This window comes from Bubalus kerabau, chromosome 4 (genome assembly GCF_029407905.1).
Source record: "Bubalus kerabau isolate K-KA32 ecotype Philippines breed swamp buffalo chromosome 4, PCC_UOA_SB_1v2, whole genome shotgun sequence".
Taxonomy (NCBI): domain Eukaryota; kingdom Metazoa; phylum Chordata; class Mammalia; order Artiodactyla; family Bovidae; genus Bubalus; species Bubalus kerabau.
This window is the reverse complement of record NC_073627.1, coordinates 172,013,954-172,144,528: the sequence shown is the minus strand read 5'-3', so window position 1 is coordinate 172,144,528 and position 130,575 is coordinate 172,013,954. Positions and strand designations below refer to the sequence as shown.

Below are 130,575 nucleotides of genomic sequence, written 5' to 3'. Positions count from 1 at the left end.
GACTGAAGTGACTTAGCATGCATGCATGCATGCATTGGAGAAGGAAATGGCAACCCACTCCAGTATTCTTGCCTGGAGAATCCCAGGGACAGAGGAGCCTGAGCCTGATGGGCTTCCATCTACGGGGTCGCACAGAGTCGGACACGATTAATGTGACTCAGCAGCAGCAGCAGCAGCAGCAATCTCTTAGTGTAATAATGAAGGTTATCTTAGTAAAATGTATATTGATCAGCAAGGAAAGGGTATTCAGATCCAAAATACCACGTCCTTCTTTGGGTCAATCTAGTGCCTGAAAGGAGAAGGCAATGGCACCCCACTCCAGTACTGTTGCCTGGGAAATCTCATGGATGGAGGAGCCTGGTAGACTGCAGTCCATGGGTCTCGAAGAGTCGGACACGACTGAGAGACTTCACTTTCACTTTTCACTTTCGTGCACTGGAGAAGGAAATGGCAACCCACTCCAGTGTTCTTGCCTGGAGAATCCCAGGGACAGGGGAGCCTGGTGGGCTGCCGTCTATGGGGGTCACACAGAGTCGGACACGACTGACGCGACTTAGCAGCAGCAGCAGCAGTGCCTAAAAATTGTCTGCACTGGGAGCTGTCTGTGGTGCTGATTTCACCAGCGCTTCACAATCTTGGGAACACCACACTTTGCCTGCGTCATCCTTCTGGGGTCTGAACTGCTGCCTCCGTCTCAGCCTAGGCTGAGACAAGCCTGGGTGTGCAGACACCACCTCCTGCCCATTTCCAGTCTGCCAGTTTAGCCTTTCTGTGAGCCTTGTGGAAGAAGGGCTGACTCAGAACCATATGATGGGTTGAGGTTCTCAGTATTCACACTCCTAGCCCTGTAGGGGTAGAATGGGGGAATGGATGTTTATTCACATCCTCCACCTGTCTGAGAGGAGTGCCAGGATCCAACTCTAAACTTCTGCAGAGGAAACTCGGCCCTTCTCTCAAAAGCCTAGGAAGTGTGTTAGCTCCTGCTAAGAGCAACGAGGCACAACTTTGTCCCCTAGGGGACTCTTGGCAATGTCTAGAGATATTTTTTAGTTGATCACAACTAAGGGGTGGGGGCATCAATTACTGGCTTCTAGAGGATAGAAGCCAGGAATGCTGCTAAAGATTCTACAATGCACAGCACAGTGCTCCCATACAACCGAGGAATTATCCGGCCAATTTAGCCCAAAAACTAGTGCTGACGTTGAGAAACCCTGCTCCAGGGTTTGAGGCAATTTGGTATGGTGACCAGAACTTTACTGGCATCAAGGTCTAGCTCAATATTCTTTATTTACCACCTATTATCTTAGATAAATCATTGAACAGCTCCGAGCCTCCTTTTCTACATATGAATGTTTAGGTTCTTGGACTAGAAGTCTTAAAGGCCCTTCAAGTTCAAACTCAACATGTCTGCATAAATAACTTGCTGAGTACACTGCTAGGAACTAACATTCTGGATATATAAAATATCCAGAAATGCATAAAATACCATAAGAAAAGGAATATACCGGGGGAAGGTGAGAGTTGATAAATGGTTACTACCAAAATATCAGCATCCTAAGAGCATTCTGGATGAGGTCATTTTACTATTTTTTTCTCCTTGAGTCTATGCCAATACTGGGATTGGAGGGGATCCAATTTCTTACATTTACACATTTAATCCTAACCATGTCTTATTTCAGGTGTGATTCAGAAATTAAACACAAGGGAGGGAATTGAAGAATGCTCCATCATCCTGTCACTGAAATATTATTACAATCAATATTTTCTGATTTTTTCAATTTTTAAAATAGTAATTGGATGTTTTTACAATTAAGCCTTTCTTTAGTGCAGTTTAAGGTTCCGAGCAAAAAGGAGGGCAAGCACAGAGATTCCCAGACACTTCTGCACACGGGCACAACCTCCCTTCCTCATGCAAAGAGGCCGCTGGGTCACAACTGGAGGACTCGTACTGGCACATCAGGATCCCAAGTTCACGCTTCTGCTGTACATCCTGTGTGTTTGAACATTAATGTTTTTACAATAAAATATCAGTTTTCAATTGAAGTGTAACCAATATATACGGGACAGGGAGGCCTGACGTGCTGCGATTCACGGGGTCACAAAGAGTCGGACACGACTGAGCAACTGATCTGATCTGATCTGAGATATATATATTGACATGTTCTGTTCCATTGTGGTTTATCACAGTATTGAATATACGTTCCTGTGCTCTTCAGTAGATGTTTTGCCTATCCATTCTATACATACACTTGTGAGCACACTCACAAAGTCACACTGACAAAAGATTGCAATATTTAAAAATTTATTGCAGTCCATGTAGAACACAATGTTCTATAATAAGTAAAAATGTAGTTTTAATTTCAATACCAAAAATCTACAAAGTTCTTCATACAATCCAGATTTCTTATTAAATATAAAGATTTGTTCAAGATAGGTTTCTACCCATAACCTCAAAAAAACAAATCTCTAGAAAAAAAAAAAAGACAATTGTTCCTTACAGTGGAATCCACCCCTACGAATCAATCTATATCTCTATGTCTCATCTGTCGATCTTTCTTTCTCCTCGCCATGCCCCTCATCCACTTGTCTCTCATTTCATTTTTCAAGTAAAACAGGAAAATATGGAGGGATGCAAAGGCACAAATCACATCACTAAGGTCTGCAATCTGAGCCATAGGATTAAAGAAGCGTTGTCCTCAGAATGCACGTCCTAGCAGGACACATGACTTCTGGACACAGGAACACATCTCCCTGAGCTGGGAAGCAGCAGGGGATAAGGTCTGGTCCCTGAGGAACACCGTCCCCCAGAAAGGTGGGTTTCTGTCCTTTGTGGAGGAAGTTCTTGGCCTCAGGGTACTGAGATGCTGCCTCGGAGCCTTGCAAGACCAGAGAAGTGGTGGAGAAAGGCGAGGTGCGCCCCTAAGGCCCAGGCGCCCAGGGCGGGTAGACCTGCGGGCCCGGAGGTCGGTGGTGCGCGGGAGCAGGGAATCGAGCACCGTCAGCGCCCAGTGCAGGGCGGCGCCCGCGTGCGTCAGCTGCCAGGTGAGCCAGGCGCGCTGCGAGGCTGTGGGCTCCGTGTGGTCGGTGGCCACCGGTAGGAAGGCGCCCCCCGGGGCCCGCAACTCATCCAGGACCACTTCAAGGGCTCCCATCTGGTTGGAGAGCTTGGACGTGAGCGCCTCCAGGGGCTCGGCGGCTTCAGGTGACTGGCTTCTGCGAGGGCGCTTGGGCGAGGCGGGCCTGGACTCCGGGTTGTACTGGCAGCGTCTGTGGCCCCGGGCCCACACTGGCGATTGGAACCGGGCTCCCCTGTCCTGGAGACGCCCAGAAGTATGGGCAGAACCTAGGAGGGAGACAGAACAGGAGGGGTTCCTGTGATGTGCGCTGCCCCTGAAATTTCTCATCAAATGCACCACGCCCCCTTGCCTGTCCCAACACCTCCACCCCAGGCCTCACACGGCACCATACCTGACTCTGTTGGCCTCTTCCAACATCTGCTGACAACCCAGGTCAAGTCCTGGGCACCTTCCTCTCAGCCTGTTCCCACTTCATGGGCATCTCACCAGGGTCAGAGGCTTTCTCTGCCCTCTAGGGGTTCAGTTTGCCCTCGGGGACTTTGCCCACATCCCCACCTCTACCAAGCCCAGCCCAGAAACCTACTTCCTCTGTGGTAAAGTCCTGCTCTGCAGGAGTTTGGATGCTCCTTAGTTCTCCACTGGGCTGGGGGTGGTCGTCCCCTCGCCTTCTCTTCTTCATGGCCATTTCTCTTGTGACTCTCAGGGGAGCCATCCCGGCTTCTGCATCGCTTGTGCCTAATGACCTCTGTGGGTGGAGAGAAGAACAGGAGTGAGTGTTCCCTGACCTACCTCTGGAATCTGGGGAGAGTGGATTAGAGAAGGTTCCAAATCCCACTGCTCCTCCACCTCCTTGCCATCCCCTCCCCCAAACTCTGGTTTCCTCTATCCCCGCTCTCCCTCCATGAGCATCTCACCTGGACAGAGTAGTTTCTGAGCTGCCTGGCAGGCATGCCCCAGGAAACCCTCTCTCAAGTTCAGACCTCAAGGATGGCATAGCTGGTAGAGCTCCTGATCACAGGGGATCGGGACTTCACCCTGGGTTTCTCCCCCTCCTTTCCTAGGGTTCAAGGTCACATCTGGCACCCTTCCCTCTGTCCCACAGCCCAATCTCTATGTCTCCCAAATTCTTTCCAAGATCACTTGAAACAGATGTCTGCAAAAAAGAATCTGGTATCTTACCTGCTTTGCTCTGAGAGCCCTCTTGTGTCTCCATGCTTCATTTTTCTCTCTGTCTTTCTGAGGGCTGTCGATCTCCTCCCTTCTCTTTTACAGACAGATTTTCCTTTGAGGAAATCCTTCCATTTTCCCTGTGGGAGACACCTTGTTTCTGCTGGCCAGGCCTTCTGCCACTTGCAGCCCCTTTCATTGTGTCCATGTCTCCCATCTGCAGCACATGTCTGGATGCCTCAGAAGTGGACCACGGAATGACCAGGTGAGCAGAGGGTGTGGCCTTGTCTTGCTTCCGGACAGCCCCCTGGGGAGTCACAGATTGGTCCTCAGGAGGATCACACCCCGAGAGCATTTGCATGATGAGGTTAACACTCTTTGCTACATCCCACTGATTTTCTTGGTCCTTGGGACACTGTAACTGTTAATTTCAGGGCATTTTGATTCTGTGCCAAATATTGATATCAGAGGAGGACAATTTAAAGAAAATTTTTAAGATTTTTTGATGAGGAAAAGTTTTAAAATCTTTTTTGAAATTGTTAAAATATTACTACTGGTTTTTTATGATTTGGGTGTTTAGCCACAAGTGGTATGTTAGGTCCCCACCAGGGATCGAACCTGCACTCCCTGCACTGGAAGGAAAAGTCTTAACCTCTGGACTGCCAGGGAGGTCCCATAAAAGGGCAGGTTTTTTTCCTTGTTTGTTTCATGCTGCTTTTTCTCTAGTTGTTTTCATAGTTGTGTGTCTGTACAACTGTCAGCATAGGTCACTGTATGCCAGGGGTCACCAAGGTGTTGGTATGCTGCTAAGTCACTTCAGTCGTGCCGGACTCTGTGCTACCCCATAGACAGCAGCCCACCAGGCTCCCCCGTCCCTGGGACTCTCCAGGCAAGAACACCGGAGTGGATTGCCATTTCCCTCTCCAATGCAGGAAAACGAAAATTGAAAGTGAAGTCGCTCAGTCATGTCCGACTTCTAGCGACCCCATGGACTGTAGCCTACCAGGCCTCTCCACCCATGGGATTTTCCAGGCAAGCCTTTGCAGTCTGTTTTACTTACTTTCTCTTTGGCCCCTACTCAGGTAGACTGTCCTGACACGATGCCACCAGAGACTCCACAGCTGGAAGATCCTATTTAAGCTCCAAATTACTGTTTGTTTTTTTAAAGGCATGACCTCTGCTCTCCACATCATACTGAGTTTATTTAATTTTTCTTCTTTTTCTCACTCTTGTTTCTTCTTTTGTCTGGATATGGACCTATTTTTCAACTGGGATCAGACGGTACAAAACGACATAATAGGTGAGTGACAAAAATATACTGGGACACAGCCTGAGAGCACTGGTCCATGAATAATTTGAAGCAAGTGATGGATATATTTATCCTGCTTGTGGGGTCCTCAAGGCAAGAATACTGAAGTGGTTTGCCACTCCCTTCTGCAGTGGACCACATTCTGTCAGAACTCTCCACCATGATGCAACCATCTTGGGTGGCCCTACACAACAAACTGTGGAAAATTCTTCACGAGATGAAAATACCGGACCACATTACCTGCTTCCTGAGAAATCTGTATGCAGGTCAAAAAGCAACAGTTAGAACCAAACATGGAACAATGGACTGGTTCCAAATTGGAAAGACATACCTCAAGGATGTATGTTGTCACCCTTCTTATTTAACTTCTATGCAGAGTACATCATGCAAAATTCTGGGCTGCATGAAGCACAAGCTAGAATCTAGATTGCCAGCAGAAATATCAATAACCTCAGATATATAGATGACATCACCCTTATGGAAGAAACTGAAGAGGAACTGCAGAGCCTCTTGATGAAAGTGAAAGAGGAGAGTGAAAAAGTTGGCTTAAAACTCAACATTCAGAAAACAAAGATCATGGCATCTGGTCACATCATCATGGCAAATAGATGGGAAACTAGGAAAACAGTGACAGACTTCATTTTCTTGTGCTCCAAAACTACTGCAGATGGTGACTGAAGCCATGAAAACAAAAGGCACGTGCTCCTTGGAAGAAAAGCAATGAGAAATCTAGAGAGCATATTAAAAAGCAGAGACATTACTTTGTTGATAAAGATCTGTATAATCAAAGCTATGGTTTTTGCAGTAGTCATGTATCGATGTGAGAGTTGGATTGTAAAGAAAGCTGAGTGCCAAAGAATTGATGCTTTTGAACTGTGGTGTTGGAGAAGACTCTTAAGAGTCCCTTGACTGCAAGGAAATCCAACCAGTCAGTCCAAAAGGAAATCAGCCCTGACTATTCATTGGAAGGACTGGTGCTGAAGCTGAAACTCCAATACTTTGGCCTCCATATGGGAAGATCTGACTCATTGGAAAAGACCCTGATGCTGGGAAAGATTGAAGGCAGGAGGAGAAGGGGACAATGGAGGATGAGATGGTTGGATTGCCTCACAGACGCGATGGACATGAGTTTGAGTAAGCTCCGGGTTTTGGTGATGAACAGGGAAACCTGGTGTGCTCAGTCCAAGGGGTTGCAAAGAGTCGGACACAACTTAGCGCCTGGACTGAATGGATATATTCACTGTCTCCAGTTGCAAACAGTGTACTTATAGGTGGAATAATTTCTGTGAATGAGCAGGAGGGAGCATATGGAGGGAACCGCCCTGTCTTTTGCACATAGCTACTCCTCTATAAAAACAGCCTCCACTAGGTCTATGGGACCTCTACTTCAGGTTGTTTCTGCTGATTGCTGAGAAAACCAGCACAATCCAATCAGAATTTATTATTATTAGACTCAAAGTACCCAGCCCTCAGAGTAAAGAGCTGAGTCACTTTCATGAGAATGTTCACTTTGCTCTACACCTGAAAATTACAACATTATTCATCAACTATACTCCAATGTAAAACAAAAAGTTAAAAAAAGAAAAGAAAACAATGTTTTGTGGCTTCTGGGCTGACAGAGTCCTTACCTCTTCTCAGGCTTCCTTAACTGATCCTTGGATTCTGAGATGTAACCCACTATTTTCACACTAGTTATCTTTGGGCACATATTGATATAGTGTCACGTATTCCTGGAAAGTGTACATGTTATGAGGGTGGGAATTAATTCCAAGTGCTCAAGTGCATGGAAGGCCTTGATCTCCCATCATCCTGGAGTCACTATTGGGATTGTTTAGGTCTCATCTTTGAAAACAAATCCTTCAAGTGTAATCGTGCTGATTGGCCTGGTGCATATAGATTTCCTGAAGTTTTCAAATGCAGGGTAGCTCCCCAAATGGGTTTACATGGAGTAGTCTGCATTCTTTATAATTTTGTTCAAAATATACACATTTCCTGTACCCCAAAGCCTTGCCTTCAGCGGGCAGGGAATTTAGACCCTAGAGACCTTAGATAAAACCAGTATAATGATGAAGATCTGATCTGCACTCAGGAAAGGTGCTATCCTGTGACTGAATGTTGTGATTTATAGTAAGAAAGATGTATTTGGTATGTCTCCTGGTTGCTGGCACAGCTACTAAAGCCACTGGAATTACTGAAGTGTGAAAGTGATAAATGGGCTTTGTTATGTTAATGAGGTGACCTTTGGAGAGCATCCCAGTGACCAAAGAATAGGGGTTGCCTGACCTTATCAGAACCCCAGGTTAGAGGGAGGAGAGAGGAGCTGGAGGTTGAACTCATCACCAGTGTCTAATGAGTTAATCAGGACTCTGTAATGGAGCCTCTGTAAAAACCCAAAGGACTGGTTTGGAAAGCTTCCAGGTTGGTGAACAGGTGGGGATTCGGGGAGGACAGGGAAGCTCATGCCCTTTCCCCTTACCTTGCTTGAGGCACATCTTCCATCTGGCTGTCCCTGAGTTACAGCCTTTTATTATAAAATGATAATCTAATCAGTAAAACAGTTCTCTGAGTTCTGTAAGCAAGTTGATTGATCCCAAGAAGGGTCCTTGGAACCTCTGCACTCTAGTGGATCCACCATAAGCACAGCTGAGAACCTGGCCTAGGACTGCATCTGAAGTGGGGGAGGGGCAGGCAGCCTTCTAAGACTGAGCCCTGAACTTGTGGGATCTGAAATTTTCCGTCAGTGTACATTTGTAAGATACCGAATGTCAGAAATTGCTGGGTGGTGTGGGGAAAACACACAGACACATTGGAACTTGTCTATTAATAGAATCCTATCACCCTTACCAGGCTACCGTCACTGCTGGCTATGCATGGGGCACCTGCATTTGTAGGAGCCCTCTGGGTTCAGAGCAGTCAAGCTGGGGAGAGCCTGTAGGCTTCAGGGAAAGCAGAACAGTAGCAAGTACAGCTAGTGTGAGGCTGATTCCTCCCTGTTTACCACACATTTGTATTTCTCAAAGGAAGATCATTGGATTATTTTCCCATCATCACTGTAATTTCCTGTCTTCTGAGGTTTGATTTATTGATAGTTCATGTCCACAACATTGGGCCATTGTGTCTTTGCTATAGGAGCTGTGTTGCTTTCACTCAACCACATGCCATGATCACCGGAAACCTTTCCTGAAGAAAAAGCTTTAATCACTTTCTCTAGGGCAGTTATGTCGGGGATGTTTGTTTGTTTTTTGGCAGTCTCTACTCAGAGCATTTCTAGGTAGAAAAAAGACCATGTCATCTGTACTAATGTGAAGACAGGAAAGGACTATCCTGGCCTCTGCTTCCTGTCTGGGAGGCTCCCTTATGAGCAGATACCATAGGACCATGTGAGATGAGTAACCTCAAGGGGAATGTGCCTTTGTCTTTATGTTTAAGCATTTTTTTTTTTTGGCCGTGATGTTTGGCAAATGGGGTCTTATTTTCTGGACCATGCATGGAGCCGTGGTCCCATGCAGTGTAAGCCTGGAGTCCTAATCACTGGACCTCCAGGAAAGTCCCGCCTTTGCCTTTTAAATTCTACCAGGTAGGTCAGTGGTTCATGACGTGTGATCCCAGGACCAGGAGCAGCACCATCACTCATGAGCTTGTTAATAATGCAAATATCAGGCTTCAATCCAGAGTGCTGTGGGCGGGGCCGTGCTACCTATGTTACACAAGCTCCACAAGTGATTCTTTTTTTTCTCACTCGACAACAGTTTTTATTGTTTTCTTAATAATTTATCATATTGGCATATTTGATGATATCATTGCCTTAATTTTTTCCAAAACTCCTTTCCTCAGCAATTTTGGGGTATAATGAAATGAGAAATATACTTCCAGAGGAGCATCCTGCTCATGGTAAAATTAAAAAATTGAACCCAAGCCCCCTCAATGATTCTGATGCAGCTCCTAGTGTGAGAAGCACTGAAGGAGGATATTCAGACAGAGGTGGGGGAGCGTCCTCACTCAATTACAGCCTGTGATCAGCATCCTAAGAGAGCATTCTGAATGAGGTCATTTGACTATTTTTTTCTCCTTTAATTTCAACATTAGATAATTTTTTTAAGTTTATGCCAATCCTGGGCTTGGAGGGGAGCCAGTTTTCTTATATTTACACATTTTATCCTCAGTTCAGTTCAGTTTAGTTGCTCAGTGGTGTCCAACTCTTTGTGACCCCATGAATTGCAGCACACCAGGCCTCCCTGTCCATCACCAACTCCAGAGTTCACCCAGACTCACGTCCATCGAGTCAGTGATGCCATCCAGCCATCTCATCCTCTGTCGTCCCCTTCTCCTCCTGCCCCCAATCCCTCCCAGCATCAGAGTCTTTTCCAATGAGTCAACTCTTCGCATGAGGTGGTCAAAGTACTGGAGTTTCAGCTTTAGCATCATTCCTTCCAAAGAAATCCCAGGGCTGATCTCCTTCAGAATGGACTGGTTGGATCTCCTTGCAGTCCAAGGGACTCTCAAGAGTCTTCTCCAACATCACAGTTCAAAAGTATCAATTCTTCGGCGCTCAGCCTTCTTCACAGTCCGACTCTCACATTTATACATGACCACAGGAAAAAACCATAGCCTTGACTAGATGGACCTTTGTTGGCAAAGCAATGTCTCTGCTTTTCAATATGTTATCTAGGTTGGTCATAACTTTCCTTCCAAGGAGTAAGCGTCTTTTAATTTCATGGCTGCAGTCACTATCTGCGGTGATTTTGGAGCCCCCCAAAATAAAGTCTGACACTGTTTCCACTGTTTCCCCATCTATTTCCCATGAAGTGATGGGACCAGATGCCATGATCTTCATTTTCTGAATGTTGAGCTTTAAGCCAACTTTTTCACTCTCCACTTTCACTTTCATCAAGAGGCTTTTTAGTTCCTCTTCACTTTCTGCCATAAGGGTGGTGTCATCTGAATATCTGAACCATATCTTATTTCAGGTGTGATTCAGAAATTGAACCTGTTAGGTAGTTATAATAGGGAAAAGGCATTCAAAATGGTGGTGCCTAAAAGACAAGGAAGGGAAAAGCCCACAAACATAGAACAGAGGAAGGTCAAAAGAAGGTCCGAGGACCGGAGTGAGGTTTTCAGGTAGAACAGCACTCCTGACTAAGTCCAACTGGCATAGGGCAGGCCCGGAGGAAGACAGAAACATATAAAAGAGGAGCCAAAGGGCTCTCTCTCTCTCTCTCCAGCTCCCCCACTCACGTGTGCTGGGGCGCTCTTCTCTTTGCATCTTTGGATCCACGTGCCCTCACGCCTCGAAGCTGGATTTTCCTGCTATCTTCTAAATAAAATAGAGCTGTAACACTGAGTGGTAACATTGATTTGTCTAAGAGCTACAACATGGTCCGTTCAAGACCTGAGAGCTATAACACGGTCTGTCCAAGACCCGAGAGCTGTGACATGCTGATGGGGCCTTATAAGTCCCTCACTCCAAATCTTTGTTGTGACGAGACAAAAACTGAGGAGCATAAACTCGCGTGACAAACCCAAAGGAGGGAATTTAAGAATGCTCCATCATCTTGTCACTGAAATATTCTTACAGTCAATATTTTCTGATTTTTTCAATTTTTAAAATAGTAATTGAATGTTTTTACAATTAAGACTTTCCTTAGTGCAGTTTAAGGTTCAGAGCAAAAAGGAGGGAAAGCACAGAGATTCCCAGACACTTCCTCCCCACATGGGCACAACCTCCCTTCTTCACACCAACAAGGCCCCTGTGTCACAACCGGAGGACTTGTACAGATACATGAGGATCCCGAGTTCACGCTTCTGTTGTACATCCTGTGTGTTTGAACTTTCATGTTTTTTAATAAAATATCTGTTTTCAATTGAAGTGTAACTGATTTACACTTTATATATATATTTACATGTTCTGTTCCGTTGTGGTTTATCACAGTATTGAATATACGTTCCTGTGCTATTCAGTAGATGTTTTGTCTATCCATTCTATACATACACTTGTGAGCACACTCACAAATCACACTGACAAAAGATTGCAATATTTAAAAATTTATTGCAGTCCACGCAGAACACAATGCTCTATAATAAGTAAAAGTGTAGTTTTAATTTCAGCACCAAAAATCTACAAAGTTCTTCATACAATCCGATTTCTCATTGGATATGAAGATTTGTTCAAAGTAGGTTTCTAACCATAACCTCAAAAAACCCAATCTCTAGAAAAACCCAAAAAAGACAATTGTTCCGTAGAGTGGAACCCACTCCAGGAATCTATCTCTGTCTCTACATCTCATCTGTCTATCATTCTTTCTCCTCGCCACCCCCCATCCACCTGTCTCTCATTTCATTTTTCAAATAAAACAGGAAATACGGAGGGATGCAAAGGCACAAATCACATCACTAAGGTCTGCAATCTGAGCCATAGGATTAAACAAGCGTTGTCCTCTGAATGCACATCCTAGCAGGCTGACTTCTGGACACAGGAACACATCTCCCTGAGCTGGGGTGCAGCGGGCGATGAGGTCTGGTCCCTGAGGAACATTGTCCCTCAGGTGGGTTTCTGTCTTTTGTGGAGGAAGTTCTTCGCCTCAGGGTACTGAGATGCTGCCTCGGAGCCTTGCAAGACCAGAGAAGTGGTGGAGAAAGGCGAGGTGCGCCCCTAAGGCCCAGGCGCCCAGGGCGGGTAGACCTGCGGGCCCGGAGGTCGGTGGTGCGCGGCGAGCAGGGAATCGAGCGCCGTCAGCGCCCAGTGCAGGGCGGTGCCCGCGTGCGTCAGCTGCCAGGTGAGCCAGGCACGCTGCGAGGCCGTGGGCTCCATGTGGTCGGTGGCCACCGGTAGGAAGGCGCCCCCCGGGGCCCGCAACTCATCCAGGACCACTTCGAGGGCTCCCATCTGGTTGGAGAGCTTGGACGTGAGCGCCTCCAGGGGCTCGGCGGCTTCAGGTGACTGGCTTCTGCGAGGGCGCTTGGGCGAGGCGGGCCTGGACTCCGGGTTGTACTGGCAGCATCTGTGGCCCCGGGCCCACATTGGCGATCGGAACCGGGCCCCCCTGTCGTGGAGACGCCCGGAAGTATGGGCAGAACCTAGGAGGGAGACAGAACAGGAGGGGTTCCTGTGATGAGCGCTGCCTCTGAAATTTCTCATCAAATGCACCACGGCCCCTTGCCTGTCCCAACACCTCCACCCCAGGCCTCACACGGCACCATACCTGACTCTGTTGGCCTCTTCCAACCTCTGCTGGCAACCCGGGTCTAGTCCTGGGCACCTTCCTCTCAGCCTGTTCCCACTTCATGGGCATCTCACCAGGGTCAGAGGCTTTCTCTGCCCTCTGGGGTTCAGTTTGCCCCTCAGGGCCTTTGCCCACATCCCCACCTCTACCAAGCCCAGCTCAGAAACCTACCTCCTCTGTGGTAAAGTCCTGCTCTGCAGGAGTTTGGATGCTCCTTAGCTCTCCACTGGGCTGGGGGCGGTCTTCCCCTCACCTTCTGTTCTTCATGGCCGTTTCTCTTGTGACTCTCAGGGGAGCCATCCCGGCTTCTGCATTGCTTGTGCCTGGTGACCTCTGTGGGTGGAGAGAAGGACAGGAGTGAGTGTTCCCTGACCTACCTCAGGAATCTGGGGAGAGTGGATTAGAGAAGGTTCCAAGTCCCACTGCTCCTCCACCTCTGTGCCTTCCCTCCCCGAAGCTCTGGTTTCCTCCAGGCCTCCTCTCCCTCCATGAGCATCTCACCTGGACAGAGTAGTTTCTGAGCTGCCTGGCAGGCATGCCCCAGGAAACCCTCTCTCAAATTCAGACCTCAAGGATGGCATAGCTGGTAGAGCTCCTGATCACAGGGGATTGGGACTTCATCCTGGGTTTCTCCCCCCTTCCACCCCCTTTCAGAGGTGTCAAGGTCACATCTGGGACCTTTCCCTCTGTCCCACAGCACAGTCTCTACTGTCTCCCAAATTCTCTCCAGGATCACTCAAAACAGATGTCTGCAGAAAAGAATCTGGCATCTTACCTGCTTTGCCCTGAGAGCCGTCTTGTGTCTCCGTGCTTCGTTTTTCTCTTTGTCTTTCTGAGGGATGTCGATCTCCTCCCTTCTCTTTTACAGACAGGTTTTCTTCCTTGGAGGAAATCCTTCCATTTTCCCTGTGGGAGACACCTTGTTTCTGCTGGTCAGACCTTCTGCCACTTGCAGCCCCTTTCATTGTGTCCATGTCTCCCATCAGCAGCACACGTCTGGATGCCTCAGAAGTGGACCAGGGAATGACCAGGTGAGCAGAGGGTGTGGCCTTGTCTAGCTTCCGGACAGCCCCCTGGGGAGTCACAGATTGGTCCTTAGGAGGATCACACCCCCGAGGGTATTTGCATGATGAGGTTAGCACTCTTTGTTACATCCCACTGACTTTCTAGGTCCTCAGGACATTGTAACTGTTAATTTCAGAGCATTTTGCTTCTCTGCTAAATGTTAATATCGGAGGAGGACAATTTATAGAAAATTTTTAAGTTTTTTCGATGAAGAAAAGATTCAAAGCCTTTTTTGAAATTGTTAAAATATTACTACTGGTTTTTTATGATTTGGGTGTTTAGCCATAAGTGGTATGTTAGGTTCCCACCAGCGATTGAACCTGCACTCCCTGCACTGGAAGGAAAAGTCTTAACCTCTGGACTATCAGGGAGGTCCCATAAAAGGGCAGGTTTTCTCCTTGTTTGTTTCAAGCTGCTTTTTCTCTAGTTGTTTTCATAGTTGTGTGTCTGTATGACTGTCAGCATGGGTCAGTCTATGCCAGGGGTCAGCAAGGTGTTGGTGTAAAGGACTAGAAAAGCTTTGCAGTCTGTTTTACTTGCTTTCTCTTTGGACCCTACTCAGGTAGACTTTCCTGACACGATGCCACCAGAGACTACAGCTGAAAGATCCTATTTAAGCTCCAAATTACCATGTTGTCTTTTTTTTTTTAAAGGCATGACCTCTGCTCTCCACAACATACTGACTTTATTTAATTTTTCTTCTTTTTCTCACTCTTGTTTCTTCTTTTGTCTGGATATGGACCTGTTTTTCAACTGGGATCAGAAGGTACACAAAGACATAATAGGTGAGTGACAAAAATAACCTAGACGCAGCTTTGAGAGCACTGCTCCATGAGTAATTTGAAGCAAGTGATGGATATATTCATACTGCTCATTGGTTTCTCAAGGCAAGAATACTGAAGTGGTTTGCCACTCCCTTCTGCAGTGGACCACATCCTGTCAGAACTCTCCACCATGACACGACCATCTTGGGTGGCCCTACACAACAAACTGTGGAAAATTCTTCAAGAGATGGGAATACTGGACCACCTTACCTCCCCCCTGAGAAATCAGTATGCAGGTCAAAAAGCAACAGTTAGAATCGAACATGAGTGGACTGGTCCCAAATGGGAAAGGAATACATCAAGGATGTATTTGGGTGTCAAATACATCAAGGGTTGTCACCCTTCTTGTTTAACTTCTATGCAGAGTACATCATGCAAAATTCTGGGCTGGATGAAGCACAAGCTAGAACTTAGATTGCCCGGAGAAATATCAATAACCTCAGATACGCATTGTGACACCACCCTTATGGCACAATGTGAAGAGGAACTGAAGAGCCTCTTGATGAAAGTGAAAGAGGAGAACGAAAGAGCTAGCTTAAAGCTCAACATTCAAAAAATTAAGATCATGGCATCTGGTCTCATCACTTCATGCCAAATAGATGGGGAAACAAGGGAAACAGTGACAGACTTTACTTTCTTGGGCTCCAAAACCAGTGCAGATGATAACTGCAGCCTTGAAATTAAAAGACACTTGCTCCTTGGAAGAAAAGCAATGAGAATCCTAGACAGCATATTAGAAAGCAGAGGCATTACTTTGCTAACAGAGGTCCGTATACTCAAAGCTATGGTTTTTGCAGTAGTCATGTATAGATATGAGAGTTGGACTATAAAGAAAGCTGAGTGCCAAAGAATTGATGCTTTTGAACTGTGGTGTTGGAGAAGACTCTAGAGTCCCTTGGAGTACAAAGATATCCAACCATTCTGTCCTAAGGGTAATCAGTCCTGAATATTCATTGGAAGGACTGATGCTGAAGCTGAAACTCCAATACTTTGGCCTCCCAATGGGAAGATCTGACTCGTTTGAAAAGATCCTGATGCTGGGAAAGATTGAAGTCAGGAGGAGAAGGGGACGACAGAGGATGAGATGGCTGGATGGCCTCACCGACTCCATGGACATGAGTTTGAGTAAGCTCCGGGAGTTGGTGATGGACAGGGAACCCTGACATGCTCAGTCCAAGGGGTTGCAAAAAGTCAGACACGACTGAATGACTGAACTGAATGGATATATTCACTGTCTCTAATTGGAAACAATGTACTTGCAGGTGGAATAATTTCTGTGAATGTGCAGTAGGGAGCATACTGCCCTGTCTTTTGCACATAGCTACTCTGCCTTTTGCACATAGCTACTCTTCTATAAAAACAGTCTCTGCCAGGTCTATGGGACCTCTAGTTCAGGTTGTTACTGCTGATGGTTGAGAAAACCAGCACAAGCCAATCAGAATCTATTTTTATTAGACTCAATGTACCCTGCCCTCAGAGTAAAGAGCTGAGCCACGTTCATGAGAATGTTCACTTTGCTCTACACCTGAAACTAACAACATTATTCATCAACTATACTCCATTGTAAACCAAAAAGCTAAAAAAAGAAAAGAAAAGAATGCTTCTGGGGCTGACAGAGTCCTTACCTCTTCTCAGGCTTCCTTAACTGATATGTAGCTCACTATTTTCACACTAGTTATCTATGGGCACGTATTGATATAGAGTGTCACATATTCCTGGAAAGTGTACATGTTATGAGGTGGGGAATTAATTCCAAGTGCTCAAATGCATGGAAGGCCCTGATCTCCCTTCATCCTGGAGTCACTGTTGGGATTATTTAGGTCTCATCTTTGAAAATAAATCCTTCAAGTGTCATCATGCTGATTGGCTTGGTGCATATAGACTTCCTGAAGTTTTGAAATCCAGGGTAGCTCCCCAAACGGGTTCACACGGGGGAGTCTGCATTCTTTATAATTTTGTTCAAAATATACACGTTTCCTGTACCCCAAAGCTTTGCCTTCTGTGGGCAGGGAATTTAGACCTCTAGAGACCTTAGATAAAACCAGTATAATGATGAAGATCTGATCTGCACTCAGGAAAGGTGCTATCCTGTGACCTGAATGTTGTGATTTATAGTAAGAAAGATGTATTTGGTATGTCTCCTGGTTGCTGGCACAGCTACTAAAGCCACTGGAATTTCTTAAGTGTTAAAGTGATAAATGGGCTTTGTTATGTTAATGAGGTGACCTTTGGAGAGCATCCCAGTGACCAAAGAGTAGGGGCTGCCTGATCTTTTCAGAACCCCAGGTTAGAGGGAGGAGAGAGGAGCTGGAGGTTGAACTCATCACCAGTGTCTAATGAGTTAATCAGGACTCTGTAATGGAGCCTCTGTAAAAACCCAAAGGACTGGTTTGGAAAGCTTCCAGGTTGGTGAACAGGTGGCGATTTGGGGAGGACAGGGAAGCTCATGCCCTTTCCCCTTTCCTACCTTGAGACACATCTTCCATCTGGCTGTCCCTGAGTTACAGCCTTTTATTATAAAATGATAATCTAATCAGTAAAACAGTTCTCTGAGTTCTGTAAGCAAATTGATTGAACCCAAGAAGGGTCCTTGGAACCTCTGTACTCTAGTGGATCCACCATAAGCACAGCTGAGAACCTGGCCTAGGACTGCATCTGAAGTGGGGGAGGGGCAGGCAGCCTTCTAAGACTGAGCCCTGAACTTGTGGGATCTGAAATTTTCCGTCAGTGTGCATTTGTAAGACACCGAATGTCAGAAATTGCTGGGTGGTGTGGGGAAAACACACAGACACATTGGAACTTGTCTATTAATAGAATCCTATCACCCTTACCAGGCTACCGTCACTGCTGGCTATGCATGGGGCACCTGCATTTGTAGGAGCCCTCTGGGTTCAGAGCAGTCAAGCTGGGGAGAGCCTGTAGGCTTCAGGGAAAGCAGAACAGTAGCAAGTACAGCTAGTGTGAGGCTGATTCCTCCCTGTTTACCACACATTTGTATTTCTCAAAGGAAGATCATTGGATTATTTTCCCATCATCACTGTAATTTCCTGTCTTCTGAGGTTTGATTTATTGATAGTTCATGTCCACAACATTGGGCCATTGTGTCTTTGCTATAGGAGCTGTGTTGCTTTCACTCAACCACATGCCATGATCACCGGAAACCTTTCCTGAAGAAAAAGCTTTAATCACTTTCTCTAGGGCAGTTATGTCAGAGATGTTCATTTGTTTTTTAGCAGTCTCTACTCAGAGCATTTGTAGGTAGAAAAAAGACCATGTCATCTGTACTAATGTGAAGACAGGAAAGGACTATCCTGGCCTCTGCTTCCTGTCTGGGAGGCTCCCTTATGAGCAGATACCATAGGACCATGTGAGATGAGTAACCTCAAGGGGAATGTGCCTTTGCCTTTATGTTTAAGCTTTTTTTTTTTTTGGCCTTGATGTTTGGCAAATGGGGTCTTATTTTCTGGACCATGCATGGAGCCGTGGTCCCATGCAGTGTAAGCCTGAAGTCCTAATCACTGGACCTCCAGGAAAGTCCCGCCTTTGCCTTTTAAATTCTACCAGGTAGGTCAGTGGTTCATGACGTGTGATCCCAGGACCAGGAGCAGCACCATCACTCATGAGCTTGTTAATAATGCAAATATCAGGCTTCAATCCAGAGTGCTGTGGGCGGGGCCATGCTACCTATGTTACACAAGCTCCACAAGTGATTCTTTTTTTTCCTCACTTGACAACAGTTTGTTTGTTTTCTTAATAATTTATCATATTGGCATATTTGATGATATCATTGCCTTAATTTTTTCCAAAACTCCTTTCCTCAGCAATTTTGGGGTATAATGAAATGAGAAATATACTTCCAGAGGAGCATCCTGCTCATGGTAAAATTAAAAAATTGAACCCAAGCCCCCTCAATGATTCTGATGCAGGTCCTAGTGTGAGAAGCACTGAAGGAGGATATTCAGACAGAGGTAGGGGAGCGTCCTCACTCAATTACAGCCTGTGATCAGCATCCTAAGAGAGCATTCTGAATGAGGTCATTTGACTATTTTTTTCTCCTTTAATTTCAACATTAGATAATTTTTTTAAGTTTATGCCAATCCTGGGCTTGGAGGGGAGCCAATTTTCTTATATTTACACATTTTGTCCTAACCATATCTTAATTCAGGTGATTCAGAAATTAAACCTGTTAGGTAGTTAGAATAGGGAAAAGGAGTCCAAAATGGTGGTGGCTAAAAGACAAGGAAAGGAAAAGCCCACAAACATAGAACAGAGGAAGGTCCAAGGAAGGTCCGAGGACCGGAGTGAGGACTTCAGGTAGAACAGGACTCCTGACTAAGTCCAATTTTCATAGGGCAGGCCCAGGGGGAAGACAAAAACATATAAAAGAGGAGCCAAAGCGCTCTCTCTCTCTCTCCCGCTCGCCCACCCCCATGCGCTGGGGTGCTCTTCTCTTTGCTTCTTTGGATCCACGTGCCCTCATGCCTTGAAGATGGATTTTCCTGCTATCTTCTAAATAAAATAGAGCTGTAACACTGAGAGCTACAACACGGTCCGTTCAAGACCTGAGAGCTATAACACGGCCTGTCCAAGACCCGAGAGCTGTGACATGCCGATGGGGCCTTATAAGTCCCTCACTCCAAATCTTTGTTGTGACGAGACAAAAACTGAGGAGCATACACTTACGTGACAAACCCAAAGGAGGGAACTGAAGAATGCTCCATCATCCTGTCACTGAAGTATTCTTACAGTCAATATTTTCTGATGTTTTCAATTTTCAAAATAGTAATTGGATGTTTTTACAATTTAGACTTTCCTTAGTGTAGTTTCAGGTTCAGAGCAAAAAGGAGGGAAAGCACAGAGATTTCCAGACACTTCCTCCCCACACGGGCACAACCTCCCTTCTTCACACCAACGAGGCCCCTGTGTCACAACCGGAGGACTTGTTCTGACACATGAGGATCCCAAGTTCACGCTTCTGTTGTACATCCTGTGTGTTTGAACTTTCATGTTTTTTAATAAAATACCTGTTTTCATTTGAAGTGTAACCGATTTATACTATATATATATATATATGTATATGTATATATATATACACACACACATGTTCTGTCCCGTTGTGGTTTATCACAGTGTTGAATATATGTTCCTGTGCTGTTCAGTAGACGTTTTGTCTATCCATTCTATACATACACTTGTAAGCACACTCACAAATCACACTGACAAAAGATTGCAATATTTAAAAATTTATTGCAGTCCACGTAGAACACAATGCTCTATAATAAGTAAAAGTGTAGTTTTAATTTCAACACCAAAAATCTACAAAGTTCTTCATACAATCCAATTTCTCATTAGATGTAAAGATTTGTTCAAGGTAGGTTTCTAACCATAACCTCAAAAAACCCAATCTCTAGAAAACCCCAAAAAAGACAATTGTTCCGTAGAGTGGAACCCACTCCAGGAATCTATCTCTGTCTCTACATCTCATCTGTCTATTGTTCTTTCTCATCGCCACCCCCCATCCACCTGTCTCTCATTTCATTTTTCAAGTAAAACAGGAAATATGGAGGGATCAAAAGGCACAAATCACATCACTAAGGTTTGCAATCTGAGCCATAGGATTAAACAAGCATTGTCCTCTGAATGCACATCCTAGCAGGCTGACTTCTGGACTCAGGAACACATGTCCCTGAGCTGGGGTGCGCAGGCGATGAGGTCTGGGCCCTGAGGAACACCGTCCCCAAGACAGGTGGGTTTCTGTCTTTTGTGGAGGAAGTTCTTCGCCTCAGGGTACTGAGATGCTGTCTCGGAGCCTTGCAAGACCAGAGAAGAGGTTGAGAAAGGCGAGGTGTGCCCTTAAGGCCCAGGCGCCCAGGGCGGGTAGACCTGCGGGCCCGGAGGTTGGTGGTGCGCGGCGAGCAGGGAATCGAGCGCCGTCAGCGCCCAGTGCAGGGCGGTGCCCGCGTGCGTCAGCTGCCAGGTGAGCCAGGCGCGCTGCGAGGCCGTGGGCTCCGTGCGGTCGGTGGCCACCGGTAGGAAGGCGCCCCCCGGGGCCCGCAACTCATCCAGGACCACTTCGAGGGCTCCCATCTGGTTGGAGAGCTTGGACGTGAGCGCCTCCAGGGGCTCGGCGGCTTCAGGTGACTGGCTTCTGGGAGGGCGCTTGGGCGAGGCGGGCCTGGACTCCGGGTTGTACCGGCAGCATCTGTGGCCCCGGGCCCACATTGGCGATCGGAACCGGCCCCCCCTGTCGTGGAGACGCCCGAAAGTATGGGCAGAACCTAGGAGGGAGACAGAACAGGAGGGGTTCCTGTGATGTGCGCTGCCTCTGAAATTTCTCGTCAAATGCACAACCGCCCCTTGCCTGTCCCAACACCTCCACCCCAGGCCTCACACGGCACCATACCTGACTCTGTTGGCCTCTTCCAACCTCTGCTGGCAACCCGGGTCTAGTCCTGGGCACCTTCCTCTCAGCCTGTTCCCACTTCATGGGCATCTCACCAGGGTTAGAGGCTTTCTCTTCCCATCTGGGGGTTCAGTCTGCCCCTCAGCGCCTTTGCCCACATCCCCACCTCTACCAAGCCCAGCCCAGAACCTACCTCCTCTGTGGTAAAGTCCTGCTCTGCAGGAGTTTGGATGCTCCCTAGTTCTCCACTGGGCTGGGAGTGGTCATCCCCTCCACTTCTCTTCTCTGTGGCTGTTTCTCTTGTGACTCTCAGGGGAGCCATCCCGGCTTCTGCATCGCTTGTGCCTGGTGACCTCTGTGGGTGGAGAGGAGGACAGGAGTGAGTGTTCCCTGACCTACCTCTGGAATCTGGGGAGAGTGGATTAGAGAAGGTTCCAAATCCCACTGCTCCTCCACCTTTGTGGCATCCCCTCCCCCAACTCTGGTTTCCTCCAGTCCCCCTCTTCCTCCATGAGCATCTCACCTGGACAGAGTAGTTTCTGAGCTGCCTGGGAGGCATGCCCAGGAAACCCTCTCTCAAGTTCAGATCTCAAGGATGGCATAGCTGGTAGAGCCCCTGATCACAGGGGATTGGGACTTCACCCTGGGTTTCTCTCCCCACTTTCAAAGGTGTCAAGGTCACATCTGGGACCTGTTCCTCTGTCCCACAGCCCAATCTCTAGTGTTTCGCAAATTCTCTCCAGGATCATTCAAAACAGATGTCTGCAAAAAAGAATCTGGTATCTTACCTGCTTTGCTCTGAGAGCCCTCTTGTGTCTCCATGCTTCGTTTTTCTCTTTGTCTTTCTGAGGGATGTCGATCTCCTCCCTTCTCTTTTACAGACAGGTTTTCTTCCTTGGAGGAAATCCTTCCATTTTCCCTGTGGGAGACACCTTGTTTCCGCTGGTCAGGCCTTCTGCCACTTGCAGCCCCTTTCATTGTGTCCATGTCTCCCATCTGCAGCACACGTCTGGATGCCTCAGAAGTGGACCAGGGAATGACCAGATGAGCAGAGGGTTGGCCTTGTCTAGCTTTTGGACAACTCCCTGGGGGGTCACAGATTGGTCCCCAGGAGGATCACACCCCCGAGGGTATTTGCATGATGAGGTTAGCACCCTTTGCTACATCCCACTGACTTTCTATGTCCTCAGGACATTGTAACTGTTAATTTCAGAGGATTTTGATTCTCTGCTAAATGTTAATATCAGAGGAGGACAATAAAGAAAAATTTTAAGTTTTTTGATGAGGAAAAGTTTTAAAGGCTTTTTGTATTTGTTAAAATATTACACTGGTTTTTTATGATTTGTTTTTTAGCCACAAGTTGGTATGTTAGGTCCCCACTGCCTGCACTGGAAGGAAAAGTCTTAACCTCTGGACTGCCAGGGAGGTCCCATGAAAGGGCAGTTTTTCCCCTTTGTTTGTTTCATGCTGCTTTTTCTCTAGTTGTTTTCATAGTTGTGTGTTTGTACAACTGTCAGCATGGGTCATTCTATGCCAGAGGTCAGCAAGGTGTTGGTGTAAAGGACTAGAAAACCTTTGCACTTTGTTTTTCTTGCTTTTTCTTTGGCTCCTACTCAGGTAAACTGTCCTGACACGATGCCACTAGAGACTATGGCTGAAAGATCATATTTAAGCTCCAAATTACCATTTTTTTTTTTTTTTTAAGGAATGACCTCTGCTCTCCACATCATACTGAATTTATTTAATTTTTCTTCTTTTTCTCACTCTTGTTTCTTCTTTTGTCTGGATATGGACCTGTTTTTCAACTAGGATCAGAAGGTACAAAAAGACGTAATACGTGAGTGACAAAAATAACCTGGGACACAGCTTTGAGAGCACTGCTCCATGAATAATTTGAAGCAAGTGATGGATATATTCATACTGCTCATGGGCTTCTCAAGGCAAGAATACTGAAGTGGTTTGCCACTCCCTTCTGCAGTGGACCACATTCTGTCAGAACTCTCCAGCATTATGCAACCATCTTGGGTGGCCCTACACAACAAACTGTGGGAAATTCTTCAAAAGATGGGAATACCGGACCAGCTTACCTGCCTCCTGAGAAATCTGTATGCAGGTCAAAAAGCAGCAGTTAGAACTGAACATGGATCAACGGACTGGTTCCAAATGGGAAAGAAATACATCAAGGATGTATATTGTCACCCTTCTTATTTAACTTCTATGCAGAGTACATCATGAGAAATTCCAGGCTTGATGAAGCACAAGCTAGAATCTAGATTGCCGGGAGAAATATCAATAACCTCAGATACTCATGTGACACCCCCCTTATGGCAGAAAGTGAAGAGGAACTGAAGAGCCTCTTGATGAATGTGAAAGAGGAGAGTGCAAAAGCTGGCTTAAAACTCAACATTCAAAAAATTAAGATCATGGCATCTGGTCCCATCACTTCATGGCAAATAGATGGGGAAAGAAGGGAAACAGTGACAGATTTTATTTTTTTGGACTCCAAAACCACTGCAGATGATGACTTGCAGCGTTGAAATTAGAAGATACTTGCTCCTTGAAAGAAAAGCAATGACAAACCTAGACAGCATATTAAAAAGCAGAGGCATTACTTTGCTAACAGAGGTCTGTATACTCAAAGCTATGGTTTTGCAGCAGTCATGTATCGATGTGAGAGTTGGACTATAAAGAAAGCTGAATGCCAACGAATCCATGCTTTTGAACTGTGGTGTTGGAGAAGACTGTTGAAAGTCCCTTGGACAGCAAGGAGATCCAACCAGTCTGATCTAAAGGTAATCAGTCCTGAATATTTATTGGAAGGACTGATGCTGAAGCTGAAACTCCAATACTTTGGCCTCCCAGTGGGAAGATCTGACTCATTTGAAAAGATCTTGATGCTGGGAAAGATTGAAGGCAGGAGGAGAAGGGGTCGACAGAGGATGAGATGGCTGGATGGCCTCACCGACTCGATGGACATGAGTCTGAGTAAACTCCAGGATTGCTAATGGACAGGGAGGCCTGGCGTGCTGTAGTCCATGGGGTCGCAAAGAGTCAGACACGACTGAGGGACTGAACTAAACTTATTGAATAAGGCATTTGCTGTTTCCCTCCACTACCTTCTGTCATTTTTCAGGTAACTTCATAATTTCATTTTCCAAAAACCTTTTATCTTTCTGAGCAAAGAACTATTCTAAGCGCTCTTTATAGTATTCCAGGGAATTGAAGTTTTTTCCAATAAGAGAATTTTGTAATGACGGAAATAAATGTAAACCCAAATGTACAATGTCTGATGAATACGGCTGATGAATCAGAACTTCCAAGCCAAGCTGTAACAGTTTTTGCCTAGTCATCAAAAAACATGCAGTCTTGAGTTATCCTGATGGAAGATTATGTGTTTTGTTGACTAATTCTAGTCAATTTTCATTGAGTGATGTTTTCAGTTGGACTAATTGGAACCAGTAGTTGCTGGAATTAATGGTTTGGTTTTCTGAAAGAAACTTATAATAGAGGACGTCCTTTGAATCCCACCATATACCTAACATCTCCTTCTCTGGATGGAGACCGACATTTGGTGTGGTTCGTGGTGTTTTGTTTCACTGGCCCCACAATCTCTTCCGTTCCACATTATTGTACAATATTGACTTTTCTTTGTCCAACACAATTTTATTTAAAATCAGAGCATTTTTTTACATCTCAGTAGAGAATCCCTTTCAGAAACAGTCAAGATTTTATCGAACTTATGTGAAACCCAAACATCAAATTGATTAAAATAACCAAGGTGACAAATTATTTTCAACACTTGATTTGGATATTTTGAGTGTGTCTGCTGTTCCTGAAGGCATAAGTTGATTGTCTTCAATTAATGTCTCCATTTGATTGATTGCTGTCAACTTCAACAGGTCTACCAGACCATGGATCATCGTCAGTGAGAAATCCCAGCACAAAATTTGAAAACTACTTTTGATACATGAGATCAGTCACTGCACCTTCTCCATATACTGCACAAATCTTTTTTTTTTTTTTGCATTTCAGTTGCTTTTTTTACCTTTCTTGAAATAATAAAGCATACTATGCTGAAAAATGCTGTTTTTTCTTGCATCTTCGATACTAAAATGGCTACACAAAAATTCACCAATTTTGATATATAAATATTTTTAATGCATGGTGATATTAGCACTGTCACAATACAATCTAAAAAAATTGTTTTGAATAAAGTTAGAGAACTAGACCCTGCAAGAGCCATCTTACAGAAAAAAAAAAAAAAAGAAGAAGAAGGCTTTTGGCCTACTTAGTAGGTGAGTGGTTCACAAATTGTGGTCCCAGGACAAAGAGCATCACTCATTTCAGAGCTTGTTTAAAATACAAGTATTAGGCTTCCATCCAGGCTTACGGGGTCGGGACACTGGAGGTGAGGCGAGGCAGTGTATTCTGTGTTCCACATGCCCCAACCTCAGCCCACCATGTGATTCTGATGCAGGTTTCCACATGAGAAGCACTGAAAGAGAATATGCAGATAGACGGGCGAGAAAGATGTCATTCATTTAAAACCAGTAATCGCATCACTTTTCTTTGTCGAACACATCCTAAGAGAGTGGTCTGGATCAGGTTCTTTACTGTTTTTCCTTTTAATTTCAACATAAAATAATTTTGTATATTTGTGCCCATAATGGTTTTAGGTGGAAAAAAATATTTTCTTGTCTGTACACATTTTATCATAACTATCGCATTTCAGGTGTGATTTCAGAAATTAAACATAAGAGAGGGAACTGAAGAGCACTTCATCATCAGTGTCACCGAAGTATTATGCCAGTCAATATTTTCTAATCCTTCCAAGTTTTTAAGTAATAGTAATTCGATATTTTTAAAATTAAGACTTTGCTTAGTGCAGTTTAAGGTTCAGAGTTAAAATGAGGAAAAGCACAGAGATTTCCCAGATGCCTCCTCCCCACACGGGCACAGCCTCCCCTGTGTCCCCCCCCAAAGAGGTACTGGTGTTACAAGTGAAGGACCTGCACTCACACATCATGATCGTGAGTTCACACTTGTGCTGTACATCCAGTGTGTTTGGATCTAATTTTTTTTTTAAATAAAGTACTTTTTTCAATTGATTTGAATTGAAGTGTAGTTGATTTACCATGTTGTATTAATTACTGCTGTACAGTAGCTGACCTGGCCTGGACTCAAACCTGACTATGCCACCAGGCCGCAGTGGGCTTAGGCAACTCCCTTCCCTGCTCAGAGCCTCATATCTGACAAGGTTCCAGAGAACCAGAGAAGAGAGAGTTCAAAAGTACGTGTTTCAGGTTATACATACATATACATTCTTTATCATGGTCTCCATTTTGGTTTATCACAGGATGTTAAATATAGTTCCCTGTGCCATACAGCAGGACCTTGTGGTTTATTCATTCTCTGTGAAGTATTTAGCATCTGCTGATCCCAAACTCCCAATCCATCCCTTCCCCACACTCTCTCTTCCTATGCAACTGCTAGCCTTGTCTATGTCCATGATTCTGCTTCTGATTCATATAGAGATTCATGTGTCATATTTTAGATTCCACATATAAGTCATATCGTATGGTATTTGTCTTTCTGACTTACTTCACTTAGTAAAATAGTCTCTACTTGAATACATGTTGCTGCAAATGGCATTATTTTGTTCTTTTTATGCCTGAGTGATATTCCATTGTATATGTGTACCACTTCTTCATCTATTCATCTGTTGATGGGATTTAGATTGTCTTCATGTCTTGGCTGCTGTGAATAGTGTTGCTATGAACATAGAGGTGCATGTATCTTTTTGAATTATAATTTTTTCTAGGCATATACCCAGAAGTGGGAATGCTGGGTCAGATGGTAATTCTATTTTTAGTTTTCTGAGGAAACTCTGCACCATTTTCCACAGTGGCTGTACCAACTTACATTCCCACCAACAGTACAGGAAACTCCTCTTTTCTCCATACCTGCTCCAGCATTTCTTATTTGTAGACTTTTTACTGATGGCCATTCTGAAAACATGAGGTGGTACATCAGTTTACTTTGGATTTGCATTTCTCTAATAATCAGCAATGTTGAGCATCTGTTCATGTGCCTATTGGCCATCCGTATTTCTTCTTTGGAGAAATGCCTCTTTACATCTTTGGCCCGTTTTTCCACTGGGTTATTTATTTTTTGTGGTTGTTGAGTTGTATGTGGACATTAATTTTTAATCAAAATATTTTGAGGGTAAATGACATATGTTTATAAAAATTTAAAGACAAAACAAAATTTTACATGTTTTATTGCAAATCACCTTAACATTCTTATTAGCATATAACTAATATGTATAGTATTTTACAACTGTAGTACATATGTATATAGTAATTTAAATAATAATAAACATATCAGAGGTAACCTTTCCATTTCTTCCAAAAGGGATACACCAAAGGTGAAGGATTACAGGGTTCAGAGAGCATCTAATATGCAGTAAGACACAGCCTCCTCTATGACCTCATTCAAATTCATCCCAACCATGTACAGATGCAAGACTTCCTGAAGGAGATGATGAGACTCATGTAACCCAGCCTGGCCACATTTCCTGCTCTCCTTCATCAAATGGAAAGGAAAACAATGGTCGCTGACTGGCCTGGCCTCAAACCTGACTGTGGCACCTGGCTGCAGTGGGCTTAGGCAACTCCCTTCCCTACTCAGAGCCTCATACCTGACAAGGTTCCAGAGAACCAAAAGTGTGCGTGAACCACCCCCAGTCCTGCACGGGTCACTGCCGGTTTTCAGCACCTCTCCTGCACTCAACAGGCCTGGTGTCCAGGCTGCCAGGCTGTGTCCCCAGCAGAGTCAGTAGGTGAAGAAGGTAACAGTGCTGCGGGGCCCCTATTGGACCCGCCTTGTCCCAAGTCATCGCCCTGTGTTCTCTCCTTTCGTCCTCTGTGGTGCGGGAACCACCATCACGTTAGAGGGTTAGTGTGAGGGGAAAGTGACAACACAAGAAAGGCATCAAACTGTGCCTCTGGGGATAACCAGTGCTCCTAGAGGTCAAGAGAGGTCAGGTGGGGAGGCTCAGAGCGCTGGGCCTAGTGACAAGTGGCTGCAGGGAACACCAAGGAGCCAACCAGGGTTGGGGAAAACCAGTTTGGGACACGGCTGGTAGCTTCCAAGCGTGTTCAGCGTGTGAACATCTGTCGCCCTGTGCTCTGAAGATAGTGGCTCTGGGTCCCTGGATTGCATTTGCAAAGGTGCTTTTTGTTTCTATTGTCATGGGAATAGGAAAAATTCTGAAAGTTATTCAACCTCCACAGGAAAGGGGAACCACCTAATTTTGGACTTCTAGTGGCTCAGGAGAAGCTGCACGAGGTGTGTGTGTGGGGTGCACATGCTTACACTGAAAGACGGCGGGTAGGAACGAGGGAACCACAGAGAAGGTAGACGAGCCAAGGGGCCAGGAGGGGTGGGGGCTGGCAGGCGAGATGGCGGCAGAGTGGCCTTCCCATCAGGGTGCCCTCTGCCCCCTCCGCTCAGTCAGTAACTGCCTGTGCCCGTCCCACAGCTCTGTGAGGAGGTCCTGGAACCCGCACAGGGACACACATTCTCTAAGCTCCACGCCTGAGCAGAAGCGAGCATCAGACAAGGGGGACTACGTGCAGTCCTCTGCCTTCAACCACACTGGGGCACACGCTTCTTCATTTTTCTGTGGGGTGGGGATCTTCTTCCTGTCTCATTACTCAATTCAACAACTGCTACATATTCCGACACATGGGAAATAACCACAGCATGAGTGAGTGATGGGATCCTGGGCAGGACCCCAAATTCAGTGGCCCTTGTTTTCCTTCTCCTGTTGCCTCTATTTCAAACCAACACTAGAGCAAGTGGGAATTCTCAGGAAGCATTAGATCCTGACTCCAGGGGAACAGGTTGGGTCCCTGGGCACAACAGTGGGGATGAGGGCTACCTTTCAAATGCCCCGGGTCCCGAAGCCTCCTGACAGAGCCCCTGCTCCTGTCTTCAGCACTGGACCTAGGCCAGAGCTTCCCTACCTGGAGAGACCGCAAGAGACCCTAGGGCAGCACAGGATCCACCTTCTCCGAGCAAAGCTGATCCTTCTCTGTGACTCAAGTGCCCCCCGTCCCATCTAGACCATGGTGTTCTGGGGCAGGCCGGCCTTGACACCAATGGGAGAAACACTGGGAAGGCGCTGGGAAGCCAGGCTTGGGGGAGGGATGAAGGGGGTCGTAGAGGCAGAGATGGGGGACCTGGGTCCCTGCTAGGTGAGCTGTCCCCGTCACTGGGGAGGATGCACCTGGCAGCTCCTGTCTCCTGCAGGCAACTGCGCCAGCCTTCTCGCGAAGGTCCCTGTCTGGGGCACTCACAGCTCTGAGAGTGTCAGAGCGACTGTGGAAGCAGACATTCCACTCTGGGGAGGCAGGGGGAGTGGGCCCGTGTGTGTCTGCTTGCACCCACGGCATCCTCACTCGCTCTAGCGTCCAGCTCCCTGTCCACCCACCCCCTCACTGAGTCACCACCTCCACCACGGGAGCAGCTCTGCCCACATCCAGCCTTACCACTGAGGCCACACTGATCAAGGACCACCCGTCACCCCACACCTGCCTGTTCCCTTCCACCCCAGACTGCAGCTGGATTCTGAAACGGAGACGGCGTTAGCATCCACTTGATCTCTGGGGCCTCTCTCACCTGACCCCACACTCTCTGTGGGTGCATGTTCTCACAAACATGTCCCCATCTCAGTTATTCCAACACTTAAATGGGTCACATGGCCAGGACAGGGACCCCTTATATTGCTCCAGGCTCTCAAAGGTCCCTCTGAATGGAGAGGACAGCAAACAGGACAAGAATCTATCACCAATTCAAGAGAGAGAGAGAAACCCCAGGAGACCCTTAGCAGGAGTGGATCAAAGAAGAGAAGCAGGACTCGGGACTCCCACCTCAGGAAGAAGAGACCCTGGTGCAGGACAGGGGATGAGAAGAGAATCCTGGGAACAACAACCCCCTGCCTGACTCCGGATTGACTGAAGGGCACCTTCCAAATACCCGAGCTCTTGTCCAGGGGCTTCTCAGCTGGAATTTGGGGGGTGGCGTGGGGTCCAGAATGCACGTCATGGTGCCAAGAATGTGTCTGAATCTGTGCGGAGCCAGGCCCACCAGAATCAGAGGTGTTTCCAAGACAAGGTGGGTGTTAAAACCCTGAGGAACAAGTCAATCATGGACCAGATCCTAAAGTACAAAACTGGGGTAGCTTGTGGAGCTAATGCAACGAGAAAAAGTCTTCCCAAGGATGTACTCACAGCCAGGGGAGAACCAATAAGCAGAGATCTTGTGATTACAAGGCTCCCTCCTTCCCTAAACAGGGCAGGACCTCAAATCCACATCTGCAGACTAGAGCAGCCTCAAGGTCACCATCCCCAAGCCCGCACAAGGAAGGTTAAGTCAAGGACATGAATGGTGAGAACCCTGAGGCTCCAGGGTCAACACCTGTGTTGGAGGGAACCGCCTTCTGCTCCCCATGGGCCTCCTGCCTCCCAGAGAAGAGGCTCTGGGACCAGACTCAGAGTCAGCAGAGACCCCTGGGACCAGCCCTGGTTCTACTACACGTTCTGTCCAAGGGTAAAATAAATACAAACTCAAATTCTTTTTTAGGGTTTTCATCCACTGAGAAGCGGGAAAGATCAAAAAGAGCCATGGTCCAAACCGAGCCAGGTCAGGCTGTGTGCAAAAATCACACTCTTAGGAATCAAGCTGCCTCCATGAGCAAAGGGCCATGGCCACCAAGCCCCTGGCCACTCCAGCTGTGCCTCCTGGATCTGGGGGAGATTTCAGTCACCAGCATGGAATCTTCCTCCTCCCACCCCTCATTCCTCCAGAAGCCGATTCTCCAGAATACCGTCTGTTCCATTTAGAGGGCTCAGCCGGGTATCCGTTGAGGAGGAGTGTCCCCATGACCACGAGCAGGGAGGTGTGGAAGTATTTGTTTCTCCGAATATCCCTGTGCTGTGCCCTGCCTGGGCTCAGGTTGGGGCTAGAGGTTTATGGTATCCAGGACTGGGGGCTCAGAGCCTGGAAGGGACCTCTTCAGTCTTCCTGAGAATCTGCTTTGGGTCCTCACACTGGATCTTGGGGGTGGTGACAGGGGACCTTCACACCACCTGTTTCTAGGCCTCCTCACGGCACCTGCTCAGAGGTCCAAGGACTGTAAATTTCATTGTTTCTTATTAAACGTATGGAAGGAGTCATGAAAATGTTACGTAACATTGGAAGCTTCTACTGGTGAGAAGTATCACACTCCACCCAAAGACATAGATAAACCAGACTTTGTCCTGTTCCCTCAGCACCTGGAACTCACACAGCTGTGGGTCAAGGTCCTGTGAGGAGGTCACGGCGGGCCCTCCTCCACCCCCGGGCCGCCAGCACAGCAGGGACAAGACCCCCAGCTCCCGTCTGGGCAGTGCGAGCACACAGGGAGGCAGCTGAGGCTGCTCCCCCCCGTTGCCCCGGGGACAGGCAGCCCGTTTAAGGTTCCCGAACCTCCCTTCCTCTCAGAGCTCCAGAGGGGCGTCTGGGGAGCCTGGGGTGCCTGGCACAGGGGGTGATTACTGTGGGGTGAGCGTGGGCCTCCCGCGTGAGCTCCACACCCTAGGGTGCAGCTGGAGGGGGCCATCAGAAACCCCTGCTCCTCTTCCTCTCCCTACAAGGGGGCAGGAGACTCTTTTTAGCAAGACAGAGAGGGGAGATATGCGGTACACTGGCAGCTTCACTAAGATCTCAACCTGCCCCCAAGCAGATCGGGTGACCTTCCAGCCACTAGTGGGGACTTCCCTCAGAGCTGGGGACACAGCACTAGACCTGTGCCCAGGGCTCGTCTCCCAGCCATCCCCGCCCCACAAGGCTGTCCGCAACAGGAACAAGATCCAGTACAGCTCAGATGCATCGCTGGGTCCTGGGCTAACGGCTCAGGTCCTAGAATCAGGCCAGGGTCCAAGGAAGTGCCTGTATCATCTGACGCTTATCTTGATCTTGATGAGGAGGTCTCCCCACTGACAGTGTACCTTCAGGGAGGGACTCCTGCCCCACACAGTCTTCACACTGGCTGGATGGCCTCATCACAGGGCAAGAGGACCCCGAGCTGTCAGTCGTGAAGACGTTCCCCTTGCAGTCCCACCGCACTTGGGAAAATGAGGTGGAGAGACAGAACAAGGTTCTGGGTGGCCAAGTCCCCTGCTGGTGAGAGACAAGGACATGGAGGACAGGGCTCCATCCTGGCCAGGTGCCCCCGGTTCCTTCCTCGGAGCATAAAGTCAGTGCCTGCAGGGAGGTCTTCAGGCCGGAGGATCCCGTGCCCTCCCTAACACTGCTCTTTGTGACATCCTGCGGGAGCCCGTCCTTGCTGCCTACGACTGGCCTTCAGGGTGGGGGCGCCCCTGGGATTTTCCATCTGGACGCAGCCTGGAGAGACCTCAGGAGACAGTCACAGCTCGCATTCCAGGTGGGCCCGCCCTCTGTAACAAGGGCAGTTCCTCTGCCTCAGTCTGGACCACTGCTCAGCCCAGATGAGCGACTCACCACCATCCCAGTGAGGCTTCTGACACCAGCACATCCTTGTTGTCTGCTAAGTGCCATGGGAGGGCGTGTAAGCATTGCTGAAAGACAAGAGTCACGAGAGTGAGTCACTAAGAGGAGGCACAGGCGTCCCGGGAGTCCCCAAGAAACCAGCAGAGAAATGGACCCCGGGGCAGCCAGAGAGCCCTTTGTGCCACTAGCTTGGTGCACTGCATGTTGACCTAAGTTAGTTACTGGGATAATACAGCATTATCCTAGTAATTACATATGATAACCACGAGCAGTAATTACATCATTTTGCACATTTTGAAGAAATTTTGAGGGACTGAAGAAGTTTGCAATTACTTTGGAGTATCTGAGTCTGTTTAACAACAGCTAGCCTTAGTACTAATTTACCCAAGTGGTCCTCATCTCTACAACCCAGGTTCAAGGACAGAGGGGCTGTGCAGATGGGGAGGAGGAGACTCTTAGGGTCTGACACATGGTCACCTCCCAAATGACACCTCTGGGAGAGAGGAGCGTCTGCTGACTGAAGGAGAAGCACCCTGGTTCATATAGAGAAATCAGTGCCTGGCCCAGGATGAGGAATATACAGCACCTGGGGATGTTTCAGGGACCAGCTGGAAGGCCCCACACTTCTGTGTTTTGCCCTCATTATAGATAAGTTTTCTCTTTCTCTGGGTTTTTTGTTGGCATTTCTCTCAAGAAATACTACTGAACATGGAAATACCACACAGTATGTGATGATTTCCAGCCTCCAAAGGTCTCAGTAAATGGATTTCACTTTATAAAAATAAATCTCCCTAAATGTTGTATGAGCAAATTGAGAATAAGTTGGAACGGGAGGTTCTGTGCTCAGTATTCCTGGAAATTGAGGAGATCTTAGCCACTGTTTCCCAGGTGATGCTAGAGGTAAAGAACCTGCCTGCCAATGCAGGAGATGCAAGAGACTCGGGTTCGATCCCTGGGTGGGGAAGACCCCCTGGAGTAGGAAGTGGTCACCCACTCCAGTATTCTTGCTTAGGAAACCCCATGGACAGAGGAGCCTGGCGGCTACAGCCCCATGGGGCTGCAAAGAGTCTGAAACAAGTTAGCTAATGAACACACACAGTTAAGTTCCCCGATGGTCAGGACCAAGGAAAGGCCACTTTTTACTATTTCTGCAGCCCACAGAGTGTCGCACAACTGGTGCAGCGACATACTAAGGATGGTTTTCTCACCCCGGAAGCGGTGCCTGAGCGCAGGGACCCTGGCTGTGGGTGTGTTCTGCGTCAGTTGAGACGCCCTCTGCTGGCCGTTACTGAGCGGCGGACGAAGCTGTGCGCGCATCCTCTCGAGGCGGTCTAGTGGAATCAAGGAGATTCTTGAGACCTGCTTCTTTGCTGATGGCAAAGGGAAGCTCGCCTCCGACTGTTCCGGCTCGTTTCTGCGACCAGCCTTTGATCACAGCTATAGTAAATGTAAGTGGTAAGCAAACCCTGAAATAGAATTTATAGTAGTGGTTGTTTGTTGCTAAACAGAGGGAAGAATGAGAAGTGATGGTTTAATGGGTGTCAACGGTTTTTTGGGAGGGGAGTGATGAGTATGGCTTGAAATCAGATAGTTGTGAAGATTGTACAACTTGTTAATATGCCAATCATTGAGTTGTACACTTTAAAACTATTACTTGTATGCTTTGTGAAGTGTATTTCAACAAATCTATTAATATTTTTAAAGCTAATAAATGATAGTACTGCTTCTTGTTCTTATGAATTCATTCAAGCTGTGGCATTTGGGCTGTGTTTCCATATGAACTGCCAAAATTATATATAATAATCCAGATACCGAAAGCTAAAGAAGCTGGATCATGAATGTTGCTGGGTCTACTCTGCCTACTAATCCATTCACTCTTACTAATACATTAAGTATGGCTATATTCTCTCTCTTCACTGCCAGGGATATCATTACCTTTGATGACCTGATCTGATGAATCCTTAGAACAGCTCCCCGCGACTCCATAGACATCTGTGGGGAGAGAGAATACCTCACCTGTCGGTGTTTTCTTGGCATCCAGTACATAAATACCATTTGGGTGACTGTCAATATACTCAAATAACCATGTCAATAATAATAAAAGAATAACACCAACATATATAGCAGAGGTAGGTGATTTGAAAGAAAGATAGTTTATGTAAAGATACATTATAGTTTTCCATGTCTCTATAAGAAAATTATAAATGAAGCTCATGAGTCTTAAAACCAAAACCAAAACAGCCATTAGGTGACAAGCATATTTTTTTCAAGCTACCCTCTCCATTTTTCTTTAGTCTTCTCGGTGATGATGGAGAATAAGCCTGGCTGGGTCAAAGCATCCCCCCGGCCATCAGCAGAGAACCAAGCCTTGCAAATATCCTTCATTTCAGGAATGCGCAGAGGAGCGCGCGGCCAATCCCTCACCGCGAGACACGCCTTCGTTTGCCGTTTCACCAACGGCCAGCAGACGGCGCCCGACTCTCCTTGGGATCAACTGGCGTCTCAACAGTGGAGGGAAGCTCGTGCTCAGGTTCTCCAATATTCTGAGATTCCCAGTGTGAGAAGCCAGCTTAGTTTGTCGCTGTTCCAACTGTGTGACACCCCGGGGGCTGTGGAAATAGTTAAAAAGTGATCTTTCCCTGGGTCCCGGACCACCCAGGGGGAACTCCGCCACGGCGGAGATCTCTTAAGTCTTCAAATACTGAGCGTAGAACCTCCCATTCTCACTCTAAACTTCCTCATATAACAATATAGTGCAATATAGTGAAAAGTATTTTATAAAAGTATGAATTTATTGAGACCTTTGGAGACTGGAAATCATCAGACACTGTGTGGTATTTCCATGTTCAGTATTGTTTCTTGAGAGATATGCCAACAAAAACCCAGAGAAAGGGAACACCTATCTACAATGGGAACAAGGTCCCTGAAACATCCCCAGGTGCTGTAAATTCCTCATTCTGGGCCAGGCACTGACTTTCCCACATGAACCAGAGCCCTGCTGCTCCTCCTTCAGTCCTCCAGATGGTCCCATCTCCAAGAGCTATCTTTTGGGAGATGTCCATGTGCCTGACCCTGAGGGCCTGCTCCCCCCACTCCACACACACACAGCTTCTCTGTCCTTACACCTGGGTTGTAGAGATGAGGACCACTTGGGTAAATTAGTACTAAGGCTAGCTGTTGTTAAACAGACTCAGATACTCCAAAGTAATTGCAAACTTCTTCAGTCCCTCAAAATTTCTTCAAAATGTGCAAAATGATGTAATTACTGCTCGTGGTTATCATATGTAATTACTAGGATAATGCTGTATTATCCCAGTAACTAACTTAGGTCAACATGCAGTGCACCAAGCTAGTGGCACAAAGGGCTCTCTGGCTGCCCCGGGGTCCATTTCTCTGCTGGTTTCTTGGGGACTCCCGGGACGCCTGTGCCTCCTCTTAGTGACTCACTCTCGTGACTCTTGTCTTTCAGCAATGCTTACACGCCCTCCCATGGCACTTAGCAGACAACAAGGATGTGCTGGTGTCAGAAGCCTCACTGGGATGGTGGTGAGTCGCTCATCTGGGCTGAGCAGTGGTCCAGACTGAGGCAGAGGAACTGCCCTTGTTACAGAGGGCGGGCCCACCTGGAATGCGAGCTGTGACTGTCTCCTGAGGTCTCTCCAGGCTGCGTCCAGATGGAAAATCCCAGGGGCGCCCCCACCCTGAAGGCCAGTCGTAGGCAGCAAGGACGGGCTCCCGCAGGATGTCACGAAGAGCAGTGTTAGGGAGGGCACGGGATCCTCCGGCCTGAAGACCTCCCTGCAGGCACTGACTTTATGCTCCGAGGAAGGAACCGGGGGCACCTGGCCAGGATGGAGCCCTGTCCTCCATGTCCTTGTCTCTCACCAGCAGGGGACTTGGCCACCCAGAACCTTGTTCTGTCTCTCCACCTCATTTTCCCAAGTGTGGTGGGACTGCAAGGGGAACGTCTTCACGACTGACAGCTCGGGGTCCTCTTGCCCTGTGATGAGGCCATCCAGCCAGTGTGAAGACTGTGTGGGGCAGGAGTCCCTCCCTGAAGGTACACTGTCAGTGGGGAGACCTCCTCATCAAGATCAAGATAAGCGTCAGATGATACAGGCACTTCCTTGGACCCTGGCCTGATTCTAGGACCTGAGCCGTTAGCCCAGGACCCAGCGATGCATCTGAGCTGTACTGGATCTTGTTCCTGTTGCGGACAGCCTTGTGGGGCGGGGATGGCTGGGAGACGAGCCCTGGGCACAGGTCTAGTGCTGTGTCCCCAGCTCTGAGGGAAGTCCCCACTAGTGGCTGGAAGGTCACCCGATCTGCTTGGGGGCAGGTTGAGATCTTAGTGAAGCTGCCAGTGTACCGCGTATCTCCCCTCTCCGTCTTGCTAAAAAGAGTCTCCTGCCCCCTTGTAGGGAGAGGAAGAGGAGCAGGGGTTTCTGATGGCCCCCTCCAGCTGCACCCTAGGGTGTGGAGCTCACGCGGGAGGCCCACGCTCACCCCACAGTAATCACCCCCTGTGCCAGGCACCCCAGGCTCCCCAGACGCCCCTCTGGAGCTCTGAGAGGAAGGGAGGTTCGGGAACCTTAAACGGGCTGCCTGTCCCCGGGGCAACGGGGGGGAGCAGCCTCAGCTGCCTCCCTGTGTGCTCGCACTGCCCAGACGGGAGCTGGGGGTCTTGTCCCTGCTGTGCTGGCGGCCCGAGGGTGGAGGAGGGCCCGCCGTGACCTCCTCACAGGACCTTGACCCACAGCTGTGTGAGTTCCAGGTGCTGAGGGAACAGGACAAAGTCTGGTTTATCTATGTCTTTGGGTGGAGTGTGATACTTCTCACCAGTAGAAGCTTCCAATGTTACGTAACATTTTCATGACTCCTTCCATACGTTTAATAAGAAACAATGAAATTTACAGTCCTTGGACCTCTGAGCAGGTGCCGTGAGGAGGCCTAGAAACAGGTGGTGTGAAGGTCCCCTGTCACCACCCCCACGATCCAGTGTGAGGACCCAAAGCAGATTCTCAGGAAGACTGAAGAGGTCCCTTCCAGGCTCTGAGCCCCCAGTCCCGGATACCATAAACCTCTAGCCCCAACCTGAGCCCAGGCAGGGCACAGCACAGGGATATTCGGAGAAACAAATACTTCCACACCTCCCTGCTCGTGGTCACGGGGACACTCCTCCTCAACGGATACCCGGCCGAGCCCTCTAAATGGAACAGACGGTATTCTGAAGAATCGGCTTCTGGAGGAATGAGGGGTGGGGGGAGGAAGATTCCATGCTGGTGACTGAAATCTCCCCCAGATCCAGGAGGCACAGCTGGAGTGGCCAGGGGCTTGGTGGCCATGGCCCTTTGCTCATGGAGGCAGCTTGATTCCTAAGAGTGTGATTTTTGCACACAGCCTGACCTGGCTCGGTTTGGACCATGGCTCTTTTTGATCTTTCCCGCTTCTCAGTGGATGAAAACCCTAAAAAAGAATTTGAGTTTGTATTTATTTTACCCTTGGACAGAACCTGTAGTAGAACCAGGGCTGGTCCCAGGGGTCTCTGCTGACTCTGAGTCTGGTCCCAGAGCCTCTTCTCTGGGAGGCAGGAGGCCCGTGGGGAGCAGAAGGCGGTTCCCTCCAACACAGGTGTTGACCCCGAAGCCTCAGGGTTCTCACCATTCATGTCCTTGACTTAACCTTCCTTGTGCGGGCTTGGGGATGGTGACCTTGAGGCTGCTCTAGTCTGCAGATGTGGATTTGAGGTCCTGCCCTGTTTAGGGAAGGAGGGAGCCTTGTAATCACAAGATCTCTGCTTATTGGTTCTCCCCTGGCTGTGAGTACATCCTTGGGAAGACTTTTTCTCGTTGCATTAGCTCCACAAGCTACCCCAGTTTTGTACTTTAGGATCTGGTCCATGATTGACTTGTTCCTCAGGGTTTTAACACCCACCTTGTCTTGGAAACACCTCTGATTCTGGTGGGCCTGGCTCCGCACAGATTCAGACACATTCTTGGCGCCATGACGTGCATTCTGGACCCCACGCCACCCCCCAAATTCCAGCTGAGAAGCCCCTGGACAAGAGCTCGGGTATTTGGAAGGTGCCCTTCAGTCAATCCGGAGTCAGGCAGGGGGTTGTTGTTCCCAGGATTCTCTTCTCATCCCCTGTCCTGCACCAGGGTCTCTTCTTCCTGAGGTGGGAGTCCCGAGTCCTGCTTCTCTTCTTTGATCCACTCCTGCTAAGGGTCTCCTGGGGTTTCTCTCTCTCTCTTGAATTGGTGATAGATTCTTGTCCTGTTTGCTGTCCTCTCCATTCAGAGGGACCTTTGAGAGCCTGGAGCAATATAAGGGGTCCCTGTCCTGGCCATGTGACCCATTTAAGTGTTGGAATAACTGAGATGGGGACATGTTTGTGAGAACATGCACCCACAGAGAGTGTGGGGTCAGGTGAGAGAGGCCCCAGAGGTCAAGTGGATGCTAACGCCGTCTCCGTATCAGAATCCAGCTGCAGTCTGGGGTGGAAGGGAACAGGCAGGTGTGGGGTGACGGGTGGTCCTTGATCAGTGTGGCCTCAGTGGTAAGGCTGGATGTGGGCAGAGCTGCTCCCGTGGTGGAGGTGGTGACTCAGTGAGGGGGTGGGTGGACAGGGAGCTGGACGCTAGAGCGAGTGAGGATGCCGTGGGTGCAAGCAGACACACACGGGCCCACTCCCCCTGCCTCCCCAGAGTGGAATGTCTGCTTCCACAGTCGCTCTGACACTCTCAGAGCTGTGAGTGCCCCAGACAGGGACCTTCGCGAGAAGGCTGGCGCAGTTGTCTGCAGGAGACAGGAGCTGCCAGGTGCATCCTCCCCAGTGACGGGGACAGCTCACCTAGCAGGGACCCAGGTCCCCCATCTCTGCCTCTACGACCCCCTTCATCCCTCCCCCAAGCCTGGCTTCCCAGCGCCTTCCCAGTGTTTCTCCCATTGGTGTCAAGGCTGGCCTGCCCCAGAACACCATGGTCTAGACGGGACGGGGGGCACTTGAGTCACAGAGAAGGATCAGCTTTGCTCGGAGAAGGTGGATCCTGTGCTGCCCTAGGGTCTCTTGCGGTCTCTCCAGGTAGGGAAGCTCTGGCCTAGGTCCAGTGCTGAAGACAGGAGCAGGGGCTCTGTCAGGAGGCTTCGGGACCCAGGGCATTTGAAAGGTAGCTCTCATCCCCACTGTTGTGCCCAGGGACCCAACCTGTTCCCCTGGAGTCAGGATCTAATGCTTCCTGAGAATTCCCACTTGCTCTAATGTTGGTTTGAAATAGAGGCAACAGGAGAAGGAAAACAAGGGCCACTGAATTTGGGGTCCTGCCCAGGATCCCATCACTCACTCATGCTGTGGTTATTTCCCATGTGTCGGAATATGTAGCAGTTGTTGAATTGAGTAATGAGACAGGAAGAAGATCCCCACCCCACAGAAAAATGAAGAAGCGTGTGCCCCAGTGTGGTTGAAGGCAGAGGACTGCACGTAGTCCCCCTTGTCTGATGCTCGCTTCTGCTCAGGCGTGGAGCTTAGAGAATGTGTGTCCCTGTGCGGGTTCCAGGACCTCCTCACAGAGCTGTGGGACGGGCACAGGCGGTTACTGACTGAGCGGAGGGGGCAGAGGGCACCCTGATGGGAAGGCCACTCTGCCGCCATCTCGCCTGCCAGCCCCCACCCCTCCTGGCCCCTTGGCTCGTCTACCTTCTCTGTGGTTCCCTCGTTCCTACCCGCCGTCTTTCAGTGTAAGCATGTGCACCCCACACACACACCTCGTGCAGCTTCTCCTGAGCCACTAGAAGTCCAAAATTAGGTGGTTCCCCTTTCCTGTGGAGGTTGAATAACTTTCAGAATTTTTCCTATTCCCATGACAATAGAAACAAAAAGCACCTTTGCAAATGCAATCCAGGGACCCAGAGCCACTATCTTCAGAGCACAGGGCGACAGATGTTCACACGCTGAACACGCTTGGAAGCTACCAGCCGTGTCACAAACTGGTTTTCCCCAACCCTGGTTGGCTCCTTGGTGTGCCCTGCAGCCACTTGTCACTAGGCCCAGCGCTCTGAGCCTCCCCACCTGACCTCTCTTGACCTCTAGGAGCACTGGTTATCCCCAGAGGCACAGTTTGATGCCTTTCTTGTGTTGTCACTTTCCCCTCACACTAACCCTCTAACGTGATGGTGGTTCCCGCACCACAGAGGACGAAAGGAGAGAACACAGGGCGATGACTTGGGACAAGGCGGGTCCAATAGGAGCCCCGCAGCACTGTTACCTTCTTCACCTACTGACTCTGCTGGGGACACAGCCTGGCAGCCTGGACACCAGGCCTGTTGAGTGCAGGAGAGGTGCTGAAAACCGGCAGTGACCTGTGCGGTACTGGGGGTGGTTCACGCACACTTTTGAGCTCTCTCCTCTCTGGATGGTTTGGATCCTTGTCAGGTATGAGGCTCTGAGCAGGGAAGGGACTGTCCTAAGGCCACTGCTACTGAGTGGCAGTGTCAGATTTGAGCTTGGGCCAGTGAGGGACCATTCTTTTTTTCTTCATTTGATGAAGGAGAGCAGGAAATGTGGCCAGCTGGGGTTATATGTCCTCTTCCAGAAGCCTTGCATCTGCATATGGTTGGGGTTGAACTTGAATGAAGTCCTAGAGGGTTGTGTCTGTACCGCATATTAGATGCTACATGAACCCTGGAATCCTCCTTTGCTGTACACCTTTGGAAAAATTGGAAAAGCTACCTCTGATATTCAGTTATCATACGCACATGTACTATGCTTATTAAATACTATACACAGTAAAAGTTATATGCTAATTAAAATGTTTAAAAGGTAATTTGGAATAAAACATTTTAAAAAGTATATTTGTCCTAAATTATTATAAGGATATGTCATTTACCATCACAAAATATTATATAATATTAAGGTCTAGACACAACAACAAACAATGGAAACATGGGCAGACGACCTGAAGAGATGTTTCTCCAAAGAAGAAACACAGATGGCTCATAGGTACGTGAAAAGATGCCCAACATCTCTATTAAAGAGATGCAAATCCAAAGTACAATGACATTCCAACTCATGCTGCTCAGAGTGGCCATCAGTAAAAAGTCCACAAGCAAGAAACGCGGGTGCAGGTGTGGAGAAAAGAGCAGGCATCTACACGGTTAGCGGGTGTTTACATCGGCACAGCCACTGTAGCAAATTGTATGGATTTTCTCAGAAAACCAAAAATGGAATTACCATATGATCCAGCATTCCCGTTCCTGGGGATATATCCAGACAAAACTATAATTCAAAAACATACATGCACCGTGATGTTCAGAGCAGCAGTGCTCACAGTGGACAAGACATGGGAACAAACATCCATCAACAGATGAATGGATAAGGAAGATGCGGCAAATACACAGAATGAAATATTAACTTGGCCATAAAACAGAACAAAATAAGGCCATTTGCAGCAATACGGATGTAACTACGGATCATCACACTAAGTGAAGTAAGAAGAAAAATGCCATACAACATCACGTGTATATGCAATGTAAAATATGACACGAATGAGCGTATGAAATAGAAACAGAGCATGGACATAGGGAAGACTGGCAGTTGCCAAAGGGGACTGTGGGTGGGGGAGGGGTGGACTGTGAGTTTGGGATCTGCAGATACAAACGATTATGTAGAGAATGGATAAACAAGGTCCTATCGTAAGCAAGGGGACTATATGCAATATCCTTTCATAAACCATAATGGAAAAGAAAGTGAAAAAATATAAATACATGTATAACGATCACTTTGCTGTACAGCAGTAATTAACAGATTTTAAATCGACACGTCAACTGAAAAAAAAGATATTTTACTAATATTAATGTTTTCAAAAAATTAAAATTTCCAAACCCACAAAATGTCCAACACCAAGAATGAACTCATGATTGTGATGTGTCAGTGCATTCTGCTCAGCTGTAACACAGGCACAGCTTTGGTGTGGACTACAGAGACTAGAGAGGGAGGTGTGCCCATGTGAGGGGCAGAGGAGGCATCTGGGAGATCTCTGTGCTTTCCCTGATTTTTTCTCTGAACCTTAAGCTGCACTAAGGAAAGTCTTAATTTTAAAAATATCAAATTACTATTACTTACAAATCTGAAAGAATTAGAAAATACTGACTGTCATAATATTTCAAGGACGTCAATGATGGAGCATTCTGCAGTTCCCTCCTTTGTGTTTAATTTCTGAATTCACACCTTAAATAAGATAACTGGATAAAATGTGTACAAGCAACAAAATTGTTTTTTTCCCCTAAAACCATTATTTGCATAAACACCCCCAAATTCTTTTATGTTGAAATTAACAGGGAAGCCTGGCATGCTGCAGTCCATGGGGTTGCAAAGAGTCAGACACGACTGAGTGACTGAATTGAATTGAAAGGGAGATACAGTAAAAGTACCTGATCCAGACTGCTCCCTTACGATGCTGATTACCAGTTTTAAATGAAGGAAATCTTTCTCCCCTCTTGATCTGAATATTCTCTTTCAGTGCTTCTCACATTGGAACCTGAATCAGAATCACAAGGGGGCATGTGGAACACAGATTGCACTGCCCTACCTTCAGTGTTCTGACCCAGTAAGTTTGGATTGACGCCTAATACTTGCAGTTTTTACAAGATCTGAAGTGAGTGATAGCCCTTGTCCTGGGACCACAATTTGTTAACCACTCATATATTGAGTTGACCAAAAGCTTCTTTCATTTTTTTTTTTTTTTCTGTAAGATGGCTCTTGCAGGGCCTAGCTGTTTTTAACTTTATTCAAAACAATTTTGTTGTATGTTACAGCTCTCATATCACTATGCATTAAACAAAACATCAAAATTGGTGAATATTTGTGTAGGCATTATAATATCAAAGATGCAAGAAAAGAGAATTTTTGGTATAGTATGCTTTATTATTTCAAGAAAGATAAAAAAGCAACTGAAATGCATAAAAAAGATTTGTGCAGTATATGGAGAAGGTGCTGTGACTGATCAAATGTGTCAATAGTAGTTTTAAAACTTTTCTGCTGGGGTTTTCTCACAGGACGATGGTCCATGATCCAGTAGACCTGTTGAAGTTGATAGCAATCAAATGGAGACATTAACTGAGGACAATCAAGTTATGCCATTTGGGAGAGAGCAGACACACTCAGTTCAGTTCACTTCAGCCGCTCAGTTGTGTCCAACTCTTTCGACTCTATGAGCTGCAGCACGCCAGGCCTCCCTGTCCAATACCAACTCCTGGAGCCCACCCAAACTCATGTCCATTGATTCGGTGATGCCATCCAACCATCTCATCTTCTGTCGTCCACTTCTCCTGCCCTCAATCTTTCTCAGCATCAGAGTCTTTTCCAATGAGTCAGCTCTTCGCATCAGGTGGCCAAAGTATTGGAGTTTCAGCTTCAACATCAGTCCTTCCAATGAACACCTAGGACTCATCTCCTTTAGGATGGACTAGTTGGATCTTCTTGCAGTCCAAGGGACTCTCAAGAGTCTTCTCCAACACCACAGTTTAAAAGCATCAATTCTTCGGCACTCAGCTTTCTTTATAGTTCAACTCTCACATCCATACATGACCACAGGAAAAACCATAGCCTTGACTAGACAGACCTTTGTTGGCAAAGTAATGTCTCTGCTTTTCAATATGCTATCTAGGTTGGTCATAACCTTCCTTCCAAGGAGTAAGCGTCTTTTAATTTCATGGCTGCAGTCACCATCTGCAGTGATTTTGGAGCCCAAAAAAATAAAGTCTGACACTGTTTCCCCATCTATTTACCATGAAGTGATGGGACCAGATGCCATGATCTTCGTTTTCTGAATGTTGAGCTTTAAGCCAACCTTTTCACTCTCCTCTTTCACTTTCATCAAGAGGCTTTTTAGTTCCTCTTCACTTTCTGCCATAAGGGTGGTGTCATCTGCATATCTGAGGTTGTTGATATTTCTCCTGGCAATCTTGATTCCAGCTTGTGCTTCTTCCAGCCCAGCGTTTCTCATGATGTACTCTGCATAGAAGTTAAATAAGCAGGGTGACAGTATACAGCCTTGATGTACTCCTTTTGTTATTTGGAACCAGTCTGTTGTTCCATGTCCAGTTCTAACTGTTGCTTCCTGACCTGCATATAGGTTTCTCAAGAGGCAAGTCAGGTGGTCCGGTATTCCCATCCCTTTCAGAATTTTCCACAGTTTCTTGTGATCCACACAGTCAAAGGCTTTGGCATAGTCAATAAAGCAGAAATAGATGTGATGCTTTTGAACTGTGGTGTTGGAGAAGACTCTTGAGAGTCCCTTGGACTGCAAGGAGATCCAACCAGTCCATTCTGAAGGAGATCAGCCCTGGGATTTCTTTGGAAGGAATGATGCTAAAGCTGAAACTCCAGTACTTTGGTCACCTCATGCGAAGCATTGACTCATTGGAAAAGACTCTGATGCTGGGCGGGATTGGGGGCAGGAGGAGAAGGGGGCGACAGAGGGTGAGATGGCTGGATGGCATCACTGACTCGATGGATGTGAGTCTGAGTGAACTCTGGGAGTTGGTGATGGACAGGGAGGCCTGGTGTGCTGTGATTCATGGGGTCGCAAAGAGTCGGACATGACTGAGCGACTGAACTGAACTGAACTGAGATGTTTTTCTGGAACTCTCCTGCTTTTTCAATGATCCCGCAAATGTTGGCAATCTGATCTCTGGTTCCTCTGCCTTTTCTAAAACCACCTTGAACATAAGTTAGGTGAAAAAAGCCTTCTTAATCATTCCCACATGTGATTCTCTACTGAGACGTAATGAAAATGTTCTGATTTTAAGTAAAATTGTGATGGACAAAGAAAAGTGGTTATTGTACAATAATGTGGAATGGGAGAGACTGTGGGGCCAGTGAAATGAGACACTGACAACAACACGAAAGTTGGTCTCATCCAAAGAAGGAGATGATATGTTTATGGTGGCATTGGAAGAAGTCCTCTATTATGAGTTCCTTTCAGAAAACCAAACCATTAATTCCCACAAACACTGCTTCCAATTAGTCCAACTGAAAACAGCACCTCAATGAAAACCGGCTGGAATTAGTCAACAGAAAATGCATAATCTTCCATTGTTGTTGTTTTGGTTGCTCAATCATGCCCGACTCTTTGAGACCCCAGGGACTGAAGCTGCCAGGCTCCTCTGTCCATGGGATTTCCCAAGGAAGAATACTGTAGTGGGTTGTCATTTCCTTCTGCAATGGGATCTTCCCAATCCAAGGATCCAACTCCCACCTCCTGTATCGGCAGGTGGATTGTTTACTACTAAGCCACCCGGGAAGGCCAATCATCCATTAGGATAATGCAAGACTGCATGTTGCTTTGATGACCGGGCAAAAACTGTTATAACTTGGCTTGGAAGTTCTGATTCATTGGCCATATTCACCAGACATTGCACATTTGGATTTACATTTATTTCGGTCATTACAAAATTCTCTTATTGGAAAAAACTTCAATTCCCTGGAAGACTGTAAAGGGCACCCAGAATAGTTCTTTGCTCAGAAAGACAAAACGTTTTGGGAAAATGAAATTATGAAGTTACCTGAAAAATGACAGAAGGTAGTGGAACAAAACAGCAAATACTGTGTTCAATAAAGTTCTGGATAAAAATGAAAAAAATGTCTTTTTTTTTTCAAAGCTGAAGGAACTTTTTGGTCAACCCAATACTTGGTAGAATTTGAAAGAGAAATGTGGGAATTCCCTGGCATTCCAGTAGTTAGGACTCTAGGCTTATAGTGCATGGGGCCAGGGTTCCATCCCTGATCTAGGAAATGAGATCTCATATGCCAAGCAGTGTGCCTCCCCCCCACCTAAAAAAAAATTAAGAAAGGCCAAGTTGTATTCTCCTTGAGGTTACTCATCTCATATGGTCCAAGATATCTGGTCAGGGAACCTCCCAACAGGAAATGTAGTGGCCAGGATAAAACTTTGCTATCTTCACATTAGCACAGACTAGATGGTCTTTTTTCTACCTAGAAATGCTCTGAGTAGGGACAATTAAAAAAAAAAAATGCCTGATGTTCCAACATAACTGCCTTAGAGAAAGTGATCAAAACTATTTTCTTCGGAAAGAGTTTCTGCTGCTCATGACGGGTGGTTGAGCTGAAGCAAAGGAGCTACCAGTAACGGCAAAGAGGCCCAATGCTGTGGATACCAAGTAAATCAAATGGCGGACAGGAGATTCCAGAATGAGTGATGGGAAAATAATCCAATATCTTCCTTTGAGAAGTATAAATTTATGGTAAATAAAGAGAAGTCATCCATACTAGCTATACTTGCTATTGTTCTGGATTCCCTGAAGCTACACTACCTGGCCTCTTTCGAGTTCTGAACCCAGAGGGGTCCTATGAACGCAAGTGCCCCATGAGCAGTTGGCAGAGACAGTAGCCAGGTAAGGGTGGTAAGACTGTAGTACAAGTTCCAATGTGACAGTGTGTTATCCCCACACCACCAATCTATTTCTCACACCAGTTTGGTGTCTCACAATCCTGACACTTTGTCCTCAGAGAAAAGTTCAGGTTCTACAGGTTCAGGGCTCCATGTTACAAGACAGCCCGTCCCCCACTTTAGATGCAATCACAGCTCCAGGTTCTCAGCTGTGCTTCTGGTGGACCCACTAGAGTGCAGAGTTCCGAGGACCCTTGGGTTCAACGAATTTGCTTACAGAACTCAGAGAAATCTTTTATTGATTAGATTATCATTTTATAATAAAAGGCTGTAACTCAGGGACAGCCAGATGGAAGATGTGCCTCAAGGTAGGCAAGGGGAAAGGGCATGAGCTTCCCTGTCCTCCCCGAATCGCCACCTGTTCACCAACCTGGAAGCTTTCCAAACCAGTCCTTTTGGGTTTTTACAGAAGCTTCATTACAGAGACGAGATTAACTCATTAGACACTGGTGATGGGTTCAACCTCTAGCTCCTCTCTCCTCCCTCTACCCTGGGGTTCTGATAAGATTAGGCAGCCTCTACTCTTTGTCTCTGGGATGGTCTCCAAAGGTCACCTCATTAACATAACAAAGCCCATTTTTTATCACTTTCACACTTAAGAAATTCCAGTTGCTTTAGTAGCTGTGCCAGCAACCAGGAGAAATACCAAATACACCTTTCTTACTATAAATCACAACATTCAGGTCACAGGACAGCACCTTTCCTGAGTGCAGATCAGATCATCATTATACTGGTTTTATCTAAGGTCTCTGCTGCTGCTGCTAAGTCGCTTCAATCATGTCCGATCCTGTGCGACCCCATAGATGGCAGCCCACCAGGCTCCCCTGTCCCTGGGATTCTCCAGGCAAGAACACTGGAGTGGGTTGCCATTTCCTTCTCCAATGCATGAAAGTGAAAAGTGAAAGTGAAGTCACTCAGCCGTGTCCGACTCTTAGCGACCCCATGGACTGCAGCCTACCAGGCTCCTCCATCCATGGGATTTTCCAGGCAAGAGTACTGGAGTGGGGTGCCATTCCCTTCTCCAATCTAAGGTCTCTAGAGATCGAAATTCCTTGCCCACTGAAAGCAAGGCTTTGGTATTCAGGAAATTTGTATATTTGGAGCAAAATTATAAAGAATACAGACTCCCCCGTGTGAACCTATTTGGGGAGCTACACTGGATTTGAAAACTTCAGGAAGTCTACATGCACCAGGCCAATCAGCATTTTACAGTTGAAGGATTTATTTTCAAAGATGAGATCTACACAACCTCACGGTGACCCCAGAATGATTGGAGATCAGGGGCTTCCATGCATTTGAGCACTTGGAATTAATTCCTACCCTCATAACATGTACACTTTTCAGGAATATGTGACAATCTGTATCAATATGTGCTCAAAAAACTAGTGTGAAAATAGTGTGCTACATCTCAAGCCTGAGAAGAGGTAAGGACTCTGTAAGCCCCAACAGCCACAGAACATTCTTTTCTTGTCTTTTTTTAACTTTTTGGTTTACATTGGAGTATAGTTGATGAATAATGTTGTTAGTTTCAGCTGTATAGCAGAGTGAACATTCTCATTAATGTGACTCAGCTCTTTACTCTGAGGCCTGGGTACCTTGAGTCTATTAAGAATAGATTCTGATTGGCTTCTGGTTTTATCAGCCATCAGCAGCAACAATCTGACCTAGAGGTCCCATAGACTGGGTGGAGGCTGTTTTTATAGAAGAGAAGCTATGTGCAAAAGACAATGCAGTCCCCTCCATATGCTGCCTCCTGTTCATTCACAGAAATTATTCCACCTACAAGTACACTGTTTGCAATTAGACACAGTGAATATATCCATCACATGCTTCAAATTATTCATGAACCAGTGCTCTCAAAGCTGTGTCCCAGTATATTTTTGTCACTCACCTATTATGTCTTTTTGTACCTTCTGATCCCAGTTGAAAAATGTGTCCATATCCAGACAAAAGGAGAAACAAGAGTGAGAAAAATAAGAAAAATTAAATTCAAAACTTGATATGATGCTGAGAGCAGAGGTCCTACCTATGTTGTTGTTGTTGTTATTTTTTAACAATTTGGAGCTTAAATATGCCTTTTTAGCTGTAATCTCTGGTGGCATTCGTGTTAGGACAGCATACCTGAGTAGGGGCTAAAGGGAAAGCAAGTAAAACAAACCATAAGGTTTTCTAGTCCTTTATGTCGGAGAAGGCAATGGCACCCCACCCCAGTATTCTTGCCTGGAAAGTCCCATGAATGGAGGAGCCTGGTGGGCTGCAGTCCATGGGGTCTCGAAGAGTCGGACATGACTGAGTGACTTCACTTTCACTTTTCACTTTCATGCATTGGAGAAGGAAATGGCAACCCACTCCAGTGTTCTTGCTTGGAGAATCCCAGGGATGGGGGAGCCTGGTGGGCTGCAGTCCATGGGGTTGCACAGAGTCGGACGAGACTGAAGCGACTTAGCAGCAGCAGTCCTTTATATCAACACCTTGCTGACCCCTGGCATAGACTGACCCATGCTGACAGACATACAGATACACAAAATTGTTGAAAACAAATAGATAAAAAACAGCATGAAACAAATAAGACAAAATTGCCCTTTCATGGATCTCCCTACAGTCCAGTGGTTAAGACTTCACCTTCCAATGAAGGGAGTGCACATTGGATCCCTGATGGGGAGCTAAGTTCCCATTTGCCTTCTAGCCAAAAAGAAAAAAAACCCCACAAAAACAAAAACAAAACAGAAATGAAGCAATATTTTAACAAATTCAATACAGACTAAAACTTTTTCTCATAAAAAAACTTAAATTTTTAAGAAATTGTCCTTCTCAGACGTTAATATATAGCAGAGACTTGAAATGCTCTGAAATTAACCGTTACAATGTCCTCAGAACAAGAAAGTCAGTGGGATGTAGCAAAGAGTGCTAACCTCATCATGCAAATGCCCTCGGGGGTGTGATCCTCCTAAGGACCAATCTGTGACTCCCCAGGGGGCTGTCCGGAAGCTAGACAAGGCCACATCCTCTGCTCACCTGGTCATTCCCTGGTCCACTTCTGAGGCATCCAGACGTGTGCTGCTGATGGGAGACATGGACACAATGAAAGGGGCTGCAAGTGGCAGAAGGCCTGGCCAGCAGAAACAAGGTGTCTCCCACAGGGAAAATGGAAGGATTTCCTCCAAGGAAAACCTGTCTGTAAAAGAGAAGGGAGGAGATCGACATCCCTCAGAAAGACAGAGAGAAAAACGAAGCATGGAGACACAAGAGGGCTCTCAGGGCAAAGCAGGTAAGATGCCAGATTCTTTTCTGCAGACATCTGTTTTGAGTGATCCTGGAGAGAATTTGGGAGACAGTAGGGACTGGGCTGTGGGACAGAGGAACAGGTGCCAGATGTGACCTTGACACCTCTGAAAGGGCGGGGGGGTGGGGGGTGGAAACCCAGGATGAAGTCCTGATCCCCTGTGATCAGGGGCTCTACCAGCTGTGCCATCTTTGAGGTCTGAACTTGAGAGAGGGTTTCCTGGGGCATGCCTCCCAGGCAGCTCAGAAACTACTCTGTCCAGGTGAGATGCTCATGGAGGGAGAGAGGGGCTGGAGGAAATCAGAGTTTGGGGGAGGGGCTGGCACAGAAGTGGAGGAGCAGTGTGACTTGGAAGCTTCTCTAATCCACTCTCCCCAGATTCCAGAGGTAGGTCAGGGAACACTCACTCCTGTCCTCCTCTCCACCCACAGAGGTCACTAGGCACAAGCGATGCAGAAGCCGGGATGGCTCCCCTGAGAGTCACAAGAGAAACGGCCATGAAGAAGAGAAGGTGAGGGGAAGGCCACCCCCAGCCCAGTGGAGAACTAAGGAGCATCCAAACTCCTGCAGAGCAGGACTTTACCACAGAGGAGGTAGGTTTCTGAGCTGGGCTTGGTAGAGGTGGGGATGTGGGCAAAGGCCCTGAGGGGCAAACTGAACCCCAGAGGGCAGAGAAAGCCTCTAACCCTGGTGAGATGCCCATGAAGTGGGAACAGGCTGAGAGGAAGGTGCCCAGGTCTAGACCCGGGTTGCCAGCAGAGGTTGGAAGAGGCCAACAGAGTCAGGTATGGTGCCGTGTGAGGCCTGGGGTGGAGGTGTTGGGACAAGCAAGGGGCCGTGGTGCATTTGACGAGAAATTTCAGGGGCAGCGCACATCACAGGAACCCCTCCTGTTCTGTCTCCCTCCTAGGTTCTGCCCATACTTACGGGCGTCTCCAGGACAGGGGGGGCCGGTTCCGATCGCCAATGTGGGCCCGGGGCCACAGACGCTGCCGGTACAACCCGGAGTCCAGGCCCGCCTCGCCCAAGCGCCCTCGCAGAAGCCAGTCACCTGAAGCCGCCGAGCCCCTGGAGGCGCTCACGTCCAAGCTCTCCAACCAGATGGGAGCCCTCGAAGTGGTCCTGGATGAGTTGCGGGCCCCGGGGGGCGCCTTCCTACCGGTGGCCACCGACCGCACGGAGCCCACAGCCTCGCAGCGCGCCTGGCTCACCTGGCAGCTGACGCACGCGGGCGCCGCCCTGCACTGGGCGCTGACGGCGCTCGATTCCCTGCTCGCCGCGCACCACCGACCTCCGGGCCCGCAGGTCTACCCGCCCTGGGCGCCTGGGTCCTAGGGGCGCTCCCCGCCATTCCTCAAGCAGTGCAAGGCTCCGGGGAGGCATTTTGTACCCCGAGGCGACGAGTTTTCCCTGCAGAAGACAGAAATCCTCCTGTCTCGGGAAAGGTGTTCAGCGAACGGATTTCAGCTCCTGCTGCGTCCCCAGCTCAGGGAGGTGTGTCACCGTGTCCAGAAGTCAGTCTGTAGGATGTGCATTTAGAAGACAACACTTCTTTAATCCCGCAGTTCAGAATGCATCCCCTAGTGATGTGATTTGTGCCTTTTCATCCCTCCATATTTTCCTGTTTTATTGAAAAAATGAAATGAGAAAGAGAGAGGAACACAGAGAGGGAAAGGAGGACGTAGAGGAGGAGGAAGACTTACAGGCAGCTAGATGTCGAGATTGAGGTAGAGACTGATGTAGAGATAGATGTGAAGATTGGTGTAGAGATAGATGTAGAGATTGATGTAGAGGTAGATGTTGAGATTGATGTAGAGGTAGATGTCGAGATTGATGTAGAGATAGAGGTATAAATAGATAGATTCCTAGGGGTGGGTCCACTGCAAAGAACAATTGTATTTTTTGGGTTTTACCAGAGACTGGGTTTCTTCAAAGTTATGCTTAGAAATCTACCTTGAACAACTCTGTATCAAATGAACTATCTGGGTTATATGATGAACTTTGTAGATTTTTGGTGTTGATATTAAAATTACATTTTTACTTATGGACTACAATGTTCTACATACACTGCAATAAATAATTTAATATTACAATCCTTTGTCTGTGTATTTATGAGTGTCCTTGCAGGTGTTCTTGTAGGGTGTGGAACCTTTCATTAGCCTTCCTTTTCATATTCCCTTTATTCACTGTATCAACTTTAAAGAGATTTTACTTAGAATGCTAGATTCCACAGCAATGTAAGTGCACACATCAAGAAAATGTTCACAAATGTATATGAACCTTTGTTATCAACACTTCAGTTAAGACATGCAGTATTTCTGTCATGCCTTTGCAATCTTTATACCAACCAATATGAAAACTTGAAGTCATGTCTTTTTAAAAAGCAGTTCCTTTTGACACTGAATTGAACTTTGTGTTTCACTGATCGGATGTACCATGTGTGTGTGTGTGTGTGTGTGTGTGCGCGCGTGCACACACGCTAAGTTACTTCAGTTGTGTCCGACTCTTTGCCACGCTATGGACTGTAGCCCACCAGATTCCTCTGTCCATGGGATTCTCCAGGCAAGAATGGTGGAGTGGGTTGCTATTTCCTCCTTCAGTGGATCTTCCTGACCCAGGGATCGAACCCGTGGCTCCTGAATTGCAGGCAGTTTCTTTACCACTGAGCCCCTGGGAAGCCCCGGATGTATTGTGCCTATCCATAAAGTTTTCCCTTTGCACTGCACCACACTTCCTGAGTCTCACTTCATCACTTACTCTTCATAATACAGAATGATAAACATCGATGATGAGAGATGGGCTGCATGGCAAGAGCCCTGGCAATGAGAACCATGAGAGTCAGTGTCCTTAAACTTAAAATATGAAGGCATTTTCTCCAAGGAAACCTGTCCCTTCAAGAGAATGAAGAAGGATAAAGACCCAATCAAGGATGGAGCCAAAGAGGTTTTTGAGACCTGGGAGGACTCTTGAGGAGATGAGGAAGGTTCCAGATTCTTCTTTGTGAAGATCACGGTTGGGAGGCGGCAGTAAGCTTTGCATATGCCATTCATCAATCTGAAAAGCTAAGTAAACTGTTGTTTATTCTTCAAATATCAACTGACATATCCTTTCTTCTGGGTAATTTATAATAATTCTAAGACTAGATTCCATGCTTTCATGGTACCATGTATCATTTTTGAAGCACTTATCATAGTCCTAATTTTAATTCTGTGTGTTCATTTGAATAATACTCATCTCCTCCCGTGAATCCTAAGCTCTCTAAATGGGACCCATGGTTAAGGACTTTTCCCGTTTTTGTATTCACACTACCTGGCATAGTTCCTGGCACATAACAGATGTGCAATAGATATTTCTAGGTAGGAAATGAATTACCGAATGCACGAACGAGGAAACACTGATACGTGGGATCACACCATTCTCTTTATTTTTGTGAATAAGTCTTAGAGAAGGCCCATTGTGGGACATTCCTAGAGACAATTGTAAGAAAGTCTATACAGTCAAGAGCCAAACTACAGGCTAATGGAGGGAACAGAGTTTCTAACTCAGGTACCTAAGATTGTATAGATGATAGAGTCTGATGATACGAGAGGAGGTAATAGAGATTATCTGAAGCAGAGACAATTTCCTGGGGTTTCTTTGATTTGAAAATTTGGCAACCCACTCCAGTGTTCTTGCCTGGAGAATCCGGGGGGACGGGGAAGCCTGGTGGGCTTCCATCTATGGGGTCGCACAGAGTCGTACACGACTGAAGTGACTTAGCAGCAGCAGCAGCATATTTAGTTGAAAGTGTCTAAACATTTACCAAAACTCACGTGTAAGTATTTAATTCACACACTAATAATATTCACAAAGTTGATTCACATTTAACATTAACTCTTTTGGACTTCCCTGCTGGTCCCATGGATAAGACTCTGTGCTTCTACTGTGGGGCGCATGCACTCAATCCCTGGTTGGGGAACTAAAATCCAGCATGCCACTAACATAGCCCCCGCCCCCCCTCCCCCAAAATTCACTCTTTTACTGTTTATCCTGAACTAGGAAACTGACTGACTCTTCCATGTACAGCAAGGATGGAACTTCTTGGGTAAATTGAAATGTTCCTGGTCCCCATTCCACGATCTATTCTTAGCAAACTCCTTCATTCTTCATTTCTTTCCTCTCTTCTTTGCTTCCCTTCCTCCTCTTCAGTGCAGAGAATATCCATACCCTGCCTTGCCTATACTTTTCCACCCAGTTCTGTCTCTGAATATTGCCTCCCTGCAAGGGTTCTATGAGGATAATTAGACAATTACTCAGAATCAAGGGCTTTCAGAGTTGTTACAGTTGAGAACAGCCTTTTGTTTAGAGATCTGTTGGAATTTGTTTGTATTTGTGAGGAAACACTAATGTTCAAGCAAAGCCTGGAGAAACTGACCTGCCTGTCTCCTTTTATAACTAGCTGGGAGGAGACAGAAAGCAGAGACCTTTTTTTTTTTTTTTCAACATAATTAGTGGACCCCTTAGGATTGTGCTCTAGGGACAAAGTCAGGACTTTATCTGAGGAGTGAAAGTCGCTCAGTCATGTCTGACTCTTTGCAACCCCACGGACTATACAGTCTATGGAATTCTCCATGCCAGAATACTGGAGTGGGTAGCCTTTTCCTTCTCCAGGGGATCTTGCCAACCGAGGGATCGAACCCAGGTCTCCTGCATTGCAGGCGGATTCTTTACCAGCTGAGGGGCAGGAATTGCCATACTCAGATGGTGAGGCTCAAAGATGCTCTATCTGGGACACAGAGGGAGAGGCTGTGTTTCCAGTAGATGAAGAGGAATCTCAGTTACTATTTGCCCTTCAATTTTTGCTGAATCTTTAGTTTTCTACTGCTGCAGACCAAATTATCACTAACTTTATTGGATTAAAACAACACAAATTTATTATCTGAGGTTCAGCAAGTCAGAAGTCTGAGCATAGTATGGCTGGGTTCCCATCAAGGGCACACAAAGTTGAAATTCAGGTGTTGGGTGATTGTGTCCTAATCTCAGGCTCCACTAGAGAAATACGTGCTTCCAGGCTCCCTCAGGTTTTTGGCAGAAATCATTTACTCTGCAGTCGTAGGAGTCGTAGCAAGGAATAACACCTTGCTAGTTATTGCTGTGCTCAGTCATGTCTGACTCTTTGTGAGCTTATGGACTGTAGCCCACCAGGCTCCTCTGTCCATGGAGTTTTCCAGGTAAGAATACAGGAGTGGGTTGCCTTTTCCTACTGTCGTGCTAGTGGTAGAACAAAAACCACTCTCAGTTCTCAGATGTGGCTTTTAGGTCTTTATTATGTAGCTCCATCCACAGACCTTATCATATTTGGAATTTCTGACTGTTAGAAGGGTCCAGCCACTTTTAAGGGTTCAGTTGATTAAATTAGGCCTACCATGATTATCTCCATTTTTTGTCAACTGTTCATGGGGTTCTCTTCCAATATTCATTGGAAGGACTGATGCTGAAGGTGAAACTCCAATACTTTGGCTAACTGATGTGAAGAACTGACTCGCTGGAAAAGACCCTGATGCTGGGAAAGATTGAAGGCAGGAGTAGAAGACAGAGGCTAAAATGTTGGATGGCATCACCAACTCAATGAACATGAGTTTGAGCAAGCTCTGGAACTTGATGATGGACAGGGAAGCCTGGTGTGCTGCAGTCCATGGGGTCACAAAGAGTTGGACACAAATGAACAACTGAACTGAAAAGTCAACTGATTTGGGATCTAATCATGGGAGTATTATTCCCTCCGATTATCTCCATTTTTATCAACTTAAAGTCAACTGATTTGGGATCTAATCATGGGAGTAATATTCTATGCAACCATAGGTTCCTCCTGCACTGAAAGTTAGGGGTTCTCACAAAGGGATAACACTAGGGAGCAGAGATATGGGACCCACGCTAGAATTCTAGGCATCATAATATTTACAACATAATTTGCTCTTAAGTTGATGTCAGAAGACTAGGAAGGCATTGCTGGGACTGGGGACATCCCCTTCTTTCCCTCAAAGAAAAGTGACCTCGTTTGAAATAATCCTAACTCCCCTGTCCCAGCACTTTTATACCTTTAAAAATACTCCATTCTGCACAGCTCCTCAGATGGCGTTTCTGTCTGCTAAATGAAATGCTGTCCCATTCATGAATCTCTTAATAAAGTCAATTAGATATTCTAATTTACTCGGTTGGATTTTCTTTTTTTTAAAGCACATATAAGTGGAAGGTGCAAAACAGGCTATGTTTGACTCTGAAAAAAGAATAAAATATTTGGGATAATTTTACCAACCCCCTGCCCCATTGTAAATTCCATAAGAGGGTGAATAAAGGCTGTGTCTGAATCTCCATTGTTTACTCATTACCTAGCAAACCCAAGCAATCCAATCTGCATACATTATAAAAGCTCAAGGCATAATTGTTAAATTAGTGCCGTCTGTACATGAAATGGCACAATGAGAAATTATTTCTACTCCAATTGCTTGATTACAATATTGGACTGAAACATCACCATCGAACTCTGGCTCTCACTGAGGAGCGATGTGTTCACTTAATTTGGTGCGTCAGTTTTTCTCATTGCTCTCATACCATAAATGAAATATATTTCCAAGATTAGCGTTCTCTCTTTATAAAACATCTATGGCATCTGCCCGATTGGGCATTTCCTTTTTCTCCCTCCAGTTTCTCTCATTATCTCAGCTGTCTGGAGTCTGCGATAGTCTGCAATTCCTTGTTTCCCCGCAGCTGGCTGCATTGACTGGGAAAAGCAACTCCAAATTCTGTCCTCAAGAACTGAAACCTCTGAGTACCGGGAGTGGGGTGTCACGCACACTGAAGCACTCTGCAAGTAGCACTCTGCGAGCCCGGTTTCTGCCGGCTCGCATCTCACCGCCGCCAGATGAGCTAAGCAAGCCAGGGAGCGGACCTCCGACCTCCGACCCCTCCCCGACCGCGTCTTCTTCGCTGTACGGCGGAGCCTCAGTCAACATGGCCGCGCCCATAGCCCATACTCAAGGGCGCCGCCATTGCAGCTGCCGGACCCGCCGAGGCCGCGCTCCGGGTGGTCGCCATGTCGGCCACCGCCTGCGCCCAGTTCCCGACAAAGCCGGCGACCGTGGACCGGAGGAGTGCAGGGACAGCCGAAGAGGCCGAGTGCTTTCCGGAGATGGCTGTGTCGGGGCCCGGGGGCAGCGCTGCGGTGAGCGCGATGATGGGGCGGGGTTGTCTGGTGGTCAGCTGTGGTTTAATCGGGCATCGGTGGCTGGAGGGTTACTGCAGTCTGTGAAATAGGTGATTTGGGAATTGGAGTCGATGCTGAAGGGCCTTTTGCACGGGCGGGAGGATGATCTTAGCATCCTCAGGGAGCTAAGGGATAGTGCTAGAGGGCTGTCTGTGCAGTTTAAGGAAATCGTTGTTTGAGGGATCTGCGGTGACAGTGGTGGCGGGGAGGGGCCTGTGCAGTCAGAGTTTGGAAGGCCGCGGGGATAAGAAATAAGGGCTTTGGGGTGTATCAGAGATTGGGGAGGACTGTAGGAGTCGCAAATGGGAATGTCTACGGGAGTCAGCAATTACAGTCTCTGTGGTTGTTAGAGATGGAATTGTTCCCCTCTGTGTGCAGAGGTGCAGGCAGGTGAGTTAGTAGTTATTGCAGTAGTTAAAGGTAAGAGATGATTGGGGTTTACAGGTGAAATAAAAAATCAGAATTAGAATATGCCTGGAGATGAGCCAGTAGGACTTACTGATGATATGGAGCAAGAGGGAAAAGAAGAATCAAAATTTACACCTAGGCTTTTTGGAACTGGTAGATTCTATTTCCTGAGAAAGGGTTGTGTTGGAGAAGACCTGATTTGATGGCTTAAAGGAGAGCCAGGGTGGATAAGCCATAGTTCTGTTTGAGCAGTGGCAAGAAGCCCATTACATACATGTTCAAGTAGGATGTTGAGAAATTGTTAGATATATAAATCTAGTACTTAGGAGAGACTTAGACTGAAGAATCCTTATTTGAAAGGGATCAACATAAAGATGGCATTTAAAGTCATAAGATTGAATGAAATCATCTAGGAAGAGATGACAGGGGAGAAAAAAGGGCAAAAACTCAAAGAGTTTTGGGTCAATCTGATGTTTTGAGTTCTGGTGGAGGAGAAGAAGGAGGAGGAGAGGGAGAGGGGAGGAGGAGAAGAAGAATGAGGTAGGCGGTAGGAGGTAACCACTGAGGTAGGAGGAAAACTGTGTAAATGTGTTGTCAAAAAAGCATCAAGGTTTTCAAAGCAGTGGCAGTACTCAGTCCCCAGAGTATAACTACAGAGATTTTTGACTTTGGCAAGTTGTAGTTCCATGGTTATTTTGATTGATTAGAGCTCTTAGAGTGGAATGACAGGGGTAAAATCTGGTGGGAGAGTTAAAGAATGGGAGGTAATGAAGTAGAGCAGCAAGTATAGACAACTTTAAGAGTTTTGCTGATAAGGGGAGCAAAGAAATGGATATTGGATGGGACATGAGATTAAGAGAGGATTTTCTTCAGATGAATGATATTGAGACAACTTTGTGTGTCAGTGAGAATGACACAGTAGAAAGGCATACTAAGTCACTTCAGTCCTGTCCAACTCTTTGTGACACTATGGACTTTAGCCCGCCAGGCTCCTCTATCCATGGGGATTCTCCAGGCAAGAATACTGGAGTGGCTTGCCATTTCCTCCTCCAGGGGGTCTTCCTGACCCAGGGATCGAACCCAGGTCTCCGTTGCAGGCAAATTCTTTACTGTCTGAGTCACCAGGGAAGCCCCCTACTGGGAGAGGACTCTTAGAAATTTATTCCTGTATTCCTCTGTGCTTTACATCATGCCCCTTTTTCCTTAGCTTATTTTGCTTTGAATTCTTTGCTGTTCTAAATCATAGCTATGAGTACAGCTATATACTGAGCCCTGTGAGTCCTTCTAGTGAATCATTGAACCAGAATGTTAATGGGTTAAAGCCTGGTGATACTCTAAACAAGATAGGGTTTTGAAGGATGAATGAAAAACAGTTGAAAGTGTAATTTACTTCATCTTAAGGCTCTAAGATTGGGGTGGAGGTGGGGAAACAACTTCTATTGGGGAACACTGTAAGGGAACAGAATCCTCAGGTGACAAGTAGGTTTTGGTTGAAGCAAGCAGGCAATGGGACTTCCCTGGTGGTCCACTGGCCATAACTCCATGCTTCCAATGCAGAGGGCCCCGGGTTCAATCCTGGTCAGGGAACTAGATCCCACATGCTGCAACTAAGACCTAATGCAGACAAATAAATAAACATTAAATTTAAAAAAGCAAGCAGGTGAAGAAAATAGCTGAAAGGGTGTGTGTAGTGGAGTTTATTGGCAGTGGTTAGGGTTTCTGTAAAGGCTGTGTGAGGGTTCTGTTGGTGTCAATGATTGGGGATTGATAGTATTTGGGGGTCATATCTTAGATGGAGATCAATATGTTCCACTGGCATCAATAGTTGAGGAACCTGTGGCAATATGTGATCAGAGTGTTTATGAGGGCAAGTAACTGTGGAGATCTGTTGCTGTTAGTAACTGGAAGGTTTGCTGGGATCAGTCCTTTTGGAATTAGGAAGGACCATGCTGGCTCAGTGATTGGGAAGCCAGTAACAATTAGTGACAGGAGTTATAGGAATCAGTGACTGCAAGTTTGTGAGCTCAGAGATTGGTGACACACACAGATAATTGATTGGTGGTTTATGGCAGTGGGGATGATCTTTAAATGTTAAACAGACATGTTTGAATACATATTTATTAGCTTCAAAATTCTACAGTAGCTACCTAATAAGAGGAGAACTTTAACATGCTTTATTTAATTCCTTCTCCCCACCCACAACCAATCATATGCATGCTTATTTTTCTTACATCATACCTCTTGATTTTAGGGATTAAATTTTTTAAAAATTAATTTATTTATTTTGGCTGCACTGGGTCTTCATGGCTGCTTGAAGGCTTTCTCTAGTTGCAGTGATTAGGGGCTACTCTCTCGTTTCAGTGCATGGGCTTCTCACTGAGGTGGCTTTTCTTTTTGAGCAACATGGGCTCTAGGGCATGTGAGTTTCAGTAGTTGTGGCTCTCTGACTCCAGAGTGTGGGCTTGGTAGTTGGAGCACATGGGCTTAGTTGTCCTGTGGCATGAATCTTCCTGGATCAGGGATCAATCCTGTGTCCCCTGCATTGGCAGGCAGATTCTTTACCACGGGACCACCAGGGAAGTCCAAGGATATTTTTATAACAATTGCACAAGAAAATTTATCAAATGACTTGGATGTAACTAAACACTTTACTGGTTTTATTATTCATAGTTCTCTCTTGTATATGATTAAGTCTTTCCCAATCTCAAAATTATTCTGATCCAATTTTCCTTCTTTTAAAAATTATTCCTCTTCTCTCTCTCCTTTTCCTACCACATTCCCTATACCTCCCTCGCTTCTTCTCTTTATTTTTAAAGTACATAGGCAATATACTTTCCAAATCCTTACATACCTAAATATCTTACTTTTGCTTCCAAACATAATTGATTTTTTGACTGCTCATAAAAACCAAGGGTCTCAATTCTTCTACCTCAGAACTCTATATCCATAGTGTTTAGTTATAAAGATGAAGACTGATTCTAACATGTTTGTTTGTTGTAATTGTCTTTCTCTCTCATAATCATATGGTGTTTTTTCAAAGTACCTTCGACTGAATGGCTTATAAACAGCAGAAGTTGATTTCTGACAGTGCTGGAGGCTACATGTCTGAGAGCACTTTGGGATCTGGTGACGACCCTCTTCCGGTTTCAGACTTCTCATTAGATCCTTACTTGGCAGAAAGAGCAGAGAGAGGAAGCACATTCTCTCATAACTCTTATAAGGGCACTATTCCTACTCATGAAAACCCCACTCTCATAACCTCATCTAATTCTAATTTTCTCCCAAAGGCCCTCTCTCCTAATATCATCACATTGGAGGGCAAGGTTTCAATCATGAATTGGAGGGACACAAACATTCATTCCATTATAGGGACATTTCTTAATGTGGTTTTTGCCTCTCAAAACCAAAAATGAGTGAAAAAATAACTTTATGACAAACAGTGAATGGACAAGGTAGGAACAAGTAATTATTATCTTGTCCAGATCTCTCACTGATGTGGATAACATTAGACTGAACTAGGAATGTGCTATTTTACAGGGATCGGTAACATTCAATGATGTGACTATGGCCTTTACCAGGAAGGAATGGGAGCAACTAGATCCTGCTCAGAAAAGCCTGTACAAGGATGTGATGCTGGAGAATTACAGCAACCTAGCCTCAATGGGTAAGGACAGTTCCTTTGTAATTCAAACTATACTTACTGTGATGCCTTCTCTCTGATGCCCTTGATAAGTTTATCCTCGATTTTTATGAACCTAAGAGTTGTAATCCCTTTGGGTACTAAGCAGAATACGTGTGATCCTGCCTTGAAAATGGAGGATCTACTCAGATGGGGTTTGTGGGCATTGCACTGTGAAATTTCTGAAGCCACGTATTCTTTTATCCTTTACAAACTCTGAAACTCAGATGTTAGGGATTGATTTCTGGGATATTTGTTGTTCTAACACTCAATTTCTGTCTTTTCTCATGAGTAGGGTATCAGGCTCTCAAACCAGACATGATATCCAAGTTGGAAAAAGAAGAGCCATGGCTAGGGAAGGGGAAAAGACGCAGACAAGGTGGCTCGAGTGAAATAGCAAGAGCCAAAGAAATAGGAGCCAATGGAAGTAAGTTCCTAGTTTCTTGATGATAACTTTGGAATTCTTTCTTTCTCCCACACTTTTATTATTTACTTTTAAAAATATATATATCTTTTCTTTCTACTGAAATATAGTTGATTTACCATGTTAGTTTCAGGTATACAGCAAAGCAATTCAGTTATCATATATCTGTCTATCTATCTATCTATCTATATCTATATCTTTTTTTAAAGATTTTTTTCCCTTATAGGTTATTACAAATTATTGAGTAAAGTTTCCTGTGCTACATAGTAGGTCCTTGTTGGTTTTCTGTATTATATATAGCAGTATATTTATGTTAATCCCAAATTCCTAAATTATCCACCACCCCCCGCTTTCTCTCTTTGGTCTGTTAGGTCTATTTATGTTTTGTATAGTTCATTTGTATCTTTTTTTTTTTTTTGGATTCCACATATAAGCAATATCAGGTGATATTTGTCTTTCTCTGTCTGGTTTACTTCACTTAGTTTGATAATCTCTAGGTCCATCCATGTTGCCACAAATGGCATTATTTCATTCTTTTTATTGGATGAGTAATATTCTGTTGTATAAATATACCACATCTTCTTTGTCTATTCATCTGTTGATGGAAATTTAGGTGCTTCCGTGTCTTGGCTGTTGTAAATAGTGCTGCAATGAACATTGAGGTGCATGTATCTTTGCTCATTACGTCTTTCTCTAGATGTATGCCCAGGAGTGGGACTGCGGGATCATATGGTAGCTCTATTTTTAGTTTCTTAAGAAACTTCCATATAGTTTTCCATAATGGCTGTACCAATTTACATTCCCACTAACAGTGTTGGAGGGTTCCTTTTTCTCAACATCCTCTCTAGTATTTGTTATTTGTAGATTTTTTTTTTTTGATGATGGCCATTCTCACTGGTGTGAGGTGATACCTCATTGTGGTTTTGATTTGAATTTCTCTAATAATTAGTGATGTTAAGGATCTTTTCATATGCCACCTGTATGTATTCTTTGGAGAAATGTCTATTTAGATCTTCTGTCCATTTTCTTGATTGAGTTATTTGGTTTTTTTGATATCAAGCTATATGAGCTGTCTGAATATTTTGCAGATTAAGCCCTTGTCAGTCGCATCATTTGAAAAAATTTTATCCTATTCCATAGGTTGTTTTTTTGTTTTATTTATGGTTTCCTTTGCTGTGCAAAAACTTTTAATTTGGTCCCAGTTGTTTATATTTTTGGTTTTATTTCCTTTACTCTAGGAGAAAGTCCAAAAAGAGATCACTGCAGTATGTCAAAGAGTGTTCTGCCTGTGTTTTCCTCTAGGAGTTTTATAGTATTTGGTCTTCTTCCCATTTTGAGTTTATTTTTGTATGTGGTGTTAAAGATGTTCTAAATTCATTCTTTTACGTGTATCTGTCCAGTTTCCCCAGTACCACTTATTGAAAAGACTCTCTTTTCTCCATTGTACATTCTTGCCTCCTTTGTCATATATTAATTAACCATAGGTGCCTGGGTTTGGAATTCTTCAAAGAAAATTTGTTCTGAAATTCTTCTTAAAGATTTTAAGGGTCTTAAAGACCCTTCTTTATTAACCGGGAAGTAGCAGTAGGAAAATATCAAAATCTCCCTGGGGGAATAGGAGTTCAAAGATTCTCTAACCTTGGAGATTCTAATATCTCTTCCTTCTGTGACCCTGCCCACATGGGAAGTCCTCATATGAGATTCACTATAGTTGTGAGCCAGTGTGATTTACGGGAATTTGCTTATACCACTTGTATCAGTCAACTTAGGCTAAGTTATGCCCCATTAAAGAAAGAGCCCCCTCCCACCTCCCCAAATCTTAGTGGCCTACAAAAAGAAAGGTTTGTTTCTTGCTCAAGCTGCAGTCCTTTCCCACATTATCTTGTGACCTACACTGAAAGAGCAGTCCCTATTTGGCAAATTCTGATCTCATTACAGAGGGAAAGAAGAAGGAATGGAATCATATGATGAGTTAAAAAACCACTGGATGTGGTAGATATCTCGTTCTTCTTAACATTTTATTGGTTCTTCAGTCAGAGCAGGTCACCTTTGCACTCCCAAATTCAACTGGGTAGGAATGGGAGGATTAAATGGTCATGCAGTGGGGCTGGGAGGAGTAATCTACAAGGAACAATAATGCAGTCTGCTACACTACTTGGGTTATGTTAGGAAAAATGGTGAAAAACAGAGCTATAAACCTTGGGCACCAGACAATCAGATGCCTAACTGACCCATCCATATATAGCCATCTTTCCTAATCTAGACTTTCCATTGCTCAGTTTTGAGAAAGAGCATTGAACCCTTTTAATTGTTTTTTTAGCTAATCCCATTCCTGCTTACTCTTGCGACCCCATGGACTGCAGCCCGCAAGCCTCCTCTGTCCATGGGATTCTCCAGACAAGAATACTGGAGTAGGTTGCCATTTCCTTCTCCAGGGGATCTTCCTGACCCAGAAATCAAAACCAGGTCTTCTGCATTGCAGGCAGATTCTTTACTGACTGAGCTGTGAGGGGAGACTTTACCTCTCTAAAGCAATGCTTTTAAAAATTATCCCCCTTTTCCTAATATCCTCAGCTTTTCCACCTTTGTTCACCCACACTCTGAGACCCCATAGTATCAATTTTCTCTCCTTAGGTATTTAGACATTCTTAGATCTGTCTTCTTTCCAAATCTCTTGGCGTGATGCTCCTGCCCCTCATTACCTTCCACTTCCCCACTTTCTCTGTGAAATGCTCTAGACCCATGGTCTATATCACCATCATTATTTCCATTTCCTCCCTAACCCTTGCAGTTCAGTTAAGTTCAATTCAGCTGCTCAGTCAATTCCGACTCTTTGAGACCCCATGGACTGCAGTACACCAGGCTTCCCTGTCCATCACCAACTCCCAGATCTTACTCAAACTCATGTCCATCGAGTCGGTGATGCCATCCAGCCATCTCATCCTCTGTCATCCCCTTCTCCTTCTGCCTTCAGTCTTTCCAAGCTCATCAGGGTCTTTTCAAATGAGTCAGTTCTTCCCATTAGATGGCCAAAGTTTTGGAGTTTCAGCTTCAACATCAGTCCTTCCAATGAATATTCAGGACTGATTTTCTTTAGGATGGACTGGTCGGATCTCCTTGCAGTCTAAGGGACTCTCAAGAGTCTTGTCCAACACCACAGTTCAAAAGCATCAATTCTTCAGCACTCAGCTTGCTTTATAGTTCAACTCTCACATCCATACATGACTACTGGAAAAACCATAGCTTTGACTAGACAGACCTTTGTCGGCAAAGTAATATCTCTGCTTTTTAATAAGCTGTCTAGGTTAGTCTAACTTTTCTTCCAAGGAGCAAGTGTCTCTTAATTTCATTGCTGCAGTCACCATCTGCAGTGATTTTGGAACCCAAAGAAATAAAGTCTCTCACTGTTTCCACTGTTTCCCCATCTATTTGCCATGGAGTGATGGGACCAGATGCCATGCTCTTAGCTTTCTGAATCTTGTCCAGACAAAGCTCTAATTCCTTGTCTTATATTTTACCTCCTTACAGGATAGCTCTTTCTCAGATGATCAGAAATTGAAAGCTTTATCTTTCTTTCTAAATTAGAGCTTCCTCTCACCTTCCCTGTTTTTATCAGTGTCAAATTTTAGGCTTGTCTACCATGGAATTCCCATGAACCTTTGCTCTCTGTGCTCTCTTTTACTATTCTTTCCTTAGTTCCTGTTTTATTTTTTCCCTCAATTCTGAGTGACATCACTCAAATCAGATTCATATTATCCCATTCCTAAATTGCTCCAATTCTTAGGTAGACTTCCTAACTTCCCCCCTTTAGAAAAATAATTCATCTTAGATGTTGCCACCAAACGTTAAAACATACAGTTATTATATACTACTACAGCCTCCCAAAAAAGGAAGGGCAAGAGAGGCCTTCTCCATTCCCAAAGAAAGGCAGTTCTAAAGAATATTCAAACTACTGCACAATTGCACTCATCTCACACTCTAGCAAAGTTATGCTCAAAATTATTCAAGAGAGGCTTCAACAGGACATGAAATGAGAACTTCCAGATGTTCAAGCTGGATTTAGAAAAGGCAGAGGAACAGAGATCAAATTGCCAACATTTGTTGGATCATGGAAAAAGCAAGAGAATTCCAGAAAAACATCTACTTTTGCTTTATTGACTACACCAAAGTCTTTGACTGCATGGATCACAACAAACTGGAAAATTCTGAAAGAGATGGGAATACCAGACCACCTGACCTGCCTCCTGAGAAGTCTGTATGCAGATCAGGAAGCAACAGTTAGAACCAGACATGGAACAATGGCCTGGTTACAAATTGGGAAAGGAGTCCGTCAAGGCTGTATATTGTCACCCTGTTTATTTAACTTATATGCAGAGTACTTCAGGCTTCCCTAATAGCTCAGTTAGTAAATATCATGACATCTGGTCCCATCACTTCATGTCAAATAGATGGGGAAACAATGGAAGCAGTGACAGATTTTATTTTCTTGGGCTCCAAAATCACAGCAGATGGTGACTGCCGCCATGAAATTAAACGACGCTTGCTCCTTGGAAGAAAAGCTATGACAAACCTAGGCAGTATATTAAAAAGCAGAGACATCACTTTACCAAAAAAGGTCTGTATAGTTAAAGGTATGCTTTTTCCAGTAGTCATGTATGGATGTTAGAGTTGGACCATAAAGAAAGCTGAGCATCGAAGAATTGATGCTTTTGAATGTAGTGTTAGAGAAGACTCTTGAGAGTCCCTTGGGCTGCAAGGAGATCCAACCAGTCCATCCTAAAGGAAATCAATCCTGAATATTCATTGGAAGGACTGATGCTGAAGCTGAAACTCCAGTACTTTGGCCACCTGATGGGAAGAACTGACTCATTAGAAAAGACCTGATGCTGGGAAAGATTGAAGGCAGGAGAAGGGGATGACAGAGGATGAGATAATTGGATGGCATCACTGATTCAATGGACATGAGTTTGAGCAAGTTCTGGGAGTTGGTGATGGACAGGGAAGCCTGGCGTGCCACATTCCATGGGGTCGCAAAGAGTCAGACACAACTGAGCAACTGAACTGAACTGAATAGCCCCCAAATTAACAGAATATCCATAATATCTTTTTAAGTTTCTTCTAACTCTGAATTTTCAAGACTCCGTGAATTTCTCAAGGCTGGAGGGACCAGTCTGTCAAATGACAAATGAAGAGAATTCATAGTTTTTGATTCCTCCATTCATGGCTCCAGTTTTGACTATCTTTACTTTTCTTGCTGATGCTTGGTGTTACAACTAAAAAATATTCCTAAGTCATTTAATATGTGCTTTTTTGTCATTGCTGCAGTGACTTTATTCTTGGTTCAAGTTCTTACTATTATCCTTGGAGGTTCTTCAAGGAAGGACTATTTTCTGTTCCCTCCAATGATTGTTGGTTCTAGTGAGTTCCATGCTTCGGTTTCTGAAGTTACAGTCATTTTAGCTTAAAATTTATGTCTTAATTACTGTCTCAAATTCAGGACAGGCTTATAGCCTTAATTATGTGCTCTGCCAGACCAGACTCCCCTAGTATTATCCTACCATTATACCAGTTAACTAGTTAAGAGTCTCCTCTCCTCCCCCATGGTAAATTTCTCTTGTGGTGATGTATATCTTTTTCAACTGTCAGTTGGGACCAGCCAAATCATCATTGTAAGAGGTTCTTATAATGTTATACCTCAAGAGGAAAGGTTTGAGTTTTGATCTCCTTCTTCCCAGAAGGTGATTTGCCTCCATCTCTCCCAGCATCTTTGGACATTGGAAGATACAGCCTTTGTCATGCTACAGAAAAGTTCTTGTTATACTCTTTCTCTAAGGATGCTTGCATCACTTAAAATTTCCTAAATGAAAAAGCAGCTGGCAACTCCAGTTCTTCCTGCTATATCTATACCACTACTTTATGTATACTTATAAAAATTGATCTACTCTATGGGAACAAATCTCTTAAAAATTCTCCATAAAAGCAATGATATTTCCCAGCCATATATTCAAACACCATAACTCCTTTCTATTTGAACCCAGTTTTTACTTTATCCATGTAATGTTCTTTCACTACTAAAATGACTGTTTACTTTTTATCTTTTTTCTCCCTGAAATCATGGGACTCTTATATCTCTTTCTCCCTTTGAGTCTCTTTAATTCCTATCCTGAAGCTTTTTCTGTTTTTTCCATGTCCATTGTTGATAAAGGCTACCCCCAAAATGGTGGTCCTAGCTCCTAAGTTGTTTGGTTTTTACATATGTAGTGTCCATATCTAGCTAACAGAAGTCTTCAAGCTTCAACTCTACGTTCTTAGGAAAATTGTTGGATAACTAGGGTTGATGTTTACTGTTGTCCAATCAGTTGCTTTCAAACAGAAGTTGGATCATATACTAAAAACATATTACTGCTGCTTACATCTGTCAGTTTGAGTTTGGTCTCAGAGAACAGAAGCCTGGGTTGAGAAGATAGCTCAAAATGTATAATTGTATAGTGTATGGAGGAAAGAATGTGAGCAATTGCTTAGAGTTGGGAATTAGCTTAAAATTTATAATTGGCAATTAGAGTGACCTGACAGGAAGGTGTGTTCCATAGCAAACTATTGGAAAACAAGTGTTTGTGTACACTACAAATCCAATGTCATAAAGTTTATTTGCCAGTCTCATTACTGTGAATTTTATAATATGGTAAAAGCATCAAGTAACTCAGAGAAGGAGCTTCCCCAGTGGCTTAGTGGTAAAGAATCTGCCTGCAGTGCAGGAAATGCAGATGACACAGGTTCAATCCCTGGGTCGGGAAGAACCCCTGGAGGAGGGAATGGCAATCCAGTCCAGTACTCTTGTCTGGAGAATCCCATGGACAGAGGAGCCTGGTGGGCTACAGTCCATAGGGTTACAAAGAGTCAGACACTCTTTAACGTAAGAGTCAGATGTGTTTTAGTACAGGAATGCCATTATTATATTAATCATAGGTGGGAGCAGTAGAACATCCTTTTCTACTTAATCCCTCAGACACCTATATTCAGTACTCTTTGATGAGCTTATTTTCTCTTATTTTGGCTCTTTGGGGAGCAATAACAAAATTTTACTTGTGCTATCCTAAGTAAATGGAAGAATTTATTATAAGGCCTTTTGTAACCTAAGGGATGGTACTTCAGCCAAGGACTAGAGCCAGTACTGGAAAGCCATTAGGAACTGGGATTGTGTAAACAATCTCTTTGAGAACACATGATCTTACATCTGTGCTTTTCTGTGGATATGTGCTTTATTCTTTGTGCTGATGAACTTTCAGTTTACATGGGAAGGATATGGCTTTATAATACTTGTCTTGTATCATTTTTAAATTTATCACCCAGTGGAAACTGACTAGAGTCCAAGTTTTTACAAGGTATACTCTAATTGGACATCTTGGCTTGAGCCAGATGTCCCTGACTGTGACTAAGGAGATTTGGATGAATATAATATAGGCTGTTGGAGACAAGCACTATGCATAAATTTGAAGTTATTAATGCTGGGAAGTTTGGGCAGAGGAGAGACTTCAAAAAGTGTCAGCTAAAATTACAAGCTCTTTTAGCTTCATCTCTTTTTTATTTGCTGCTTTTTGTGTTTATTTCATCTTTTATCCCAGGTTTCAAGGTCATATTTATAAACAGTCAAAGTTTTTTCTAATCACCATTGTCAGTTTTCTTTTTCTGTCTTTACTACAGCACTTTCCCGCTCAAGTCCAAAATGATAGGAATATTTGCACTTGATATTTCATTCACTTTAGGAAACTTTGTTGTTGTTGTTCAGTTGCTAAGTCATGTCTGACTCTTTGTGACCCCATGGATTGCAGCATGCCAGACTTCTCTGTCCTTCACTATCTCTTGGAGTTTGCTCAAACTCATGTCCGTTGATTCGGTGATGCTATCCAACCATCTCATTCTCTGTCATCCCCTTCTCCTCCTGCCCTCAATCTTTCCCAGGATTAGGGTCTTTTCCAAGACCTTTAGGATACTAGGCTCAAATAAAGATTCAACCCCACAACAGGGCATTTCTCTATAAGTTATATTCAAAAATATGAAAGTGCAAAGATTCACAAGAGTGTCTCATTGAATTTCACTTTAGAAGAAGTCCATCAAGATGATGACCAGCTAAAGAACCACCAGAAATCTCAAAACAAAATCCTTAGGGGAGTTGCATTCAAGAAAACAACTCTGACCAAGAAAAAGAGCCATGAACGTAGTTCATTGCAGAAAAAAAATGTGAGTACAAAATATATTCCTTCAAAAAAAAAGCTTCTTAAATTTGATTCACATGGAAAGAATTTAGACTTACCTGGTGACCTAAGAAACTGTGCAGAAAAGAAATCTGATATAGCTAAAGAGCATAGGAAATCATTCAATCATAGCTTATCTGATACAAAGAAAGACAAAAATCAAATTGGAAAAAAATGTGAGAAATCATCTACCTATAGCTCATCTAATGGGCCTGACAAAACTCAAACTGACAAGAAATATACTGAACAGGACAAAATTCAAACTGGAAAAGAACATGAGAAATCATCCAGCCATTGCTCATCTCTTACTAAGCATGAAAAAACCCAGAATAAAGTGAAACCCTATGAATGTAATGAATGTGGGAAGGTTCTCAGCCATAAACAAGGACTTGTTGACCATCAGAGAATCCATACAGGGGAAAAACCATATGAATGTAATGAATGTGGGATAGCCTTTAGCCAAAAATCACACCTTGTTGTACACCAGAGAACTCATACTGGAGAAAAACCATATGAGTGTGTTCAGTGTGGCAAAGCCCATGGTCATAAACATGCTCTCACTGACCATCTGAGAGTTCATACTGGGGAAAAGCCCTATGAATGTACTGACTGTGGGAAAACCTTCAGACATAGCTCAAACCTTATGCAACATGTGAGATCTCATACAGGTGAGAAGCCCTATGAATGTAAGGAATGTGGAAAGTCTTTTAGGTATAACTCATCTCTTACTGAACATGTGAGAACACATACAGGTGAAATACCATATGAATGTAATGAATGTGGAAAAGCCTTTAAGTATAGTTCATCCCTTACTAAACATATGAGAATTCATACAGGTGAGAAACCCTTTGAATGTAATGAATGTGGGAAAGCTTTCAGCAAGAAGTCACACCTCATTATACATCAAAGAACTCATACTAAAGAGAAACCCTATAAATGTAATGAATGTGGAAAAGCCTTTGGACATAGCTCATCTCTTACTTACCATATGAGAACTCATACAGGTGAAAGTCCATTTGAATGCAATCAGTGTGGGAAGGCCTTCAAACAAATTGAAGGTCTTACTCAACATCAGAGAGTTCATACTGGGGAGAAACCCTATGAATGTAATGAATGTGGGAAAGCTTTTAGCCAAAAGTCACATCTCATTGTACATCAGAGAACTCATACAGGGGAGAAACCCTATGAATGTAATGAATGTGGAAAAGCCTTCAATGCAAAGTCACAACTTGTAATACATCAGAGATCCCACACTGGAGAGAAACCTTATGAATGTAATGAATGTGGAAAAGCCTTCAAACAAAATGCATCCCTTACCAAACATATGAAAACTCACTCAGAAGGGAAATCTCATGAGTGAAATTAGAGTGGGAAATCTGAACAAAAGGTTTTATTTAAACTTATAAGTATTCTAAACTTAAAGGATGTTAGAAAGCCTTTAATAAGAAGTCACACCTTGTTATGGATGAGAGAATTTGAAAATGAATCTTTACATAGAAGAAATGGATGGAGAGTTTAAATTTGATACTAAACCTTTTATATAAAATATTGTTATAAATGATCTATATATTCAGACTGAAATATAAAGCTTTTAAAATTGTTAATAAATTAAATAACCAGTACACTAGAGAACCAGATTACATATTCTGACAATTCCTGAGTGGCTTGAGTGTTGTGTCTTTAAGCACCATGTATGAGAATTAAGTTTGCATATCTGTTTAGTGCCATGTATAAACGTCTGTGACTGTTGGTATAAGCTTCATCTTTGATGCTATCACACAGGTCTTTGTATTATCAGAAACCTTTATAAGAGGATTATTATTTATATAAAAATGTTAACGCAAAATTAAGAGAAAATGAAAGAAATCAGTTGAGGACATGCAGGTGCCAATAGGGAATACTATCAAAGATACATTGTTGTGTGAAATAAGCAGGTTGCTCAACTATGTATATAGTTTGTTCCCATCTATGTACAAAAGGGTGTGTGTGTGTGTTTGCATGTCTGTCTGCGTGTATGTATGTATTAATATGTTTGTATACATGTATTTATCTGTGTGTATGTATGTATGTGTGTATGTGTATATACATTTTTTTTAATGTAAATAGATTGGTTTGAAAAAATACAGAAGAAACTTAGGGGTTGCCTTTGGGCACAGGCATACAGGAATGAGGTCTGGGATGGGAGAGAGACCTCCTCTTTATTGTATACTGCTTAAATTTTAAAATCATGTACATATATTATTTTCACAATTAAAATCCTTTTAATATGTATAAATCAACACTAATGAAAATTTTCACTGAACCCACTTTGTGATGTGATTTGACTAAGTAAAAGTTTCTAGGCTTATTCATAAATGAGCATATGGTATTAAATTTGATATTGAATTCACAAAGGCTTTTCTTATCAAACATATTCTTTCATTAAAATAATAAATTACAACTATTACTTGGAGCTGTTTCTTTTATTTACTATAATTTTAAAGACTGAAGATGAACTGTGATTGTAGCTGAATAAAAGGGGTTTTCTGAACAATCACTCCACTTTTTGTCATATTCAAAGTGCTTTTATACAAATACCTCAATCTGGGATTTCAAATGTACTGCAACAAATGGCACTACTTCCTGTTCTTGCTCAATAGCAGACCTTGTGAATAGATCAGTGCACTCTTTCTGAGTGAATCTAGACTTGGCCTCAGAATATTCTCAAGCATGCATTCTAGAAGGTACTGTTAATCCATTTGGGTTTGCACAGGAAACCTGTTTTCCTATTTTTCCTCATGAGTTATAGATTTAAAAATACAGCTGAACTGTTCTAAAATGTAAGTTGTTACACTAAAAACAGTAACATAAGGACAAAAAATGGTTTTGTAATATAAGAATAATATTTGATATATATGTCATCTTTTACATTTTTCATAGCACATTCACTACATTACCTGATTTGTTCCTCAGAATAAACATGAGTTGGTAAGAAAGACTCTAGTCATGGTCAATACTTCTCAATAAATATTTCAAATAAATAAGTACTATTCTAGCATAATTATAGATCCTTAATAATATGTGGTTAAATGCGATCTTTGCAAATATTTCCGGTCCCAGCAGCTGCCTACTGACCTCATTTTTTTGAGAATTAAAAGGTATAAATATTTAAAATAGAACTTGTGTTTGTGTGTGTACATGTGCACGTGCGTGTATTGAAAGATCAACTCATGAATATTATGCACTCATTACCAAGTAACTTATGTACTCTCAGGTGAAGACAATGAAATCTGAAAGTCATTTCCATCAGTAATTTATTACCAAATGAAAATCTGGCACTATACACAGAATGAATTCATCACTGTCTAGAGCTGTAATAAATGTCACTTTTTAGAAGAATAAAGCAGTTGCATGTATGACCAGATTAACTTTCTTACATCTCTTGGAGAACCCACAATAGTGCCACACCTGGGATGGTCAAGAGTATAGTGTGCCTGAATATTAAAAATGAATGCTGAAATTCATCCTGTGCAGTAAAAAATGAATTAAAATTTAGCATCAATGAATGAGGAAATAATATTTCAAAACGACTAGAGGCAAACAGTGAAAGAAAATAGACATACAGATGTGCGTCCAAATCAATGATACAGTTGGTTGGGCATGCATCACAATGGCCTAGAAGGCTTGTTACTAGAAAGACTTTAGAAACAGGCCCCCCCAACAAAATTTCTGACTCAGTAGGTTTGTGATCTGGCCTGAGAATTTGCATTTTAAATAAGTTTACAGAAAATGCTGATGATGTTGGTCGGGGACCACACTTTGAGAATCACTAATCTGAATAATTGTTTAAGTAAAATTTTAAAATATTTTTAAATGTTCCTGAAATATTTCTTCAATATAAAGAAGAGGAAGGGCATATATCTGTGGAGTTAGTTATTATATTAACAGTTTTAAAACATTTATTTCTTCATGAACTTTTGATCATGTGTATATTATTTGCTGGGCACTATTATAGATCTTAGGGACATAACAGTCAGCAAAAAAGAAGGAAAGAAATCTTGTCCTCAGCTTAATTCTAGAGTGGGAGACAGGCAGTAAATCTACATATAGTTGCCCCACAGGGGATTGGTTCCAGGACCAGCCAGTTACCAAAATCTGAGAATGCTTAAGTCCTATAGTTGGCCCTCCAAATCCTCCATATCCAAGAACTCAACCAACCATGGATTGTGTAGTACTGTATATATTTACTGAAAAATATCCATGTATAATTGGACCCATACAGTTCAAACTGTAAGCGAAATATAGAATATGACAGAGGGTGACAAGTGGTATGGCAAAGGACAAAACAGAGAAGGGGAATGCAATTGTAAGAGAATGCAATTTTAAATTTGATGGTAGTGGTGATGGAGTAAGCTCAATCTCACTTAGTGGTGACACAGCCTTGAAGAGTGCAGAAGCAAGTCATATATATATGATGAAAGAGCTTTCCAGACATGCATCTTTTAGAATCTGAAGGTGTGGAAAGAGAAAGATGCTGAACATACAGAAGAGGAAAAAGTAAGAAAATTTTCTATTAAATCAAAAATTTTAAATAATCAGGTTTGCAAGAGAGGTAGAAAGCAAGATCTCCCTCTCTCTCTGTCTTTTTAATGTGAGAGCACACAGACAAGCAGTTTATTTATTTAAGTCAGAAGCAAGACAGAAATACATACTCCGAGAAAAAGGGTATGGGGGAGCATAGTAAAGAGGTAATTTTCATTTTTATTTTTAAAGGATTTCATTTTCCCAGTTAGACATTTGAAAAAAAAAATCTTTTTTTTTTTTTTTTTGGCTGAGACAAATGGTTTGCAAAAAAAAAAAAATCTCTCATACACTGCTTTTCGTAGTCAAATTTGTACAACCTATTTAAACGTAAATCTGACAGTATACACTGCTCCTACTTCCAGGAATCTGTTCTATGATACACAGTTAAGGTGTACTATAGTGATCACAGAATACAGAAAAGTTGGATAAAGCAGTCAATTGCCAATTAATTGATTAAATAAAGTATAACACCCTCATTAGATAGAATTTGATGTGGCAGAGGAAGATAATTTGAGAGAAAACACACAGTTTTTGTGTTTTTTTTTTTAACATGAAAAACCACAAGACTGAGTTTATAGCAACCTCAGCTACTGGAAAATTAGGAGAGAATCCCAGAAAAGAGACACAAAGAGGGAGGACCTCAAATTATGTGAATAAACTCCGCCCTAGTCTCTGGCTGACCCTGAACCATGCATGTGTGGCACAACTACTATCTTTTTGTCTTTTGAACTGAGCTTTCTTTTGTGCTGCTACTGCAGAGAAAGAGTTTAAAGTTTGAGTTCAACAATGTTAATTACTTGATAAAAGCATTAACACTCCTCCAAGAAATATATAGAATCCTGAATTGTCATGATTTATCACTCATAATATCTAGGATACAAGAAAATTCAGATTAGGAAAATGTGACCCCATTTCAAGAAAACAGACAACCAACCCAGAAATTGGAATAGCAAATGAGGATATTATTATAGATATTATAACTATGTTTAATGAAATAAAATATGCTCCAAATGAATAAAGATTTTTTATCTCAAGGAAGAAATGGAAATGAAAGAAAAACCAAAATAAAATTCTAGAACTGAAAACACAATGTCTGAAATTTAAAATTCACAAGATAAATGTACCAAATGTAAATTACAGGGAGAAGAGTCACTGCCTTGAAATAGATCAGTAGAAATAATCAAACAAGTGAGAGAAAAATGATGACAAGACATTAACCTGCAACCTGTGGAACCAAAAAAAAAAAAAAAAAGTCTTACATCTATGTAGATGAAGTCCCAAAAGGAGAGTGAGGAGAGAATGGGACATACTAAATATTTGAAGATATAATGGCTATTTCCCCAAGCTTGGTAAATGATATACTGATTTGAGAATCTTGGCAAACTCCTAATAGGATAAAAATGAAGAAAACCATTATTAGAAACATCCTAAACACACTCTAGAACTTGAAGATAGAAATAAAATCTTGAAAGCCAGAGAAGAAAATGACACATTTTATGTGATAAAAACAATTTTAATGATTGGTGACTTATCATCAAAAACTGTGGAGGCCAGAAGACAACAGTGGATCAGTATCCTTAAAATGCTGTAGAAAAACAAACAAAAACCCTCAACCTCAACCTTGAATTCAATAGCCAGCAAAAATATCCTTTAGAAAATGGAGGTGAAATAATGACATTTTAGATAAATGAATTAAGAGAATGTATCAAATACCATAAATTTCTTTAGACTGAAGGGAAATAATACCAGATGGAAACTTGGTTCTTCAAGGAAGCATTAAAGAACATCAGAAATGGCAAATATAGAAGACTATTCTAACCTGTTGCTGCTGCTGCTATTGCTGCTGCTAAGTTGCTTCAGTCGTGTCCGACTCTGTGCGACCCTATAGGCGGCAGTCCAACAGGCTCCGCTGTCCCTGGGATTTTCCAGGCAAGAACACTGGAGTGGGTTGCCATTTCTTTCTCCAATGCATGAAAGTGAAAAGTGAAAGTGAAGTCGCTCAGTCCTGTCTGACTTGTAGTGACCCCATGGACTGCAGCCCACCAAGCTCCTCCATCCATGGGATTTTCCTTAAAATACTTAGGGTTATTTAAAACAAAGCTTATAATAAATAAAATTATTATTATTATTTTTAAGGGCTTCCCTGGTGGCTCACTGGTAAAGAGTCTGCCTGCTAATGCAGGAGACACAAGTTTAACCCCTGATCTGGGAAGATCCCACATGCTGCACAGCATCTAAGCCCATGCACCACAACTACTGAATCCACCTGCCACTATTATTAAGATATCCCTTATTAATTTGAAAAAATCCTTTTTATCCCTAGTCTAAGAGGTTTCTTTTTGCTTTCTTATCATGAAAGCATATTGAATTTTATCAAATGCTTTTTTCTACATCTATGGCACATGGTTTTTCCTTTTATTCTTTTAGTAGTTTTATTTCCTGACTTTTAAACATTAATCCAACTTACATTCCTGACATAAACTCTGCTTTTTCATATGTTATTTTTATATGCTGTTGTGCAGCTCATTCCTGTTGAGTAATCTGGTTACTCTTTGGCCTTCCTATTATCTGATCTCTTTCTCCTCAAGTCAGTGAACCCCTGGGCTCTCTTTGAAATAGTCCTCCCTGAGAATTTATCCTGAAGTCTTCCTCCAGGATGCAGACTGGGGCAATCGTAGAGCTCACTGGATCTATTTTTCAAGTATCATGGTTCTTTACTGTTATTCAGTGTCTTAAAACCACTGTTTTATATGTTTTTGTCCAGTTTCTAAGTTCTTTAAGCTAAGAGGGTGAATCCAGTTTCTTTTATTCCATCATGGATGGTTGTGTAATTCTTAACGTCCAACCCCACTCCCCTAACAGGATTTTTAAGAATGGAGTGATCACGTTTATTTTCAACTTCATCTGAAACTTAAAATACAAAAAATTGCCCAAAATTTTCTGTAAAGAACATTCACAGAGAATTTATCTACATGATAAACTTATGTAAAAAACAACAGTAATTAGTGTAGTATAGTATTGGGATAGGAGTAGCTTAGCAGTAAAAAAAAAAAAGGCTGATATATATATATATCTCAGCTTGGACAATGCAGATTTGGACTGCACAGGTCCACTTATATGCAGATCTTTTTTCTATAGTAAATGCTACTTGATAGATGGTTGTTAAATCTGTGGATGCAAAAACTAATACTACTTGGCAAGTGTGAAATTATCCTAAAGGGAGTTAATTGTGTGATGCAAATTTGTGAAGGTCTTAGATATTGTTATCTTATTAGTTCTAGCCCCAGAATAAACTCTACCTGCTTACTGAGATAAACAGATCTAGCTAATATTTGATGCCGATCTCTTCTCCTCCAGGTTATGTATGAATAGGAACAGACTACCATTTTTTGCATCTCTCTAACATCTGGTTTTTTCTGTGTTCTGTTACCATCACTTTACTTTCGATTGATCCATATTCTGTACATCTACTGCTGCCATCAATAGGCTGTAATCATGTCCATTTATGCATGACTACTTATGAAACCTATATACTTTCTCTTATCTCTTGTGTATAGTTTATGTTTCTATATGTATAGTAGATAGATTTATTACTTTCAGTGTTTTTAATAGGAAAACTTCAGCATTGCTTCTGTATACTCTCACCAGATACATAGTAGGTACCAAATAAGCATTTTGGGTCACTCTTGAATTTAGAACTTTAGAACCCTGAACTCTTTTTGAACAACTTCCTAGCCCTAGCCCTTTACTTTGTCATTTTGAGTTGTTCACTTTACTCTTTCTTTCATAAGTAGTTGCATGCATGAGCCCTTGGTAAGCAGGTGTTTGTTTGGTGTTCTAGGGACCAGTGGCATTGAAAGGTGTGCCAGTGGAACTTTATCTTGTGGTAGTGAAAAGAATCAGGCCATTGTCAGATACTATATAAGGAAGTGATAACAATTTTAGGAGTTTTGTCTCATTGGTTAAGTATAGCTCTGTAGTTACTATTGATTACCATGACTTTTGGAGAAGGAAATAGCAAACCATTTTAGTATTCTTGCCTGGAAAATCCCATGGAGAGGAGCCTGGCAAGCTACAGTCCGTGGGATTGCAAAGTGACGACAGAAGCAACTTAACACACACACACACCATGGCTTTTCCCTCAAATGTCAGTGTATGGGATTATGGTATTTACAGGTACTTATCTGAGCTGGTCTTTGAGTTTAGGGACCAGAGATCTTAAATTTTATTTGTGCATGGAGACAAGGTATTTCCTTTATTAATAAACAGTCAATTGCTTCTTTCTTCAAAATACTGTACACAGATAACTTAATTATGTTGCCTTAACAGTAACAACATTCCTATATTTCAGAGTTCCTGAAGACAACTTAAGACACAATTTTGAGATCCATCATAAACACCCAAGCCCATATCCTTCACCAAGATTATTAGCATCAGCTTTTTAAATCAAATATTATCTTCTAAGTAGGAAAGTGAAAGTAAAAGTTGCTCAGTCACGTCTGACTCTTTGCGACCCCATGGACTTAGTCCATGGAATTCTCCAGGCCAGAATACTGGAGTGTGTAGCCTTTCCCTTCCCTGATGGATCTTCCTGACCCAGGAGTCAAACCGGGGTCTCCTGCATCACAGGCGGATTCTTTACCAACTGAGATATGAGGGAAGCTAAGTAGAAAGAACCGTATTAAGAGATAACAGAGGGAAAAAATGGAAAAATGTCACAAAATACTTAGCTAAGAAAGAATCAGGTAACTAAGTAACAATCAAGTAGCTAGAAATCTTTGTAAGTAATAGTTCATCTGTCCATTGCAATGGTGGTACGAGGTTCTAATTTTAGTGTTGGTAGGAGGTGGTAGACTTGGAAATGTTGGTTCGTGTCCACTGTGCAGAGCCTCCTCTTGTGTGCGTGCTAAGTATCCTCAGTCACATCCGACTCTGCAACCCCACGGACTGGAGAAGGAAATGACAGCCCACCCCAGTAGTCTTGCCTGGAGAATCCCATGCATGGAGCCTTCTCTTATCTGAGTATAAAACAGTTTGCCTAGTAGGAGCAGCATTCAACTTCATTTCTCACATATCTTAGTGATCTCAGAGGAAGGGATAGTCCTCTTTCATTAATGAGTCTCTCTGTTTGTTCCCTAGACTCAGTTTTTTTTCTGTTTGTTTTAGGACCTTGATTTAATGATTATTTCATAATTTAGTCTCTCCTTGTTCTAATTTTGGACATTCAAAATTTTTTATTTTATAAGAACATCGTATGTGACAATACTTTTTTATTTACCTTTTAATCTTATTCTCTCCTTTCATTATCAAACTTTTCATACTCCTGCCTAACAGCCTCAATTCTATTCTGCTTTAATCTTCAAATTTAGACTCTGATTATCTGTTTTTAGCTCAGTTGGTAAAGAATCTGCCTGCAATGCAGGAGACCCCACTTCGATTCCTGAGTCAGGAAGATCCCCTGGAGAAGGGATAGGCTGCCCACTTCAGTATTCTGGCCTGGAGAATTTCATGGACTGTATAGTCCATGGGGTTGCAAAGAGTCGGACATGACTGAGCGACTTGCACTTTGTCTGTTTTTCTACTGAAATTATTTTTAAGGGACCCCTGAGCCCTGAATTCTTTCTTGATGGAAGCCTGTTCTTAGTCCTTTCCATGCTCAAGCTTTCTGCTGCATTTGATATTTTGTCTTTGCTTGTGTGACATCACTAGATTACTTTCTGTTTTAATCTCTTTCCAGGTGCTTTTTTTTGTTAGTTTCACTTCCTCCCTAGCAGAAATGCATGTCCTTTTAAGGTTTATATTTTAGTTGTTTATTTCTTATCCCAAAGAATTCATGCATTCTGATATCCTCAAAAATAGTCCTCCCATGTCATTAATTCCCTGATACATATTTTTCAGCTCACATATCTCATTTGAATTCCCCATAGCTTCCCTGCTTAGAGTATATCTCTGTTTGAATGTCCCACTTCACTTTAGTTCTTTATGGTCAAGTTTTACCACTTTATGGTAAAACATGAAATCACCAACTTTCTCTCAGTAGCCTCTTTCCTTCTTCAGTATTTCTATCATTTGTACCACTATTACCTGGCACTATTCGTTCCGTTATTAGTACCACCACCATTAATTCCAGCTTTCTTGGATAGAAATCAAATGTACTTATGAACCTCATTTTCAAGAAATTCTTCTTAATCAATGTCAGTACATTTTTGTTTCTTTTTCTTTTTGTTTTATAACACATACTAAATTCTTATGTATTATCCTAATCCAGGCCCATGTCATTTATATAATGCTTTCTTTGCTGAATTTGATAGCCTTATTCTGTTATCCCTTTTAGATGAAATTAACAAGCACTTCATCTAAAACATAACACACTTATCATATTGCTACTATGACAGGGTACTTCCGTTTTCTATGTTCTACTACATTGTACTTCTGTTTGTCACAAGTTGTTATTATATGATCCTGTTTTATTTTTCCTTTCTTATTTTTACCTCTGCTTTCCGAAGACATATACTTGAATTAGTATCATTGGCTCTTTGTCATGTCATGTACTTTTTATATCTTTATCTTTAAAAAAATATTATTTTTGGCTGCATCAGGTCTTACTTGTGGCATGCAAGATCTTCATTTGTGGCATTTAGGATCAAAGGTGCATGGGCTCTTTGTTGTTGTGTGTGGGCTTCTCTCTAGTGGTGCATGGGTTCCAGAGCATGGAAGCTCTGTAGTTTGCAGCAGGCAGGCTCTCTAGTTGAGGCTCACTGGCTCAGTAGTTGTGGCACATGGGCTTAGTTGCCTTGCAGAATGTGGGATCTTAGTTCCCTGACCAGGGATTGAACCTGTGTCCCTGGCACTGGAAGGTGAGTTTTTAACTACTGGACCATCAGGGAAGTCCTTATATCTTTATCTTTGATTATACTATGACTTTTGTCTCAGGGCTGTCATTTCTTTTACCACACTTATCTATATTAATCTCTCCTTTAAACTACCATATTAATCTGAACCTATATTGTATAAAATCACTGCAGATGGTGACTGCAGCCATGAAATTAAAAGACACTTACTCCTTGGAAGGAAAGTTATGACCAACCTAGACAGCATATAGAAAAGCAGAGACATTACTTTGCCAACAAAGGTCCATCTAGTCATATCAGATCAGATCAGTCACTCATCGTGTCCGAGTCTTTGCGACCCCATGAATCGCAGCACGCCAGGCCTCCCTATCCATCACCAACTCCCGGAGTTCACTCAGACTCACGTCCATTGAGTCAGTGATGCCATCCAGCTATCTCATCCTCTGTCGTCCCCTTCTCCTCCTGCCCCCAATCCCTCCCAGCATCAGAGTCTTTTCCAATGAGTCAACTCTTCACGTGAGGTGGCCAAAGTACTGGAGTTTCAGCTTTAGCATCATTCCTTCCAAAGAAATCCCAGGGCTGATCTCCTTCAGAATGGACTGGTTGGATCTCCTTGCAGTCCAAGGGACTCTCAAGAGCCTTCTCCAACACCACAGTTCAAAAGCATCAATTCATCGGCGCTCAGCCTTCTTCACAGTCCAACTCTCACATCCATACATGACCACAGGAAAAACCATAGCCTTGACTAGACGAACCTTTGTTGGCAAAGTAATGTCTCTGCTTTTGAATATGCTATCTAGGTTGGTCATAACTTTCCTTCCAAGGCGTAAGCATCTTTTAATTTCATGGCTACAGTCACCATCTGTAGTGATTTTGGAGCCCAGAAAAATAAAGTCTGACACTGTTTCCACTGTTTCCCCATCTATTTCCCATGAAGTGATGGGACCGGATGCCATGATCTTCGTTTTCTGAATGTTGAGCTTTAAGCCAACTTTTTCACTCTCCTCTTTCACTTTCATCAAGAGGCTTTTGAATTCCTCTTCACTTTCTGCCGTGAGGGTGGTGTCATCTGCATATCTGAGGTTATTGATATTTCTCCTGGCAATCTGGATTCCAGCTTGTGTTTCTTCCAGTCCAGCGTTTCTCATGATGTACTCTGCATATAAGTTAAATAAACAGGGTGACAATATACAGCCTTGACGTACTCCTTTTCCCATTTGGAACCAGTCTGTTGCTCCATGTTCAGTTCTAACTGTTGCTTCCTGACCTGCATACAAATTTCTCAAGAGGCAGATCAGGTGGTCTGGTAGTCCCATCTCTTGAAGAATTTTCCACATTTCCTTGTGATCCAGACAGTCAAAGGCTTTGGCATAGTCAATAAAGCAGAAATAGATGTTTTTCTGAAACTCTCTTGCTTTTTCTATGATCCAGTGGATGTTGGCAATTTGATCTCTGGTTCCTCTGCCTTTTCTACAACCAGCTTGAACATCTGGAAGTTCACGGTTCACATATTGCTGAAGCCTGGCTTGGAGAATTTTGAGCATTACTTTACTAGCGTGTGAGATGAGTGCAATTGGGCGGTAGTTTGAGCATTCTTTGGCATTGCCTTTCTTTGGGATTGGAATGAAAAGTGACCTTTTCCAGTCCTGTGGCCACTGCTGAGTTTTCCAAATTTGCTGGCATATTGAGTGCAGCACTTTCACAGCATCATCTTCCAGGATTTGGAATAGCTCCACTGGAATTCCATCACCTCCACTAGCTTTGTTCGTAGTGATGCTTTCTAAGGCCCACTTGACTTCACAATCCAGGATGTCTGGCTCTAGGTGAGTGATCAGATCATCGTGATTACCTTGGTCATGAAGATCTTTTTTGTACAGTTCTTCTGTGTATTCTTGCCACCTCTTCTTAATATCTTCTGCTTCTGTTAGGTCCATACCATTTCTGTCCTTTATCGGGCTTATCTTTGCATGAAATGTTCCTTTGATATCTCTGATTTTCTTGAAGAGATCCGTAGTGTTTCCCATTCTGTTGTTTTCCTCTGTTTCTTTGCATTGATCCCTGAAGAAGGCTTTCTTATCTCTTCTTGCTATTCTTTGGATCTCTGCATTCAGATGGGAATATCTTTCCTTTTCTCCTTTGCTTTTTGCTTCTCTTCTTTTCACAGCTATTTGTAAGGCCTCCCCAGACAGCCATTTTGCTTTTTTGCATTTCTTTTCCATGGGAATGGTCTTGATCCCTGTCTCCTGTACAATGTCACAAACCTCATTCCATAGTTCATCAGGCACTCTATCTATCAGATCTAGGCCCTTAAATCTATTTCTCACTTCCACTGTATAATCATAAGGGATTTGATTTAGGTCATACCTGAATGGTCTAGTGGTTTTCCCTACTTTCTTCAATTTAAGTCTGAATTTGGCAATAAGGAGTTCATGGTCTGAACCACAGTCAGCTCCTGGTCTTGTTTTTGCTGGCTGTATAGAGCTTCTCCATCTTTGGCTGCAAAGAATATAATCAATCTGATTTCGGTGTTGACCATCTGGTGATGTCCATGTATAGAGTCTTCTCTTGTGTTGTTGGAAGAGGGTGTTTGTTATGACCAGTGCATTTTCTTGGCAAAACTCTATTAGTCTTTGCCCTGCTTCATTCCATATTCCAAGGCCAAATTTGCCTGTTACTCCAGGTGTTTCTTGACTTCCTACTTTTGCATTCCAGTCCCCTATAATGCAAAGGACATCTTTTTTGGGTGTTAGTTCTAAAAGGTCCTGTAGGTTTTCATAGAACCGTTCAAGTATGGTTTTTCCTGTGGTCATGTATAGATGTGAGAGTTGCACTGTGAAGAAGGCTGAGCGCCAAAAAATTGATGCTTTTGAACTGTGATGTTGGAGAAGACTCTTAAGAGTGCCTTGGACTGCAAGGAGATCCAACCAGTCCATTCTGAAGGAGATCAGCCCTGGGATTTCTTTGGAAGGAATGATGCTAAAGCTGAAACTCCAGTACTTTGGCCACCTCATGCGAAAAGTTGACTCATTCGAAAAGACTCTGATGCTGGGAAGGATTGGGGCCCAGAGGAGAAGGTGACGACAGAGGATGAAATGGCTGGATGGCATCACTGACTTGATGGATGTGAGTCTGAGTGAACTCTGGGAGTTGGTGATGGACAGGGAGGCCTGGCGTACTGCGATTCATGGGGTCACAAAGAGTCGGACACGACTGAGTGACTGAACTAACTAACTAATACTGTATTATTTTTGTTTTATCAGCACTGGCTTACTTTTAATATATATTTTTCTGTAACTGATGAGTGAGGTTTGTTTTCCCCTTTACATTCCAGAGGGAAGAAATAATGTCTTCTACTTAATCCTGCATATTATCTCTAAAGTCAGAGCCTTAATTCCAAAGCACAAAGCTTCAGGAAAACAAATAGTATCACAGCATGATGTTAGAAAATTCTTCAAATGATGGTTCTACACATTAGAAGAATTGGAATTCAATAACCAGTTGGATAAACACAAGTAAAATTAAATTATAAGGAAAAGCTATTCAAGAGGAAGATCATGAATATAATGGTTTGAGGGAAATATTAAATCTCAGCTCAAATCTTTTTAAACAACTCAGCACTTCTAGAGGATAAAGACGTCACAATTATGACACAAATGCTTGGAGCTTAAAACACAATTCTACTTCTATTTGTATTTTTTAAAGGTAACTTATAAATGAAAAATAATTTTAGCTATAAGAAAAGATGCATTTGTACCTCAACCCTTACTTATTCTGGAAACAACTTAAATGTAAAGCCATAGCTTAGTACTAATGGAATCTGAGAAAATTTGTATGAGAGAAACATAAATGTAATTTATGTGGCAAATCTTAAAAATCATGAGAGAATACATACTGGAGAAAAACCCTATCCTTGTACCGAGTGTGGGAAAGCTTTCAGCCATATTTCTACCCTTACTCAACATCAAAGAATTCACACTGTAAAGAAACCATATGCATGTGTCAAATGTGGAAAAGCCTTCAGCCAGGGCACACATCTTATTGAACATCAAGGAACTCATTCTGGGGAGAAATTCTACCAGTTTAAGGAGTGTAGGAAAGTTTTTTGCCACAGCTCATCACTAATCTGACATCAGAGAATTCACCCAGGAGAAAAACTGTACAAAAGTAATGAATGTGGAAAAACCTTCAGCCACAACCCAGCCTTCATTCAACATCAGAAAATTCATACTGGAGAGAAACCTTACAAATGTAATGAATGTGGAAAAGCTTTTAGTCCGAGTACTAATCTTATTCAACATCAAAAAGTCCATACTAGGGAGAAACCTTATGAGTGTAATGAATGTGAAAAAGCCTTTAGTCATAGATCATCCCTTAAAAATCACAAGAGAATACATATTGGAAGAAAACCCTATCCTTGTAATAAGTGTGGGAGAACTTTCAGCCATATTTCTGCCCTTACTCAACATCGAAGAATTCACACTGGAAAGAAACCATATGCATGTGTCAAATGTGGAGAAACCTTCAGCTGGAGTACACATCTTATTGAACATCAAGAAATTCACTCTGTGGATAAATCCTACCAGTGTAAGGAATGTAGGAAGGTTTTTTTTTGTTTGTTTTTTTGTTTTTGTTTTTTTTAACCACAGCTCATCACTAATCTGGCATCAGAGAATTCACACAGGAGAAAAACCCTATGAGTGTAATGAATGTGGAAAGGCCTTTAATCGGAGTGCACATCTTACTGAACACCAGAGAACTCACACTGGAAAGAAGCCTTATGTTTGTAAGGAATGTGGAAGAACTTTCAGCCAAAGTACATACCTTACTGAACATCTAAAACTACATTCTGGTGAGAAACCCTATCAGTGTAATGGATGTCAAAAACTATTTTGCTATAGAACATCACTAATTGACATCAGAGAATTCATATAGAAGAGAAGCCCTACCAGTGTAATGAATGGAGGAAATCCTTCAGCTTCCGCTCAGCCCTTACTAAACGTAAGCAAACATATACAACGGAGAAACTTTATAAAAGTAATGAATATGGGAAAGCCTGCAGCCATAGGTCATTCCTTACCCTTGAGCCCTCATAGTAGTAAAACTCTCTAAGAACTGTTATGCAAGAAAAACCTTAGGCAAAATACTCACATACTCAGTATTATAATGTTTTTCCTGTGAAGGAACACTGGAGAAACACATCAAATGTATTTTTGACTGCACTGAGTCTTTATTGCTGCACACTGGCTTTCTCTAGTTGTGGCAAGTGAGGGCTGCTCTTTAGTTGCAGTGTATGGACTTCTCAATGCAGTGGCTTCTCCTGTTGCAGAGCGTGGGCTTTAGGGTGTACAGGCTGCAGTAATTGCAGCAAATGGGCTCAGTAGTTGGGGTACATGGGCTCTAGAGTGCATACACAGTCTTAGTTGCCCCAAGCACATGGGATCTTCCTGGACCAGGGATTGAACCTGTATCCCCTGCGTTGGTGGATGAATTCTTAACCACTAGACCACCAAGGAAGTCTGAAACACTGTTTTTATAATTTATCTGAAAAATGTGTTATTGTTGATATAAAAACTTATAGTGGAAGTAGTCATCTCTAAATTTGAAGCTAAGTTTTAGAAGACATTTAGGAAATTCATTTTAGAGATAATTTATTACAAATGTATATATTTATTTACAGTAAAAGTATTTTCAGATACACAGGAGTCTTAGAGGGATGATAAAAATTGTTTATATATAATCTTTTTAGTGGTTCTCATTTTATTTTTAAATGTAGAAGTAACACCTTTATAGAGGGTTTGAATTCTAAATTTTGACAAGGTTAATTAATAGCCATAGACAAGAATGCTTTCCCTCAGAGATAATATGCATTATTTTCCAGTATTCATGGAATATTTTTAATGGACTATATATATGGCTATAAAGAAAATTTCAATAAATTCTCCCTGAGAGAAATATACAAACCTTCCCTTTTTGTTTATATGTTTTTTTTACCACAATAAGATAAAAGAAAAGAACAACAACTTAAAATAGTACCACAAAATTAGAAATAATTTTCTAAGTAATTTTTGTGCTAAAAAATAATTCCAGACACAGTTTTGAGGGCATTAGCCTCCTGTGGCCCCCTTTGCCTAGCAACTTTGTAAAAAAGAATAAATCCAAACAGAAAAATTCTGTTATTAGAAAATGATAAAACTGGAACATAAGTATTCAACCTAAAACGATAGGAAACCAAATAACAATATAAGCCCAAAGAAAAGGAGTGCATTAATAGAGATGAAATAATACATTAATAAGATAAGTACAAAAAGTGCATTTGATAAACCAAAATATAAGCTCTAGCAAGTAGGATAATGGGAGGGAGGAGAAAACACAATATCTAGGAGTAAGAAAAGGAATATAAATACAAATAAAAGGGAATTTAAAATTTCTAATTTAGTCATTAACAAGTGAAATCTAGTAGTATAGTAAAAATCAATACTTACATTTATCATAGGACTTCCAAACTAGTTCAAAGGTAAAAATATGCATTAATAAAGAAAGATAATATCATACCAGATGCTATAAAATCATTTGGCAATGTTCTGTAGGCACTGATTTTTCTTTTTTTACTGATGTTGTTTTAAAGTTAAGAACAGAAGGAAATTGCCTAAAATTGAAAAAGGATATTTATCAGAAACCTACCAAATGCTACAAATATCTAGAAGATTCTTTTCAGTAGCAGGAATGAGACAAATGATGTTTGATGTCACCATTCTTAGCATTGTTCTACAGGTCAGTGGGGCTTTCCTGATAGCTCAGTTGGTAAAGAATCCGTCTGCAATTCAGGAGACCTGGGTTTGATCCCTGGGTTGGGAAGATCCCCTGGAGAAGGGAAAGGCTACCCACTCCAGTATTCTTGGGCTTCCCTTGTGGCTCAGCTGGTAAAAAATTCACTTGCAATGCAGGAGACCTGGGTTCGATCCCTGGGTTGAGAAGATCCCCTGGAGAAGTGAAAGGCTACCCACTCCAGTATTCTGGCCTAGAGAATTCCATGGACAGTCCATGGGGGTCACAAAGAGTTGGACACGACTGAGTGACTTTCACTTTCACAGGTAAATAAGAGAAAATAATTCAATAAGAGAAAAAAGGTGTGAGCCAGTAATATTTGAAAGAAAGGGGGAAAAAGCTGACATAATTTGAGATAATATATTTGATAACTAGAAAATCCAACTAGTAGAACTACAAGGTGGAGATATATACAAAAAATGTATATATACACATCTTTGTTGAAAATACTATTCTTTCCCACACTTACTTGTCAGCATCCTTGTCACTCAATGGGATTTAAAAATGAAATTTAGCACACTAAAGTATATTGGAATAACTAAGTGCCTGTTAAAAATTAGCAACAACAAAATAGGGCTTGCTGTCCAAGTAATTCAAATGGTAGTCTGTAGGAAACAAAATAATTGGTATATCACAGATGAAACAACTGTATCTGTAGAATAGAAAACAAAGAGAGATACTTATATATAATACTTCCATATGTGATTAAAAAATAGTACCTCAAAACAAATAATGGACTATTCAGTAAGTAATGATGGGATAACTGGCTGTTTATTTAGAAAAATAATTACTTCATAACATGCACAAAATTAAATTCCAGAAGGGAATAATTGAATGCCTTTTTGTGGTAGTTTTCCAGAAGACAGGAGCTAGGCACATAAATCTGGGGTTTCTTCAGATCCTTCCATAACCACTATTGGGTAGACACAAATTTAAAAGTTCTGAAGAAACTTTATTATAACTGCTGATAGAATTATAATGGCATGGTTCTCTTCATATATTACAAAAAACAGAAAAAACGATATTGCTTTCAGTTCACTTCAGTTGCTCAGTCGTGTCTGACTCTTTGCGACCCCATGAATTGCAGCATGCCAGGCCTCCCTGTCCATCACCAACTCCCGGAGTTCACTCAAACTCATGTCCATCGAGTCGGTGATGCCATCCAGCCATCTCATCCTCTGTCGTCCCCTTCTCCTCCTGCCCCCAATTCCTCCCAGCATCACAGTCTTTACCAATGAGTCAACTCTCCTTAGGGGGAGAAAAAAAGGAGTACATCTGGAACAAAAAAGTGGATATAACCATTTTTATCAGTAAAGAGCCCTTTTAACAGTTACACCTTTTAGATTAGGTTTACAGGAAGGAAAACTAACATTTGTTGGTCACTAACTTAGATAGTATAGAGATTTAAGGTGCTAAGGTTATCTAAGTCATTCATTGTTATCCAGCTTTTCAGGGCAGAACCAGGATTACAAAACAAATACACCTAAAATTAGTTTAAAAACTTTCACAATAAAAAAGTAGACAAAAATAAGTTTGTAGAGTTCTGATGACAAGTGCTGGGACCAGATGCCATGATCTTTGTTTTCTGAATGTTGAGCTTTAAGCCAACTTTTTCACTCATGGCGTCCAGTCCCATCACTTCATGGCAAATAGATAAATAGTGGAAACAGTGGCAGACTTCATTTTTCAGGGCTCCAAAATCACTGCAGATGGTGACTGCAGCCATGAAATTAAAAGATGCTTACTCCTTGGAAGAAAAGTTATGACCAACCTAGATAGCATATTCAAAAGCAGAGACATTACTTTGCCAACAAAGGTCCGTCTAGACAAGGCTATGGCTTTTCCAGTAGTCATGTATGGATGTGAGAGTTGAACTATAAAGAAAGCTAAGCGCCAAAGAATTGATGCTTTTGAACTGTGGTGTTGGAGAAGACTCTTGAGAGTCCCTTGGACTGCAAGGAGATCCAACAAGTCCATCCTAAAGGAGATCAGTCCTGGGTGTTCATTGGAAGGACTGATGCTGAAGCTGAAACTCCAATACTTTGGCCACCTGATGTGAAGAGCTGACTCATTTGAAAAGACCCTGATGCTGGGAAACATTGAAGGTGGGAGGAGAAGGGGATGACAAAGGATGAGATGGTTGGATGGCATGACTGACTCAATGGACATGAGTTTGAGTAAATTCCGGGAGTTGGTGATGGACATGGAGGCCTGGCGTGCTGCAGTCCATGGGGTCACAAAGAGTTGGACATGACTGAATGACTGGACTGAACTGAACTGAACTGATGACAAAGCTTGTATGAATTTTGCAGTGATATCATACACAAGGGTCTATTCCATAGGGTAGAGCTCATTACTGGGCAGAATACAAAGGTATGCATTTTCACTTCATGGGGCTGATGGAACAAATTACCACAAACTAGGTGGCTTAAAACAACAGAAACGTATTGTCTCAGTGATGTTGAGCATCTTTTTATGTGTTTGTTAGCCATCTGTATGTCTTCTTTGGAAAAATGTCTGCTTAGTTCTTTGGCCCATTTTTTGGATTGGGTGCTTATTTTTCTGGTATTGAGCTGCATGAGCTGCTTGTATATTTGAGATTAATTCTTTGTCAGTTGCTTTGTTTGCTATTGTTTTCTCCCATTCTGAAGGATGTCTTTTCACCCTATTTATAGTTTCCTTAGTGGTGCAAGAGCTTTTAAGTTTAATTAGGTCCCATTTGTTTATTTTTGCTTTTATGCAAATTTTGCCTTGGAGTAGAGAATGAAGCAGGGCAAAGGCTAATAGAGTTCTGCCAAGAGAACGCACTGGTCATAGCAACACCCTCTTCCAGCAACACAAGAGAAGACTACACATGGACATCACCAGATGGTCAACACTGAAATCAGATGGATTATATTCTTTGCAGACAAAGATGGAAAAGCTCTATACAGTCAGCAAAAACAAGACTGGGAGCTGGCTGTGACTCAGATCATGAACTCCTTATTGCCAAATTCAGACTGAAATTGAAGAAAGTGGGGAAAACCACTAGACCATTCAGGTATGACCTAAATCAAATCCCTTATGACTATACAGTGGAAGTGAGAAATAGATTTAATCTTAAGAAATTTTAGATTTCTTAAGTAAGAAATAGATCTGATAGACAGAGTGCCTGATGAACTATGGATAGAGGTTCATGACATTGTACAGGAGACAGGGATCAAGACCATTCCCATAGAAAAGAAATGCAAAAAAGCAAAATGGTTGTCTGAGCAGGCCTTACAAATAGCTGTGAAAAGAAGAGAAGCAAAAAACAAAGGAGAAAAGGAAAGATATACCCATTTGAATGCAGAGTTCCAAAGAATAGCAAGGAGAGATAAGCAAGCCTTCTTCAGTGATCAATGCAAAGAAATAGAGAAAATCAATGGAATGGGAAAGACTAGAGATCTCTTCAAGAAAATTAGAGATACCAAGGGACCATTTCATGCAAAGATGGGCTCAATAAAGGACAGAAATGGTATGGACCTAACAGAAGCAGAAGATATTAAGAAGAGGTGGCAAGAATACACAGAAGAACTGTACAAAAAAGATCTTCATGATCCAGATAATCACGATGGTGTGATCACTCACCTAGAGCCAGACATCCTGGAATGTGAAGTCAAGTGGGCCTTAGAAAGCATCACTATGAACAAAGCTAGTGGAGGTGATGGAATTCCAGTTGAGCTATTCCAAATCCTGGAAGATGATGTTGTGAAAGTGCTGCACTCAATATGCCAGCAAATTTGGAAAACTCAGCAGTGGCCCAGGACTGGATAAAGTCAGTTTTCATTCCAATCCCAAAGAAAAGCAATGCCGAAGAATGCTCAAACTACCACACAATTGGACTCATCTCACACGCTAGTAAATTAATGCTTAAAATTCTCCAAGCCAGGCTTCAGCAATATGTGAACTGTGAACTTCCAGAAGTTCAAGCTGGTTTTAGAAAAGGCAGAGGAACCAGAGACCAAATTGCCAACATCCGATGGATCATTGAAAAAGCAAGAGAGTTCCAGAAAAACATCTATTTCTGCTTTATTGACTATGCCAAAGCCTTTGGCTGTGTGGATCACAGCAAACTGTGGAAAATTCTTCAAGAGATGGGAATACCAGACCACCTGACCTGCCTCTTGAGAAACCTGTATGCAGGTCAGGAAGCAACAGTTAGAACTGAACATGGAACAACAGACTGGTTCCAAATAGGAAAAGGAGTACCTCAAGGCTGTATATTATCACCCTGCTTGTTTAACTTATATACAGAGTACATCATGAGAAATGCTGGGCTGGAGGAAGCACAAGCTGGATTCAAGATTGCCAGGAGAAATATCAATAACCTCAGATATGCAGATGACACCAGCCTTATGGCAGAAAGTGAAGAAGAACTAAAGAGCCTCTTGATGAAAGTGAAAGAGGAGCGTGAAAAAGTTGGCTTAAAGCTCAACATTCAGAAAACTAAGATCATGGCATCTGGTCCCATCACTTCATGGCAAATAGATTGGGAAACAGTGGAAACAGTGGCTGAATTTATTTTTTGGGCTCCAAAATCACTGCAGATGGTGATTGCAGCCATGAAATTAAAAGACGCTTACTCCTTGGAAGAAAAATTATGGCCAACCTAGATAGCATATTCAAAAGCAGAAACATCACTTTGCCAACAAAGGTCCATCTAGTCAAGGCTATGGTTTTTCCAGTGGTCATGTATGGATTTGAGAGTTGTACTGTGAAGAAAGCTGAGCACCGAAGAATTGATGCTTTTGAACTGTGGTGTTGGAGAAGACACTTGAGAGTTCCTTGGACTGCAAGGAGATCCAACCCGTCCATCCTAAAGGAAATAATTCCTAAATATTCATTGGAAGGACTGATGCTGATGCTGAAACTCCAATACTTTGGCCACCTGATAGGAAGAGCTGACTCATTTGAAAAGACCCCGATGCTGGGAAAGATTGAGGGCAGGAGGAGAAGGGGACAACAGAGGAGGAGATGGTTGGATGACATCACTGACTCAATGGACATGGATTTGGGTGGACTCCGGTAGTTGGTGATGGACAGGGAGGCCTGGCATGCTGCAGTCCATGGGGTTGCAAAGAGTCGGACATGACTGAGTGACTGAACTGAACTGAACTGACTCTGGGAGGTGGGTCATATAGGATTTTGCTGTGATTTATGTCAAAGAGTGTTTTGTCTATGTTTATCCTAGGAGTTTTATAGTTTCTGGTCTTACATTTAGATTTTTAATCCATTTTGAGTTTATTTTTGTGTAAGGTGTTAGAAAGTGTTCTAGTTTCATTCTTTTACAAGTGGTTGACAGTTTTCTCAGCACCACTTGTTGAAGAGATTGTCTTTTCTCCATTGTATATTCTTGCCTCCTTTGTCAAAGGTAAGGTATCCATAGGTGTGTGGATTTATCTCTGGGCTTTCTATTTTGTTCCATTGATCTATGTTTCTGTCTTTGTGCCAGTACCATACTGTCTTGATGACTGTAGCTTTGTAGTATAATCTGAAGTCAGGCAGGTTGATTCCTCCAGTTCCATTCTTCTTTCTCAAGATTGCTTTGGCTATTTGAGATTTTTTTGTATTTCCATACAAATTATGAAATTATTTGTTCATTTCTGTGAAAAATACCATTGGTAGCTTGATAGGGATTGTATTGAATCAGTAGATTTCTTTGGGTAATATACTCATTTTCACTATATTGATTCTTCCAATCCATGAACATGGTATGTTTCCTCATCTATTTGTGTAATCTTTGATTTCTTTCATCAGTGTTTTATAATTTTCTATATATAGGTCTCTTGTTTCTTTAGGCAGATTTATTCCTAAGTATTTTATTCTTTTCATTGCAATGGTGAATGGAATTGTTTCTTTAATTTCCCTTTCTATTTTCTCATTGTTAGTGTATAGGAATGCAAGGGATTTTGCCAGGGTCCAGCCCTGGTTGGATCCAGGGATTCCCTCAGGATGATGGCGTCGGCGATTAAGGTATAGCAAAGGCTGAGAGATTTATTAGATGTTCAATAATAACTGGTTTATGCGGGAAATCAATAAAGTTCGTGACACCAAACTTGCTCTGACCACGGAGGCCGCAGGCGCCCTCTCGAATAGCGGAAGGTGCCCCACCTTAGGCACCTTCTCGAGTGGGTCTTAGAAGCCCAGGCAAATAAGTGGTCGCAGAGGACCTCCACGCTCCAGATGGAACTTCAGCCATAAATTGAGAAAAGGAATGACATGGGGAGACCAAGCTTCGGTGAGCAAGGCCCGTAGCTTTATTTTCAACAGGGGCTTTTATACCCTAAGTTGCACATAGAGGATAATAGGGGATGTGAAATAATGCAAAGTCAGCAGTCTTTGATACTTATGGAAACCAGGGTTTCTTTCCTGCAAATTTATCGTATACAAATGGTTTAGGTGATTTACATCATCTTCTGGCCAGAAGGCCTATTAACATTTTATGACTCTTGACAAAGGTTTGTCAACAGTAAGACTTACTTTCTCTAAGAGTAATTATTTTAAGGTTTGGCGCCATCCTCCGAAGGTGTTAGATAAAGTTGCATTCCTATAGGGCAGAGGTGCGGTGGGTTTACAACAAAGGAAAGAATTTATTACCTTAAGGGTCTAAAGTTGCTAGCACCAAGGCCACTACTTATTTTTTCTACATACCAACTATATTAATTAATACACATTCAAGGATACAATACAGGGGATGTGGAAACTTGGCAGCAAGCATTGGTTCATCAATGAAATCTTTTACTAGTTTTATTCTGAAAGTTTCTAACTCTCTGAGAGACTCTAAGCTATTTAAATATCTTTTTTTTTTTTTTTTTTTTTTTTTTTTTTTTTTTAATTTTATTTTATTTTTAAACTTTACATAACTGTACTAGATTTGCCAAGTATCAAAATGAATCCGCCACAGGCATACATGTGTTCCCCATCCTGAACCCTCCTCCCTCCTCCCTCCCCACTCCATCCCTCTGGGTCGTCCCAGTGCACCAGCCCCAAGCATCCAGTATCGTGCATCGAACCTGGACTGGCAACTCATTTCATACATGATATTTACATGTTTCAATGCCATTCTCCCAAATCTTCCCACCCTCTCCCTCTCCCACAGAGTCCATAAGACTGTTCTATACATCAGTGTCTCTTTTGCTGTCTCGTACACAGGGTTATTGTTACCATCTTTCTAAATTCCATATATATGCGTTAGTATACTGTATTGGTGTTTTTCTTTCTGGCTTACTTCACTCTGTATAATAGGCTCCAGTTTCATCCACCTCATTAGAACTGATTCAAATGTATTCTTTTTAATGGCTGAATAATACTCCATTGTGTATATGTACCACAGCTTTCTTATCCATTCATCTGCTGATGGACATCTAGGTTGCTTCCATGTCCTGGCTATTATAAACAGTGCTGCGATGAACATTGGGGTACTCGTGTCTCTTTCCCTTCTGGTTTTCTCAGTGTGTATGCCCAGCAGTGGGATTGCTGGATCATAAGGCATGTCTATTTCCAGTTTTTTAAGGAATCTCCACACTGTTCTCCATAGTGGCTGTACTAGTTTGCATTCCCACCAACAGTGTAAGAGGGTTCCCTTTTCTCCACACCCTCTCCAGCATTTATTACTTGTAGACTTTTGGATTGCAGCCATTCTGACTGGTGTGAAATGGTACCTCATCGTGGTTTTGATTTGCATTTCTCTGATAATGAGTGATGTTGAGCATCTTTTCATGTGTTTGTTAGCCATCTTTATGTCTTCTTTGGAGAAATGTCTATTTAGTTCTTTGGCCCATTTTTTGATTGGGTCATTTATTTTTCTGGAGTTGAGCTGTAGGAGTTGCTTGTATATTCTCGAGATTAGTTGTTTGTCAGTTGCTTCATTTGCTATTATCTTCTCCCATTCTGAAGGCTGTCTTTTCACCTTGCTAATAGTTTCCTTTGATGTGCAGAAGCTTTTAAGGTTAATTAGGTCCCATTTGTTTATTTTTGCTTTTATTTCCAATATTCTGGGAGGTGGGTCATAGAGGATCCTGCTGTGATGTATGTCAGAGAGTGTTTTGCCTATGTTCTCCTCTAGGAGTTTTATAGTTTCTGGTCTTACGTTTAGATCTTTAATCCATTTTGAGTTTATTTTTGTGTATGGTGTTAGAAAGTGTTCTAGTTTCATTCTTTTACAAGTGGTTGACCAGAGTTCCCAGCACCACTTGTTAAAGAGATTGTCTTTAATCCATTGTATATTCTTGCCTCCTTTGTCGAAGATAAGGTGTCCATATGTGCGTGGATTTATCTCTGGGCTTTCTATTTTGTTCCATTGATCTATATTTCTGTCTTTGTGCCAGTACCATACTGTCTTGATAACTGTGGCTTTGTAGTAGAGCCTGAAGTCAGGTAGGTTGATTCCTCCAGTTCCATTCTTCTTTCTCAAGATCGCTTTGGCTATTCGAGGTTTTTTGTTTTTCCATACAAATTGTGAGATTATTTGTTCTAGCTCTGTGAAGAATGCTGTTGGTAGCTTGATAGGGATTGCATTGAATCTATAGATTGCTTTGGGTAGTATACTCATTTTCACTACATTGATTCTTCCAATCCATGAACATGGTATATTTCTCCATCTGTTAGTGTCCTCTTTGATTTCTTTCACCAGTGTTTTATAGTTTTCTATATATAGGTCTTTAGATTCTTTAGGTAGATTTATCCGCAAATCAATCAATGTAATACACCACATTAACAAATTGAAAAATAAAAACCATATGATTATCTCAATAGATGCAGAGAAAGCCTTTGACAAAATTCAACATCCATTTATGATCAAAACTCTCCAGAAAGCAGGAATAGAAGGAACATACCTCAACATAATAAAAGCTATATATGACAAACCCACAGCAAACATTATCCTCAATGGTGAAAAATTGAAAGCATTTCCTCTAAAGTCAGGAACAAGACAAGGGTGCCCACTTTCACCATTACTATTCAACATAGTTTTGGAAGTTTTGGCCACAGCAATCAGAGCAGAAAAAGAAATAAAAGGAATCCAAATTGGAAAAGAAGAAGTAAAGCTCTCACTGTTTGCAGATGACATGATCCTCTACATAGAAAACCCTAAAGACTCCACCAGAAAATTACTAGAACTAATCAATGACTATAGTAAAGTTGCAGGATATAAAATCAACACCCAGAAATCCCTTGCATTCCTATACACTAATAATGAGAAAACAGAAAGAGAAATTAAGGAAACAATTCCATTCACCATTGCAACAGAAAGAATAAAATACTTAGGAATAAATCTACCTAAATATCTTAAGCTTCCCTTGCCTCTCTCTCAAGGCTGAGAGACTGTAAACAATCGTATGTATAGCTGTAGGAATCCAGGTAAACTTGTCAGGCGAGTTAGAGAGCTATCTAAGGGGTTTGGATTTAAACACTCCTAATGCCCAGGAACTTATTAACTGGAGCTGTAAGTTAACTCTTTATCAGAGAGAGCGAGATGGTGGTGGGGGACAGCCCCCAGTAAAGTCAGAGGTAAGAGCACAAAGCAGTAAAGTAGGCAGACTCTGGTTTTTGGGGGTAGATGCTCGAGAATATCCAGGGGGACTCCTGAGGCTCCATCCCGCCTTTGCGTATGCCGAGCCTCCTTCCTCATGACCTTTGCCACAGGTGGAGCTCCTCATGCTGGCCCCCGGCAGGATTTCTCTGTGTTAATTTTGTATCCTGCAACTTTACTATATTCATTGATTAGCTCTAGTAATTTTCTTGTCGTGTCTTTAGGGTTTTCTATGTAAAGGATCATGTCATCTGCAAACAGTGAGAGTTTTACTTCTTTTCCAATCTGGATTCCTTTTATTTCCTTTTCTTCTCTGATTGCTGTGGCTAAAACTTCCAAAACTATATTAAATAGTAGTGGTGAGAGTGGGCACTCTTGTCTTGTTCCTGACTTTAGGGGAAATGCTTTCAATTTTTCACCATTGAGGATAATGTTTGCTGTGGGTTTATCATATATGGCTTTTTATTATGTTGAGGTATTTCCTTCTATGCCTGCTTTCTGGAGAGCATAAATGTCATAAATATGTGTTGAATTTTGTTAAAGGCTTTCTCTGCATCTACTGAGATAATCGTATGGTTTTTATCTTTCAGTTTGTTAATGTGGTGTTTCACATTGATTGATTTGTGAATATTGAAGAATCCTTGCATCCCTGGGATAAAGCCCACTTGATCATGATGTATGATCTTTTTAATATGGTGTTGCATTCTGTTTGCTAGAATTTTGTTGAAGATTTTTGCATCTATGTTCATTAGTGATATTGGCCTGTAGTTTTCTTTTTTTGTGGCATCTTTGTCTGGTTTTGGTATTAGGGTGATGGTGGCCTCATGGAATGAGTTTGGGAGTTTACCTTCCTCTGCAATTTTCTGGAAGAGTTTGAGTAGGATAGGTGTTATCCTATCCTACTAAATTTTTGGTAGAATTCACCTGTGAAGCCATCTGGTCCTGGGCTTTTGTTTGTTGAAAGATTTTTTATGACAGTTTCAATTTCTGTGCTTGTGATGGGTCTGTTAAGATTTTCTATTTCTTCCTGGTTCAGTTTTGGAAAGTTATACTTTTCTAAGAATTTGTCCATTTCTTCCAAGGTTTCCATTTTATTGGCATATAGTTGCTGATAATAGTCTCTTATGATCCTTTTTGTTTCTGTGTTGTCTGTTGTGATTTCTCCATTTTCATTTCTAATTTTGTTGATATGATTCTTCCTTTTTTTCTTGATGAGTCTGGCTAATGGTTTGTCTATTTTATTTATTTTCTCAAAGAACTAGCTTTTAGTTTTGTTGATTTTTGCTATAGTCTCCTTTGTTTCTTTTTCACTTATTTCTGCTCTAATTTTTATGATTTACTTCCTTCTACTAACCCTGGAGTTCTTCATTTCTTCTCTTTCTAGTTGCTTTAGGTGTAAACTTAGGTTGTTTATTTGATTTTTCTCTTGTTTCTTGAGGTAAGCTTGTATTGCTATGAACCTTCCCCTAGCACTACTTTTACTGAATCCCGTAGGGTTTGGGTTGTTGTGTTTTCATTTTCACTAGTTTCTGTGCATATTTTGATTTCCTCCATTATTTGTTGGTTATTCAGAAGTGTGTTGTTTAGCCTCCATATGTTTGTATTTTTAACAAATTTTTTTCCTGTAGTTGACATCAAATTTTACAGCATTGTGATCAGAAAAGATGCTTGAAATGACTTCAGTTTTTTTGAATTTACCAAGGCTAGATTTATGGCCCAGGATGTGATCTATCCTGGAGAATGTTCCATGTGCACTTGCAAAAAAGGTGAAATTCATCGTTTTGGGGTGAAATGTCCTTATAGATATCAGTTAGGTCTAACTGGTCCATTGTATCATTTAAAGTTTCTGTTTCTTTGTTAATTTTCTGTTTAGTTGATCTATCCATAGGTGTGAGTGGGGTATTAATGTCTCCCACTATTATTGTGTTACCATTAATTTCCTCCTTCATACTTGTTAGCATTTGCCTTATGTATTGAGGTACTCTTATGTTTGGTGCATATATATTTATAATTGTTATAGCTGCTTCTTGGATTGATCCTTTGATCATTATGTAGTGTCCTTCTTTGTCTCTTTTTACAGTCTTTATTTCAAAGTCTATTTTATCTGATATAAGTATTGCTACTCTTGCTGTCTTTTGGTCTCCATTTTCATGAAATATCTTTTCCAGCCCTTCACTTTCAGTCTGTATGTGTCTCTTGGTTTGAGGTGGGTCTCTTGTAGACAGCATATATAGGGGTCTTGTTTTTGTATCCATTCAGCCAGTCTTTGTCTTTTGGTTGGGGCATCCAAGCCATTTACATTTAAGGTAATTATTGATAAGTATGATCCCATTGCCATTTACTTTGTTGTTTTGGGTTTGAGTTTATAAACCTTTTCTGTGTTTCCTGTCTAGAGAAAATCCTTCAGCATTTATTGAAGAGCTGGTTTGGTGGTGCTGAATTCTCTGAGTTTTTGCTTGTCTGTAAAGCTTTTGATTTTGCCTTCATATTTGAATGAGATCCTTGCTGGATATAGTAATCTGGGTTGTAGGTTTTTCTCTTTCATCACTTTAAGTATGTCCTGCCATTCCCTTCTGGCCTGAAGAGTTTCTATTGAAAGATCAGCTTTTATCCTTATGGGGATCCCCTTGTGTGTTATTTGTTGCTTTTCCCTTGCTGCTTTTAGTATTTGCTCTTGTGTTTGATCTTCATTAGTTTGATTAATATGTGTGGGGGTGTTTCACCTTGGGTTTATCCTGTTTGGGACTCTGAGTTTCTTGAACTTGGGTGGCTGTTTCCTTCCACATTTTAGGGATGTTTTCAATTATTATCTCCTCAAGTATTTTCTCATGCCCTTTCTTTTTGTCTTCTTATTCTGGGACTCCTATGATTTGAATGTTGGGGCGTTTAACATTGTCCCAGAGGTCTCTGAGGTTGTCCTCATTTCTTTTAATTTTTTTTTCTTTTTCCCTCTCTGCTTCATTTGTTTCCACCATTCTATCTTCCACCTCACTCATCCTATCTTCTTCCTCAGTTATTCTACTGTTGATTCCCTCCAGAGTGCTTTTGATCTCATTTATTACATAACTCATTATTGATTGACTCTTCTCTATTTCTTCTAGGTCCTTGTTAAACATTTCTTGCATCTTCTCAATCCTTGTCTTGAGTCTATTATCTGTAACTCCATTTTGTTTTCAAGATTTTAGATCATCTGAACTATCATTATATTGAATCCTTTTTCAGGTAGACTCCCTATTGCCTCCTCTTTTGTTTGGTTTGGTGGGCATTTATCATGTTTCTTTACCTGCTGAATATTTTTCTGCCATTTCATTTTGTTTAGATTGCTGTTTGGGGTGCCCTTTCTGTAGGCTGAAAGTTCATGGTTCCTCTTTATTGTGGAGCCTGCTCCCTGTGGGTGGGATTGGACTAGTGGATTGTCAAGGTTTCCTGGCTAGGGGAGCTTGCATCTGTGTTCTGGTGGGTGGAACTGGATCTCTTCTCTCTGGAGTGCAATGAAGTGTCCAGTAGTGAGTTTTGGGGGTGTCTGTGGGTTTGGCATGGCTTTGGGCAGCCTGTCTTTTAATGCTCAGGGCTGTGTTCCTGCTTTGCTGGAGAATTAGCATGGTATGTCTTGCTCTGGAACTTGTTAGCTCTTGGGTGGAGCTTGGTTTCAGCGTAGGTATGAAGGCTTTTAGGTCTGCTCTTGTCTACTAATGCTTCCTGGAATCAGGAGTTCTCTGATGTTATCAAGTTTTGGAGTTAAGTCTCCTGCCACTAGCTTTCAGTCTTATTCTTACAGTAGCCTCAAGACTTCTCCATCCACACAGCACAGATGATAAAACATCTATGTTAATGGTGAAACAATTCTCCACAGCGAGGGACACCCAGAGAGGTTCACAGAGTTACATGGAGAAGAGAAGAGGGAGCAGGGAGATAGAGGGGACCAGGAGGAGAAGAGGGGGAGTCAAAAGGGGAGAGAGCAATCTAGCCAGTAATCAATTCCCTAAGTGCTCTCCACAGTCTGGAACACCCAGATTGATTCACAGAGTTACAAAGAGAAGAGAAGAGGGAGAAGGGAGATAGAGGGGACCAGGAGAAAAAGAGGGAGAGTCAAAAGGGGAGACCAGTCTAGCCAGTAATCAATTCCCTAAGTGTTCTCCACAGCCCAGAACACCCAGAGAGATTCACAGAGTTAAGTAGAGAAGAGATGGGGGAGGGAGAAGATAGAGGTGACCTGGCAGGGGAAAAGGGAGAATCAAAAGGCAAAAAAGCAATCAAGCCAGTAATTACACCCCTCCCTAAGTGAAAATGGTACTGAAGATTGGATTCTTAAAGGTACAAAATTGATAACAAATACCAGAAAGCAAAGATTAAAAATCTAGAATAGAAGTTAGACTCTCAAAAAATATATATTAAAAACACAAAACAATCACAAAAATTATAAAAAAATATATATATGAAATTTGCTTTAAAAATAGGGTATTTATTTTTTGCAAAGTAATAGTAGCTTATAAAAATGAAAATCAAAGGAGTAATAAAGAACTCAAATTTTAAAAAATTATAAAGTGATAATAGTAAAAATATATCTAGGAGTTTCTCTGGACCTGTTGTGGGCAGTGTGGGGTCAGTTCAGTTTCAAATAGTTCCTTGTTTCAGCTTGTACTCATTCTCAAGGTCTATAGGCCCCCTCCAGTGCTTAGTCAATGTTAACTACAGATTTTAATCTGTTGTGCCTGTCACTTCGAGTGGTTCCCTCTTTGTTTATTTTGGCTTTCTCTGTTCGCAAATCTCTTCAGTGTCTAATTTCCACTCTGACACAAGGGGGTGAAGGTGGTCATTTGTTTATTTATTGTGTTATTGTGTTGTGGGGAGGGAGGGAAACAGATCCTGCCGGCATGTGTGGGGAGTGCTTGCAGTGTATGGGCCACACTGGGTTTGCCTCACCTTAAGGTGGCGTGTGCTTCCTGGGTCTACACTGCTCAGGCTCCAGGGTGCTCAGCAGGGGCACTGTCCAAAGCAGTTTCATGCACTTCCCAGGTCTAAGCTGCTCAGGTTCTTGGGTACTCCGCAAAGACAGACTCAGTTGGGCATGCGTTTTTGTGCCCTTCCCGGGTCTGAGCAGCTCAGGCGACCTGGTGTTCGGCGAGCACACTATCCCAGGTGGGCACTTTCCCAGGTGGACCGTGCGTCTTCGGCCACTCAGTTTCCCCGGCGCGCCGCCAGAGCACCGAGTCAGGTATGCTGTGTGTCTCCTCTGGGGAGCTGATCTCGGGCTGCGACCCTCCTGGCAGATGTCAACCGTCTAGGATCCCAGGAAGACATGGTTAGCAACTGGGAGCCTGCTCACAGTTTGGTGGAGGATGCTGTCTCTGGGGCCGAGATTGGAGCAGCCCCTTGCTTTCTGGCTCTGGCTGTCCCATGCCTGCCTCTCTGCCTCCAGTGTGGAGGGAGGGGCCTGTACACTGCGGGCTAGCTCTCCTTTATTCGCCCAACCCTTTGTTCTGTGAGTGGGCCAGTCTGAGTGTTAGAGTCTTTTGCAGGAAAGTTCTCTGCTGGTGGCAGATGCAAGCATCTGGGCTATTTCTCCGCTGGCAGTTGCGGTTAGGCACGTATTCTGTGGGTTGTGTTTTTTTTTTAACTCCCGATTATATTGCCCTCTGAGATTCCAAAACTCCCCACAGACCCGCCTGTGAGAGGGTTTCTTACTGTTTGGAAACTTCTCCTCCTTCACGACTCCCTCCCCACGACGACGGGTCTCCGTCCCTAACTCTTTTGTCTTTTATATTTTATTCTACTTCCTTTCAAAAGAATGGGCTGCCTTTCTGGGTGCCTGGTATCCTCCACCAGCATTATAGAAGTTGTTTTGTGGAACTTGCTCAGCATTCAAATGATCTTTTGATGAATTTGTGGGGGAGAATGTGGTCTCCCTGTTTTATTCTTCTGCCTTCTTGGGACCGCCCCCTGTCCCCTCCCTCTTGAACCTCTTCCACCCTTTCCCACCCTCCTAAGTTGCTACAGAGCCTGGTTTGAGTTCCCTGGATCATGCAGCAAAATTCCCACTGGCTATCTATTTTACATATGGTAGTGCATATGTGTCCATGCTTCTCTCTCCATCTCACCCTCTCCTTCCTCTCCCCACACTGTTGCCCATAAGTGTGTTTTCTATGTCTGCATCTCCATTGCTGTCCTGAAAACAGGTTCATCAATACCATCTTTCTAGATTCCACATATATGCATTAATATATGATATTTGTTTTTCTCTTTCTGACTTACTTCACTCTGTATAACAGGCTGTAGGTTCGTCCACCTCATTAGAACTGACTCAAATGCATTCCATTTTATGACTAAGTAGTATTCTATTGTATATATGTACCACAGCTTCTTTATCCATTCATTTGTCAATGGACATCTAGTTTTCTTCCATAGCTAATAGTCTTAGCTATTGTAAACAGTGCTGCAATGACTATTGGAGTACATGTGTCTTTTTCAGTTTTGGTTTCCTCAGGGTATATGCCTAGAAGTGGTATTGCTGGGTTATTGGGTGGTTTTATTCCTAGTTTTTAAAGGAATCTCCATATGGTTTTCCATAGTGGCAGTATCAATTTACATTCCCTCCAGCAGTGCAAGAGGGTTTTTAAAAATGTTTTTTTCATTCATCAGCATATAAATCAGCAGTTGTATCATCTTACATTCCACCAGCAATGTACAAGAATTCTGGTTGTTCCAGATTCTTCCAGAATGTGATATTGTCAGGTTTTTTTTCTGCCTTTCTTTTTTTTCTATTCTGGTTAGTGTATAGAGATACCGCATTGTTGTTTTAATTAGATAATATAAATAATGTATCCAAATATCACTTAAATTTGTCCCTCTCCAAACGAGTAGTAATATCATTTGGGGTTAAATAATTTGGGGGCCAGACTTTGATATCTTGTTGCTGAAAGTGTAAATTTGTTCAGGCTCTTTGAAGGGCAATTATCTATTCAATAGATCATCACTTGCTGTCTGTCTACTATGCCAGGCACTGCCCTAGGTGATGAGTATAATAGTGAGTAAGACAAGTCCTGCCTTCATGGGAAAGACAAATTATAAAAAAAGTAAATAAATGCAAGATCTTATATACCATTATCAGGGCTAAGAAGAAAATAAATAGGGGGCCACAGAGTGAAGAACAGGGATCAGTATACCTAGATGGCAGGGTCATAGAAGGCTCTTCAGAGAGGTGATATCTAAGCAATCTGGATACGTATCTAAAGGTCAGACGTGCTTACCTCTTGGCCAAGAACCCCCCCTTTGAGGAATCCAGAGTACAGAAGTGCACACACGCAAATATACACGTGAGAACATGGACCAGTGCCGTCTCTCTTGCCCCATCCCCTGCACTGTAGCTCACAGCAGCCTGTGTGATCTTTGGGAAACTCAAATCTGATCATGTTCTCTACCCAGCTTAAAACCCTTCGATTACTTGCACTTTGGACAAAGTCCATACTCCTTACCTTATAAATCCCATAATAATATGACCATTCCCCGTTTACAGCATAACTCTATTTCATACCATCCTCGCCCTGCTCCTAATGATCCAGCTCCCTGGTCTATTTTCTGTTCTTCACGTGAGCTAAGCCTTTGCTCAGATCATTCCCTCTGTCTGAAAGCTCTTGCCTGGAGCCTTCCTGTGGTTGGCACATTCTCATCCTTGGGTCTCAGCTCAGGGCTTACTTCCTAAGAGTAGCTTCCTGACCACATAGATGGCTTGTGTTCTGTCAAGTTGGTTGAAGTGGGAACTGTTTCCCAGCATTGCTTTCCCTGTATGATTCCATTTAGAGTTAGCCATAAGAGGAACATGCGTGAAATTTGGAAGGTGGAAGTAAAGTAATGGCCATTGCTCTCTGAAGGTCGTTGTATCAGATGTGGTGATGGACAGATGGATATAGAGGTACCCAGCAGATTCCAGCTGGTAGTCAATCTCCCTACCCTTACCCCACCGTGTCTGGCTCTTCTTTCTGACTCCTGGCCCTGCCAACAGCCTCAGGCTCACCCACAGCAAAGGCAGGGGCGCAAGGCAAGGATTCCACACCACATGGGCCCCAGGAAGCTGAGGCTTGTGAAAGCTGGTCAGCGCAGCTGGTAAAACAGGGAAATGAAATGAATTCAGAGGCTTCCTGCTGGTTGTGCTTCTTGGCCTCCAACATACTGGGCAAGGTGGCTGTGATGATGTCCATCTGGAGGAGAAAAAAGACTGGGCACTCGCAAATTATCCAATTTGAACCACCTGAAGAAGAATATATTAATAATTTTTACCTATTATTTTCAGTATGTATTTTTCTGAGATCTTTGGCTGTTTTTTCTCTTTTCAGAAAAGTTGGTAAAGTGTTCAATTGAGAGGATGCTTGCTGAAAGATTTTTAAAAATATAACTAATGATGATCCAGTGCCCTGAAGTGATTTGTCACTAATGTGATTTAGGCCACTATGCATCTCCAAATGGAGAAGGCAATGGCACCCCACTCCAGTACTCTTGCCTGGAAAATCCCATGGATGGAGGAGCCTGGTAGGCTGCAGTCCATGGGGTCGCAAAGAGTGACATGACTCAGCGACTTCACTTTCACTTTTCACTCTCATGCATTGGAGAAGGAAATGGCAACCCACTCCAGTATTCTTGCCTGGAGAATCCCAGGGACAGGGGAGCCTGGTGGGCTGCCGTCTATGGGGTCGCACAGAGTCGGACACGACTGAAGCGACTTAGTAGCAGCAGCAGCAGCAGCATCTCCAAAATCACTCTAGGAGTGGATCGTGTTTTATTCTCACATGCTTTTGGCTTGTTCTCATAAATTAAAAAAAAAAAAGAAGCAACTTTTGCATGAAACATCCAAAGAAGGATTTTTGACACATCACATAGCCAGAATCTTACCATTCCTTTATTCTTTATTTGCCATGTGTTGATTTAGCTCCTGTTCTGTGCCAGGCGCCATTACACCTGCTCTGTGCCCCAACAGCGGGCATTAAGGACACAGCACGGAACAAGCAGACAGAATCCCCGTACTGTGCGAGTTTATAATCTATCCAGAGAGACAGACAGTAAGCAAACAAGTGAAACAAATATATAATAAAATTGCGGGGACTATGTGCTGTGGAGGAACTAAGCAGGCTAGACAGTGACTTTGGGAAGAACAAGCCTTGCCATGATGTAGGACAAATGTGTTCTAGAAGGGATAGCAGTTGCAAAGGTCATGGGATGGAAACAAGCTTGACATGTTCAGGAAACAGCAGAAAGCCCAGTGAAAGAAGGAGCCCGCTAGGACATGAGGTTGGGCTTGGAGAGGTCAACACTGGAAGCAGTTTGGCTGGTTTTCTAGGGGTGATGGAAAGGTGGAGATTTTCAGCAGTAAAGTGATCTCATGTCCATTTTTGTAAGTTTGCTCTGGAAGTTGTGTAGAAAAATAGGTTACATTTGTGAATGGAAACCAACAAGATGAAGATTAGAGCCAATAGCCATTGCTATAGTTCTAAAATTTGTTAAAATAACAGACTTTCCAATTTTTAAATGGCATCATAATGTGTACCACTTCTGTACTCTGCGGATTCTTCAGGTAGTAGTTGCATATTATATTTACATGTGTACACATGACAAAAATAAGCATTCAATACTCCTGGCCTGAGAAACCTCACAATGCACAGAAGAGAGGGAGCAGGAAGAGGCTGCTCCCGTGGGCAGGGAGCAGCCAGCCAGGCTGTACAATACAGGTCAGGCCTCTGACTGGCCACTAGAGGGCAACCTTGCCACACTTTTGGGCTCTAGTCCGCTGTCTTCCTCTTTGCCAACTTTGGCTTCAACTCTCCCAAGTTGATGGGAAATGTAGCTATGAATTCTTCCCCTTTCATCTCTGGATGAGCTGGAACAGATCCAAACATGGGCAGTTACAGGGATCTTGGAGAGGCTGCTGTCCTTGCAGGTGCACAGGAACAGGTCTTTCCAAGGCCACCTGTTATCTTCAAGATAGTAAATCACTCACACTTTTCTTTGGTCCTCGTTTTGCTTGACTTTTCATCAGCATTTGATCTGCCCCCCCCACCTTTATTTTTGCATATACTAAATTAAAATTTTATTGAATGAAAGACTCTCTCCAAAACTCATGATTGAATAGACTACACCACATGCAGTTAGACTGAACAGAACAGCCATTTAACGAGGGCTGTCCCACAAACTGGCACATCTCACTGTACAAAACTGTTTCTATACCTGTTTTATAATAAAGTGTATGGTATTAGATTTGTAAATAACATATTTGAAGACACTGGTAGATTAAAGCATACACTAAAAAATCTATTCCCTATATGCTATGCAAATCTATTTCAATTTATTTTTGCATTATAAATAAATCTAAATGCCAACATCAAAACTAATGGTCATCCCACAGAATTGGCTCTCAAACTCAGAATGCAAGTTTTGAATTTATATATATATTAAGTGAATAAAGTAGGGCAAAAAACAAGAAATAATCAGTCATTGCCAAATTCATATAGGCATACTTAATAGTCTAGGTTTAAGCATTTTTTAGGCATGTATATCTATTCTATATAATAGGTTGCACCTGCTAATCCCAGACTAATAATCCCCCCCACCCCTGGCCCTTGGCAATCACAAGTCTGTTCCCTGTGTCTGTGAGTCTGTTTCAATTTCATGGATAAGTTCACCTGTGTCCTATTTTAGATTCCGCACGTAAGTGATGTCATACAGTATTTGTCTTTCTGATTACTTCCCTTAGTATGATAATCTCTAAGTCCATCTATGTTGCTGCAGATGGCATTGTTTCGTTCTTTTTTATAGTGTAGTATTCCATGGTATATATGTGCCGCATCTTCTTTATCCATGCATCTGTTGATGGACATATAGGTTGTTTCTGTGTCTTGGCTATTGTGAATAACGCTGCAATGAACATAGGAGTGCATGTATCTTTTTGATAAAATTCTGTAATTTATGATCAATAATTACATGTCAGAAAATGAAAATCATTGATGTCAGCAGTCGTAACACTACTATTCAGTGGAACCATAAGAGACTGCAATTATTAACTATCTTTTAACCTATAAAGTGAAAATTTTACATGGTTTAACTCCATACATGTCGTGTTCGCCACAGTTGTCCCCTGAATATATGATCCAGTGCATTTGGTATAGGTTTCTGAGTAAGCTGGAGAAAGCTGTAGATACTAACAACAAACAAAATTGTCCAACTTCACACTGAATTAATTAAAGTTGAAAAATTATTTCCTTAAGAAAAGACATTTGAAAAAAAAGAAAAAGCATTGAACTGATGAGCAGATTTTAACTGTTCAACTGTGCTATCATGGCTCTTACCAATACATTACAACAAGCAACTTTCTAAGTGAATGCAGCTAAATACTTATATTTTTCTCGTTTAGTGCTTCTGGAGGAAAATAACCAACAGGGCCAGTGGCGCAATGGATAACACGCCTACTGCAGATCAGAAGATTCCAGGTTACTCTCCTGGCTGACTTGAGGTTACCCCTCCCTGCTCTAGTGGGGAGGTAAGGTGGTGTGTTATTTACAACCCCCCTGAGACTCTCTTACTGGCTTCCCTGGTGGCTCAGATGGTAAAGCGTCTGCCTGCCATGTGGGAGACCTGGGTTCGATCCCTGGGTCAGGAAGATCCCCTGGTGAAGAAAGTGGCAACCCACTCCAGTACTCTTGCCTGTAAAATCCCATAGTCAGAGGAGCCTGGTAGTCCATGGGGTCTCAAAGAGTCGGACACAACTGAGCAACTTCACATGATTCACATGGAGGAAAATGAAATCCGTCCTCTTCTGCCCCCTGTTGGGCACTTCATTTTCCTGCTTTGCCAGTTTTTAAAAGAATCTCAGTGGTCTTATGAAGACTTTGCTTTTCCAAAAGGAAAAATATTTGGTTCCTTGACTTAAAGGACTTGCTCCTTTTCAGGATGCCAGACCAACGGTGAATTGGGAAAACTAGAGTTGGTGTAAAAGTGTATAAATTTCATACCTGTTGTGCAGTAAACCCAGGAGGAAACAGACCATCAGGAATCAGCTGTTCCTCTTTGGAGCTCAAGTCAGTGTCTGGTGGGAGAGAGTGAGACAATTACTTAATGCAAGGCCACAAGCAAAAGAATAAAAAGAAGAGATGTGTGTTTGGAATGGATTCATTCAGAATGTAACCAGCAGTCCCTGAGCTTTCTCCTGGAACACTGGTGTTGCCTTATGTCATAAGCTTGGGTATTTTTCCCTCTTGATGGTAAGACCTTGTCTTCAACTTCCCTGCTATTCTCTGCACTGGGTTGAGACACTCAGCAAAGACTAGTTGGTTCCCAATAAGGGTGCCTTGGAACAATCTCTGTCCCCAGAAAATAGACGTGCCAGTGAGGCTGGCAAGAGCAAAAACAAAGCTGTTCTTCAGACAAGAGCATGTCAACAAAATGAGGCTGTGTTTCTGACATGGAATAGTCTGGGGAATTGCTAAAATGTTTGGAAATAAAATGTACTTTTTGTTTGGTGGCTCAGATGGTAAAGAATCTGCCTGCAGTGCAGGAGACCTGGGTTCAATCACTGGGGTAGGAAGATCCCCTGGAGAAGGAAATGGCACTCCAGTATTCTTGCCTGGAGAATTCCATGGACAGAGGAGCCTGGCGGGCTACAGTCCATAGGGTAGCAAAGAGTGGACGCACTTGAATAACAGCACTTTTACTTTCTCTAGAGATGGTTCAGTATTTCCCAGTGGGGGCGCTGTTGATGCTGGATGAAACAGTTCCATATTGTAGGGAACATGCTTGCGTGTGTGCTGCGTCCTAAGTGGCTTCAGTCATGTCCAACTCTTTGCAACCGTATTGTGTATGGTCTGCCAGGCTCCTCTATCCATCGGATTCTCCAGGCAAGAATAATATAGTGGGTTGCCGTACCCTCCTCCAGGGGATCTTTCCAATCCAGGGACCAAAGCTGGGCCTCTTATGTCTCCTGCTTTGGTAGGCAGGTTCTTTAGAACTGGCACCACCTGGGGAGTCCTGGATCCTAAGCACCAAATGTCAGTAATACTTTCCAGTTACTGTAAAAATAAAAAATGCTGTATCCCTTTGCCCATTTCCAAAATCACTCCTGGGACTAGTGCTGGCCTTAGTTAAGAACCATTAAATCCTCTCATTTTTATCAGTTGAGGCCTAGAGAAGGGAAGGAACTTGCCTAAATTACAGACAAGACATATAGAACACAATCAGAGGAGATTTATTGAAAATCAATTACCCAAAGCTCAGGCATTCTACCAGAACCTGGCTGGGGCTGGGGACAACAGAGAGAACACTATAAAAACAAAACGTGATCTCTCTTCACAAAAGAGAAGAGAAAGAGAGTGAAAGAACTGATATTTATTGGGAACCTATTGCATTCTATATTTACATTGTCTCTGCAACAACTCTGAGGAAACAGAGGTTAAGCGTGGAGGCATAATTTGAACTTGGGTTTTCCTGACTCCAAGATCATTATCTTTTCACAATTACCTTTCCAATGTATGTGTAACCATAAAAACCAGTGTTTTAAAAAATTATCCAGAAATTGAAAAAAGGTAAAAGATAACCGTGTGTTCTTTCAAAGTCATACAAGACAACTACCTAATAAGCCCTCCTGGGGTCCTCTGGTTCTCTTGGCAGATGTGACTGTGCTTAATTTACTATTTACTGTTGTTTACAGGCCAGCAGCAGCAGCAGCAGCAACAGGCCAGACTCTATGAATTTAGAGATTAATTAGTGTAAAATTGTTGCTGCTGCTGCTAAGTCGCTTCAGTCGTACCCGACTCTGTGCGACCCCATAGACAGCAGCCCACCAGGCTTCCCCGTCCCTGGGATTCTCCAGGCAAGAACACTGGAGTGGGTTGCCATTTCCTTCTCCAAAGCATGAGAGTGAAAAGTGAAAGTGAAATCGCTTCAGTCATGTCCAACTCTTAGCGACACTATGGACTGTAGCCCGCCAGGCTCCTCTGTCCATGGGATTCCCCGGGCAAGAGTACTGGAGTGGGTTGCTGTTTCCTTCTCCAGGGATCTTCCCAGCCCAGGGACTGAATCCAGGTCTCTTCTGCCTCCTGCATTGACAGGCGGGTTCCGACCACTAGCACCACCTGTGCTAGGGAACATGCAAAGGCTGAGAAGAATGAGCCCTGGGGAGTCAAAGGAAGCCTTGAATTCTTGGCCTTGGAGGAAGGATAATATTTGAAAAGGCAGAGGAGGGAGGGCTTTCTAGAGGGGAGTGCAGCATGAAGAAAAGAAGGAAAGAGTCAAGGGTTTTTGTAGAGGCTACAGTTAAAGGAGAGGCACCTAGTTTGGTCTTTTTCCTCAGGTCACACTCCTGACCTTATAGGATCCAGAATGTGAAGATTAAAAAGAAATAGACCATTGTAGAAGCTCAGTAAGGACAGGGATTTCAGCTATTTTTGTCAACAGTGTACTCTCAGAGCTTGGACATATTAAGTCAACAGTGACTGTTTGTTGACTGACTAAGTTGATCAAAAGAAAAGAATATGATTAGCTTCAATTAATTGACCACTTACTATGTGCCAGGCATTATGCCAGGCTCTTTTTAAATTTTTAAAAATGTTCTATTGAAGTACTGTTGATGTAATTACAGTTCATTTCAGGTGTACAACAAAGTCATTCAGTTATACATACACATATATCTATACTTTTTCAGATTCTTTTCCCATATAGTTTATTACAGAATACTGAGTAGCATTCCCTGTGCTACAGAATAGGTCCTTGTTGATTATCTGTTTTATATGTAGTAGTGTGTATATGTTAATCCCACTTCCTAATTTATCCCTCTTCCCCACTTTTCCCCTTTCTTAACCATAAATTTGTTTTCTAAGGCTGTGAGTCTGCTTCTGTTTTATAAATAAGTTCAGTTGTATCATTTTTTTAGATCCCACATGGAAATGATATCATATGATGGTTATCTTTCTCTTTCTGACTTGCTTCACTTAGTATGATAATCTCTAGGTCCATCTATGTTCCTACAGATGGCATCATTTTATTCTTTTTTTATGGCTGAGTAATATTCCATTGTATATATGGACCACAGCTTTTTTTATCCATTCATCTGTAGATGGAAATTTAGGTTGTTTCCATGTCCTGGCAATTGTAAATAGTGATGCAGTGAACATTAGATGCATGTAGCTTTTCAGATTATGGTTTTGGTTTTCTCTGGATATATGCCCAGGAGTGGGATTAACGGATCATATGGTAGCTCTATTTTTTATATTTTAAAGAACCTCCATACTGTTCTCTTTAGTGCCTGTACCAATTTACATTACCACAAGAGTGTAGGCAGGTTCCATTTTCTCCACACCCTCGCCAGCATTTGTTATTTGTAAATTTTTGGTGATGGCCATTCTGACTGGTGTGAGGTGATACTTCATTGTAGTTTTGATTTGCCTTTCTCTAGTAATTAGCAATATTAATCTTTTCACGTGCCTGTTGGCTATCTGTATATCTTCTTTGGAAAATGTCTATTTAGACCTTCTGCGTATGTTCTTTATTAGGTTGCTCGCTTTTTTTATATTGAGCTACATGAGCTATTTGTATATTTGAGAGAGTAATCTCTTGTTGATCCCATGGTTTGCAAATATCTTCTCCCCTTCTGTGGGTTGTCTTTTCATTTTGCTTATAGTTTCCTTTGCTGTGCAAAAGATTTAATGCTTAATTAGGTCCCATTTGTTTATTTTTGTTTTTATTTTCATTACTCTAGAAAGTGGATCAAAAAAGGTATTGATGCAATCTATGTCAAAGGGTGCTCTGCTTTTCCTCTAAGAGTTTTATAGTATCCAGTCTTACATCTAGGTCTTTAATCCATTTTGAGTTTATTTTTGTGTATAGTGTTAAAGAGTGTTCTTATTTCATTCTTTTACATGTAGCTGTCTACATGCCAAGCTCTTTACATAAATAATTTCTTCAGATCCTTACAATGATGATATGAAACAGATTTTCATGTTTTCAAATTAGGTCTGGCCTATGGCAAAATTGTTACATGAATGATTTTTATCTTCAGAACTCCTTGACCCTTTCCCGAAGAATTCATAATCCAAGATTTATGATTATTCTTCCCACTGCCCAAACTGTCTTCCTCCCATCCGAAGCCTGGTGGTGTCAGTATCAATGGAATAAACTGGTCCCATGATCTGTCTACAGTGTGGGAGACCTGGGTTCCATCCCTGGGTCGGGAAGATCTGCTGGAGAAGGAAATGGCCATCCATTCTAGTACTATTGCCTGGAAAATCCCATGGACAGAGGAGCCTGGTAGGCTACAGTCCATGGGGTCACAAAGAGTCGGACACGACTGAGCGACTTCACTTTCCTATGATATGCTTAAGAGAGTCCCAGATGGATTGCCGGTAACCTGGGCCCACGTGCAGTAAGTACTTGCTGAATTTTGATAATCTGATAATGAAATCTTGATAATTTTGAATCTGGAGGCCACAATCACTGGTATCCTTGGTTTTCTTACCCACAGGGAGCCCTCATGTTGTGCTAGAAATTTCAAACTAGGAGGGAAGGAAAGGGTTTCTGCCTCCACCCCTGCCCCATGTGGGAAGAAAACTCCGGATCCCTTTTGCAGGGACTACCTCTTTCTGGATATTAGGATGGTGTGTCAGACATAGAGATACATCGCTCAGATTCCCTCTTCAAGAAAGCTCATTGTGCAGCTGTGAGGAGGGGGGTTAACCCACAGCTTCCACTGTTACCTGGTTCCGATTGGCCTCAACTCTTGAGCTGAGATGGAGGTCTTCTCGGGCTGGCCCCATCCAGTGGCTGTGCAAGACTGTGACACGAGGTCCCATCCTTTTCTGCCTGACACAGACCTCTTCTCACACGCTCAGAGCTCCCTGCTGGGCTGACAGAGACTTTGTCAGATCATGTCATGGTCTGGCAGCTCCCCTGCCCTAATCCCATTTCCTTCTTTTTCCTTTCACAAGTGTTAATCCCAGTAAGCCTTTTACACTCCTAAATCTGCCTCAGCATCTGTTTTTTGGAGGGCCCAGAAGACACAGATGGGATGCTGTTAACCCCAAGAAACCTTTCATCAGTGAAGGGAGTGGCTATTTTAAAACTGGATTTGAGCTATTACCAGCAGAATATATAATTACCCTGGATGCTCGAGTCCGAGGAGTACTTCCAGTCTGGCACATGAATCAAATAAGCATTACTTCTTGCTGTTCCTTTCGGCACTGTGTCTTGCTATTATATAACATGACTTGAATGTTTCTATTGTCTGTCTCAATGAGTGATTTGTTCAATTAATTAAGAGTGTGACTGAGGACAAGGTCACTATGTCCATTTCCAGGCTGCTGGTTAGTTTCAGTCAAGTTGCCTGTTATGGATGGACTGTTATCTGGTCATATGTGGACTCCGTAAACCCCTTACCCATGCTGAATCATGACTTAGGCTAGTCATTTCTCAACCTCCTAGTAGACCGTCACCCTTCCCGAGAGTCACTTATAAAAAGCTCTGTATTTTAGCGTTGGGTGAGGAAGTCTTAATGTGGTTTGGTGACCAGTACTTGTGGCCACAAATGGAAGGGCATAGTTTTTGCCTTTTGGGGTATGGAAGCATCCCCTAATTCCTTGTTAGAAATGCTTGTGTTTACACTCAGTCACTCAGTCATGTCTGACTGTTTGCAACCCAATGGACTATAGTCCACCAGGCTCCTCTGTCCATGGAATTCTCCAGGCAAGAATACTGGAGTGGGTTGCCATGCCCTCCTCCAGGGGATTTTCCTGACCCAGAGGATGAACCTGTGTCTCCTGCACTGGCAAGTAGATTCTTTACCCCTGAGCACCTGGGAAGCCCCATTAGATGAGCAGTACCCCTCATATTATCCATTTACCCATCAAATATTTGTTGACCGAGAGGGCTGCTACTTGCCTTTCACTTGATCTGACCCTCAGCTATGTCCCTAGTGTCACATTTGGGGGAAATCTACGTGCAACTTCTTCCATAGTAACTACCAAGAAGACACCCCCGAGGGCCTACTTATTCCTGTTCCACCTGTCCTCCGTGTCAGAAACATCAAGCCTCGATCTGTGTCGTGGAGTCAGTCAGTGTAGGAGCTCTGGGTTCAGACAGTCTTGGGTTCCAGTATGGGTTCTCCCACTTGCTCGCTGTGTGCTCTTGGTAAGTTTACCTAACCTCTCTGAGTCTTAGTTTATACCTTTATAAACAGGATAATAATTCCTATCATACAGATCTATTATGAAGATTCTATGAAATAATATTTATAAGGCACTTATCTAATACTCATTGATATTTTCTCTATTTATGACAGCAAAATATCATTCTTTAATGTCTGGCTCCTGGAAAGATGGTTTTTGTACTGCTGCGAAATGTATTCCCCTTGTAACTACCTGCCTTGGTAAGTGGATTATGGCACAATCCCACATTTGAACAAATATGTTTTTGAACGCCCTTCTTTATTTGATTACCAAGTTGTTCCTAAGTTTGTTTAAGTCTAATCACCTTAAATATAAAAATAACAGATGCAACTTGACTGTAATATAGTAGTTTGGATTCAGGTGTCAATGACATGTTTGAACTGAGGGAATGTGATTAAATATCACCTCTCTTTTCCTAAATGATTGATAGATGTTTGAGGAGAGGGAATGAGGTGGCATCATTATTTTTGTGTGTGTCTGATCTGGTCAGTTTTGGCTCTTAATTGTTCTTCCCTTTATTTATTAATTGAAGTAAGTTAAGAATCCCGTGGACAGGAGTTGATTTACAATGCTGTGTTAGTCTCAGGTGTATAGCTAAATGGTTCAGTTATACATGTGTATATATATATATATAAATCTATTCTTTTCAGATTCTGATTCATTATTTTTCAAAAATCCTTTAGTAGCACGTCTTCTAAAGCAGCTTGCTACACCACAGACAGGATTACTCTACATCAAATACTTACCCTGTGTATTTTGCATTATATACTAGATGTGTTCACCATTGATGGATGGTCAGGTGAACTTTTGTAAAATGAATCCTTATGCCATGTACTTACATCATCTTCTGAGAGATGCTAACATCAGTGGTTGTTATTCTTCTATTATAGTTTTTTTGGTCATCTTTCCTCATCTCTCTACCCCTTCCTATCTTCCACAGTAAAAAGTCAATAATTCACTCAACTGTGATATTTATTGCTCACCTACAAGTTGGAATAGTGTTTCATATTGTTAATTTACAACTCCTACCACAAATATTTAAGCACAATACAGGAACATTATTTAAGGGAATCCTATTGTAAAGCCAAGCATCACTCCTGATTGATTTATTATTAGTTCAGCTTTGGTTTTGACTGGGTCTTCTTTCACCAAGCCGCTAGGTGAATTGCATCATACCTTTGGTATTTTTGAAGCCTTAACCTTACTATCTCAGTGAATACAGGCTGTCCTGGCAGTGCTTGAGCCGACCACCAAAAATGTGGTAGATCTGAAATGGAAGTGAATAACCAGAGTCGGGAACAATCAACTAGATCTTAGTATCAAAAGATAAGATCACCTACAACACGGGCCTCAGATCATAGATTTCTATCCTCTGCCCTCTCTCCACTCCTGTGGGCCACGAGCTAACAATGAAGTCACTGCCCCAAAGTAATATTCTTATTTACAAAAGGATTTTACAAGGATTTACAAGGTTATTTCTCAAAACTAGAATCCTTGGTGCTTTCTGGGCTTCCCAGGTGGTGCCAGTGGTAAAGAATCCTCCTGCCAAAGCAGGAGACACAAGAGACACAGGTTCGATCCTTGAGCCAGGAGATCCCCCAGAGTAGGGAATGGCACCCCACTCCAGTATTCTTGCCTGGAAAATCCCATGGGCAGGGGAGCCTGGCAGGCTACAGTCCATGGGGTTGCAAAGAGTCAGACACAACTGAGCAACTGAGCACATTTTAGTGCTCAATCCTGAGCTTAAAAGCACATCCTGCTTTTCAGACAGGATTTAAGGTTCAACATTCCAGAGGTAATACTACACGTATCAGGCGCTATGCTAGGTACAAAGCAGAACAGGAAAGACATCTCCACCAGCACAGAAAGTTACAGTGTGGAGCTCTAAGGGTTGGGAACGGTGGTGGGTGCAATGGTGATCTTGTGTGAAGTGGTGGTAGCTGACGCTGCCCTCAGCACCACAGCCCAGGAGGAGTGGGGTTCATGGTGCAAACCTGGTTGCTCATGGGCTGCCATCTCTTCTTGGGAGGAATGAAAACCTGGGAGTAAAGTACACAGCCTTTGTTACTTTTTGTCAAATTCAATTCTTCCATCTCAGGGACAGGAAAACTTGCAATCAGCCCATGATGACAAAAAAGCAGTGGCTGGATATCAGTTAAGCATGAGCTAGGAATGGTCACACAAGGACCTGGGATGATTTTTTTTTAAATATTGACCATTTTTATAGTCTTTATTAAATCTGTAGCTATATTTCTTCTGTTTTATCTTTGGCTTTTTGGCCACAAGACATGTGGGGTCCTAGCTCCCAGGCCAGGGGAATGATGTCCCTTGCATTGGAAGGCAAAGTCTTAACCACTGGACCACCAGGGAAGTCCCTGGGAAAACTTCTTAAAGCAGGCCATAGACTGAATGCCACCATTCCTGGGTCCACTGCCTTATGCCAGCCCTCCCATGATTCCATTCACTCTCTCAGGCATGCAGAAGGGACTACTGGGTTTCCCTGTTGGCTCAGCAGTAAAGAATCTGCCTGCCAGTGTAGAAGACATGCGTTCAATCCCTGGGGAAGGAAATGGAACCCACTCCAGTATTTTTGCCTGGGAAATCCCTTGGACAGAGGAGCCCAACCGTGTAGGGTAAGGGAGTTAGAGAAGGTGAGGTTAGGAAAAAGAACGAGACAGGAACAGATCACCTTTAATGAGGCGAGAAGGGGCAGCAGTCAGATTAGTGAGCTGCTAGCTAACCCACGAAGGCATATATGTGGAAATCTACTGTCTTAAGGGGGCCTGTTTTTCTCCAAGGTTGTTTGGGTTAGTTATCTCTTAAACGTCTGGGGCAAAGAATTCTGGAGATCGGCCAGAGGCTGGACTGCCTGGGAGCTGGGCATAATCAACCTTTATGTCCATTTTTTTTTTCTTCGGGTGAGAGAGTTCTTTGTTTTGCATAGAATGGTGGGGAGGACCTGGAGGGGAGTTTTAACTCCAGGCTATTTTGAGCTGTGTAACTTTTCTTCAGATGGGGTACAGGCCATGGGCTCACACACAGTTGGACACAACTGAGCGCTCATTCACACTAGTTCTCACAAGGGGACATTAATTAAAGGCAGAATAAGCCACAGCTTTTAACAAGCCCCAGCTATGGGGTCAGTATCCTAGCACAATATTGTCCTCTCACCTGGGGGCTCTTCCCACATGCTCTGCACATCTCCATCTTCTCCCAAACTTACAAGACCCACCCCAAGTCTGTCTCCTGGAATAAGTCTCTGATCTCACCAGCCCAGTGTGTGCTGGACGTTCTTTTCAGGGTTCCACACAAAGCATCCCATTGCGTCCTTTCAGGCCTTGGAGAAAAGCAGCCGACAGAAGGGCTGTCTCACTCAAGGGGCAGAGCCATCAACCCCCTGTTCTCATCCTCTGGGACTTCCTCCTCGGCTGCGGGTCTTTGCCAGGCAGCTCAGACATGGCACCCTCCTCCCTCTGACTGGCTGTCACCTCCGGAGCCTGGGAGGGCTGAGGGCTGCCCAAAGACCACTTAACCCCGGTTGGGGGTCCTCCTGCAGCCCTATGGGGCGCCGCAGGCAGAACGGGGACCTAGACCACTCTCTGGGGGGCACCTGGCGGAGGATACTCACAGTGCCGCAGAGAAGATCTGGCTGGGCCCCAGGACAGGCAGCCTCTGGGTATGTGATTGGACTCTGCCACCTCCAGGCCCAGGTTCGAGAACTCCGGAAGGGGTGAGCAGTGGCAGTGGGGGCAAGGAACTTGGGGTCCAGAGGGACTCAGCCCAGCAAGCTGGCCCTTCCTTTTCCACCAGCAGCCCTCTTTCTTCTCTTCCATTAAAAGTAACCCCTGGAAAAGAGTATGATCCAGGACACCCCCAACAAGAGCCTCAGCATCAGGGCTTCCCTGCAGGATCCGGAGGGGAGTGGGGCCTCTACAAGAAGGGCAGTGGTGGAGGTCAGGGGGAGCTGCTTCTTCCCCAGCAGCGTGTCCCACTTGAGACTGTTGCCCTTGTTCACCACCTTGATCCTGAATGCCAGCTTCCTCACACTGACTGGCCCCAGGCCGTCAAAGAAGTCCTCTCTGAACACGGGGAGGCGTCAGTTCTTGACGTTGGTGCTGCGCTGCTTCTGCAGCTTGCCGGGCAGCAGGCACAGACCCACACAGCAGCTGATGTTGCAGGCATCGCTCTGCCAGTTGAAGAGGCCCTTTCCTTAAAAAAAAAAAAAAATTATTTATCTTCGGCTGCATCTGGTCTTAGTTGCCGCCCTGTGGTTAAGGAACATGGACTCAGTAGCTGTCGCTCATGGGCTTAGTTGCTCTGTGGCTTATGGGATCTTAGTTTCCCGACCAGAGGTCGAACCGCATCCCCTGCATTGGAAGGCAGATTCTTAAGCACTGGATCACCAGGGAAGTCCCCTTAGGCACTATCTGCATGATACTACCTCCTACCATCACCCCTTTGCTGACCAACAATGGTCTGGACTTGGTCCCATTCAGTTGAGTTATTTTCATGCTTGTAGGATTAAGTTCTTATTGAGTACAGGAAGCATTTCCCCACCTTCATTGAAACTTGTTTAAAGGAAGGATGGCATCTTGTACTTCTCTATTTATCTTATGGAACCTAAGAATGGTGAGGTGTACACAGTGATTACACATTACCTTAGTCATTGTGTGGAAAGGAAAGACTACAGGGGTTGAGTTCAGAGAAAAAGGAAAAGGAATTTAAATGGACTGAATACCAGACACCATACTTTAAAGACTTTGTTAATATTTTATCCAACCCCATTTTAACCAACTCTGTGTTAATGCTTTGTGATAGCTACCATCATCTTTGGCAGAGACAGTTTCTCTGTTTCTGAGACTATTAAAATGAAGTGACTCACCAAATTCCATTGAGACACAGAGTCCCTACCACCCCATTCCTTGGTTAGACTCCATTTCTGCCACATGTAACTGGATTTTGGATTCTAAGCCAGATCCCTTTCATACTGTTCATGGGGTTCTCAAGGCAAGAATACTGAAGTGGTTTGCCATTCCCTTCTCCAGTGGACCACATTCTGTCAGCCCTCTCCACCATGACCCACCCGTCTTGGGTGGCCCCACTGGCATGGCTTAGTTTCATTGAGTTAGACAAGGCTGTGGTCCCTGTGATCAGATTGGCTAATTTTCTGTGATTATGGTTTCAGTGTGTCTGCCCTCTGATGCCCTCTTGCAACACCTACTGTCCTACTTGGGTTTCTCTTACCTTGGACATGGGGTATCTTCAGTATTCTTGCCTTGAGAACCCCATGAACAGTATGAAAAGGCAAAATGATAGGATACTGAAAGAGGAACTCCCCAGGTCAGTAGGGGCCCAATATGCTACTGGAGATCAGTGGAGAAATAACTCCAGAAAGAATGAAGGGATGGAGCCAAAGCAAAAACTATACCCAGTTGTGGATGTGGCTGGTGATAGAAGCAAGGTCCAAAGCTGTAAAGAGCAATATTGCATAGGAACCTGGAATGTCAGGTCCATGAATCAATGCAAATTGGAAGTGGTCAAACAGGAGATGGCAAGAGTGAACATCGACATTCTAGGAATCAGCAAACTCAAATGGACTGGAATGGGTGAATTTAACTCAGATGACCATTATATCTACTACCGCGGGCAGGAATCCCTTAGAAGAAATGGAGTAGCCATCATGGTCAACAAAACAGTCCGAAATGCAGTACTTGGATGCAATCTAACAAACGACAAAATGATCTCTGTTCGTTTCCAAGGCAAACCATTCAATATCACAGTAATCCAAGTCTATGCCCCAACCAGTAATGCTGAAGAAGCTGAAGTTGAACGGTTCTATGAAGACCTACAAGACCTTTTAGAACTAACACCCCAAAAAGATGTCCTTTTCATTATAGGGGACTGGAATGCAAAAGTAGGAAGTCAAGAAACACCTGGAGTAACAGGCAAATTTGGCCTTGGAATATGGAATGAAGCAGGGCAAAGATTAATAGAGTTTTGCCAAGAAAATGCACTGATCATAGCAAACACTGTCTTCCAACAACACAAGAGAAGACTCTACACATGGACATCACCAGATGGTCAACACCGAAATCAGATTGATTATATTCTTTGCAGCCAAAGATGGAGAAGCTCTATACAGTCAGCAAAAACAAGACCAGGAGCTGACTGTGGCTCAGATCATGAACTCCTTATTACCAAATTCAGACTTAAATTGAAGAAAGTAGGGAAAACCACTAGACCATTAAGGTATGACCTAAATCAAATCCCTTATGATTATATAGTGGAAGTGAGAAATAGATTTAAGGGATTAGATCTGATAGATAGAGTGCCTGATGAACTATGGAATGAGGTTCGTGACATTGTACAGGAGACAGAGATCAAGACCATCCCCATGGAAATGAAAAAAAGCAAAATGGCTGTTGAGGAGGCCTTACAAATAGCTGTGAAAAGAAGAGAAGTGAAAAGCAAAGGAGAAAAGGAAATATCTAAGCATCTGAATGCAGAGTTCCAAAGAATAGCAAGGAGAGATAAGCAAGCCTTCCTCAGTGATCAGTGCAAAGAAATAGAGGAAAACAACAGAATGGGAAAGACTAGAGATCTCTTCAAGAAAATTAGAGATACCAAGGGAACATTTCCTGCAAAAATGGGCTCGATAAAGGACAGAAATGGTATGGACCTAACAGAAGCAGAAGATATTAAGAAGAGGTGGCAAGAATACACAGAAGAACTAAACAAAAAAGATCTTCACAACCAAGGTAATCACGACGGTGTGATCACTCACCTAGAGCCAGACATCCTGGATTGTGAAGTCAAGTGGGCCTTAGAAAGCATCACTACGAACAAAGCTAGTGGAGGTGATGGAATTCCAGTTAAGCTACTTCAAATCCTGAAAGATGATGCTGTTAAAGTGCTGCACTCAATATGCCAGCAAATTTGGAAAACTCAGCAGTGGCCACAGGACTGGAAAAGGTCACTTTTCATTCCAATCCCAAAGAAAGGCAATGCCAAAGAATGTTCAAACTACTGCACAATTGCACTCATCTCACATGCTAGTAAAGTAATGCTCAAAGTTCTCCAAGCCAGGCTTCAGCAATACGTAAACCATGAACTTCCAGAAGTTCAAGCTGGTTTTAGAAAAGGCAGAGGAACCAGAGATCAAATTGCCAACATCCACTGGATCATCAAAAAAGCAAGAGAGCAAGAGAGTTACAGAAAAACATCTGTTTTATTTACTATGCCAAAGCCTTTGTGTGGATCACAATAAACTGTGGAAAATTCTGAAAGAGATGGGAATACCAGAGCACCTGACCTGCCTCTTGAGAAACCTATATGCAGGTCAGGAAGCAACAGTTATAACTGGACATGGAACAACAGACTGGTTCCACATAGGAAAAGGAGTATGTCAAGACTGTATATTATCACCCTGCTTGTTTAACTTCTATGCAGAGTACATCATGAGAAACGCTGGACTGGAAGAAGCACAAGCTGGAATCAAGATTGCCAGGAGAAATATCAATAACCTCAGATATGCAGATGACACCACTCTTATGGCAGAAAGTGAAGAAGAACTAAAGAGCCTCATGATGAAAGTGAAAGAGGAGAGTGAAAAAGTTGGCTTAAAGCTCAACATTCAGAAAACGAAGATCATGGCATCTGGTCCCATCACTTCATGGGAAATAGATGGGGAAACAGTGGAAACAGTGTCAGACTTTATTTTTTGGGCTCCAAAATCACTGCAGATGGTGACTGCAGCCATGAAATTAAAAGACGCTTACTCCTTGGAAGGAAAGTTATGACCAACCTAGATAGCATATTGAAAAGCAGAGACATTACTTTGCCAACAAAGGTCTGTCTAGTCAAAGCTATGGTTTTTCCAGTGGTCATGTATGGATTTTAGAGTTGGACTGTGAAGAAAGCTGAGTACCGAAGAATTGATGCTTTTGAACTGTGGTGTTGGAGAAGACTCTTGAGAGTGCCTTGGACGGCAAGGAGATCCAACCAGTCCATTCTGAAGGAGATCAGCCCTGGGATTTCTTTGGGAGGAATGATGCTAAAGCTGAAACTCCAGTACTTTGGCCACCTCATGTGAAGAGTTGACTCATTGGAAGAGACTCTGATGCTGGGAGGGATTGGGGGCAGGAGGAAAAGGGGACGACAGAGGATGAGATGGCTGGATGGCATCACTGACTCGATGGCTGTGAGTCTGAGTGAACTCCGGGAGTTGGTATGGACAGGGAGGCCTGGTGTGCTGCAATTCATTGTGTCGCAAAGAGTCAGACATATTGAGGGACTGAAGTGAACTGAACTGAAGCCAGATCCACAGTTAAGTCTGGTCCACAAGGCAGCCCTTTCAAGCCTCCACTATTTTTCTAGAGTATGTGTTTTGAGAAATTTATGGTCACTAAGTAGATTGAAAGGAGATGAAGTTGCCAAATTTCAGAAGGTCAGGAACAGTCCTTTGCCTCGCCCCAGGGAATAACAGCCCATGTCACAATGTGGGAGGAGGAGTGGTGGTGTCTTGTGGACGGTAAACTGGACCCGGAGCGGATATAAAAGGAGAGGCCCTGGGGAGCTCAGCCACCATCAGGAAGAGACTCACTCCCAGTGACAGTAGAGAAGACAGCGCTGTCTCCTGCCAAAATGAAGCTGCTGCTGCTGTGTCTGGGGCTGACCCTAGTCTGTGCCCAGGAGGGAAACTCTGATGTTGTGAGAAGCGACTTCAATATTCCAAAGGTAAGGGCAGGGAAGCAAATTGCAGGCAGATTCTTTACCAACTGAGCTATGAGGGAAGCCCCACACTCGCTGATGGGCAGTGGAGCATAGTGGCTTTGGATTTTGGAGGGCATTTTGGAAGATTCTGAAGCAGAGTGGCCCTCTGGGAGGAAAGGCGGTCCTTGACATAATAAAGGAAATGGAAGGCTTCAGATCTTGGTCTAAGAAAGGGCAGTGGTGCCATGTTAAAAGGTTAGGGAAACTCCAACTTACTGGAGGAACAGTGAACAGTGGAAAAAGTCCTAGATATAGTGCTGATTGACCCGAGTCTAATTTCACCTTCACATCATCACGATGAGGGTCCTGGCCCAGAGGTCAGGGTTCAAGGAGACAAAGGTTCATGTTGTATTCCTTTCCTCTTTTCTTACCCAATCATTTTATTGATTTATTGCAGATTACAGGGGAATGGTTTTCAATTCTCTTGGCCTCAGACAACAGGGAAAAGATAGAAGAAAATGGTAGCATGAGGTTTTTGTGGAGCACATCAGTCTCTTGGAAAATTGTTCTTTGTTTATTAAAATGCATACAAAGTAAGTGTGTATTTTTTTGCTTGGGAAAGGAAAAACAGAAGTCTGAATATGGTGTTGGAGCTTTACACACAGGCGCGCGAATGTGCATATATTCTGGGCCTTTACTAAAATCAGGGCCCATCCTTGATAAAATTGTTGGCACTGACCCAGGGATTGAGGAACCTGAGCCTGTGACTTTGCTAGATTTCAGGGATAAGAATTGGGACAGGAATACTTTTCAGTGGGAATAGAGGAGGTAAGGGGTAGAGAGGCGTCAGATCATTCAGATCAGATCAGTTCAGTCGTTCAGTCGTGTCTGACTCTTTGCAACCCCATGAATCGCAGCACGCCAGGCCTCCCTGTCCATGGAAAGACAGCACAGGCTAAGAGCACAGGATTCAGAATCAACACCCGATCCAGTTCTGATTCTCTTTGTGTCACCAGGAAAATTCATCTCTTTCTTCCTCAGTCTTCTCTGGAGTAAAAGATGATGATATAATTCTCTCTCATGTCTTTTTGTGAGGACCAAGCAAGGTGATGTTTGTAAGGCACTATCTGAGAGACTGGCACATGGTCAGAACCCAGATAATCCTCTAGACAGGTAGCTGTCATAATAGTAATAGTGGGAAGAGGTGACAGAGTCATAGTGACAGAAGTTGTGGACTCATTCTCTAAGTACCAAATGAAGTGATATAATGTAAATAAAAGCGCTTTGGAAACTATATCCAAAATGTTCGACAGCTAATCAATGAAATGGGAAACGCAAGTTACAGGTAGAATGTGAGGGAGTCAGTCCCTTCAGGATCTCTTGGGCATCAGCTCATTTTGTTTTACAGGGTAAACGGAGTGTGTACTGAGCTTCCTTTGACTTGTGACAGCACAGGAGAGGATGGCGTATATACTGTTAGCTGTGAGTATGTTAAAAAAAAAAAAGTCTTTCTAAATTCTACTTCCAGCTGCAAGGAATTTACTCCAATCTCTTCAGGATTTGATAAATTCCTTATATGTTGGTTTAGGTAATCTAATGTGGCCATCTAGTAGTCAATATCCTGAATTTGGGAGAAATGTGTGTGTCAAAGCCAGTGCCTGGCACACAGTACCATCAGACAGAGAAATAAGCTTGGTCATATGTATTTTCTACAACAAAAGGAAGTTGGAAAATAAAAAAGTAAATTGGCAGGACAGTTTCACATTCCTTGCCCACTTTAAAAAAAATTATTTATTTATTTTGGCTGCACTGAGTCTTCATTGTTGCCTTTGGATTTTCTCTAGATTTAGCAACCAGGAGCTATTTTCTAATTGTGATGAGCAGGCTTCTCGTTGGGCAAAGATTCTGCCTGCAATGCAGGAGACCTGGGTTTGATCTCTGGGTTCAGAAGATCCCCTGGAGGGGAGCATGGCAACCCGCTCCAGTATTCTTGTCTGGAGAATCCCATGACTTCTCATTGTGGTGCCTTTTCTCTTGTTGAGGATCATGGTCTCTAGGGCTCAGGGGCTCGGTAATTGCACCATGTGGGCTCAGTAGCTGGGGCATGTGGGCTCTAGAGTATACCATTTTAGTTTCCCTAAAGCATGTGGGATCTTCTTGGACCCAGGGATTGAACCCGATCCCATGAATTGGCAGGTGGAATCTTATCCACTTGACCGCCAGAGTAGTTCCATGGCCCACTTTCTGATGATATCTGATAGCCGTTGCCAGAGCATATCATTCAGGTTATAGCACTGGGTATATAAGGCCAATGGGGCTTATAGAGGAGACATTTGGCAGAGATGGCCGAGGGAGGTAGGTGGGGCCAAGGTGTCAGGATAGAGGGGAAGTTACTGCTGTGGCTGAATTTTTCTACCCCTAATGGTCACTCCATCGGTGTTGCTTAGAAATTGCATCTCGAAGCCCAGAGAGATGCAGATGGAAGGCAGCAGATATCACCATTTCTTTTAGGATTTGTTTTGTGGGAGAGAACAGATAAAAGGGTTTCACTTCTTTCCTACAGACCAAAGAAGTTCTGAGCCGTGTTCTGTTTTCTCCACAGATGATGGAGAGAATAAATTTCGCATACTTCAGGTGAACTATAGTCAACATATTATTTTTTATCTCAAGAATTTCAGCGACTCCTATCAACTGCTAGAGCTCTACGGTAGAGTACTTTCATGCTGGCGCTCATCTTGGGGTGGGGAGACCACGGAAGGAAGGAGACAGAGTGGACTTCCCTGTCGTACCCTGGGACCTCTCTCCCCATTAAAGACAGATGCTCCCCTTTGGTAAAATCTCTCGGGCTCAGTGATGGGAAGATGATGACTCTCGCACTGTGCCAGAAAGATATCCTAAGGTGTCACATTCAAGAAAGACTTTTTTCCATCCCTGAGACTTGTGCCTAAGCATGTAATCAGTGCCATTCACTTTCCCACTCGGCCGGAGACCCACCCCTCTCATGAGCCTCAATCACCAGGAAACAGGACAAAGCAGCTCCTGTTACTCTTCCCACAGCCCGAGAACCAGATACGAGTCCAGAACTCAAGAACGAGTTTGTGGAAATTTGCCAAAAGTATGGAGTTGTTAAGGAAAACGTTATTGACCTGACCAAAGTGGGTAAGTTGCGCTATCTCTGGCTTTCTCTGCCTGAAGTCCCATGTTGCTGAGTAGGAATGTTACCGAAGGGAGAAATCCAAGAGAAGTTAATACCCCCATTCAGTCCCCCTTGTCCTAACCTGGAAAATCACCTGGTTTTGTTCTGGGAAGTAAACTGGGGTTGGTGTTTGAATGTGCTCTTCTCTGCCTCTACAGATCGCTGCTTGCAGGCGCGAGGGAATGGAGCGGCCTAGGGCTGCAGTTTGGTGAGCTCTGCTGGAGACAGGGTGGCCCAGGGTTCAGTACCTTCCAGAAGCATTAGGGGATTACAGTAGAAGATTTAAAAATCACAATAAAAATAATTTGGTAGGAAGAGCTTGAAATTTGGAGTTGGAGGACCTGGGTTCAGGATCTACTCCTGCCATGAGCTTTTTAAGCAAATCATATAGCAGTTAAAAGGGAAAAAATGATGCCTACCTTACAGAATTACTGTGTGAATATAATGCTGGAGAAAAGGGCTCAGTAATTGATAATGTGGGAAAAAATCAGTAAGAATTACAGTTTTAAATGGGAAAAGAATGTGAGTATGATACTCAAATACATTTTGCGTTTGTGGTCCATCTAATCCTGAAAGCCCATCTCACCCTCCAATATATGGAAAGAATTTCTTCCTTCAGTCTCTCCATATTTTTAACTTGTAATCTGGGAATAGAGCTGTCTGAATTTCCAGTTGTCTTCTAACCTGAAAATAGTCTCTTGAGTTTCCTCATCTGTTTCCTGCCTCAGATTTATTGTGTGGGTTCATTCAGATAATATAGGTGAAAGTCTTAGCAACTATGGCCTACATAAAGTCAGCATTTAATAAAAGATTGCTATGGCTTTTGCCAATTTGTCAAAAACACTTGAAAACTTCCAGTCCTGAGGATGGCAGAAATAAGCCTAGCATCCTTCATTGCTTCCACTCTTCTTTTCATAGGCTCTGGGGCAGGTTAAGATGGGATCAACAATAGAAAAAAACAGGAAAAGAGTCATTAACACTCCCCCTTCCCCTGTTCTGGCAAATAGCATGGGTTAGAATGCAGGTTGATGACTATTTCTTCAACGTATTTTTGGTAACAGAAATTCTCTTCGTCCTCAGTTCAGTCTGAGAAGCACTTAGTAAGCTTTTGTGTTCTCATTCTCATTTGCTTATTTAGTGCCACCTCATTTGGGCTCCAGAATCTTCTCTTCCATGGTTCCCACATCATCTTATGACAAGTGCTGGGGCCTGACTTCCACCACTATCGCACGGGAAGGCACCGTCTCTGCATCTTGAGGATATTCCCTAATTATCTAGGAAGACTTAGCAGCTCACTGAGAATCAAAGTTGCCTCCAGATTTCCGATGCCCTTTGCCCCATTCAGGACAGCAGGTCCATGAATAAGACCTTCCTCAACCTGTTCAATAAATGATTTGCCTTGCAGTCATGTGGGTTTTCTTCATTTATGTAAGAGACATGGGGGTGACAGGAAGAAAATGAGGCCTTGTGACCAGAACCTTCCCCTAGGCTCTCAGAACCTTCCCCGAGTCTCAGGATTTTCCCTCGTCTGCAGTAACTCTCTGTCTCGATGAATGCTACTTGTCTTTTGAGTTACCCATTTCTTAGTGACCTGATAAACTGTAAGACTTGCCCTAGAAATTGCTCCATCCTAGAATTCTCTTTTTCAGTGGAGGTACTGAGAGAGAGTTGCTGCTGGGGCTGACACCAGCTCAACATGTTTTAGGATACGCCTTTACAGCCCAGCTTCTCTAACTCATCCATCCTCTGAGATTGTCAGTGTCCTTTCTTTCTTTTTCTGGTATGGCAAATGCTTTTATTTTTTAGAAACACATCTATGATATCTAAGTTGGAAACTACCATTGGAAGTTGCTATTAATTTCAAATTCTTCATTTTAAAAAACTTTGTTGAAGTATAGTTGATTTACAATGTTAATTTCTGCTGTACAGCAAAGTGATTCAGTTATATATATATATATATATACACACATACACACACACACATTCTCTTTCATATTCTTTTCCCTTATGGTTTATCACAGGATATTCAGTATAGTTCCCTGTGCTATAAGTAAGACATTTATCCATTCTGTATATAATAGCTTACATCTGCTAATCCCAAACTCCCATTCTGTCCCTCCCCCATCACCTATCCCCCTTGGCAACCACAGGTCTGTTTTCTATGTTTATGATTCCATTTCTGTTTCACAGACAGGTTCGTTTGTGCCATATTTTAGATTACACACATAAGTTGTATCATATACCATTTATTTTCTCTTGGTCGGTGTCTTTTCATACTCTTGGATAAC

General features: G+C 43.2%; 5 protein-coding genes and 3 long non-coding RNA genes across 10 annotated transcripts; 4 read left to right on the top strand and 4 right to left on the bottom strand.

Annotated features, from left to right (window-relative positions):
- Positions 1-2,288: 2,288 nt before the first annotated feature.
- On the bottom strand, positions 2,289-4,533 carry LOC129651781 (uncharacterized). The gene is made up of 3 exons (XM_055580350.1): positions 4,257-4,533; positions 3,661-3,822; positions 2,289-3,343 (listed from the first exon to the last, which is right to left on the bottom strand). The coding sequence occupies exons 1-3, from the start codon at positions 4,288-4,290 to the stop codon at positions 2,697-2,699; spliced, it is 843 nt and encodes a 280-aa protein (XP_055436325.1). The 5' UTR covers positions 4,291-4,533; the 3' UTR covers positions 2,289-2,696.
- A 7,046-nt stretch (positions 4,534-11,579) lies between these two features.
- LOC129651063 (uncharacterized) lies at positions 11,580-17,141 on the bottom strand. Its single transcript, XM_055579786.1, has 4 exons — positions 17,130-17,141; positions 13,549-13,846; positions 12,945-13,106; positions 11,580-12,627 (listed from the first exon to the last, which is right to left on the bottom strand). Exons 1-4 carry the CDS (start codon positions 17,139-17,141, stop codon positions 12,203-12,205), a joined length of 897 nt encoding a protein of 298 aa, XP_055435761.1. The 3' UTR covers positions 11,580-12,202.
- A 17,435-nt stretch (positions 17,142-34,576) lies between these two features.
- On the top strand, positions 34,577-37,027 carry LOC129651780 (uncharacterized). The gene is made up of 3 exons (XR_008714298.1): positions 34,577-34,771; positions 35,033-35,172; positions 36,112-37,027. It is a non-coding gene; the product is annotated as an uncharacterized LOC129651780 (long non-coding RNA).
- A 6,529-nt stretch (positions 37,028-43,556) lies between these two features.
- LOC129651779 (uncharacterized) lies at positions 43,557-49,027 on the bottom strand. The gene is made up of 3 exons (XR_008714297.1): positions 49,002-49,027; positions 44,427-44,652; positions 43,557-43,719 (listed from the first exon to the last, which is right to left on the bottom strand). It is a non-coding gene; the product is annotated as an uncharacterized LOC129651779 (long non-coding RNA).
- Positions 49,028-49,974: 947 nt separating this feature from the next.
- Positions 49,975-52,480, top strand: LOC129651062 (uncharacterized). The gene is made up of 4 exons (XM_055579785.1): positions 49,975-50,004; positions 50,084-50,378; positions 50,825-50,986; positions 51,304-52,480. The coding sequence occupies exons 1-4, from the start codon at positions 49,975-49,977 to the stop codon at positions 51,726-51,728; spliced, it is 912 nt and encodes a 303-aa protein (XP_055435760.1). The 3' UTR covers positions 51,729-52,480.
- A 4,468-nt stretch (positions 52,481-56,948) lies between these two features.
- On the top strand, positions 56,949-74,115 carry ZFP37 (ZFP37 zinc finger protein). 2 transcript variants are annotated; one of them, XM_055579352.1, is made up of 4 exons: positions 56,949-57,594; positions 61,582-61,708; positions 62,019-62,150; positions 70,249-74,113. In XM_055579352.1, exons 1-4 carry the CDS (start codon positions 57,466-57,468, stop codon positions 71,757-71,759), a joined length of 1,899 nt encoding a protein of 632 aa, XP_055435327.1. In that variant the 5' UTR covers positions 56,949-57,465; the 3' UTR covers positions 71,760-74,113. The 2 variants fall into 2 exon arrangements, with proteins under 2 accessions (XP_055435327.1, XP_055435328.1); XM_055579353.1 differs by lacking the exon at positions 56,949-57,594 and adding an exon at positions 60,248-61,496 and having other exon boundaries at positions 70,249-74,115.
- Positions 74,116-98,077: 23,962 nt separating this feature from the next.
- LOC129650664 (major allergen Equ c 1-like) lies at positions 98,078-129,665 on the top strand. 2 transcript variants are annotated; one of them, XM_055579354.1, is made up of 8 exons: positions 98,078-98,166; positions 114,359-114,581; positions 116,493-116,579; positions 126,500-126,573; positions 127,694-127,798; positions 128,149-128,250; positions 128,446-128,495; positions 129,426-129,665. In XM_055579354.1, exons 2-7 carry the CDS (start codon positions 114,532-114,534, stop codon positions 128,481-128,483), a joined length of 456 nt encoding a protein of 151 aa, XP_055435329.1. In that variant the 5' UTR covers positions 98,078-98,166; positions 114,359-114,531; the 3' UTR covers positions 128,484-128,495; positions 129,426-129,665. The 2 variants fall into 2 exon arrangements, with proteins under 2 accessions (XP_055435329.1, XP_055435330.1); XM_055579355.1 differs by lacking the exon at positions 98,078-98,166 and having other exon boundaries at positions 113,994-114,581.
- On the bottom strand, positions 107,061-115,106 carry LOC129650665 (uncharacterized). The gene is made up of 3 exons (XR_008713922.1): positions 114,913-115,106; positions 110,182-110,255; positions 107,061-107,581 (listed from the first exon to the last, which is right to left on the bottom strand). It is a non-coding gene; the product is annotated as an uncharacterized LOC129650665 (long non-coding RNA).
- Positions 129,666-130,575: the final 910 nt, after the last annotated feature.

Coding starts and splice junctions, on each gene's coding strand:
- LOC129651781 (XM_055580350.1), bottom strand. CDS start 4,290: ATGGAGACACAAGAGGGCTCTCAGAGCAAAGCAG. Junction 3,823..4,256: donor GGGCTCTCAGAGCAAAGCAG/GTAAGATACCAG, acceptor CTCCACCCACAG/AGGTCATTAGGCACAAGCGA. Junction 3,344..3,660: donor AGGACTTTACCACAGAGGAA/GTAGGTTTCTGG, acceptor TCTCCCTCCTAG/GTTCTGCCCATACTTCTGGG.
- LOC129651063 (XM_055579786.1), bottom strand. Junction 13,107..13,548: donor CGGCTCTCAGGGCAAAGCAG/GTAAGATGCCAG, acceptor CTCCACCCACAG/AGGTCACCAGGCACAAGCAA. Junction 12,628..12,944: donor AGGACTTTACCACAGAGGAG/GTAGGTTTCTGA, acceptor TCTCCCTCCTAG/GTTCTGCCCATACTTCCGGG.
- LOC129651062 (XM_055579785.1), top strand. CDS start 49,975: ATGTCCTCAGAACAAGAAAGTCAGTGGGAT. Junction 50,379..50,824: donor GGGCTCTCAGGGCAAAGCAG/GTAAGATGCCAG, acceptor CTCCACCCACAG/AGGTCACTAGGCACAAGCGA. Junction 50,987..51,303: donor AGGACTTTACCACAGAGGAG/GTAGGTTTCTGA, acceptor TCTCCCTCCTAG/GTTCTGCCCATACTTACGGG.
- ZFP37 (XM_055579352.1), top strand. CDS start 57,466: ATGTCGGCCACCGCCTGCGCCCAGTTCCCGACAAAGCCGGCGACCGTG. Junction 61,709..62,018: donor CAGCAACCTAGCCTCAATGG/GTAAGGACAGTT, acceptor TCTCATGAGTAG/GGTATCAGGCTCTCAAACCA. Junction 62,151..70,248: donor AGAAATAGGAGCCAATGGAA/GTAAGTTCCTAG, acceptor ATTTCACTTTAG/AAGAAGTCCATCAAGATGAT.
- LOC129650664 (XM_055579354.1), top strand. CDS start 114,532: ATGCTTAAGAGAGTCCCAGATGGATTGCCGGTAACCTGGGCCCACGTG. Junction 126,574..127,693: donor TGGCGTATATACTGTTAGCT/GTGAGTATGTTA, acceptor TTTTCTCCACAG/ATGATGGAGAGAATAAATTT. Junction 128,251..128,445: donor TATTGACCTGACCAAAGTGG/GTAAGTTGCGCT, acceptor CTGCCTCTACAG/ATCGCTGCTTGCAGGCGCGA.